Source organism: Rhineura floridana, chromosome 6 (genome assembly GCF_030035675.1).
Source record: "Rhineura floridana isolate rRhiFlo1 chromosome 6, rRhiFlo1.hap2, whole genome shotgun sequence".
In the NCBI taxonomy this organism is placed as follows: Eukaryota; Metazoa; Chordata; class Lepidosauria; order Squamata; family Rhineuridae; genus Rhineura; species Rhineura floridana.
Window position 1 is genome coordinate 7,388,876 of NC_084485.1, and position 144,179 is coordinate 7,533,054.

Sequence of the window (144,179 nt, forward strand, 5' to 3'; positions counted from 1 at the left end):
CATCAATTAAGCTCACTTGCAAGCAAGTGCAGGGGAGGAGGGAGTCAGTGTTTGCAGCTGCAACAGCATTACCCGTAGGGAGACCGAAGGATGGTGGATGCTGGGAGGGCATAGGTGCTGAGGGAGTACCAGAGTCAACATGCTCAAGTCCCTCACCTCCCAAAAAATCTGGGAACAGGCCTGAATGGAAAAAATATTGTAATTATCGCTGTCTATACTTTTCAGCATTTCATTTCCTTCTGACTCCCCTGATAACAATTCCACACCATCACTGTGAGTTGTAATGTGCACGGCTTGGGACCACAATATCTGATGGAACGCCTCTCCCGATACGAACCCACCCGTACACTACGTTCAAGATCAAAGGCCCTCCTCCGGGTGCATACTCCACGGGAAGCTGGGAGTCTGGCAACAAGGGAAAGGGCCTTCTCAGTGGTCGCCCCCAAATTATGGAATGATTTCTCTGACGAGGTCTGCCTGGCACCAACACTGTTATCTTTTTGATGCCAGGTCAAGACTTTCCTCTTCTCCCAAGCATTTTAGCATGTGTTTTTAAATTGCTTTTTAAAAATGTGTTTCTTTAAATTTGTATATGTGTTTTTGATGGTTGTAAACCGCCCAGAGAGGTTTGGCTATTGGGCGGTATATAAATGCAATAAATAAGCAAGCAAGCAAGCAACTCAGGCTCCCGCCTTGCCCTCCCCTCCCAAAGGCTCCAGGTGTTCCTGGGCGGCGGCAGGTGAGCTGTTGACCCTGAGCAAAGCCAGGACGGCCCAGTGTCAAGCGTGCGGACCAAGGGGCCTGGCGGAAGAGATGCATGTCTCTTGAGGTAGGCTCTGCTGCTGCTGCTGCTGCTCTTGTTGGAAGTAAGTCTTGGGCACAAGCGCATGTGATGAGTGATTTCGGCTGTACATGGACATTAGTTCCCTCGTGCTGCGCCGGGCCAGATCTGCTGCCCTCTCACTGTCCTGAGCATCTGTTGGGGCTGCTGATGCCACACCACCAGCCATGCTGGGCCAAGCGCCACCCGAGCACCACCCATCAGCACTTGACCATTTCCCATTTGAGCATGTGGGCTGAGTGGTGGTGGGTGCAGGACACAGCCATGGATCCCGGCCATTTAGCACAAAAAGAGAGTCATTTCAAAAGCTTTTGGCTTTATAGCAGCATTTAATTTGTACCATTAAGAGTAAATTCAGGCACACACATGTTTATGTATTAGACATCTATAACCTCTGCTTGCCTGACTGCAGTTATCTGAAGAATTGGAAGTCAGTTTTCCTCAGGCTGGCTTCAGATCCCTGCTTGGATCTGAATCTGGGTTGCTTTAGTGTGATAGTCTCGATGTCACACCTGTAGAAAGGTAGCAATTATGACCTGCCTTGCAGGGCTGCTGTGAGGATAATCAAGACAGACTGTACAGTATTTAGCCTGTAAATGTAACAGATTATTAATCCCTCGCAGGAGCATCTGAGGAACTTCTTACCTGAAGAGTATCCCAGTCCCCACAGGAGTCTTTTGACGACACTCCCACAAATCCCTTTTTTGGTGTTGATAAAATGCAATCTCCAGTCAAACTGGAGATAAAGAGAGAGGGCCCAGCACCCATCCCCTGTTCCATTTCTTTAAAAATAACTAGGTGGACTGAAACAGGAGATGGACTCAATTTAAAAAGAAAAGAATTAAATGTTAAAATAAAAAAAATTCAAAATGCTGTGGGCAGGGAGGAAAGAATCAGGCCAGTCATATTCATGTCGGCAAGAAAGCAGACATCTGCCCTTGATGGCCACTGGCACAGCATTAAAGGCAGCTTACTCTATTTTTTCCCTACTGAACATTATTCAATTGTGAGTTCTCTACTATGTCTTAGTTCTCTAGGAGGCAGGATATACATTTGGGATCAGCCAGTAAATTATTTTTCCTGCATTATTAAGTGTTGGGAAAATGTGCCATTCTTGCAACAAGAGGATCACCTCAAGGAAGTCTTGCCTTTCCAGGTGGAACTAAAGCCAATTTTCTTGGGGGGGGGGCAGATCACCCCCCTATGCACATACCCAAGGACACCAGAGTCCATGGAGAGAGGGAGAGGCTGCTTCCCCCAGAATACATGCTCTGAGGTCAGCGTTGATTTTCCTTTAAGCTGAAAGGATGAGATGTATTAGAATCAATAATGAGAAGTAGATGGGAAATGTTAAAACTGACAAGCCGGATCCAAAGTGAAACATTCTTCGCATAGTGCACAGTAAACCAGTGGAACTCATTGTCACAAAATATCAGGAAAAGCAATGAAGAGGCCTCTAGTCTCAGGGAAAGGTCCAGGCAAACTCAGTGCAGGCTAGTGGCGGGAGGGAGTGGGTTGTTTCCCCTGGCCCTGTGATAAGTTGGCATGATTTTGCTGTCTTTGCTGCCCAATCAGAGCCCAATTCTGAATATCCGATTCTCCACCAAATGTCCCTTCTCTGCCATGAAAGACCCCAAAAGTTGGAATACACAAAATGAACCAGGAAGTCCCTTCTGCGGGCAGGTGGGGTGCTCTTCACTGTTATCATCTCTCAGGCTTGCACGTCTCTCCTCAGCCCCGCCCTGAATGACAACAGTAGCTGTTTCTTCATTCATTGGCGACAAATGCAGGAAAAAAGTGGCCACACACTCATTTCCTCACAAAATGATTGGCTGGAACAGGGCCTCCACATTTTGCCTCACATCTCAGCTTCTGTAAATGCTAGAACCTTGCTTTTTTAAAAAGAAAAGAAGGCTTCTTATCTAGGTCAGCTAACGGTCTAAATGGGTCCCAGGTGGCACAGCAAGAACCCGGCTGAAACACAGGCAACTGGGTAAAATGGCAACCTTATCAAATCCCCAGTTAGCCATGAGGCTCACCGGGTAACGTTGGGACAGTCACAGCCTAGCCTATCTTACACTGGCAAAGACTGGCTATAAAAATGCCTTTTCAATAAAATCTGCAAACATTTCATACAACTGACGGTCAATGGCATTTACAAGATGTTCCCCTTGACCTCCTCGCAAAAAAGGCTTCCCAAAAAGACACAGTACAAACTGAGGGTTGTAGCCATGTATATCCTACTCAGAGTAGACCCATTAAATTAATGAGCGTAAGTTAGCCATGTCCATTAATTTCAGTGGGTCTGCTCTGAGTAGGGCTAGCACTGGAGACAACCCAGAGCAATCTTTCCCCCAAACCACCCCAACCAAATCTATGGAAGAAAAATACAGGCGGCCACCTGTCAACTCCCAGAAGTCACTCATCCAGCATTTAATTTATTCAAAAACAAGCCATTTCTTACCATGTCCACCCCAAATTCAGCGAGGAACATCCTCAGGCTTTCTTCTCCTACACTGCCAAATTTCATCAATCCACTGAACCATTTTCTAACTATGTCTCTAACCCTTGGCCCCTACTCCTCCCCTGCCCAGGATCCCTCATTATAATGGTGGAATGAGATTTAGGCAGCTCACTGTTAACATGCAGCCATGGCCGTGGCCCTATAAATTCAGCGCTTAAATGAAAAAGTGGTTTAGCACTCATTGTCCAAAAACATGATTTTAAGAATTAAATGCACTGCTGCTGAAATGGCCTGTTAGTACACTGGCCTACCCCGAGAAGCTGCTGCCGCTTCTGCCACCACATTGCAGCCACACATTTGGAAAGACAGAAGTAGGGTGGGCGCACCCCAAACTCCCTGAAAGGTGGAAAGCCAAGCACAATTTTGCACGTGTAGCATACAACAGAAGAGTAGCAGGGACACAGAACGCTGCCTGGTATGAAATCATACCACTGATCCATCTAACTCTGTAATGCCTACTCTGATGAGCAGCAGCTGCTTTGAAACAAGGACTTGGAGACTGAAGCTGGACATTTTGCTTGCAAAGCAGGCCCTCTGCCATTGAGCCGCATCCCCTCATTCAGTACCATGAGGGAACTCAGCCTTGTCACAGGTCAGGTGATTTGTTCATCTAGCCCAATGAATTCTGCTCTGACTGGCAGTGGCCCCCAGGCCTCAGGCAAGGAAAGGTCTTCCCCATCACTTGTGCCCTGAGCCTCTTTCACGGAAGAAGTCAGGGGCTGAATCTAGGACTCTCGGCTTGCAAAGCAGGCTGCCACCACCGGGCAAGGGTCCTCCTCTCCCAGACTGAGGGGTGCCTGTTTCTGTGGGGTTCTGGAGTGACACCAAGGCAAGAGAGAGAACCAGACGCAGCCCTCACCCAGCAGTTAAAAGGCAGGGAGCGTTAGGGCACTCACCTACAAGACGTCAAGCATCCTTTGGTGTCTGCTATCTTGGCTGACAGGGCAAACTTCCTGCCAATAGAAGGAATTGCTTTAGACTTTGCTTGGGGAGGGGGGCACGAAGAGAGATTTCTACAGGTGAAAAGATGACCAAGGAGGGGGTCAGAAGAGGAGGGGGAGGGGCCTGCTGCTCCCCTTCCTTCTTCCATCTCTACAAAAGCCCAGCCATTTCTTCCAACACAATGCTGGAATTGTCCCGGGATTTAATTTCCAAGTTAGGGCTCAGTCCTCAAAAATTTGAAGTGGAACCAGGAGTTCCACTTGGAATGTGCAGAATGCAAGGCTTAATTCAAGCCGGGTCTCACCCTAGAAGAGGCAAACAATAATACACAAGTGTGCTCTGAACATGTGCAGAGAGCATTCTGTGGGTAAGTGTATCAGCTCCAACATTCTAAACCGTGTGGTGATGAGCAGGGGAAACGTCTTGCTTTTGAGGCTATGATTTGCCAGACTACTGAAATGAGTTCATCAGCACATAGCCACAAGAACCGCTAAGGAGAGAGGTGTCCCAGTTCATTTCGCTGAAGTCTCAAGTCTGAAATGCGCTGAATGTGAGGCTGCTACTGAAGACAGCACGGAAACGTCAGTTGCTCCAGAACAGAGCCACAAGGATGCTCACTTGGGCTGGCTACAAGAAACGCCTCTCTTTCCAGTGTTAGCACCATCCCACAATATCTGAACTGCCTCGTGAAGGGCCACACGTCAGCTTTTCCTCCGTTCTTCTCTGCCCACGCTGGGCTCCATTTGGCCCCAGAGCTTGACAGGTGCCCTTTCAGCACTTGCACCTGCCCAGTCCTTCAGCGGATCCCGCCCTGCCAATCCATTTCCAGACACAGTTCAAAGTGCCAGTGCTAGCCTTTAAAGGAAGGGGCGGGGAACCTGTGGGGCCCTCCAGATGTGGCCAAAAAACAACACACATCATCATTTCTGGCCACTGGCCATGCTGGCTGCTGGGGTTGCCAGTCCAGCAGATCTGTCCCACCTAGAGACCTTAAGGCCTTGGACGGCTTGGGGCCTGGGTACCTGAAGGGCATCTGCCCAATTCCCCGGCCTTCCACAAATAGGTGAGAGGTGACCAGACAGCACACCTCTTTGGTCACGGCACCCAGTCTATGGTACGGAAGAGCCTTCCCAGGAAAGCTGACCCGGTGCTTTTTACCCCAGCTGGAGGGGCAACGTTGTCCTCAGTCTCCATTCGCACTGCTGGCAAAGCTCCTCCAGCTGGCCCGGTTTTCATTTGGCTTACTGCTCACTTGGCATTTGGGGGAGATTCAGAGCTTTCCCAGGACCATGCAAAGCCGGGGCGAGGAAGTGTCCCTTCATATGTCGCTGGCCTGCAACTCGCACCATCCTTGACCATTAAACCATGCTGATTAGTGCTAATGGGAGTCCAACAACATCAGAAGGGCCAAAGGTTTCTCACCAGTGGGCAAGAGAGTTCATAGCAGAAGCAGGATTTGTTCAGGAAACTCCTTGGTTCACAGTGGAAGTCTCTTTAGCCCCGACACCCTGCATGGCAAGCAGACTTTCAAAAGGTGAAACAGATCCCCTCCCATAAGCATGGGGGGGGGAGATTAGCCTGTTGAAAACCCTCCTGTCCTACAGCTTGGGTGGGGATGGGGGTGTCTGGCAACCAGTAACTGCAGTCCTGAGTCCTGCTTCTCCTGCACAATCCTCTCTGCCCGTCCTGACCCAGCCCACCAACCTCTCCTACTTTATCACCCTGCTTTGCCCTACAAAGTGCATGCAACCTCTCCATCTCAGACACACCACTTCCTGGGCTGCGTTCCCCCCACTTCCTAAAACATTCCTTTTTCGACAAGCCCTTTAAGGAGATACCTTATCCAGTCTGCGTCTGGGCTGCAATTGCTTTTAAAGCTGTTTTCAAAAGATGTTTTGTTTTAATATATTTCGAAGCTTGTTTTTACAATGTTTTATTAGAGTGTTTTTGTTTGCCACCCAGGCTCCTACTGGGAGGAAGGGCAGGATATAAATTTAATAAATATATAATAAATAATAAAATGTCAGACACCCCCCCCAATCCACCTAGTCTCACACTGGCAAGCCCCTAAATAAGGCACAAAGGCGACAAGCCTTCCCTCTTTTTTTCGTCCCCAGCCCCTGGTATTCTGAGATATACTGCCCCTATACATAGAGGCTCCATCCTGATTTCTCATATTTAGGGTCTGCTGAAAGGCAGGAGCGTTGTGAATGCGTAACTAAGGCAAGGCGACCCCTGCTGGCTCAGCAGAACAAAGGGGCCCACCGCCCTATTTTCCCACAGTGGCCAACCAGAGGCCTCTGGGAAGCCAACCAGAGCCCTTCCCCTGCAGTTTGCTCTCAGCGACTGGGATTCAAAGGTAGATTGCCTCTTAACATGGAGGTTCCATTTAGCCATCTCGGCTAATGTCCGTCAAGCGTCCTCCCCACGTCTCCTTTTCGACCGGCCCCCCATCGCTTCAGCGCCCTCTCTCTCCCCGCTCCCTACCCCGTTACCTGCCGCTCCCAGCCACCCAATCCTCGACTCTCCCGCGTCTCCTAGCAACCGGGGTACAGCACGCCGGCCGTCTCCATGGCGACCAACGGCAGTACAGAAGCCGAGTAGCCGGCGAAAGAGGAAGCTTCCGCGGGTGATCCTGACGGGCTTTGGGTACCGTCCATAAAGTACCGTACTCTTTTAAAAACGTTTCCACACCCTGAAGCGCTACCAAGCCGCTTTCCCCTCCGCCGGCCCCCCGTTTTGAACAATTCACGCGTGAATTCTCCTTTGGCTTCCTCTTCTCACACTCTGTTTCCTCTCAAGCCTCCGTTTGCCCGCGACTGGCATACTTCATAGACGGCCCCTCAAGGGGAGGCAGGCTCCTGCTTAAGCGAGGCCTCTCCCCTTCCCCGCTGGCTCCGCCTCCCCTCCCATGCACGCGCCTTGCTCGTGGTCGCGTTGGCCGGAGCTGATGTTGAAAGGCCGTTTGGAGGAGGGGTTCTTGCATCGTTTGGGGCGAGGGGTTGGTACTGGGTTTTGCATCTGCCCCCTCCCCATTTATACACCGAATTGCCCTGAAGAGGGCAACCAGTGCAATCCTATACATACTAAGAAATGGCCCACTGAGTTTAATAGGGCTTACTCCTAAGTAAGTGTGTAAACATCTCAAGGCAATTCTTTCCTTTAAAGACTAAATTATTTATCAGTAAATATAGTGGAATAAAACAAGCAGAGGAATAACTAAAAAAAATCCCCAGGATTCAGACGTGCCAATACCCTGGGTGCTTATTCATAAACATAGATATGTATGAAAAGGGAGATGGGCCACCCTGTTACCAAGTAAGAAAACAGGAAAGGGAAGTGAGGAAAGGCGAATGTGTCACCTGAGGATGGTAAACCACCTCTGAACACCGCTTACCATGAACGCCCTGTTCATTGGGTCCCCTTAAGTCGGGATCGACTTGAAGGCAGTCCATTTCCATTTTACGTATAAATCACCTGCAACTCTCCTTCTACTACAGCCACAGCAAGGAGAGGGGAAAATAAACGCACGAAGGAGTGATACAGAGGCAAGAGAAAGAAAAACAGTGGATGCCAAATGTCAGCCAAGCATGAACCATGATGCCACACAAATCAGAGGGGAGGGGGGAACACAATGATGATGTTCCTTATGATTCCTTCATAGCAGGAGAACAAATGGAGTAAAAGACAGGTAGGAAGAGGAGGCATTAAAGCAATTGTTCCGCCCAGGGGGAAGCCACAATATCATGTGGAATTCACGGGGGTGGTGTGTGGTGTGGACACAACAAAAAGTGATAAAAGCTCCCATTATTACATCGTAGCAGCGATTGGGAGGGGGAGAGAAAAAAATGACTAAACGGATGCATGAAATATGAACAGGAGAGAAAGAGGGAGGGGAAAAAGGCAAAGAGGTCATTCACATGTGAACAAGGCACAAAAACACACACCAAAAACTGAGGGTGGGTTATTAGAACAATACACAGTCAAGTTAGTATGGAAACACCTACTCTTTGGAACTCCCTGCCTATTGACAACAGGCAGGCACCTTCGCTGTACTCTTTTCGGAGCCCACTTAAAACATTTCTATTTAGGCAAGCTTATCTCGACATAGATGCTGATGTGTTTTAACTTCTCTAACATTTTAAAAAATGTTTTCAATTACTTGTTTTTAACTGTATTGATTGATGATTTTAATGTTTTTTGTAAACCACTTAAAGGTTTTTCACAATATTTTGTTGGAAAAAATCACCTTCAAGTCGACTCCGACTTATGGCGACCCTACGAATAGGGTTTTCATGGTAAGCGGTATTCAGAGGGGTTTTACCATTGCCTTCCTCTGAGGCTGAGAGGCAGTGACTGGCATGGCTGTGTGGGGATTTGAACCCTGGTCTCCCAGGTCGTAGTCCAACACCTTAACCACTACACCACACCATTTAGGGCACAATCCAACTCATGTTTTCCCCAGGCTGGGGGGAGTTGCAGCAGCAGGCCCCCGGCTGAGGTTGCGGGTTTCCGGCACAACCAGGCTCCACCAGCAGAAGCCTCCCCTGCAGCTGATCCATGGCACTGCCAGGACGCTGCCGGAGACAAACAGCCTGGTGGACGGAGAGCTGGTGGAAGCCCCGAAAACAGGGTGTTCCAGGGGCGTGGTGGGGGAGGACCCACAGGGGGACTTGCACGATTTCCAAGTCCCCCAAGGAGCACTCCCCCAGGTCCCAATCCCCACGATAATTCCGCCTGCTAATAGGCCAGCGCAATAAAAAAATTACAGTGGTGTCCTACAGGGACAGCTTACTCCCCAGCAGGCCTGTTTGTGGGAGTTGGCTCTTCCTGTCCAGCTCCCGTGCACAGCTGCTGATGGCGCTGGTGCTCAGCGGGGCCAATGGATCCTGAGCAGCAAGTGGATGCCACAGAGCTTTCTTCCAGCTCCTGCTCAGCCAGCCCCCAACTCTGCCGGCTTCCCATCATTTGGATTGCTCTGTTGGTCATGATGTTCACTGGTTGGCCATGAAGGCCACTTACTACTACTATTTCACAGGGATGTTTTTTTTTCTATTTATTTATTTATCTTGCATTTAGTCAAAGGCCATTGCAAATACAACATACATCACAAATACCACAAAATGCGATAAAATAAAATAAAATCAGCCACCACAAGACCCATGTTGAGCCTGGCGAGTAGAAATAAAGCATTTTAAAATTTCAGGGTTTCTGATTTTGAATATAAATCGGTTGTAACTTTTTAGCTGCCAAGGCAAAGTTAGCTACGGCGATAGTCACGTGTTTAAAATTATCATTTAGGAGCTCTACTACTAGCTCCTTAGGGCATTTAACCAAAGGAGAATGGATGAATTGGGCCAAAAATTTCTGTCTGGGGTCGGCGTACAGTGGGCAATATAACAGGTAATGGATAATGTCCTCCACAATATTACACCCAAAAATACATTTCCATTCCTCGATAAGGATTCCCTTATACCTCCCTTCCAGGGATGTTGTTGTGAGCATTTAAATGCTCTCCACTTCAGACTCCTTAGAGAAGAGATAGGATGCCAGGAAAAAGGGAGAAGTGCAGCCACACACACACTGGGGTATTTAAAACCATGTAAATAAAAAAAGAATAGCTCTCAGCATCAGTTGTCCCTTACATACCTAAAGAATGCACCACCATTTAGGGTTGCCAGATGCCCAGATAGCAAGTTCTGGCTGGCTCTCATGCCTTCCACAGCAGTTCCATCTGTGTGAATTAGCCCTTTGTGGCTTGGAGATGTCTGCTACCGTCTGCAGATCACATTTTTGTTAAGGCAGAGAAGCAGAGGTCAGTGCAAATGTTGGCAACCTTACTCCACATGGGCAATGCAAGTTAACTCACCTGAGTCTTCTAGGGCTGTCTTTGTCTGAGCCAACTTTACAAACAGCTGGAAAGGAAGAAAATGAAGAGCACCCATTGTTAGACCGAGCAAGACAGCAACTCTCTGAAGCAGGGTTAGCCTAATGGGTTTCCAAACAGCCTGTCCATCCATCCATCCATCCATCCATCCATCCATCCATCCATCCATCCGTCCGTCCGTCTATTTCAGCCTTTTCCCCACAGACCACTTGAACATTGCTGATGATCTTGGTGGACCACCACACCAGTAGTGTAGTGGCAAATTCAGAAGAGCAGGGTTCCTTCATGTTGGTCACAGCCATGCCCCTCCCCCCCTTTTGCTGCAGGGTTGAGAATGAGATCCTTGTTAATGCCTTCTCCCACAACAACAGACTTCCCTATGAGCCAATATGCATTAAAGAGGAGAGTGTTAGCCACTGAGAAGAGTCTTCTCAGTGGCCGACTCACGTCCTTGCACTGTGATTCGCTCCAATCAGCAGGAATGGACAAAGAAGTATGTTAGAAGACTCTTCTCAGTGGCTAACACACTCCATCATGCCTATTGGCTTGTAGGATACTGGAGACATAGAGACTCTGCTGGGACCCTGCTCCCCAAAAAGTAAGGGGCTAAGCCCCCTGAGACCCTGGACGACTACACATCTGTGGACCACTTATGATTCTTTTCCTGCCTGTTGTAGCAATTGTAATGCCCTGTGCTGGATGCTGTGTGATTTTTAATTCTGTTTCAATTGCTTCTTTTATTTCTTATGCTGATTTTTACTGTATTACAATTTGAATTCCATAGAATAATACAGAATTCACATTGGAAGGGTTCTTCACAGACATGCCGCGGACCACCTGAATGAGGCTCATGGACCACTGGTCCATCCAGTTCATCCACACTGACTGGGGTCAGCTCTCCAGGATTTTAGACCAGGAGTCTCTCCCAGCCCCACCTGGAGACGTCAGGGACTGGACCTGCAACCTCTTGTACACAAAGCAAGGGCCCTTGAGCTGCGGCCATTCCTCTCCATTTCCGCATAAGGTCCCGCCTGTGCCTTGCCCAGGCCACCCACTCTGCGCCTTCGTCATTTCTTTCCACTTTTTCCAAATGAGACGATTACTGCTATTTCATCTTAAGTGAAAACGGTATGTAAAATGCTTTTAGTTTAGGAGTGCTGCACACTTAATGGGGAATTATTCCTCTAGGCATTAGGCCTACAAAAGAATCAGGCAATCACCAGTTAGATATTAAAGGCAATCTACTTCAAGATTAAATAGATTGGTGCTATTTCTGTATTACAGGGATGGGCAGAAAGTAGTCCTGGATCAACTGACAGATCTCTGGTGACTTGCAGTACATCCACAAGGGGTTCTGACTCCCAATTTTGTAACAATTACAGTAACAAAAAGCTCCCCCCCCCAAAGAAAAAGAAAAATAGGCTGATGAAACTAAGAAAACCTGGGAGAAACCCAGGGGTGGATTTTTGTATGAAAGAAGTGTGAGTTCAGTTCTGGTACTAAAAACAAAGAAGCTGGGCACGTGCTGTATTTCTGAATGTTAAGTGTGTCTGCCTCTGGGGATCTGTGGGGCTTTAGATCCAGCAGATCCAAAGCCACTGGCAGCCTACTCCGCCTACCCCCTAATATGCCCATTTCAGGGCTTTCCACTTGCTACCACTACCAGGAGAGTTGCTGGCCAAAGCCTTTTGCACCCCCACCATGGTAGAGACCCTAACTCCTGCAAGCCATCAACCTTGGGTGGAGGAGACAATAGGGTTGCATTTAATAAATGGAAATCTCCTTTATTCTCCTACTGAACACCCATTTCCTGTTCTTAGACGATCCTTTCCTGTGTGAATGTCTCTTCCAAGATGTCATCTACCACCTGCAGTTTTGGCATGTGCTTGTACTGAAAATAACATAAAAATTTCAAAAGCTGCTGTTTGATTAACCAGGAGTAATTTTTGGTTAGTTTAATTGATTAGTCTAATCAATCAATCAGCCGACATGTTGCAGCCTGCCCCTAAGCTTGACTGAATTTAAAAAGCAGACAATCAAAAATCTAGCCTGCACGCCAAGTATCAACCAACAAAATACTTCTAAATCACATCTCAGTTTGGTGATAGTGAATTGGAATTCTATGAAAATGAGCTTCCATGACTGAAGTTAGTTTTCATCACGCCACTTCTGAGATAAATAATGTTCTTATGATCAAATAAGGAAGGCTGGTATGCACTGCAGTGACTAAACATAATGTAATTTTCAATATAATTATTCTCTTTAGGGAGGGGGGGAGAATAATAATTTAAACCTTATGCTTATTACTGCTCACTGAAGTACATTTTCCTCCCTTGACAAGGAGGCTGTCAAAACAGATAATTATGGAAATGCTAGAAATAGTTTGAACGAAGACAGGAGCTGTCACAAAAAGTTTCTTCTTTTTAACATTTCACCTTGTATCCAACTGTGCAATTCAGAAGCTATTTAGTTTTTATTATTGCATAGCAAACACACAGTACATTAGAAATTAAAAGCAGTTATTTACTATATTTTCTATTCCGAGCCACTTTCAGACTTCCCACAGTAGCTAAAGGAACTTACAAATGAATTCAATTTCACATTAAAATGCAACTTAGAGTTTGCTTTTAAAAAACACCACTATCTCCAGTCTTAAAGAACCAGAATATTTTTTACTAAAGTTTAACTCACCAGATGGCATTTAGCTTATTTCAATGAGAACATCAGAGAACATACAAAAAGTCCTGCTGGACAGACCAAAGGCCTATCTAGTCCAGCATTCTGTTGTCATAATGGCCAGCCAGATGGATATGGAAATTCTGCCCATAAGCAGGACACAGAATTCTCCCGCTTGTGATCCCCAGCAACTGGTATTCAGAGGCATACTGCCTCCGATACTAGAGGCAATAATAGCCATCATGACAGCCTTGGTCGCCTTGTATGATGATCTCTGTCAGGAGAGAGACAGGGGGAGTGTGACTCTGTTGATTATTCTTGATCTCTCAGCAGCTTTCGATACCGTCGACCATAGCCCCTTGATTATTAAATGGTTCCAATGGAATGATGCAATAGATATCCAGGCCTTAGGAAGATGGGTCATCAAGATGAATCCCCAACAGCAGGCAACAGCAGGCATGAGGCAAAACTCTTGTTCTACTTTTATGAGAAAAAGCCCAGGAACAGCCAAGGTTTAATTAGTCAATAAGGAGGCTTACTGATTATAGAATTTTCTAGGGCTTTCACACTTAACGGACGCATGGTTTCTCAACTCTTCCTAGGCCTGTGGCCTTAAGGTACCAGCCTGAAGCTGACCCGCAGGTTTTCACACTGTCTGCTTAATTTACTCAATTTGGCTGTGAAAACTGTCTCACAGCCTACTAGAGGCCCTCATCCAGGCAAGATATTTTCCCCACAATTCATTGCCATGGAACCATCTTATGAGGCAAAACCAGTTCTTCTTCACAGGTCTTACGCCCAAGATAACCTTGATTCCTGCGCAGTCGTTGCCTGCAGTTGGGTGGGTTTCTGTCTGGCATTTGAGGCGCTGATTCTCCCTTGGTCTTGAGAATCCATCAGCCTTGCCATCAGAGGCTGAACTCACCTGGGGTGTGGATGGCCCCTCCCTGGCCTCATCTGAGGATTCTGCCCCCTCGCTACAGATTGTGCCTGACCCAGGGCTTGGTGTACTGCCAAGGCACCTGGGTCATCCTCCGATGAGGAATTCTCCCAGCTGTGACATGACAGTGCTGCATTTCCCAACAACTTGGTGCAGAGGAGAGTAAATCAGGTGGACATAATGCATTTTGTATAATCGGTATGATTTCTTCTTTCACCACCAAAATCACTAACAGCCAGTTCACATATTATTGTATTAATCTAGGAATTGGTTAAGCATAGCTGCCTCTCACAATGCTAGCAGTAACAATTTGCTCAAGGAACCACGTGGTGAGGGGAAATGAGGATTCCTCCAGCCAGTCATTACTGGAGCAAAGTGGAAAGTGGTCTCATGAAAGTGGCCCCCACCTCATTGCGGTAGCATCTGGTTGTAGTTTACTCTCCCACAGGTAGTGTGCCTGTCGCTAAATGTGGACAACCAAGATGCACCTGCAACTTAATATTCCTCATGTTAAGGCTGTAATGGATCATCCCAATTCCTCCTGTCTCATTTTCTGTAATGTTCCTTAGAATGCTAACCAGCTCCCTACCCTCATCCTACTGGGTACAGTTATGAGGGGTATATTTACATTCACATAATTTTCACTGATTTTGGGGGTGGGAGGGAAGAGTAGCATTACTTTGTAAATCAGGAGAGATTACCAGATGAAAAAAGTTGGCCAATTCAAAGTCTCACCTGCTTTTAAGAACGCTTATCCAAAGGAAAACCCACCTACAAACCAACTTTTCCCATAAGACTCTGTAGAACTATATATAATAAATGTAAATGTACTGCCTTCAAGTCGATTCCGACTTATGGCTACCCTCTGAATAGGGTTTTCACGAGGCTTAGAGGCAGTGACTGGCCCAAGGTCACCCAGTGAGCTTTATGGCTATGTGTGGATTCAAACCCATCCAGGAGCCTCTGTGGGTACGCACTATTCCTCTGACTACCTGATCAATGTCATCTCCCCCTCCCCCAGTCCAAACATCTGGCAAGAGAAGCCTCTGCTGCATGTATCTGTATTCCTTAGGGGCCTCTGACCTTTGTATGCCAAAAAATTAGGAAGTTAATTGAAGTCAATTGAATTGTTTTCAGCTAGCATTAGAGACAGCGTTAGGTGTATTACACTATGATAATGGAGATTCATTACTCTGCAATCTCAATTTTATTTTGATATGGGAATTTGGTTTCCTTTTGAGCTTATATTTGGCAAATAGTCGCTTGATTATCCATGGCCATCTCCCCCTTGCTCTGTGTCTTTGTGAAGTTATGTGATACCCTACTTCTTCCCCCCATGCGTCTATCTCAGCAAACTTCTGGGTTACAAACTGAATTGGTGTGAAGTCAGCATTTTCCACTCTTCTTTTGGTAAAACTTTGCAGTAAATGTTTTCTTTGTACAGTAGTTCATTGATCTGTTTGCAACAGTGCATATATTAGGAAGACAAATGTGGAGCCACAGGTGGAGAATCCTAGCAGATTTGGGCCTGATCAGTCCCTGGAAGGGAGACTTCCTTGAAACCCTTTGTAGCCCTTAAGAATGGGAGCTGTAGTCCAAGAAATCCTGAGTTCAGATCTTGCGGTATTCATGAACTCAAATAGATGGTTGTGACGATCCCACCTTTGGCTCCCCCTGTCAGGTTCCCACCTGCTTGTGGCTACTGCCTTTCACTAGGCACCACCAGGGACACCACCAGTCAGGACCGTCCTTTATATGGTTTCTCACTCCGCTCTAGCACAGATCTCACTAGATCCCACTGCAGGGCAGCACCACCAGTCACTTTCTGTAACCCAAACTCCCAGAGACTTTGCGTAAGTCTCTCTGTAGCTTGTTACTTTGTGACTGTGTGCCTATGCTGTTCCCAACCCCCTTGTATCTTTATATTTAAAGCATACAACTCTGGGTTGCTCTGGATACTTGACTTGTTACAATCTCTCCCTTCACCACTATTAGATAGAGTTTCTGTTCAGCCTTGGTAATTACCTTGCCCTCCCTTCTGGTCTGTATATCCCCCAGCCAAGGATCAGGCCTTTGGTAAACCAAATAAGTATTTATTAAATATCAGAAATAACAAGATTACTTAAGGAATGTTTCACAAGCGTATGGTTTCATCTATATTCTGTTAGGTACTAGACTTTTTGCGAATTGCCTCAGAACTCCGACTCACTCTCAACACCACCAGCTCCAAACCTCCAACCTCTCTCTCAACCTCTCAAAGACACCACCTCAACCACAACCTCCCAGATTCACCACCTTGATTCAACTATCATTCTTCCATTTATACTCCCAGCCATTCAAACGCTCAGCCAATCATCCAGCATTCTACTGCTCATGTACACCCCCCTCCTCTTTCACTCCACTTACCATATGTCTTCTATATAAACAGCACTTACCATATTTCCAATATAAGCAGGAACATCACAATGGTCTTAAGTGATTATTGCTTCAGCCTGTTCCCTACTCCGCTCACCCGAAAATGGGTACTGCTGATTTTAAGAGTGTTAAAAGTATTGCAAGGGAAGTTCTTGAACACACCAGTGCTAAAGCATTGCTGTAGTTATTTCCGTTAAGTAAACCCTTCAAACCTTTCTTGTAATTTCTCACATGGAACAGAGGGCACATCCTCTACCTCAGAAAAACTTTAGTATTTTGTCTGATTTTGGGTGGAAAGCATTATAGACAGTCATACTAGTTTTTAGCCCCTTGATTATTAAATGGTCCCAATGGAATGATGTGATAGATATGAAGCACTGTGATAGGTATGAAGCCACATTCTATAGTACACTGCTATTTCTCATATATATAAACACCACACAGTACTCTCATTGCCAGACCCTTCGGTGCTTTTAGATCCTTTCATATTGTTTACTCTCTTCATCTCAGCATGATGCCAAGGGACACTGCATTAGTCGATTAACCAGATCATGAGCAATTAATCTCTCTCTGTTCCAGTGGGATCATTATCGCTGCTTTGTACTAGCTTTTACATCTGTTCTCTCTGCTGAAATATCTAAATTCCATTGTAGTCTGGCTCTTTCTATGTTGTTGGCCTTGCATAAAAATCAAATTGTAGAGCTGATATCTATATTACAAGAATTTTTAATACTTGTCGCTTATATGCTCATAAAACCTAGCCACTATATTAAAAGCTTAGTGATTTGCTGTGCCTTTATTGGGTGTGAAGCCACAAGAACCGCAATTAAGTGAAACAGTCATACATAAAACTGTAAGTTTTATGTTGTTTTATCTATATACAGAGTTGTATACAAACCCTGAGCTGAAGGCAAATGTGTTCAGGATAGTAGCTTATCTCATGAACTTTCATTTTGTTTCATAGGATTTTTTATTTGTGTGATATTCATATAGGAAAAGCATTTTGTGTGTATATAAATATTAGGCTTTGATAGACCCATTCTATTAAAACACTGTGGATATTTTTTAACATCTACATGAAGCCGCTGGGTGCGGTCATCAGGAGTTTTGGAGTGCGTTGTCATCAGTACGCTGATGACACGCAGCTCTATTTCTCCTTTTCATCTTCTTCAGGTGAGGCTGTTAACGTGCTAAACCGTTGCCTGGCTGCGATAATGGACTGGATGGGAGCTAACAGACTGAAGCTCAATCCAGACAAGACTGAGACGCTGTTGGTGAGTGCCTTCTCTGCCCAGATGGTGGATGTTCATCCTGTTCTTGATGGGGTTACACTCCCCTTGAAGGAACAGGTTCGTAGCTTGGGAGTTCTTTTCGATCCTTCCTTGTCTCTTGAGGCCCAGGTGGCCTCGGTGGCACGGAATGCTTTTTACCATCTTCGATTGGTAGCCCAGCTACGTCCCTATCTGGACAGTGACGACCTCGCCTCAGTTGTTCATGCTCTGGTAACTTCTAGATTGGACTACTGCAATGCGCTCTATGTTGGGCTGCCCTTGAAGACTGTTTGGAAACTACAGCTAGTCCAGAATGCAGCGGCCAGATTGCTGACGCGGACCAGAAGGTCCGCTCATATAACACCTGTTCTGGCCCGTCTGCACTGGCTTCCTATTTGTTTCCGGGCTAGATTCAAAGTGCTGGTTTTGACCTATAAAGCCCTACACGGCATGGGACCGCAATACCTGGTGGAACGCCTCTCCCAATATGAACCTACCCGTACACTGCGCTCAACATCTAAGGCCCTCCTCCGAGTGCCATCCCATCGAGAAGCTCGGAGGGTGGTGACTAGAACTAGGGCCTTTTCAGTGGTGGCCCCCGAACTGTGGAACAGTTTTCCTGATGAGGTGCGCCTGGCGCCGACGCTACTATCTTTTCGGCGCCAGGTGAAAACCTTTTTATACTCCCAGGCATTTTAAAGTGTATTTTAACAGTATTTCACTATTATCTTGTATTTTGGACGTTTGGTTCTTTTATTGTTTGTTTGTTTTTGGTTCTTGATTTATTGTATTTATTGTATTATACACTGTGCTTGTTTTATCTTTTATGTACACCGCCCAGAGAGCCTTCGGGCTTAGGGCAGTATATAAATTAAATTAAATAAAATAAATAAATAATAAGTATTCTGGGGTGGATGGATTTTGAGTCCTGCTTTAAAAAATAAACTAAGTCAATCAGACTTAGGTCAATTTCATTCTCACCAGTTTCTTTCCGTCACTTAAGTGCATTATTACATTTTTCACAGGAAGTGTTTACGAATGAGAAATATGAAGAAGAAAAAAAGAAGAAGATTGAAGATATTTATGAAAAGGACAGACTCCTGCAGGCTAAAGAATATGAAGAGGGACTTGTGGCAGAACCACTTCAAACTCAGATTAAAGGCCATGCATCCTCCCCTCACTATGGAAAGAATGAGCCCTCAGACGATCCAGTCAGTACAGCAAACACTTTTCAGCCTGGATCCTGGATGCCTCCTCAAGACAGTGCCCGTAATAAATAAGAGGCCAATTGTAATACATCAGGAATTAGATGAATAATTATGTTAACAAGCTACAGGGTTCAAAATTATTTTCTTATCATCCAACTATATTATGCCTACAATAAACATATACATTTGAAAGTTCAACAGCATTTTTAGAAATGATAGATTCCATGCACTATAGCTTCCTGTGTATTACTAGTGGGATTGATTTTCTACAAATAGAAGCAATGCTGTTCACACCAAGATATAAGATGTGATTAAACTTCTGCCATCTAAAATTCATTCTGAGGCATTTCCTATTCATTTCAGCTTGAAAATTTAGTGTTGGTATGATCACTTAAATTAAACTGATGTATTATGCAACAGTCAATACTTTCAAATTGATCTTAGTAGGAATGCGCAAAAAAATATTTCCCATGTGCTCAACTAATGAAGTCTTAACATCTGTAAAGCTTTTACTGAGACAAACCAGCATGAGCTGTACATGAGTTCACCGCTTCTCCTTTACTAAACTTTCTCACGAGTGATAAATCTTCTCATGGAAGTAGACTAAAGACATGTTTTAAAAAACAAAACTAAGATAGTGCTGGTTTTAGATATTACTTCTGTACATAAGTGTTAATTTGGCTAAAACCTGTATTTGGTTGCCTGCAATAAACTGTCAAGATAGTGCTGTTAGATTTGTCAGTCATGTTTCTACCTAATTATGTGTGTCCATGTACATCCTGATAAGGAGCCAGAAGCTAACCAAATTAACTGTTTCAGATAACTTATATATGCATACACAACAATTAGACACTTTTCTCATTGTAAAGAAGCTTCAATAGATTTACAAATTAACAAAGCCAATTTTAAAGTATCATTTATTTAAAGTAGAAATTTAAATAAGATTAATGCTGTTCTGTCATTTAACCATGCCACAAGCAATATGCAATATTCACAATAGAGTGGGCATGGCCTGAGCAATTAAAAAAATACACAAATTATACTTGGCAATTTTTCTAATGCATTTAGAGATAATAGCAACTTTCACTAGATGAAGCTATCGACTTCCTAATCTTACCAGCCCTTACACTGAGGAAGGGCCGTATCGCAGAGGCAGCATCTGCCTTGCAGGCAGGTCACAGGTAGGACTGGGAATGTTCCATTTCTGAAATCCTAGACACAATACTGAGATAAATGGGCAACTGGTTGGACTCAGTATAAAGCAGCTTCCCATGTACACCAGGAAACCATTGCTCAAGATAAGGTACAATGGCTATTTCACCAAAGCAGCGTCACAACTTGTGGCAGGATACTATTAACCCATGGTAATCCAGGATCTCAATGCAGTAGCATTAGGTCCATGCTCTTGACTCTCTCCTTTGGACAGGTGTGATACAATACAAAGCTGTTGTGGCCCTGAGGAAGGACTGGGTATAAGTTATTGCAGAAGCCAGCTTTTACATAGCTGCAGTATTGCATTGCCTATGAGAAACATACTGTGGGCCACCTTCGCTGGCCCATAGGACTGATGCTTGTAAATAAGATCCAAGTCTAGCGATTTCAGTTAGGAGGTACTCCCTTCACTTTCTACCCTCAAAGTTCAATAGAACACCTAGTGTTCTCAGCTGTAAGTTTACTTAAACAGCAGCACTGTATACATCTGCCACTTTCCCTAATACATAATTCTTTGTGTAAACAGAATGAGTCTGCACCTAATAATCCCATTTGTTCGCATAATAGTACTTTCATTGTCAAAGTCATTATTCCCAATTATTGGTCCTAGATAGACCAGACAGTCATATTTCACATTTTCCCCAAGGTATCCTGTAGATAAAAGCTACTGCCACTTGCACTCAGCGGAAAGGTCAGGCATCCTGTTCTGAACAAATATTAACTACCACATAAGATTCCATAGCGGAGGTGGTACAAGTTCCAACAAACCAGTTGATCAATGCAAGGTGAAAATACTGACTTTTATAATGAAAGTTGTAGTAGAAAGAAGCTATCTTGTAAGTCTATAGTAGAAAAGTGTGTAGAAAATAATCAGTACATTTCCATGCTATAAAATCATAAGTAGTTAGGTTTTCAATCAATGAAATAATAATTTTAAAAATACATTTTAGACATGTATTGTAGCTTACAAATATACCCTAAATTAGAAAATAAGTCCCAGGACAAAGCTTCTTAAAAAGCTATTAAAATTAATGACCACAGACTAACACAAATTAAAAAGAACAAGCGATTTCAGGAATTGTCAATTTTATCCATCTCCGTTAAAGATTACAACACAAAGATACAAATGTAAAAACAGTGCCTTGCTGAGAAAAGTTCTGTCCAGTAGGATTGGCATCTTAGTCCTTCTTTGTTCGTTTAGCTTTAGCAATATTTTCTTGGCGCTTCTGTTTCTTTTTTTGCTCTCGCTCTCTGGCTTCAATCATTTTTGCCAGTTTCCATGATAGTACCGCACTTGCTAAGAATAGAGGTGTTAGAGCTAGGATCACTGTTGTAAGAAATCCATAAGGATCCTTTGCAGCCCATTCCACAATATATTCAGCCCAGGATTTAATATTATTAAACATCTTTTCTGCCACCTAATTGGGGAAAATTCTAAAGGAAAAGAAAAATCAATGATACCGTTAGTTGCACTTAATAGAGAACAGCCATTGAACTATTTGTCCATGATTGGGAAAGGAATTCAAAGCTAGATCGATTTGTACAATTTGCTATAGGAAATATTTACTGCATATTAGGGCTGCATCATTTTGTTGATTAATTGGTTAAATACATTTTAATCACTGAAGTACTGTCCAATAAATTGGTCAGCAGATTAATTTTTTAAAAAATGTAATGCAACTTTAGATTACAAAAACTGCAAGTGGCAAAAAAGCCTTTTTAAAAAAGGCACGCCATCTAAGATCAAGCCTGCTGTGATGCCTGCATCATCTCAAAGAAAGCTTTCTTCTTTAGAACTACTCTTTTTTTCCTTGCATAAAAATTTAACCAGTTGTTTAGCTGAGTAACATTTATTGAAGCTGGGTGATAGCCCAATTAGTGATGCATTAAAGAGAACCTAGAGATAATTATTTCTTAGCAGTATACAGGTGAAGTTTTAAGGATTTCAAGGTCAACCTGACTTCAGGCATAGCAGCTGGTAGTTGTACTATGGTATCCGCTACTAATTAGTGACATAAGAGCATTTGTGCCATGCTATGGGGCAAAGGGTAGATGGGATTACAGCTGTTCCTTCAGCACAGCATCCTAAAGAGGCAAAGATCCACTCAAATTACAGGAGAAATGGTACAATCCTGTGCTGATCATTCCTTGTATTAAGCCAGTCGCTCAGGTAAGGGATTGTTCCCACAAAAAAGGGAGAAAATAGATGCTACGCTGAAAACAGAGTAGCTAACAGTCCTTTTCAGGTCAGACGCTCAATTCATTTCAAGGAGATGAACGTCCCAGACCTTCACACAATTATTTGGACATGCCTCCCTCAAATCAGTGGTACATTCACATGTGTTGTGTGGTTTTCACAGTCCTACTGATACAAATGGGAACACGTCTGTATTCAGGACACAACAGCCAATCAGGGTCTTTGATCAATACCTTGTCCAGATTAGAATGTGTTATGAGCTGGACCCAAGAAACTGCAAGTCAAAGGAAGACAGACATGAGCAGTGTTCCACTGCAATAATTCTTGCAGTGGTACAGCCATTCTCATGTTTCTGCTTGTGCAAGAGATTACAGAAGCAGATCATCTTTTGATTCATTTTTCTCTCAACACTTCTGCAAGATGAGCCAAAAAGCACCTTGTACTCAAACTCAAGTGTCTTTTGCTTGAATTCTAGCCTGCTGTATCTCCCTCTTCCACATACAGAGAATGGCTTTGCACATTAGCTATCAGGCCAAGTTCAAGATTCTGGTTTTGGTGTACAAAGCCCTATACAGCTTGGGACCAGGATACTTGAAAGATCAATATACCCAGTTGATCACTACATTCTGCAGGTGAAGGCCTGCAGATACCATCTTATCAGGAGGTCTTTTCTGCACAACATAGGAAGCAGACCTTTAGTGTAGTGGCACCTACCCTCTGGAATTCCCTCCTCTTAAATATTAGACAGGCACCATCTCTGTTATCTTTCAGCACTTACTGAAGACCTTCCTCTTTCAACAAGCCTTTTAAGTAGAGACCTTATCCTAGTCTGCGTCTGTTGGAAACGTTTTTTAACATATTTTTAAAGCTTTTTTAAAAAGATGTTTAAAGATGTTTTGTTTTAATATATTTTAAAGTCTGTTTTTAAGATGCTTTAAAGTGTTTTTGTTTGCCGTCCTGGGCTCCTACTGGGAGGAAGCTTGGGATATAAATTTAATAAATAAATAAATTCATCTCCTGCTGTGATCACATCATCATCTAAAGTTCTTTCACTGGGATCCCAGGAATCCACCAAATCAACTATTTTTTACAATTCATATTCACACAGCATATCACCAAAGAAAGCACACTTACCCAAGAGGTTAAGAAGCTCCAGTTTAACTATACACAACAAGACTGGACACTGCTGTCATACAGAACTAAAGGAAATAACCTTAAGAAGGTAAAGTAATTTCCAATTATTAAAGTTGCAGAGCAATATAGAACAATCCAAACTACATACTTGCATGTGTTAAAGGTGCAGATGTAAAGGTCCACACAAAGCTTGAGAAAGATGGGGAACTGAAATAGGAACTCCCCTCTGATCCTGTTATCACCAGCAGGGCATGGGGGCCAAAGCACAGGGAATACAAATAGGCACTTTGGAAACATTCATCAGGCTTTAAGCCAGGGATGGGAAACCTGTGGCCCTTCAGAGGGTGCTGGACTACAACTCCCATCCCTGGCTCAGGCTGACGGCAGTTGGAGTCCAAGAGCATCTGGAAAGCCAGTTTCCCTTCCCTATCCTTTTTTGTGGCACTTTCCCTGCACAAATGTCTCATATTTTGAAATCTCACTTACTGAAATCAAGATGCAAGAATAAAGAGGGAGCTCTGCATCCACTAACGCTAGTGCAAGAAGCAATGCTTAAATGGTAGCTGTTTTAGGCAAAACATTTATGATAACTTCTGAAGGAAATAGCTAATGTGGCGCAGTGGTTAGAGTGTTGGACTAGGACCTGGGAGACCAGGGTTTGAATCCCCACATAGCCATGAACCTCACTAGGTGACCTTGGGCTAGTCTGAGAGGCAGGCAATGGTAAACCATCTCTGAATACTGCTTCCATTAAAACCCTGTTCATAAGGTCGCCATAAGTAGGAATCAACATGAAGGCAGTCCATTTCCATTTTCTTACGGAAAAGATATATGGAAATTGGCTTTTCTTTTTCTGGAAAAGAAAGCCTGAAAGGGCAACTGTTAAGAGATATTTTGTGAAAAGAAGAGCTTGTACCTAGGCAACTAACTGGGCTAAATGGCTACTAGAACTCTTACAGCTCGTAGGGTTGTAATGCACAGTGGCTTTTTAACTCTCAGTTCTGTCTCCAATTGCATGTATGCCTAAGGCCAGTCCATGCATCACACAATTCCACATGACTGCCTCTGGAGCATATTTGTATGGAAAACTAGTTCTATTACTAAAGTCCAGCTCCTCTTCATAGACATAGCCTTCACTTTTCAGCAATAATTACCATTATCAGAATGAGAGATGGATGTACACCTGAAATACCCTTTCTTGGTCCTAGCATGCACTTCATTTAAGCATACTATGTTGTATTCTGTTCTAAGAAGTCGATTCTGCATTTGAGAAGAACTTGCTACCCAGCTATTTCTGTTCAAAACGGTAGGAGGCATTAATGTAAACAACATAACCATCTGAGCATACTCAGAACTGCTTCTGAATCCTCAAGGACTAGCAGCACAATCCTATGTATATTTATTCAGAAGTCCTACCCACAGTGTTGACTTACTCAGCACTGAACAGGGTTTTCCTCCAGGTAAGTATGTTTAGGATTGCAACTTAAATCTAGTTTCACGTAAGACTGCTCTAGAGAAGCATGAAGCAAACATAATGCTCTAAATCGTTTGATATGTAAAAATGACTCCAACACCTGGCCCTACTCTATCAAGCGGCCCGAAGAGTATTTTTTTCCCTCCTCTTTAAAGATATGTCTTGAGGTAAGTGGGGATAAATGAGCTATAACTCAAGAGAGTGACTGCAAGTTTAAAACCAAGACTAGCAGTTATGCCAGATGTGTAAATGTGGTGGGGTTAGGACATTTTAAATGTTTTTAACATTGTTTTGTCTTAATGTGTTTTGGGATTTGTTTTTGTGATGTTTTAAAGTGTTTTTGGTGCCTTGTTTGCCACCCTGGGCTCCTGCTGGGAGGAAGGGCGGGATACAAAATAAATAAATAAATAATAGTAATAATACTTTAAATACTTTTGCACTGCTTTGGAGCTAGGGTTGCCACAGAATATATCCCTAAAATCAGGGTTGCCATCATTTTTCTTAGATGCACATCAACAATTGGAGGTACTCGTATTGTTCTATTAGGGAAAAAAAGTCCAAAAGTAATTGGACGGTAATACTTTTACCTAGACCACTTAAAATCTCATAGAATGGTGACAACATAGTTAGACTTTACAGACATTAGAATACACCAAGACAGCACAAGCCCAATAGATAAATGAGATTAGAACCAACACATAAATCTCAGTTCCAATGCATGCACATCAAGAATGAGACTTTTTATTACTATTAAATTTATATCCCACCTTTCCTCCAAGGAGATCAAGGTGCTGTACATAGTTCTCTTCATTTGATCCTCACAACAACTTTGTGAGTTAGGTTAAGCTGAGAGACCTTGACTGCCCAAAGTCACCCAGAGAGCTTCATGGCCAGGGGGGATTTGAACCTTGGTCTCCCAGGTCCCAGTCTGACACTCTAACCACTAGGAAACACTGGCTCTTTATTCCTGCATCTAATGAATTTCTGCTTAAAAACACAAGTATGTCTCCCAGTTACTTTTAAACCATCCGTCCCCCTGCCGCCGCCCCTGACGCTCTTTGGCAACAGCCGAGTGATAGGCAGACTGGTACACCTGTTTAATTTTTATCTGCGGGGCAATTGCCCCACCCAAAGAGGTTCGGCGGGGAGGGCGTGATTAGGGGGGAAGGTGTGCGAAGCAAAAGAAGTTGGCAGAAGTGCACGAGGGGAAAACAAGACTCTGAAAGACTGTCATATAATCCACTCTTTTAGGGAACAACTCCCTGGTGCTGAAGCAGCAGGAGTCTGAAGATAGCCCCTCAAAAAAAGAAGAAAAGAATATGCAACATGAAATGAGCAGATTTACGAGGAGAAGGAGGGTGGTCGCTTGCGGGACACCTCTTGCCCGGAGCCCGCCCTTCCTCCTCCCCCGCGAAGTCTCCTCAGCCACGAGAGGCCTTTTTCCTGCCATTCCCCCTCAAAGTTTAAGGCAGCATCCCCCTCCCGGCCACCCCCGCCCAGTGGAAGCCCCAGCTGAGGACTAAAGGATTCGCTCACCCATCAACCGGAAGCAGGAAGGGACGGAAGGAAGGCCGCTTATCCCTCCGACTCCCGCTTGTATCCGTGGGCGATCATAGAGGAAACAGTCGGCTAGAAAGGTTGGTAACGGAGCCCGACCGCCAGAGGTAGGAAATGTGAAGAGTAAATCACGCCATCGTCTAAAGACGCGGGAAGAAAATCTGGTCCAAAATGGAGATCGTTTAAATTTGGACCGTTTACTCGACGTTTTCAAAAAAGCGCGTGTATTGTATTGCTTTTGCTTTTAACACCGGGTTTAATGGATGCGGTTAAAAACAGGATTTTCCTTGAAAAACCGCATCCACTTCAGCGCGTGTAAACGTTTCTGTTCTTTTTTTTGTTTGGATCCTCCCCTACGCCGCCCACTTGAGCTGTCCTGGTCGTCATTTCATTTCCGGCTGCTGACAAACACACTTCCGTTTATTTTCTCGCCATTCAAACACAATATATTCCAGGACAGAGCACCAGGGGGCAACCTTCTTCCTTGCTGTTCAACGGAGCTCATAATCGGCCGCAGGCTCTTTTCTCCAGCAGGGTTGCAGGTTGCTGGCTGGGAGGATTGAGCTTTACGAACTGCAGCCACACTGGGCTCAAGGCAGGGGACGGGCAGAAGGAAGGCTGACTGTGCCGGGCCCAAGGCTGGGAAAAGGCAGGAGACAGCTCATGTGGCCTAGACAGGGTAGTGGCTTTGCTCCAGGCCGGGAGAAACAGAAGGCTGGTCAGTGGCTGAGGCAGGGCAGCAGAGGGGCAGGCTGGTAGGGTTTGTGAGGGCTGAGGGAGTGTTTGTGAGTTCCTGTGTGCATGCGTATTTGGGGGTGCCTGGGCTGTGAGTTTCCATGTCTGTGTGTGAGAGAGAGTGAATGTCCCTGTGTGTCTATCCACATGTGTGTGGGGGTGTTTGGGGGTGCCTGGTCTGTGAGTCTCCCCATGCATGTGTGTGGGGATTGGGCTGCCTGGTGTGTGTGTGTGTTTGAGGGTGCCTGGTCTGTGAATCTGTGTGTGTGTGTGTGCATGCTGCGAGAGAGTCCTTGTGTGTGTCTGTATCCCTGTGTGAGGAGGGGATTGGGATGCTTCATGTGGGTGTGTGTTTGGGGGTGCCTGCGCTGTGAGTCTCCATGGGTGTGGGTGTGAGAGAGAGTGTGTGTCCTTGTGTGTGTGTGTGTTTGAAGGTGGGAGGTTAGTGAACAAATGGTTCTGCCCCCCATTTTTTAAAAAAATAACAAATTTGTGCAGAAATGTGGAGAACTAAATTTAAGATGGAAAAAATGGGAAACAAAACTGACAGATCCCTAGCAGGAGTTATATTAGTAAAGAAGGGGGGCTGCATTGGAAAACTTTTTTTTAACTTACAAAATTGAGCTATCCCCCCAGTACTGGAGATAAGGAGATAGCCCATTTCAAAAGAAAAACATTTTAAAAATATAGATTCAAAAAAGGGTGCAACACCAAATGGGGAACATCTGCACCTTTCCCTATCATTCTTGTATCAGTGTACAGAACAATCACTGTCTTCTGGGGTTATACCTCTTAGACCTTTGGCTTTTGTGTGGATGGATGCAGAGGTAGGCAACTGGGTGCCCTTCAGATGTTGGGACTCCAGCTCCCATCAGCCCTACACAACATGGTCAGCCAGTGAAGATTTCATGGATAAAAATGAGAAGGCTCAACCAGGCCAAAGGTCCAGCCTGAGCTCCTGACAGGCTAACAATTTTTGTATAGCATAAACTTTTGTGGCTTAAAGTCCACTTTATCAAATGCATGACATCTATTTCTAAATGGCAGGTATATATGGAGGGGGGGGAATAGGAATTGTAGACTGTGAAGTCTGGTGGAGATGAAATGCCAAAAAGTACAGACAGTGAAAATTACATTATTAGCAGTGGCCATTCACAACCTTCTCTTCCCCCCCCCCAAAAATGTGTTGATAATAAATACATCCTGGCACTGGAATAAAACAGTAAACCATTTTTACATTAATAAACCAGGAGATTATATTTTAGGCCCTGTGCCTGTTTTTTTTAAGCCAATAGAAGCCAAACTGCGAAGCTTTACATAGCAGTTTGGAGGGAATGTTCCCTGCAAGAAGAAATTACCTTCTTCAGGAGGCTCTTCCTCCATTTTAGGATCCTAATTTGTTGTTTTAATATGTTTTAAAGTGCTTTTGGTGTTTTTCTTTGCCACTCGTGAGGGGAATAGGGGTCTCCTAACAACCCTCAGTTCCCCTTGCAAACTACACATTGCGGGATTCTTTAGGGGAAGCCGTGGTTGGAAAAAAGTGGATAAGAGAAAAATCATCTTATCTGAAATGTGGTGTTGGAGGAGAGCTTTGCAGATATCGTAGCCAGCTCCACGAGCTAGAGGGAGCCCCAGGTGACAAAGCGTCAAGGCGAGTTAAGCCGCAGAGCGAGTTCGGCAGCAGGGCGAGGAGGCCAGGGCCCCCCACTCTGCCCGTCCGTTCCCTAACCTCAACTAAACCGCAGTCTCCAACCCATTGACGTAATAAACCTTAAACAAAATTATGCAGGTAAGAAGCCAGCAGGGGTGTGGGGGCTTTCCAGTGTTTTACACCGCCTGCAGCATGTACAACTATCTGCCTGTTGGACAGAAGTCGTGGGTGTGCTGTCGGTGCAATGAGCTCCTGGCTCTGCGGGAGCGACTTCATTTCCTTGAGGCCAAGGTGGCGGACCTGGAAAAGCTGAGAGAGGCAGAGAGGTGTGTGGAGGAGGCCTTCAGGGACGTTATAGCTGTGTCCCACTCCAACGATGATAGCTCTTCTGCTATCATGGAGAACGACAGTCTCGGAAAGACAGCATCCAGCTGAGGAAGAGGGAAACGATCCCTTAGAAGGGACCCATTCCTTGGGGGATGAGCAGCTATCCTCTCATGCCGAGGATATATCTCCAGGGGGTGGAGGGATCCTTGTAGTGGGTGATTCGATCATTAGGAACATAGACAGTGGGGTGTGTGATGGGCGTGTAGACCGCAAGGTGTTTTGCCTGCCTGGTGCGAAGGTTGCGGATATCGGCCGTCGTTTAGATAGTGTGGTAGACAGTGCTGGGAAGGAGTCAGTGGTCGTGGTGCACGTTGGCACCAACGACATGGGGAAATGCAGCCATGAGGTCCTGGAAGCAAAATTTAGGTTGCTAGGTAGGATGCTGAAAGCCAGGACCTCCAAGGTGGCTTTCTCTGAAATGCTACCGGTTCCACGCTCAGGACCAGCCAGACAGGCACAGCTTAGCAATCTCAATGTGTGGATGAGACGATGGTGTCGTGTGGAAGGGTTTGTATTTGTTAGGCACTGGGGAACATTTTGGGACAAGCCGGGCCTGTACAAAAGGGACGGGCTCCACTTGAACCAGAATGGAACCAGACTGCTGGCACTTAAAATTAAAAAGGTGGCAGAGCAGCTTTTAAACTGACTGAGGGGGGAAACCCGACAGGAGCTGAGGAAGGTCCGGTTCGGAATAAACCTCCCCCTGGGATAAAGACCAAAGAAATGATGAAATTTTAAAAGGGGTAGGCCTAGAAGTAGGCATTGTGAGAGCAGAGGCACAGGATATAAATTCAGAAGGGCAAAATTACCACAGGCCAAACCACAAGTGCCAAAGACACTTGAAGAGAGACACTGCTTACAAGTGCCTCTACGCCAATGCTAGGAGCCTCCGAACCAAGATGGGAGAACTGGAGTGCTTGGTCTTAGAGGAGAGCATTGATATAGTCAACATAACAGAGACCTGGTGGAATGGAGAAAACCAGTGGGATATGGTTATCCCTGGATATAAACTATATCGGAAGGACAGGGAAGGACGTATTGGTGGCGGAGTCGCTCTATACGTGAAAGAAGGCGTTGAATCCAGCAAGCTGGAAACCCCAAAAGAGGCGGACTCCTCCACAGAATCGTTGTGGGTGGTGATACCATGCCCCAGGAGGGATTTAATTCTGGGAATGATCTATCGTCCCCCTGATCAAAATACTCAGGGAGATCTTGAGATGAGATATGAAACTGAGGAAGCATCCAAACTAGGAAATGTGGTAGTAATGGGTGACTTCAACTACCCAGACATAGACTGGCCGCATATGTGTTCCAGTCATGACAAAGAAGCAAAATTTCTAGGTATTCTAAATGACTATTCCCTAGACCAGTTGGTCATGGAATCGACCAGAGGGACGGCAACCCTGGACTTAATCCTCAGTGGGGACCGGGACCTGGTGCGAGATGTAAGTGTTGTTGAACCAATTGGGAGCAGTGACCATAGTGCTATTAAACATACATGTAAATGGCCAATTGCCAAGAAAATCCAACACAGTCACTTTTGACTTCAAGAGAGGAAACTTCACAAAAATGAGGGGATTGGTAAAAAGAAAGCTGAAAAGCAAAGTCCAGAGGGTCACATCACTTGAAAATGCTTGGAAGTTGTTTAAAAACACTATATTAGAAGCTCAACTGGAGTGCATACCACAGATCAGAAAAGGTACCGCCAGGGCCAAGAAGATGCCACCATGGTTAACGAGCAAAGTCAAGGAAGCTCTTAGAGGCAAAAAGTCTTCCTTCAGAAAATGGAAGTCTTGTCCGAATGAAGAAAATAAAAAAGGACACAAACTCTGGCAAAAGAAATGCAAGAAGACAATAAGGGATGCTAAAAAAGAATTTGAGGAGCACATTGCTAAGAACATAAAAACCAACAACAAAAAATTCTATAAATATATTCAAAGCAGGAGACCACCTAGGGAGGCGATTGGACCCTTGGATGATAAGGGAGTCGAAGGTGTACTAAAGAACGATAAGGAGATTGCAGAGAAGCTAAATGAATTTTTTGCATCTGTCTTCACAGTGGAAGATATAGGGCAGATCCCTGAACCTGAACTAACATTTGCAGGAAGGGATTCTGAGGAACTGAGACAAATAGTGGTAACGAGAGAGGAAGTTCTAGGCTTAATGGACAATATAAAAACTGACAAATCACCAGGCCCAGATGGCATCCACCCGAGAGTTCTCAAAGAACTCAAATGTGAAATTGCTGATCTGCTAACTAAAATATGTAACTTGTCCCTCGGGTCCTCCTCCGTGCCTGAGGACTGGAAAGTGGCAAATGTAACGCCAATCTTCAAAAAGGGATCCAGAGGGGATCCCGGAAATTACAGGCCAGTTAGCTTAACTTCTGTCCCTGGAAAACTGGTAGAAAGTATTATTAAAGCTAGATTAACTAAGCACATAGAAGAACAAGCCTTGCTGAAGCAGAGCCAGCATGGCTTCTGCAAGGGAAAGTCCTGTCTCAGTAACCTACTAGAATTCTTTGAGAGTGTCAACAAGCATATAGATAGAGGTGATCCAGTGGACATAGTGTACTTAAGACTTTCAAAAAGCGTTTGACAAGGTACCTCACTAAAGACTTCTGAGGAAGCTTAGCAGTCATGGAATAAGAGGAGAGGTCCTCTTGTGGATAAGGGATTGGTTAAGAAGCAGAAAGCAGAGAGTAGGAATAAACGGACAGTTCTCCCAGTGGAGGGCTGTAGAAAGTGGAGTCCCTCAAGGATTGATATTGGGACCTGTACTTTTCAACTTGTTCATTAATGACCTAGAATTAGGAGTGAGCAGTGAAGTGGCCAAGTTTGCTGACGACACTAAATTGTTCAGGGTTGTTAAAACAAAAAGGGATTGCAAAGAGCTCCAAAAAGACCTCTCCAAACTGAGTGAATGGGCGGAAAAATGGCAAATGCAATTCAATATAAACAAGTGTAAAATTATGCATATTGGAGCAAAAAATCTTAATTTCACATATACGCTCATGGGGTCTGAACTGGCGGTGACCGACCAGGAGAGAGACCTCGGAGTTGTAGTGGACAGCACGATGAAAATGTCGACCCAGTGTGCGGCAGCTGTGAAAAAGGCAAATTCCATGCTAGGGAGAATTAGGAAAGGTATTGAAAATAAAACAGCCGATATCATAATGCCGTTGTATAAATCTATGGTGCGGCCGCATTTGGAATACTGTGTACAGTTCTGGTCGCCTCATCTCAAAAAGGATATTATAGAGTTGGAAAAGGTTCAGAAGAGGGCAACCAGAAGGATCAAGGGGATGGAGCGACTCCCTTACGAGGAAAGGTTGCAGCATTTGGGGCTTTTTAGTTTAGAGAAAAGGCGGGTCAGAGGAGACATGATAGAAGTGTATAAAATTATGCATGGCATTGAGAAAGTGGATAGAGAAAAGTTCTTCTCCCTCTCTCATAATACTAGAACTCGTGGACATTCAAAGAAGCTGAATGTTGGAAGATTCAGGACAGACAAAAGGAAGTACTTCTTTACTCAGCGCATAGTTAAACTATGGAATTTGCTCCCACAAGATGCAGTAATGGCCACCAGCTTGGACAGCTTTAAAAGAAGATTAGACAAATTCATGGAGGACAGGGCTATCAATGGCTACTAGCCGTGATGGCTGTGCAGTGCCACCCTAGTCAGAGGCAGCATGCTTCTGAAAACCAGTTGCCGGAAGCCTCAGGAGGGGAGAGTGTTCTTGCACTCGGGTCCTGCTTGCGGGCTTCCCCAAGGCACCTGGTTGGCCACTGTGAAAACAGGATGCTGGACTAGATGGGCCACTGGCCTGATCCAGCAGGCTCTTCTTATGTTCTTATGAAAAAGACAAAAAAATGGGTGTTAGAACAAATTAAACTAGAACTATCGCTAGAATCTAAAAGGATGAAACTGAGATTATCATACTTTGGACACATCATGAGAAGACATGATTCACTAGAAAAAACGATAATGCTGGGAAAAATAGAAGGGAGTAGAAAAAGAGGAAGACCAAACAAGAGATGGATTGATTCCATAAAGGAAGCCACAGACCTGAACTTACAAGATCTGAACAGGGAGTTTATGACAGATGCTCTTGGAGGTCACTGATTCATAGGGCCCCATAAGTCATAATCGACTTGAAGGCACATAACATACACACAAAGCTCAACAAGTACACAGTCTGTGAATCCAAAATCAACAAGCGTGCCCTCTTTCACACCAGCGTTTGCACATGTGCAGAGACAGCTTGTGCCTGGGTTTAGTGCAATATGTGAACAAGCCTGCAGAAAATGGGGGTGCAGGAGGGGCAGAAGTAAGTAAAACAGAATCTGTGGTGTTGTGTGAGTGAGGTGACGGAGCCAAGGCCAGTGTTGGAGACTGGCCCCGTCCACAAGATCTATATATCCCTTAGTCAACAAAAACCTGTAAGCGGCTTACATAAAAGAATATTTTTTATTATTACACTTACATTACATTACGTTTATATCCCATTTTTCCTCCAAGGAGCTCAGGGTAGCACACATAGTTATCCCCTTCCCCATGGAGAGCCAGTGTGGTGTACTTGTTAGAGTGCTGGACCAGGACCTGGGAGACCAGGGTTCAAATCGCCACTCAGCTCACTGGGTGACCTTGGGCTATTCACAATCTCTCAGCCAAACCTACCTCACAGGGTTGTTGTGGGGATTAAACGAGGCGGAATAGAACCATGTACGCCACCTTGAGCTCCCTCCTTGGAGAAAAGGTGGGATATAAATGCAAGAAATAAATAAATAAAAGTAATAATAATAATTTTATTCTGGAGGGCTTTTGCCAGTCAGTGGAGACAATCCTGAGTGAGGTGGACCAATGGTCTGACTCAGTATAAGATAACATTCTTCTGACTGGGTGGCATAGCAAAGGGCTCCTCCTGCAGCCTGCCTCGACCAGCAGATACGCTGAGGGCCTCCTGCTCGGCTTCTGTGGAGCCCCCACAGCCAGTGGCAGTCTACTTCTGTGTTACATGAAATATTTTACTGAATTTGAATAATATCTTTAAAACTGAAATTTATTCTTTTTTCATTGTTAATTGTTTGTTTTAAAACTAAAGAACAAATCAAGAAAATAAAACATTGCATCAGTGGTACGATTTAGTAGTTAGCTAAATTGTACCTTTTGCAGATGTTTCGGTTTTTATTACAATTCACTTATTAGTTACTGGACAATGATTTACATAAAATATTATTATATCAGACTGCAACTAAAGGATCAAAGTTCAAACTGTTAGGTAGATATAAAAAATATTGGTAGATATAAAAAGATATTGAATAAATGGTTGTGCTTTTTTCTGCAGGAACTTGGAGGAAGTTTTTGTCGTATAGAGGAGGGGGGTGTTAAAAAATTATCCGCCCTGGGTGTCAAATATGCTAGGTACGCCACTGCTCATTAGATTTGATTTTTTAAAAATTTGTTGGATGCCTACACAAAATAAGTTTCAAGGTGACTTCCATCAGTAATTAAACACAAAACATGTAAATCTACCTATACTGTCAGGGGAGAGGCAGTGAATGCCTCTGGATACCAGTTGCTGGGAATCACAAGTGGGGAGAGCGCAGTTGCACTCCGGTTCTGCTTTCAGACTTCCCATAGGAATCTGGTTGGTCACTGTGAGAACAAGATAGGCCATAGACTAGATGGGCCATTGGCCTGATCCACCAGACCTATACAAAAAATCAGAATCATATAACTAATCTTATTAAAAACACATCAACTCATTAAAAATACCAAATGAGATCACCAATTCATGACCAATTGTAAATAACACCAAATTAGATTTTCTTATAGTAATTGGCCTGTCAAATGCCTGGGAGTAGAGGGAGATCTAGGTGTCAAAATGATTGTAATGTCAGTGCCAGGTGGGCTATATAAGGCATTATAGGATAAAACCAACTTTTTGGGTTGGGCTTTGAGATACATAGGCAGCCAAGTGCAGTTGGGCCAGAATTGATGTCATGCAGGCAACCTGTACGGGGCCCAGTTACAATTCTGCCTGCTGTATTCTGTCCCAGTTGTGATTTTGAACTCTTTTCGAAGGCAGCCCCATGTATGGCAGACTGCAGTAATCTTCACCTGGAGTTACCAAAGTGAAGGGCACTGATGTTAGGTGTGTAGCTGGGCCACCAGCTGAAGCTGGTAGAGGACACTCTGGAAGCATCTGGCTGGCCACTCTGAAATGGGAAACTAGAGTAAATGGCCCGCTATGCTGGCTGTCTTTCCATTTCCTCCATGCGTCTGCCTGGGGAGGTTATTCAGATAACCACCCCCTCACTCCGTATGGCCTTTTCTTCTGTTCATCTGCCCCCTCCTCTCCCCCTGCTAAGTCAGTGCCAAGGAGGTTTTGCAGCATCCCTGGCTCCAAGATCTGTTTAGCTCTGGATACTGATAGGCTGTCACCACTGTATTGGTAGTTACAAGAAGACTTTCCCCCCTTTCTTCTGTTAATCTATATGCCTACATGATAATAAGCTCTTATGCCTGTTTGCAGGGTTAGGGATTCACTAAATTTATATCATCTCTGAAATGGTGGGTGTTGATTTTATGCTTCAAGCACCTTGCTGCTTAATAAACTTGGGTGTATATATGTGTGTATGTTTGTGTGCTTTCAAAATGTTTATTTCAAACAGTCCTATGTATGGCAATTTATTCATCAGGGCAGGAGCTATGCATTGTCCTTTTATTTTTATCTGAAGTGTTCGCCCGGTAGATTTGGGCTATCTTAAGGTTTATTGCATACGCCTTTAGAAGTGCTGTTATCTGAGCATTAAAATGAGCTGTTGACCGTTGAAAAGGACGGTTTTAAATATGATCGACCAAACGGTTAATTTAACGTGGCTGCCTCAGGATCACTAGAAGCCAGTCTGACAGAGAATGTCACGGCTCCAGTCGCCTCCCTGATTCCTGTCAGTGACCCAGAGCCAGAGTTTATAGTAAACCCTTCGGATATTGGCTTGTGTACTTTGGGAACTCTGATCTCCTGTGAAAATGCTGTTGTGGTCCTTATTATCTTCCATAATCCTGGTCTTCGTGCCCCTATGTTCCTCCTGATAGGAAGCCTATCCGGCACCAGCCTTGCCGCTGCCCAGGGCGGTGGAGCACTGTGTGCCTCACGTGGCTTCTGGGAACCGAGGAAGCGGCCAGGGAGACCTTTGGTCCGCCTAGGTCAGTGTTGCCCACACTGACTGGAAGAGACTCTCCAGGGATGCAGCCCTACTTTGAGAGGCTGCCGGGGATCAAACCTGGGACCTTTTGCATGCAAAGCGAGCACTCTAACCACAGAGCTGTGGTCCTTTCCTTGAGGCCCAGAATGTCAGAAAGCAACATAGGTAGACGTGAGTCAAAGGATTTCTTTGTAAAACTTAGAAAATATGCCCAACGCGTATCTTAATTATGGATAGCTGTGTTATTTATAATTCTTGTATGCTTGCTGTTGGCCTGTATCTCTTTGTGAACAGCCTTGATATTTCTACTTGAAACGAAACATTTTTAACAATAATCAAAATAAGAATTAATTTCAGTAGGGACTACATTCCAATTATTGGCACTTCAACCTGAAGATTTGGTGTTGATCTTCCGTGCAGGTTTTCCACAGGGATGCATCCTCACCAAAACACCACCTCACATTTTCTCATTTAATCCTAACTTACTGTTTCCAAAGAAAATCAATTTTTATTAAAAAAAACAAGCAAGCAGCGGAAGTGGTAAATCTGTATTACATCTGTGCATGCACAGAGGTGGGGGGCGGGATATGGGAGAAACTCCACACCCGTAACAGACTGCTACATGGATGGGCCTTCAACTGAGACTTCCCTTATGATCAGGAATCTTTGTATGAGGGGGGGTTAAGCTCACTAAGCCCAGGGTCAAAAATTCCCAACAGCTCCACTGTCTGGGATGAAGTTCTACTGAAATCAGTGGGGTTTACTTCAGAGTAGACATGTATATGCTCACACTGGACAGCTGCAGCCACCTCAGCGTATTTCCTTGGAAGGTTTAATCCAGCACACAATCAATACTACATACTTACGAAAGAAGTTCTGTACTTTTCAGTAGAAACTCCCAAGGGATTTTACATCAAAGAGAAAACTAGCTTATTGTAAAAAAGTAAAAATCACATGTGTTGCTCCGGACACTTTTGCCTCTGGACCTGCTCACTATTAACATATGGCCCCTGAAAGATTGCCCAGAAGAGAATGTGGCCCTTGGGCTGAAAAAAGGTTTCCCACCCCTGCTTTAGAGTAAAGATGATGATGATAGACCGCTTACTGTCTCAAAGCGGTTTACAATAGAATACACCTTCTTGACACTCCCAGCCACACCCACACACCCTTTTTGCTGCTGGGTTGAGAATGAGATCCTTGTTAATACCTTCTCCCACAACAACATACGCATGAAAGGGGGGAGTGTTGGCAGGCAGCTCCTCCCCAATCTCACAGTGGTGAGATTTCCAGGGTCCCTGCACTCATCCAGGGTTTCGTTTCCTTTGGGAAGACGGTTAGTGGAGACTGCGGTGTCTTTATGAAATATGGTTTATTTACACACGGCACCCAAAAAGCCATGGTGCGGAGGGCAAATGTCTCTCTGCCTGCCTCCTGTCCCCAGCCTTTCTCTAGACACACTCTCAAACAAACTTCTCCTAGCCATCAGGAAGGGGGGGAAGGCTCTCAAGTGTTTCAATAATAAAAGGATCTTCTGGGCCCATTTCACCAGTTGCTGGGCAACTAAATAGGCCCATTAACTACCTGGCCACTGTATTTGGTTAACAAAAGAAATTCATCTGGCCAGCAGAGAGAGTTTCTTTGCCCCAGGTGCAAATCTTCAAATCAGAGGTTGGAAAGGGGGCCCACAGGAATCATCCTACCCAACCCCCATGTTTCTTCTTCCATGGCACTGAAACCCCCAACCCCCCATAAGTCGCAGAGGGTCCCCCAAGAATGCCCAGGTGACCAGCAGGGAGGGGTGCAGCTAAAGGCCCCCACTGTTTGTTTGCGGTTGCTTTTTTTAAATTCTCTTTTTCTACTTGATGAGCTTTTTCCCTGACAGCATGCTTCTTCCGCCATGGCACTGAAACCCCCAACCCCCCAAAAGTCGCAGAGGGTCCCCCAAGAATGCCCAGTGACCAGCAGGGAGGGGTGCAGCTAAAGGCCCCCTCTGTTTGTTTGCGGTTGGTTTTTTTTAATCCCCTTTTTCTACTTGATGAGTTTTTTCCCTGACAGCATGTTTCTTCTGCCATGGCGCTGAAACTCCCAACCCCCCAAAAGTCACAGAGGGTCCCCCAAGAATGCCCAGGTGACCAGCAGGGAGGGGTGCAGCTAAAGGCCCCCTCTGTTTGTTTGCGGTTGGGTTTTTTAATCCCCTTTTTCTACTTGATGAGCTTTTTCCCTGACAGCATGTTTCTTCTTCCATGGCGCTGCAAACCCCAAACCCCATAAGTCACAGAGGGACCCCCAAGCATGCCCAGGTGACCAGCAGGGAGGGGTGCGGCTAAAGGCCCACTCTTTTTGTTTGCGGTTGGGGTTTTTTAATCTCCTTTTTCTACTTGATGAGCTTTTTCCCTGACAGCATGTTTCTTCTTCCATGGCGCTGCAAACCCCAAACCCCATAAGTCACAGAGGGACCCCCAAGCATGCCCAGGCAACCAGCAGGGAGGGGTGCGGCTAAAGGCCCCCTCTTTTTGTTTGCGGTTGGGGTTTTTTCCTGTTTGCTGTTTGGTTTTTTCAAAGTAGGACACCCAAGCAGCCACGGAATGAGGGTGGAGGGAGAAGCCTGCAATGCTGCAATGGGTTTTTTGCCTGGATGACACTAAACTAAGAGCAGAAAAGAGGAGAATAGCACCCCCCAGTGTCCGCAGACTTTACCTGCAGGAGACGGGGAAACACCGCCTTCAGTCAACATTTTAAATAGGGGGGCGCGGCAAGAAAAAAACCGAATGCAGTTAATGCGAGCGCATGTGAACAGGAAAAAAAAAAATCCACAACGAGGACGGACGTATATGTGTTGGTGTGTGAAGGAATTGCGTGTCCGGCTCCTTACAGGTGAACAGTGAGAAGCGTATAAAATCCAAACACAAGCCGAGAACTTGAGTAAGAGTCCTTTACTGTGGACATTAAAGACAGCTAACAACACAGAGAGCTCACAAGACTTTTACAGCTACAAAACCTCATACAAGAACTTCTTCCCCCACAGAGTTTCTTTCGGTTTCCCTCCAGCCTTTTGTAGATAAGGATGGCCTTGCTGGGCACAGCTGCCTGCCAATGTCCTTGGTGCTCACCCTGGCTGGATTAACCCCATACTTCCAGTTTTGCTCTTCTGCTCATGTGAGGCGCACACACACATAGAGCCAACAATATGAACCATCCAAATCAATCCCGATGCAAAAAGAAGCATTTAAAATGTGGATCCAGGGCCCCATGTAAACAGGGCCGGTGAGCTTCTTTAAGAGGCAAGAATAAGGATGACGTGAAGTTTTTACACATATTGGGTAATACATCAGAACTAAGGCAGAAACTTTAAGATTGCTATTTAACACTGAAGATTTTTTTCCTTCTTGGAACTAATTAATAGTTTTCTCTTCATAAAGGTTTTAACTAGAGGCTGACTTTCAGGCTGTCCATAGAGTTTGAGCCAGTGTTAAACAGAGTTTAGAGAGCAGGCAGATGATTGAATGACTGAAGTAAAGCTTGTTCCTCTCTCACCTTAAGATCTAACCACCCTTCTCAATGGATTTCCTCACGAGTTGATATTTGTTCGGGGTCCAGGGATAGAACACTGGCCGTTTCTCCTTCCCCGGATACTACCTCCGGGTAATTCAAATTAGTTGTCCCGTTAAAATTCAGCGGTACTGTCATCCAGGAGTCATTGTTCGAAGTGCAGGTGCAAGCCCCCAATTCCTTACTCTGGGCCCTGCTTTCCGGAGCTTTGATGGTTTCCTCCTTTCCTCCAACTTGATCCCGACAATCCAGGTCAATCAACAGGCTAAGGTTAGTCCGGGCCAGAGGATACATTCTTCTTTGGGGTAAGTAGAGGTGAGCAGTTAATCCCATTGGAGGTGCTAGATTTTCAAAGAATCTTGAAGTTACTATATCCGCCTTAGTCAATAATTTCTTTCTAATCCGAATTTGATTAGCTACCTCTTGGGAAATAAAAGTGACCACCGCCCTAGCCCTAGTATCATTATAATAGAAGTATTCTATCTGCATGATATCTTTTGTTTTTATGGGGAATATCGTCAGTTTACTTATAATGTCTATAAAATGACGTCTTCTATTATCTGGCGAAGTATAACCCCAGGGCTTAGGGTAATTTCCAAAGACCAATTTGCGTCTGTTCAGAACAAGATTCCATCGAGGCATTGATACTGATGGCTCTGTATTCTGTTTTGTCTGTCTGCCCTCTAATACTTCTTGCCAAGGGTCCTGGTGGGGAATAAAATGAGATTGACTCTGGGTAGGGTCAGTACTTAATTCTTTTATAATTGGCAGCAGAGGAGGGGGGTCAGGTCCTCTTTCCATGGGGACCAAAGGGCAGTCCTTGGGGAGATATTTGTCCAGTGTCAATCTTGACCTTGTTTGAACCTCTTCTGTGAGATTATTCAACAGGGTGAAAAGTTTTTTAAAGTTCATCCTATTTCTCCTTGGTGTTTTATATGACTTTATATTTTTGCTCTTTTTTATAGAAGGCACCGGTCGCCTTTTTTTAGACCGAACAGACTTTTGGCGGGGTAGCTCTACAGGAACAACGGGCTTTACCGGTTGAGCTTGCACAGTAGTCGAATGAGGTGGATAAGATTTTCGTTGTAAAGTGACTAAGGTTGTCAACAGTGAATTGCATTCATTTAAATATGTTTTAACATGCTCCAAATCTGATGTCAGCGTAAGCATCCAATCTCGTAGGGACGGGCCTTGTCCGGGAATATCGTCTTTCAAAGAGGGGTTGTCAACATGATCTAGAGGCCATGGGGGGGGGAAAGCCCACCCCCTTGTGATGAGATATACAGGCGCTCTGGTTTGTGGAAGAGATGTGTGACAAGTCAGTGGCCTCCTGTAAGAAATTATCAGGGGGCTGTTCGCAGGCATTTGTAGACGTTACATAGCTGGCCCCTTTTGGAGAAGTTACATTTGTTAAATTCTGGCTTTCAGCCAACTCTATTTCATCAGCCAGGTTCACAGCAGATGGTTCCCTCCATGAGCTATGGGAAAAGCCCTTAAGGGGAAGAGACCAGTCCGAAGGAGTGGCTGCAGCCTGCCAGCTATCTCGTTCAGTACAGTACTGTGGCTTGTTTGGGGAAAAGTTCGTAATTTTTTGCTGTCCTCTTATTTCTTTAATTAGGTTTTCAGCCAGCCTTGGGGATGATTTCTCCTGAACCTTTTCCTGTTTCTTCTTTTTCTTTTCCTTTCCTGGCAGGCTTTCAAGAAGAGGGGGGAATCTGAGAGCTTTTCTCTCTTTCCTTGTTAGTACCATTATCTGGCTGTAATTTCCCGATGAAGTATAAAGTATAAAGGATTAGAATGTAGCTTCTTGCTGTCTGCTATCTGATGGTGTGTAAAATTTCAAGGACGCCAATTAATTAACACTTAACCCCACACGTTTCTTCAACCAGTTAAGTTGATAAATTAATAAGTTAGGAGTTAAAAGGCATTGAGATATCATGAGGTTTCTCGACTTCAGCCAGGGTGAAATAGTTGTTTAGAAAAATAAAACTGGCAAAAGCTAATGACGAGACGAAAAGCTCACCCGACGCCGTATGCAATTGAATTCCCGCCTCCCCCAACAGCAACACTTTGGAGCACACACATACATTTCAGTGCACTTTACTGTCACTTTCCTTACTGCAAAAAACTGAGGGTGTTTTCTGTTTGTTTTTTGGATGTAGGTTTGTTATGCAACCCACTGAAATTACACAACCTGAACCACAAATTATGCACCACAAATAATTGTGTTTCCAGCATTTGGAGAAATTGCAGGGGTCAGTACAGCCAGAGTGCAATGGATGAGCCTAACCCTGGGAAAACCTCCTTCGTGATCAAGGATGTGATTGAATCCCACCCCAAAACAGCAACAGTCTGGAAGCCTGAAGTGTCCAGCTGAGCATGCAGAAGGAGCCATTACCAAACTTCAGCACATGCTCATCCTACTAACAAGATGACTCATTTTAAAAATTAGGAATTTAAGAGTTCTTTTCATAACACTAATGTCAAACTTGCATGTGTGTGTGTGCATGTGTGTCGTCCTTTGCTCCGTGCTCCTGGTGTCAAAAAACCTGGACGGGGCGCTATGCTTGCCTCAGTTCCTATTTTTCCACCTGGCTGAAGATGTCATGCCCGGGGAAACCCATACCCGTCTCAGTCCCAACGCAGGGCAGCGGTGGATGTATGTAATGTATTCTGAGTTTCTTTCCTGGACATTTTTGTTCTTTTTCTTAATAATGTTATTTGTTATTTAGTTTAATTTTTATAAATTGAATTGCTTTCATTGATGTATTTTTATACTTGTGTTTATTTTTCTTTGTAAGCTGCTTTGTGGGCCTTTGGCCGAAAGGCGGGGTATAAATAAATTTATAATAATATTAATAAACTTTTTGTACCCAATTAGGAAAGGAAACAAAAACAAGGAGCACATCTTTGACTAGAACTTTTCAGGCCTATCACAAAACACAATTCCAGCTGTCCAATTCATGGGATACTAATGTCTAGAAGAGACTGAGAGATAAGCTACCCAAGGTGGCACAAAGGCACTCAAGGCCTCTCCATCCTGCAGCAGCTGATGTGGGCCAAGAAGAGAAAGACTTGTGTGACCTAGGAGGTTCATGTTTGTACTGCTGTCATGGCATGGATGGGCAGAAGGGAGGCTTGGGCACGCCACCATCTCATTCCACACAATTTTAGTGTGAAGACAAGAGGTAATATGAATGTATCATAACCTGCCTTAAGAAAGGAACATTGTAATGCATAAACATGAGAGCCCCTAAAACTTGGGCAACATAGTAATTAGACTTCAGAGTCAACTCCATACACTTAAGTCTACTTTTATTACAAGAGACTAATCCTGAACAAGGAAAGGCACCATTTTGGAAACACTCTGTTGGTGTTAATGCACAGTGTGATCCAATGCAGTACATTAATAACAGAATTTAATCCTCTACCTAGGTCTTCAGCCTTCGAAAGGGAAAGGACTCATTTCAAAGAAAATGCCTCCACTACAGCATGTGTTTAAACAACCACAGGCTGCAATCCTATGCACATCTCTTTGTGAGTTTAGGCCCATTGTAAATAGTAGGATTTACTTCTAAGTAAAGATATATAATATGACATCGATTGTCTTCCACCACCACTAGTGGATGGTCTCCCTCTTGCTTGCTCTCTCCCTCCTTCTTAACTGTCAAAGGCAGCTTGACGTTGACAATCTATAGCTTCCCATCGCTCTGTATCGTTTCCACTGCTTGAAGATCTGACATTCATCAACTGTTAGGGGAACACAGCGGGCTACGGAGAGAAGGGGGCAATTGCTGAGAGGAGAAGAAATATTTCTTTTCAAAAAATCAAGTTCCTTTGTAGCTGTGATTAATTTATTTGTCTCTGGGCACAAAGACGGTGTAAGACTTGAAGCTTACTAGGAAAACCCATAGAAGTCATTAGGATTTATTTTCAGATAAAAGTGCAACAGATTGCGCTCTAAGGCGGGACTGACTTCCCAGTAAACACGGACAGCATTGCACTGTTACATTTCCCTCAGGATGGCGCGCATGTAAAGCTCCGTTACTCTTAGAGGGGCTTCCTAGTGTTGAAGCCTTGACCGCTGGGACAGGCCCTGGCTCGCCGGCCGGCCGGCCGGCCAGCCACCCCCGCGAGACCTGCAATGTGTTCCTACCCTGCACCGTGCACGATGATGCACCGCCTCTCTCCAGCCACGCAGAGCTTATATACAATAGCAGCCGCCCCCTGCAAGGACTCCGCTTTCAGCGTCTCTAGCTGGTTCTTCTACGTCAATGCACTGCCTCCAAGTTTAATAATGCAGTCCACTACAGCCATTGCACCGGCACAGTAACCCACCCACCGCTAGGACCCGCTTCCCGAATCTTTAGCCCACCCCCCTTTTGGTGACATCATTTCCGGTCCATGTTATTAACTCTTTGCACTTCATCCGGCTGACTTTGTGCTAATACGCACAAGGCATTCCCAAGCAAGCGTAGAGTTAGGTTTGCACTCTAGTAGAGTAACGTGCATTGTTTGCTAAGAGGTAAGATCGGCGGTATTTAATAGAGCATGCTCCCAGGGAAGGGTACATAGGATTGCAACATTAGTGTATTGCCTGTACTGCAGCGCTTTATCATGTGCAGGATGGATCCTTGTCCAACAGGAGTTCAGCAGGGAGAGAGAGCCTGTGGCCCTGTTGTTGAACTACTGTTGTTGTTATAGGCGCAGCGGCTGCCAGGGGAGAGGATCGTCGCCATGTCTACGGCTATGAACTTCGGGACTAAAAGCTTCAAGCCGAGGCCACCAGACAAAGGCTCTTTCCCTTTGGATCATTTCGGTGAATGTACAGCATTCAAAGAAAAATTCATGAAGTGTCTGAAGGAAAATAGGTTTGAGAATGCTTTGTGCAGACAGGAATCAAAAGAATATTTAGAATGCAGAATGGAGAGGCAACTTATGTCCAAAGAACCGCTGGAAAAGTTGGGATTTAAAGACCTAATAGAAGAGAAATCAGAAACCCAACCTAAGACGTTGTAATGAAGAGAAACGAAAAGGGAGAAAATCCTGACCATCTCTTATGGAAAGCAGCAAATCTGCAGTAGTACATATTGTGCATTGTATATTTCAAATGTGATTGCAACATGAAGTGCGCCTTCAAAGAAAATGCTGTAACTGTTGGCCAAATAGAGGAGTTACAGTGCAATCCTATATGCTGTCTACTCAACAATAAGTCTCATTGAGTTTAATGGGGCTTACTCTCAAATAAGGGGATAGGATTACTGCAATCCTATCACCAATTTATTGGGAGTAAGCCCCAGCGAACTCAGTGAGAAGTACTTCTGAGTAGACATGTGCTGATACAAAACAAGCCTCCCCTCTGAAAAATGAAGTTTTGTAGGAGATACAGTAAATGGTTTTCTTTAGGGGTTTGGGGTGTTAATGGTTACTTTTTGTTTTTAAATAATTGTTTTATTATGTTCATAATGTTGAAAAGTTGTTTTTGGTTATTATATTTGTTATGTCACTGTTTTATTATTTTTTGTTATTAGGAAATTGTTTTTGCAATTGTTTTTGACATGTATTTTTGTTCACCTTGTTGTAAGCCGCCTTGAGCACAATTTTATGTGGAAAGGCGGCATACAAATAAAATGATGATGATGATAATGATGATGTTATGTGCCTTCAAGTCGATTACGACTTACGGCGACCCTATGAATCAGTTACCTCCCATAAACCCTGGCCATTGGCTTTCCAGGTTGGGGTTGATGGGAGTTGCAGTCCAACAGCATGTGGAGGCCCGTAGATTCCCTATCCCATTCAATCAGAGGCAGTTTCAACAGCCACAGCAGCTGCGCTGATTTTTTAAAAAAAGGTTTCACCTATTGGAAACTCCCCTTGGGATAAAATTCATGTGGTGTAACACGAACCCTGCACTTTTTAAAATTAGAAGTGCTAATCCCTTAATAGCAGTAAATTGTACATAATTATCCTCTGTTAAAGGATGATTTTTTTTACTGAGACAATTCCCTTATATTGTTAAAAATAGAGGCTAGTTCCCGTTAGACGAAGGCAATGCACTCTGCATATGCTTTTCTCCCTCTTCCCTGCTATTTCCTTTTCAGTCGAAATCTAGTCCCTGTATTTTTGGGATGGAGGGCGTGCTTAAATCCCTCTGTAAAGCGCCATGTATACTGATTGTTACTGTCTTGATCACTATTGTTAGTATTAGTGGTAATATTAGTAATAGACAACTATTGCTATTACAACAACAAACGAAACTGAGTAAACTCATAGAGTTGACGTGACTTTCCAAAACTCTGCAGGGGTGAATCAGCAGAGTTAAAACAGAAACCAGTCCTGAACCTGACCGTTTTTTCATGCCTTTCATAGGGAAAGGAGTATAAAGGTGCCTGTTAGACGTCGAATCTTTAACTCACAGGGGCGCCTCTCTTTTTTTCTCGTCAAACAAAGGCTCAGAAATTATAAATGATCCCTCAGTACACTCTCTGGAAAAGGACTATTGGTTGGTTGCAAGTAATGTCTGTTATGATGATGTCAACAGAAAACGCCAGTGAAGATTAGCTGGGATTCTACCTTTTCTAGCAGCTGGAGCTGCTAGGGTGGGTATTTTATTACATAGCGAGTAATCCTTGTCCCTGTGGGGCAGTCTAAAGGGGCAGTGGGGAGGGGAGTTTGGTAGTTTAATTTGCATCCTCCAGTCTAAATTTGGAACAGCCAAATTTCTGCAAACTGGTCGGTTTTCTCCTCTATGCTGGATGAATGTGCGAAAATGGATTCAGACAAGAGTTTAAACGGCCAGGCAGAATATTAACTGCGAATAAGATGCTATAAATTGCTATCTTGTCATTGTATTCCTTCAGGGGGTAAATAGGAATGCATAATTGCTTGGTCATACAGTTCCTTTTGTTTGACCTCAGCACCAGAGGTATACAATGTCTGACTATGGAGGCTCTGTTCAGCTGTCATCAGTAATGACCAGTGATAGTACAGTCCTCCCAGAATTAACCTAAGCCTTTTTTGAAGCCATCTGAGGCAGTGGTGGCTATCATCACGTACTGCATTAGTGAATTTTCAATGGGACTTAGATGTTGGGTCTAATCCGTCTGTAAAACCATGATTTGGTGTTACATGGCTCAGCCTTGGGCTTATACACTCCCTTCCCTAAACCAGTTTAATTAGTGGCATTCTGGTTTGTAACAAACAAGCTTGTAACAAACAAGCTTGGGTGGGATCCCAGCAAGCAAGGATCATGGAAGAGCAAGACTCATCTCAACCAAAGTTTGGCATTACATGTGAAGTGATCCACTGTGTGAAGGAGTGCTTCCTTTTCTCTGTTGTGAACCTCCTCCCAGACCACTTCCCCAGAAGACTCATTTCTACTATCATGAGTGGCATAAGAATTATTTACTTTCTACCTCATTCATAATTTCATGAACTTCGAAAATTGTATTATTTAATTTACCTCCTAAACTAATGAACCACAAATTCTTTAGTCCGCTGCTCACCTACCTGGTGCCTCCAAATGTTTTGGACTACAACTCCCATCAGCTTCAGTCAACATAGGGTGCTAGCTAGGGTGGATGGGGGTTGTAGTCCACAACATCTGGAGAATGCTAAGTTGACAAAGGCAACTTTAGTATCTCCTTTAAAGGGAATATGCACCATCTCCACCAGTGTTTTAATTGTTTGTTTTGTATCTTGTCCAGTTCTGGGATATAGTAGGGCCCCACTCATACCGCGGGTTACGTTCTGGACCCGTGCTGAAAAGCAAAAAATGCTGAAAAGCGGAACTCATTGAATAGAATGGTGCACGATGCCCGAAAACCACCGTAAAAGCGGAACAAGCGCCGTATGCGTGGGGCTTTAGTCTCTAATTGTGTCTAATTGAGACTGCCGCATTAGCAAAACGCCGTAAAGTGAAGTGCCATAAAGCAGGGCCCTACTGTACTCTTTTTAAATGAGCTGACCAGAACTGTACACAGTAATATTAGTATGGTTGTACCATAAATTTATAGCAGTGATGGGGAACCTCAGGTCCAAGGGACTGTCTGGCCCTCAGAACTGTCCACAGGCAATACCCCCTTCCCCAGGCCACAACCTTCACTGGCCCCAATTCATACCCCAAATGTTTTTTCCTGGTTTCCTTGAACTCATAATGCCTCTTGCTTGCCTCGTTGAAGGATAGATAGAGTTGTGTGAGAGTGTGTACAAAATAGTCTGCTGTGCAAAGGTAACATTTAATTTGTTGCTTCACCTGCTTTTGCCTCTGGTCCCTCCCACCATGGGTTTATGGACCTCAAAAGGTTGCCTAGAAAAGAATGCGGCCCTTAGGCAGAAAAAAGGTTCCTTGCCACTAATTATAGAGACTAGGGATGGCCCTAGCATTAGACAGAGTGTGGTGGAATGAAGCAGCTACTTCAGATAGCAGTTGCTAGCGGGCAGTGGTGGCAGCCCCCCTAGGTGTTCCTTCTGAGCCTGCAGCTCTTTCCCTCTGTTGGAGATTAGGGATATGTGTGCCATGTGGTCTGCCCTGCACCCTGTAAAGTAGCCTGCTACCCTCACGAGTGGTGGAGGACACTCTCGTGTTAGGAGTATTCAAGTAAGATTCCACTGCTGGTCCAGTTGACTTCCGGATGCAGAATTGGGGCAGGGGGGCATTTTTGCCTTCTCCATCTGGTGGGTATTGAGGGTGTCTACTAAGGAATATATTGCTGTATTCTGGGTGGGACACCTACCTGAGCCACACCTCAGCACTGCCAAAGGGCTCTCATATGGAAAGAGTCTTATGATTCACTCTAGCCAGTCAACCTGTTCAACCGTTCCCCCTGTGCCTTGAGACTTGGGGTGCTTCCAGACTGTTGCTATTGCTAGCTAATTGTTTTATTTTTGCTGTTAGCCACCGTGAGCTCTTTTGAGGAAAGGTGGGATATAAATGTTTTAAATAAAGTAAAACAAAACAAGCTTACAGACATAGACTGGCTCACAAACTAAACCAGTCTCATTCAGAAGACCCTGTTGCACGTTTGACAAAAAAATTGGTTAGAAAAGGTTATCTTGTTTTTGGAGGTGGAGGGAATGGTTGGGAGAATGTGCATCAGTCTTCTTGATCAAGAATTGTGAAAGAATTTTCTAACATCTAAGTGGATATTGGAATATCAGTATTGTGATTAAAATGCATTGCTATTGATATGTTATTATGTTTTGATATGCATTTATTATTGTTGGAGCATTTTTGGTGTACCATGAACTGCTTTGGACACAGTCTAATCTAACTGCAGAGGCAGAAAACAGATCAAGTGTAGCAGCAATGGAATAATCTATCATTTTTTCTCTCTCTAAAGCCGGACTGCCATATCAGGGGTGTTGCTAGAGGGTGGACCCACAGGGCATGGTTCCAGATAGATTTGGAGTGATCTGGGTTATTGGGTAGCATATTAATTTGGGGAAACAATGTAAGATTACTTCATCTAGAGCTGGGGAATTAAAATAATTTGGAGCAGGATCTTATGGGAAATTAACTGGAGATAAATTAATTCAAGAGGAACTGATCTGGGATCATCTGAGCTAACAAGCAAATTCACTGAAGAATTTATGTGGAATGTTTTGAATGGAAGGTTGTGTTACATCACAGTTTATTTATCTGCTATTTTGGTCCAAAAGCCCCCAAAGCAATGAACAACATATTAAGACATACAATAAAAGTACATTAAATGCAATAATTAAATCAAAACAATATACATTAGCAAATTCACACAATGCACACTTGTGACACTAGTTACGTATTTGTGCACTGCAATCATGCTGTTGCCACAGACACTCTCTAGCATTGTACCTTTCACTTGGAAGCCAGGTCAACTCACATTTCCCACCCCCTCACATCCTGCTGCTCTAGTCTCTCACCTAGGACCAGGTCCAAGTTGACTTGCCTATTTTTGCATATGCAAATTTTATGCAACTTTGTGTCTCTGGAGCCATGCCCCAAATCTTTTATGTACCTAGCTTAAGGTACATAAGAGCTAAAACAGAAGGAGGTAGCTCCGTGGTATACTGACAATTAAGGAGAAAAGTAGAATCATAGAAAGCAGCCTTGTACCCAGTAAGACCATTGGCCCATCTAGCAGCAGCTAGATGGCAGCGGCTCTCCAGGGTTTCAGGCAGAGGTCTCCCAGCTCTACCTGAGGATGCCAGGGACAGAACCTGGGACGTTCTGCATACAAAGCAGATGCTCTTCCACTGAGATACAGCCTCTACCACCAGTGACAAAATATATCTAAGAATTATGTACTGATCTGTGCAAAGAGTTTGCTGATTTTCCCTTCTTTTTCTTTGCTTCAGGTTCCTGTGATGCTCATGCAGCACATCTGAAGAAATCATGAAATTTGTGTCACTTGCAGCCATTGTTTGGGGTATCCTGGTACCACCATCTGAGGCCAGCAAGGTGAGGAAGCAAGTAGGTGGGGCTAAAGCACTCAGTGCAAGTAAGAAAGGAAAGGGGCATTGCTAGGAGAAGTAATTGCATGACATTCCAGGCAAAAGTGTTTGAGTCCCATTGATATCAGTAGCAGGTATTTTCTATGTGCTTGACTCTCCTGTTGTATTATGGGACATAAACATAAGAAGAGCTTGCTGGATGAGGCCAGTGGCCCATCTAGTCCAGTCTTCTGTTCTCACAGTGGCCAATCAAATGCATAAGGCACAAGAAGGTCCTGAGCCCAAGAGCACTCCCCTCCTGAGGGGAGCAACTGGTATTCAGAAGCATGCTGCCTCTGGCCATGGAAGGAGAGCACAGCCAGCATGCTGAACATTTTTGTTGGATTGTGCTCTTGCTGTTTTATTACTGGTTTTGATATTCAGAAGAACGCTGCATGCCCATGAGAAGCATTCTCTGCCACTTAAAAGCTTGCAATCCCTTAGACCCATGTAAGTTGATCCAATAAAAAATGTGGCCATACCTACTGTGTGCATGGTAGAGTTAATGTCATTGTTTCTAATAGTGTGTGTAAGGCTGAAGTTCTGTGAATGCTTATTTGGATTAAGCCCTGTTGAGCTCACTGGTACTCGCTTTTAAACAAACATGCATAGGATCAGGCAGTAATACATGGATTTCTGTTGGCTGCTCTCTAATTGTTAACAGTTAACTCGAGAGCTTCTTTCCATCAGAATTTTGAAACCTGGATTCCTAGCCTTCTTCCATCTAGCTACTAGGATTTTTTTTTTTTTTTTAAATGATGATGATAAGAATAAAGCTGTGAAACGAGAAAAAGGTCACAAGTAAATTCAAGTAGTGATCCTGCTGCAATTATTTCTTTCTGTGTTGGGGCAGGGCATTTTGCCCAATGGACCTTATTCTATTTCTCTCCTATTGTGCTTCTGTAGAGCTTTGGGGACATCCGTTGCAAGTGCATCTGTCCCCCATACAGGAATATCAGTGGACATATTTACAAGAAGAATGTGTCGCAGAAGGACTGGTAAGTCAACCCTCAACAGCAGTTTTACAGTCTTTAAAGTCATAGCAAATGACCTGTACAAGCTGTAGAACATAGTTCCTCAGAGGACTATTCCCAAAGGTTTTCTGACTAAACTCTAAATTAGGACTTTCACTACTGTGAATGCCCAGGATTTCTTACCAACTGCTTCTTACTGAGAATTAGGGTCTCCTGAGGTACTACAATTCCCTACTCATGCTTTGAAGTCATAGGCAGGGAAGCGATCAAGAAATGGCTGCTGTTTTACATCTGCAGCCAACTCCCAGGTTTATTTATTTTATTATTTATTTATTTATTATTTGATTTATATCCCGCCCTTCCTCCCAGCAGGAGCCCAGGGCGGCTCACTGCAGAAGCAGCAGTTGTTGTTATTAAATCTATTATTTGCCCTTCACCAGAAGGTCCAGGGCACGTCACAGCATCATAAAATACAATATTAAAAACAGTTTAAAACAAATTACAACTAAATCACAAGTAGCCCCTCTCCCTGAAATTTGTCCAAGTGAAAGCAAAAAACAAAAAGGAAAATATGAACAAATTGAGAGAGACAAGAATGCAAATTGAAATAAATAAAAATGGAGGTGCTTATAATAGTATAAGGCTAGAAGGACTGAAAGGAAACGTGCATCTTTATTTTCTGCTTATTTTAATCTTTTTTGATCCATTCCTTTCAAGAAATAACCTAGCTCCTTATTAAACTCCCCATGCCTAGCTGTACGAAAGCTCAGTTCTCATAGCAAAAGACACACACACACACACAATATTCCACAAATTCCCAGTTTGAACTATTGTATTACCATTTAATAAGCGGAGAAATACTTGAGCCTTTTACCCTCGCCTATAGCTCCTCCTTCCTTCCGGCTCGCAAACCCAGAAGTCTCTGAATAGCCATACTTCCCTGTTTTAACTGATCTGGGGAACCATGGTTTGAAGGTTGTTAAAGTCCTGGTTTATGCTAAAGCTGTTAACCACAGTTTTCAAGTTCTTCAGGCAAAACAGGAAACTATGCTTAATAGGACCCTTCTGCATTTTATTGCTCTGTGCCATAAAAAGAGAGAAGAGACTATGTACGCAGGCAAGAGGCTTGTGCATATCTCAGTTTATTGAATCTAAATACAGCCTATTTGTAGTTGCATGTTACAATAGCTCTGCGTTATCAGGAACAGGTATGTTATACCAGCGATAGAGAATCTCTGGTTCTCCAAATGTTACTGGAGTTGTGGGTTTTTCCACTTAATCCCTTAATCTAGGGATGGGGAACCTGTGGCCCTCTGGGTGCTGTTGGATTACAGCTCCCATTGCATTATGCTATATGCGCCCACTCAACCACTTTGATCTGCAGAACAAGCACTTTTTACAAGTACCACATAAAGTTAACTCTCCACTTGTGAGAAATGAACCTTTTACTGTGGCAGCACCTCTTCTCTGGAATTCCCTTCTCTGGAACTTCCTATTCTCTGCAATTAGAATGGCACCTAATTGTTGTATTGTTTTCAGTGCCTGCCAAAAACCTTTTGTAGTTTTGATAAGCCTACCCAGACCTGTGGTTTTATTGTGAGTGTTTGTTTTTAAAACTGTTGATTTTATCTATGTTTTGCTGATTTCATTAGGTTCTATGCAACTAAGTTCTACTCAGAATAGACGCACTGAAATTAATCTACCTAAATTAGTCCTGCTTCTCGGTTTCAGTGAGTTTACCCTTTATATGAGTAAGATTGGATACAACTCATTAGGTTTACTTCATTTTATGGTCTGTTGATTTCCCCCCGCCCCCCCAGTATTTTCTTACAAATATTTTATATTATTTTTTGTAAACCACTCTGTTTTTTTCTTTAAATTAAGCCGTATATAGATCTTGTTAACTAAAACAAATTTTTAAAAAAATCCTGACCATTGCCTGTGCTGTCTGGAGCTGATGGGAACTGGAGGGCCAAAGGTTATAGCCACTCCTTTTGTACTTCATGACACAGGAGGTCATTGATTCCCACAGTTGATGCTTGTTTCTCATCATTTCAGTAACTGCCTGCATTTGGTGGAGCCCATGCCAGTGCCAGGGAACGACGTTGAAGCATACTGCCTGCTGTGTGAGTGCAAGTATGAAGAGCGAAGCACCACCACCATCAAGGTATAAGACAAGCCCATCTTTTATACCAGATGCCCCTATGTCTTCTTCCTTTTTTCTTCCTCACTGTATTAAACGGAATTTCTGCTATTGACAGTTTTGAAGGCAGAGTTGAATGGTGTTGAGGGTGTGCCCATGAAGGAGGTAGCACTAAGACACTATGTTCTACCAAATGTTTCTGCATTGCTGAAGGTCTAATTCAATGGTTGTCATGTGAGTTTAAGAACATAAGAAGAGCCCTGCTGGATCAGGCCAAGGGGCCCATCTAGTCCAGCGCTTTGTTCTCACAGCAGCCAACCAGTTGCCCATGGGAAGCCCGCAAGCAGAGCTACCCCACCAGTGATTCCCAACAACTGGTATTCAAAGGCACATTATCTCTGGCAGTGGATGTAGGATATAGCCATCAAAGCTAATGGCAAGCAATAGCCTTATCCTCCATGAAAATGTCAAATCCTCTTTTGAAGCCATCCAAGTTGGTGATCACCACTGCCGCCTCTTGGAATGAATTGTATCGTTTAAGAAGTAGTGGTGCAAAATGTGGCAGTGCGATTGCTCCCTGGGGCAGGGTATCACCAAAATGTCACCCAGCTGCTGAAAGAATTGCACTGGCTGCCCATTAGCTAACCAAGCTGAGTTCAAGGTTCTGGTTTTGGTGTACAAAACCCTATGGAGCTTGGGATGAAGATACCTGAAAGATCGTCTTACCCCTTATATACCCAGTTGATCACTGCGCTCTGCAGGTGAGGGCCTCCTGCAGATGCCATCTTATCAGAAGGTCTGTTCTGCACAACAGAGGAAGTGGACCTTTAGTGTTGTGGCACCTACCCTTTGGAATTCCCTCCCCTTAAATATTCGGCAAGCACCATCTCTGTTATCTTTTCGGCGCCTACTGAAGACCTTCCTCTTTCAGCAAGCCTTTTAAGTACAGACCTTATCCCAGTCTGCACCTGTGTTGGAATCGCTTTTTAAGATGTTTTTAAACCTTTTTTAAAAAGATGTTTCGTTTTAATATGTTTTAAAGTCTGTTTTCAAGATGTTTTAGAGTGTTTTTAGTGTTTTTATTTGCCACCCTGGGCTCCTTCTGGGAGGAAGGGTGGGATATAAATGTAATAAATAATAATATACTTTTTTTTGTCTGTCCTGAATTTTCCAACATTCAGCTTCATTGGATGTCCCCAAGTTCTAGTATTACAAGAGAGGGAGAAAAACATCTCTGTATCCACTTTTCTTCACACCATGCATAATTTGTAGCCAGAGGTGCAACTGCAGAACCTATATAGTGGTTATAGCATGTGGTTGCTGCAGAGTTATGTCCGGCACAAGTCAGTGGAGCAAACCTGTGCCTCAGTGCCTTTATCAAAAGTCCCTCATTCTCACAAGCAGCTTGGCTGCCTCTGAAAACTGGCCTAGATTAATCAGGTTGATACAAGGGGGGGAATGAACTATTTTTTAGATAGTTGTATGGGAGTTGGCTTCTGGATTGCTTAATTCTTGCTTCTTGGATTGCTTAATTAATTTGATGACTACCTTGGATCAGTCAGTTCAAGACTCTTAAGTGATTCTGAAGCTACATACATGGAGCTTATTCCAGTTTGTGCCATTGACTTGATAAGTACCTAAGCAGATTTCCATTATTACAGGATAGGTTTTCTGACTTGTGAAAAATGATGGCTTAAGAATTGTTTCATCCAGATTCCTTGATGAACTTTTGCTGCTGCCTTTATACAGGTCGTCATCATAATTTACCTCTCCGTGATTGGAGCCCTTCTACTCTACATGGTCTTTCTGATGGTGGTTGACCCCCTGATCCGCAAGCCTGATGTCTACACCCAGCCCCTGCACAATGAAGAAGAGAGTGAGGTGAGTGTGAGGCTTTCCTCTTGTCAGTGAACAGTCTGAGTGGTTCCACTTGACAGACTGTGGGTGGGGGAGTAGATTGTACGGAGTATGAGGCATGGCCTCAAAGTCTGCAACTCTTACTAGCACTGTAAAGGGGCAGCTGAAGAGAGGGGATTTTTCAATCACATTTACTGTTTATCCTTCAAAGGCTTTATACGACAGACAACATCCTATCCAGCCCTTTAAGAACACAAAATATAAACGTCCTCTGCTTCCTGACAGTTAGAGACTGTCTCCACCTGACTACGGCTTATAATCCTTTCCCAGACATAGGCCTGACCTTTTTCAGTTCTAGAATTTGCCAGATCCCATGTTGCATGATTAATGCTGACACTACAGGCACAGTCTATACAACTCTGAATATGCCAAACTGGAAAGGTTTCATTTATTTAAATTTTATTTTTCTGACCATGTATATGCTCAGGGTGACTTTGCTCCATTTGTTTTCTTTATTTTTATAGCAAGTTTTAACACAAAAGAAAGAAAGAGGGGAAAATAAGGCAAAAAAGGAAAACATGAGCCCACATTAATGACATAATGACCTTCAATACATCCATCTCAGTTTAACTGTATAAGTTGCTTTTGCTTGTTTGTTTCGTTCTCGTCTGCTCCATGATTGGGTGGGTGGTAGTAGACTCCAACCACCATATTCCTTTTATTCCTTGCCCCATTTATTTTAATCCAAATACTCTCGGTGTCTACCAAGCTCATCCTTCTGTATTTCTGTGCAGGGATATATATTTTTAACATTTTTAACAGCAACACACATCAGCCACAGCCAGCATGGTCCAGTGGCCAGTGATGATGGGAGTTGTAGCCTAACAACATCTGGACAACTGAGGCTGGGGAAGGCTGCTTTAGAGGGTTTGACAGCAACGGATTAAACAAAAGCTCATATTGTTGGTGTAAATTAGTGTCATAATTTTTAGTGGAGGAATTATCACCATTGCAGTTCCTTGTCATTCTTTTGATGCCACAGCCATATCATAAGATGTAATTGAGAGCTCGTAATAGTTTGAAGAATTAGGGGGAAATATTATCACATGGAGACATCTCATTTGTTGATAACGACATAGTTCTTTGCTCTTTGCACATACGTTTTGCTTCGAATGTCCTTTGTATGTGTCACTGTGGAGCATTGTCATGCATCTAAAAGGCATTGTCCCATTGTAGATATTTTATGTGTTTCTTCTTTTGGTTTGCAGGATGCTCATTCATTGGCAGCTATACGTCCTTCTGCCAGCACCCGAGCAAACACAGTGTTGGAGAGAGTGGAGGGAGCCCAGCAACGGTGGAAGCGTCAGGTGCAGGAACAGCGGAAGACAGTGTTTGATCGACACAAGATGCTGAGCTAGAGCTTACTGAGGATTTACAGTCTAGGAGTAAGCAGCAGCTGCTGGTTAGCTGATTTCTGTTAGCCACTACGAAGTCTGAGATCTTGCTTAAAACATGTTGCACTTGCCTTTTCTAGTTTGTTTTTGCTTATTTTCCCTCTCAGAAAGCAAGCTAAGTTGAAGGAAGCCACTGGCTGCGCATCCCAATCTATGTCTTTCCCATTGTCTAAAACAGGTGGAAACTTATGGACCTTGAGATGTTGTTGGGCTACAACTTCCATCATCCTTGACTTTTGGCCGTGCTGCAAGGAGCTGATGGGAGTTGGAATCCAATGACATCTGAAGGGCCACAGGTCCCTCATCCTTGGTCTGAAACAGCCTTTCCCAACCCTTGGGTCCCCAACTATAACTCCCATCAGCCTCAGCCAGCATGGCCAGTGGTCCAGAATTATGGGAACTGTAGTCCAGCAACATCTGGGGACTAAAGGTTGGGAAAGGTTGATCTAAGACATTTCACTCACCAAGCAGCATTGCCCTTTGATTTAAATGTGACCTTTGGGAAGTCCGAAAGACCAACTTTTAGCTGCTTTGTATCTTTTTAGAAGCTGAAAATAGCTGCAAATTATGCTGGTTCTTGTAATCTGTCTGACGAACATCTAGATTATCTATGAGAAATGGGGCACCATTTTTGTTGTTGCTGAACTTTTGCTGTTTCAAAAATCATACAGAGAAGTATTCTGGTCTTACATAGAGAAGACTGCTTTGAGAATCTGGCACCAATAATTAAAAAGCAGAATAAAGGAAATGAATTTAGCAAAGGGACCTGTTACATTTGAATCATGAATCCTCAGAGGTACTTCCTTCACAGACTTTCAGGCTGGTTAACCTTGCACCAAGCAAATAAAAAGAAGGGAGTCAAGTCAGTTTGGAATCAGTGGTATGCCATAGGTTTAGCACTACATGAAAAAGAGTACTTCAAGGTGGGGGCTGATTGATGAATCGGTGCTGTTCATGCATGCAAGTTTTTTGCGGCATCCACACAATGTCGTCATTATCAAAATGCCAGCCCATACTTAATTTGCATTTAATCCAGATTTCTCCTTACTGCAGAAAATTTGTTAAGTAAAAATAACCCATTATCCATCTGCAGTCACTGCTGGGTGAGGGGAAGCTTGTTTAGCACATTTATTTATTTTATTTTTTGCTATGCAGCTTGCCTTGTGTTTGCTGAAGTTTTGGTGGGTGGCATCTATCGCCACACCCTCAAACTTCCATTTGCTCCTCACCTGAGCACAACCTAGCCATTTTGTTTAGAGCAGCTCACATGACACAAGTCTGCCTATTTCTACCAATTGCTGCATGCTGGAGCCATATTCCTGTTTCAGAAACCCAGTTAGGAGGAGCTCTCCTCTTAAGATCTCCACACTGTGCCGTTGGGGCATTACTCCTCAGATGGCAATTGCAATACCTGCATTGGGCTTAAATAAATAATACCAAAGTCTTGCATAAGACCTTTAGTCAGAAAAATACCACTCTTGTGCAAAAGCTCTGTTTTATTTATTTATTTAAAAATCCCAAATGAATATTGTGCAGACATACACCCTCGTCCAAGCAGAAGCCTCCATTTTGCCCGCTGTGAACCGTTCTAACTAAGGCTAGTAACATTTGCTCTTGTGCTGTTCTGCTGTTCATGATTTTTTTTTAATGATGCATGTGCACAGGTACAGAAATAACGTTGTGCGTGCCCAGAACAGAAAAAGACAGCATAAGGTGGGACAGGAGTGATAAAGGAAGGGACAAAAAGACCAACCCAACAATGTTTCAGCAAATTCCATCAGCCTCCACCACTGGTGTGGATGGCAAGCAACAGAATAGCAATGGATATGCATGATGGGGAAAAAAGGCCAGGAATGTGTGGAAGATAATGTGCCAAGCACACACACAGCAAAGATTGGATCTGAACAGCCCATTAGAGATATGAAGCCCCTAGCTGACAGCACCCAAATGGTCCACCATTTTTCCTTCCCCTTTCCTCCACTAGCATGGTCACAAAAAGAAGAATGGACACATCCTTTTCTAGATTTAAACTAATTGCTGTTTGTGGTTATGTTAACAACATTGTTTAGTTTAAATTATGTTTTGTTCAAGGTGAGATCAAACAATAGTTTCTGATTGTGGCTTGTTTCAATAAACCATTGTTAAAACTAACCCCAGTTTCTGGTTTGAAGTCACAACAAACTGCGGTTGGTTTAAACTAGGAAGTAGATGCTTGCAGTCTCTTCCTTTGATGCAGGAGTAGGGAGAGCTTGAGCCAAGGCCTCTTTCACATAGTGTTAAATCAGACCAACAGGTTTGCATGTGCATCTTTCAACTGTGAAGTTGTAGCCATTACATGGAAGACAGATTGTTGCTGTGTACTAGCTTTGCAGACAACAGTAGTTAATCATTAGATTAGGTCTAAGTTAACACTGGGTTCCAGAGAATCTTCAGTGGGGAGTACAAATACTTGTTTGCATAGTTCCACCTACAAACACACAATGTTTCAAATATAAAATATTCACAATAAAATAATACCATTGTATTTCCTTGACTCCTCCTTGTGGAAGGTGCTTGCATGAGTATCTTGTGCAAGAAGAACTATCATTTAGCAATTTGTTTCAGTATTAGAAACTGCTCTGGATCCCAGTGTAAAATGTCACTTCTAAAAATATTGGGTTGTATTCAACATAGTGCTAAGGCGAACGTTCTGTCAGCACAAGGATTTTTTCTTGCTCAACAAAATGTTCTCCCCTTTCCTCCCAGCAGATGCCCCCTAAATCTGTCCTGGGGTTTCCCCCAAATCTCCAGAGCAGATTTGAAGATAGTGCAAAGTGTGTACAGGGGGAGGAGGGGGGGACGTTCTGTTGCCAAGCAGAAATCATTCTGCTAGCACAATTATGTAGCTGAATACTACCCATTGGATTTTAACTTTAGATTTTAATTTGGTTTCCCAGGGTGCCAGATCAAATCTGGGTATTTGTTTACAGTGATATTCCAGTCTGCAGTAGTCATTTTGTTTGTTTGCCCACAGTTGGCAGCCTAGCTATGTATAATATGGCTGCTTATCACATGCATCAGCCTTCCCCAACTTGGTGTCCTCCATATGTTTTGGACTACAACTCCCATGAGCTGGCTGGGGCTCATGGGAATTGTAGTCCAAAATATCTGGAGGTTGGGGAAGGCTGAGATGCACTAACAGCAGGTTGTCAGTGGCGACTCGTGGCTCCATGTCCTGGAACAGTGAAATCCACTCTGGGTTTTAGTCTGAAATTTCAAGGAGCCATCAGCCACCACTGCACGTTGTCCTATTAACACGGTGCCACTGGTGAAGGGGAATTAGTTTTAACCTAGTGCCGTAATGTAATGTAGTAATGATTTCTCAAGTGAAAAAGTCAACAGCAAGAGATCTTAAAGGATGACCAGTATTCCTGCTACATGAGAAAGTATATCTGTATTAAATGATCTGTTCTATTTCCTTAAGGAATCTCTAGTGGATTGAGGAATCCTTGTTACTATGCAGTATCTTTTCATTAAACAAAGAAACTGGTGTGTAACCCTTGTGTCTTTCATGTTCTGGATACTTTTCATGAGCAAGGAGTTATGAAACATCTCACAACATTTCAGAGAATGGGTAGAATCATGTGGCAAAGGAATGACCCCCCAAAAATGATGCTAAAATATTTGTAAGGTTCCAGCCAGGTTGTCCCTTAACACTTCATTAGATATCATCAGAGTTGCCAACTTTTAAGTGGAAGGACAAGGTAGGAGGGTGGTTCCTCAAACCACACCTACTTGTCAATCAGCTGACATCAGTGGGTGGGTTTCAACCCTGCTTGGTGCAACTTCACCAGCAGTTCCCCACTCTTAATTTAAAATGTATAAGCCAGTTTCTATTAAAATATTCTAGGTGATGTACAAAAATAATAAACGCTAACAATAAAAAGGCAGCAGAATAAATATATTTTTAAACAGGATAGGGAGCTCATGACCCTCCAGATGTTTATGGACTCCAACTCCCATCAGGCCCAGCCAGCATGGCCAATAGTCAGGGATGATGGGAGTTGTAGTCATGCAGAAATTGGGAGGGCTGCAGGTTCCCCACCCATATTAGAGTGTGAGAGTGAAATGTGACTCCCATTTGAAACAATAAAAATGTGTGACCCACATCACAGTAATCTGCATCTACAGGTACAGACTGTTCTTCATCATAATGTATGCCATCTAGATTCTTTACAATCAAAGGGAACTTTCTTCTTCAGTGGAATGTGAAGCACACCAGTTTGTTTGCCTTTGTGTTGAGTGCCTAAGAAAATGCTGGCATTTATAGAGTTTATAAAGAAACCCTGGCATTTATGAAGTCTTTGTAGACAAACCAACTTTTTTTCTAGGTTTTTATTCTGAACTTGAGCCAGTCATGTTACAGCCTTACAGTGGATAAGAGGAGTCAAAGAGAGAAAAAAGAACAATTATTCCCACCCCTACCTCTACCTTCAAACCAATTTGAGTTCTTAGTTTTCTGAATGCAGATAGAGCCTGTAAACATTCCATTCAGAAATTAATCTTGCTTTTGATTTCTAGGTCCATTAAAATGCAATACAAAGTTCAGATTTATGAACCAACTACTGTTCTGACATTCAAAAGTAACCTTCATTCATTTTACTTCTTCCCAACAAGAGGGTAGGTAGGGCCCAAATGACTGTGTGTAAAACAGATTTCTCTTCAATAAAAGGCAGCAGATATTTAGGCCCATTCATTTCCCCCATAATCCAGCAAGCCTTTATTTCAACCTCTGTCCCCAAGAAAATCAAGTGGGAGGATCCATGTACCTCTTATGTTGCCAGTGAGCAACAGGATCTGGCTGTAGAGTCTATCATATTTTATCATTATGGTCTCTCTGTATGGTACTTTTACACAGATCTGCCTTAATTGCTACCTCATGTGGATTCAGTTGGGATCTGTGGAAATCATTTTTTTCTCCATAGGTATGAAGGCATTTTGTCATTTTTAAAGCAGTCCATTTGTTAGAGGTTAAACCTGTAACAAATCAAAGTAATAATTAGGGAGCATCCTTTTATGATTTTTACCTGAAAATACAGCACTTTCCTATTGGAAAAAGTGGCTGTGGAAGACAAAGTTATTTTAGCTGCTTCCTCTGAATATTTAAGTTGGGAAACAGTGCTGTCAGAAAATATGCACGCTATGATGCTATGCATGACTATATCAAAGTAGATCCCTGTGACTTCATTTCAGTTCACAAGTAAGATGACATAGTATTGTGGCCTTCAGTTAAAAACAAACACAGCCAAATCTTTTTTTAAAAAGTCAGTGTTTTCTATTAGTGTTAAAGAACACTTTATCCATGTTTTAATCTCAAACCAGGATATTAGAAAATTTTAACAGTTGGATCGTGTGTAGACGCACTGAAATCAATGGTACTTAGGGTAATCGTAATGTAGGTTGCAATCCTAACCCCACTTACCTAGGAATAAGTCCCACTGAATTCAAGAGGACTCCTGAGTTGACAGAATTCCTGTTGAATTCAATAGGACTCACTCCTGGGTAAGTGGGTTTAGGATTGCAGCCTAAGCATGGATCCAACCCTAAGTTGCCAAGCTTCCTTCTGTCCTTCCCACGGTTGCCAACCTTCCTCCTTGCCGTGCCACACAATAGCAACACCAAGGCCTCCTGGAATTGCTCCGAGCCACCCACTCTTGTCCGGTCATTCACTCTCCCGCTGGCACTCCTGCTCTCCTTTCCCCACCCCCACAGATCACCAAACGTCCTCTTCACCTCCCCTACCATGGATCACCAAACTTCCTCCATTCCTCTCCTCCCACAGATCACTAACCTTACTCTTCTCCTCCCTCACCCCAGGTCACCGACCTTCCTCCTCTCCTGCTCGCTCCCATTGCCAGGCTTCCTGGAGCTGCCCCAAACTTGTTCCATCGTCATGCTGTAGTTCGCAGCCCCCCACTCTATGTGACCAAGCAAACAGCAGCATGACAGTTTCAGGGCTTACAAAGATATTGTATAGTTAGATAGATAAATGCTTTGCAGTTTTATACATAGCCAATTTTGTACTTTTATTTATCTCTGGAGGTTCGTATTTTTTATCTTATGAAGTGGACTGAAAAAGAATGAAATAATAAATGTCTTAATCTTTAAGGCGCCACAAGGCTTTGTTTTTGTTTTTTCTGGAAGAAACTAACATAGCAACCCCTCTGGAAATCAAACGGTATTATCTTTATCCAATAACATTATAAACACCAAAACAATAAACTGCTACCCGTTATATACACTAACTACCCATCACAGCATCAGTGTTTAAAGTGCCATAACTAGTACCTGTAAAAAGAACTGATGTGGTGGTGGTGGGGAGATTCTCAGATTTTGTCATTTCTTCACAAAATATTAGGAAAATGTTCCCTTTTAGTCTTCCCTGTTATGGATGCTGTTGGATTCAGAGATTTAGAGAAGTGGATTCAGAGATCTGGCAACTTGATAAGGTAACATTGTTTCATATCATAACAAAGTGGTTTTTTTAAGTGTCCTAAAATTGCAACATCTGAAGCTTTTCAAAATTTCAATTTCAAATTACATATGTTAAGGCCTTGAATTTTGTGCAAAATTTCTATTTTTCACTTTAGTCTTCATCTATTTCTCTTGCAGCAAAGGACATAAGTGTTTGTGTTGCCTTAATAAGCTCAGATTTATTACCTCTAGTAACTTCAACCAGAGATTTGAAGAAAAAATTCTGTTCAGACCCTGCTTTGGCAAGCCAGCCAGTTTGAATCTGAAGCAGACCCTCACTTCAGAAACTCTGAGGAGTTTTAAGTCCTTCATTTGCTTTACCTGGAGAAATGAACAAACACCTGTAACATTTTTACTTTTTACAGACTTAGATGAATTTGGAGGCACAGGAGCTTTTTCTGAGTAAATGAAGCCTACCAAATCTCAGAAAAAGGTGCAGGGATTTCTGTAATAAGGGCATTTGCAAGAGGAGGGTGTTTGGGGTGGGGTTTTTTTGAGGAGACATATAAATTGTTTTATTTCTTCAAAGAATTGGATGAAATGTGCAGGCCTAGTTGCCCCTTTTGAAGGAATGAAGCCTGCCAAATTTTAGAGAGATGGTTACAGGGATTTTTTGTACAAGGGGAGTCTTTAAATGGGGGGATTCACTGTTTTTGTGGGAGCATTTATATGACAATAGCATACACTGTAGAGGTAACCTTGGGAAAAAAATCAGAGGGATGGGTGTAGGGGTTAAGGAATTGTTTGATTATTTATATAGCGATTGCTATTCCACCCATCTAGGGCCAATGGACAATTGACCATGAACAAAAAATAGTCTGAGGTTTTTCTTTTCTTTTGTTTGATTGGCAGCAACTGATAATTCTTTTTTCACAGTCCTTACAAAGTTATTCCGTCATCACGGAACTACACCCTCTCCTCTCACTCCCCACTTCCACATGCCTGCTATTTTTCTTTCATGCATTGCTTGGAGGAAAAAATCCAACCATTTTTAACAGACTGTCTGTATCCTCTGAATCTCAAGGTGGGCCCATATTGGGTAATACATCAGAACTACGGCAGAAACTTTAATATTGCAATTTAACACTGAAAAGCTCACAGCATCTTCTCCCCAGACAAGCTTACTTGTCACCTAGGTTAATGTCATTTAGGAGCTGGGCAAAGGCCTTTTTGTTTTCCCAAGCTTTTAACATCCAATATATATTTCCAGTGATGTTTTGAACTGAAGAATTATATATAAATGCTTTCAATATGTTTTTTTTTTTTTTAAATGCCTCAGATGAAATCTCACAGGATTATTGTGAAAATATACCTGAGAGGAAAGGCAGCATGCAGACTGAACATAAGCGATGCTTTTGAAATCATTAAAAAGTAAACTTGTTCTAACTTAACAACGTAAGGTACTTGTCGAGACCCTGGATCAGGACCTTGAATGGGATGTACCGGAGTGTGGGGAGGGGGATCCGGGATTTCAAGAGTTACAGAGCGGGGATGAGGAGGGAGTTTGAGAGAGAGGCCAGTAAGAGACCTTGAGATTCCAAAGGCCAGAGACGCAACCCAGCCAATTCTCACGCCTCCTTTCGCGCTGCAGAGAGAGGAGGGGGAGGGAGAAAGAGGCACTCTAACCCCACCCCAACATGGTAGTCCGGGAAAGAAGTCAGTGCCCAGCTCCCCCCCTCTCCCTCCTCCCAGCCGGCTCAAAGATGTCAGTACTTCGGGCGAAGAAGGGGGGGAGCCGCTCTCTCCGCGCGCCCGCCGCAAGCAGAGGAGGGCCGAGCAAAGGCGGGAGGAGGGAGGATCGCTCAGGAGAAGCGCTCTGCTTAGAGAACGCCTACCTCCTACTTAAGCAAGGAAGAGGCGGGAAAGCTTTGCTCTGTCAACTTTCTTACAACGCTGCAGGATAAGTAAGTTAGGGATGAGAGTGAGTTAGAGTAGTCGTGTGCATGAAGCATCGTACTTTTAATGTGGAAATTTCCTTAATAAAGAAAGAATTGCTTTCACCCTCGAGTCTCGTTCTTGAACCCCATCCTGGGCCTGACAGTACTCTCACAAATAATTCCCTGATGAAACTGTTAAGAATTGGATTGTATAACAGGTAGTACAGAAATATTGCTCATTGTGTTTCAAAGGTGTCAATATACGAACCTGACAGGCAGTCTCACAACAATCACATCACATGTGTTAGATCCAAACCCAACACGCAAGCTGTCCTGTTACCCCAGCTTACTTATTACACCCCGGGAGAGTGCGGAGCTGAGTAATAAATGAACCCACTATCAGAGATCAAACAACACAAAACAAAGCCTTTGCAAAGGGGACCCAATACTTACAAGCCAAAGCAGGTGAGCATGGGAACCGCGTTTATTGATAGATGGGGGTTTATATAGGCTTACCCCGAAGTTTACAGTATCATGTTCACGTCATAAAACATAAAGAAACAATTGCTAACTGCCATAGCTTTAGGACATATGTGAGAAACAAAAGGGGTACAGGAGAAGAACAAAGTGGAAACATTGCACTGTCAACTTGTCTACATATTTCACATGTCCTTGAGATAAGCACTATGCAGGAACGGACAAAGGCGTATGGGAAGAGGAGGTTCAGTTGCAACCGGGCGCCCTCTAACTCAAACACAGACATGGTATCATTATGTCTTGCATATCAAAAGGGAGGGATACAACTCGAGAGCTATGAGGGACAATAAAGCAGTCTTTAAACACAGACATTTCTGTGTGAAACATTTTGACAGCAATAAGCAAAGCCATAAGCATATATACGATATGAAATGCATAGTAGGGGAGTCTCCAGCGTAATCCGGCTTTTATTATATGAGCCACTGGAACGTCGGTAAGGGTCAGGTCACAAGGAAATAAATCTACGTTTTATACCGAAAGTCAGATAAATGCCACTTTGGTTCTATTTCTCATGAAGCCTAAGCTGGTTTAGGTAAGACCAGTGAATTATAGTTTTATTAACACTGGGGTTTCAATTTAAACACAACACTGGCACTGGGGGTTTCAATTCAAACACAACAATCCCCCCTTTCAGCCCTGAGAGACTAGCTAGTCTCTCAGGTAGCTGTATCACCTTGCTTGGGTTGCCAAATCGGCCTTAAAGCCATTTCCATGTAAGTTGGTTGCGGTTTTCGGAAAATGACAGTGTGAGCTTGTTTATACAGACTGAGGCCAATTGCATCAAATTTGGAATAGCAGATTGAGGCTTTCGGGAAAATGAAGAAATCAGCCTATGCAGGCAGGCGGAAGCAAGCTGGATTAAATTTGGGATGCATTGTATACAGCAACAAACAGCTATTAATAATACTATAACTATTACAACATAAAACACAATCTTGCGTCAGTCTGCTCAACTTCCTTTTCAGTACATCGACCAAGGAACTGTCAAGTATGACTGGGCCTTTTGATACTACTAGAATGGCCCGTTTGCTTGGTTTTGGTCCCTAAAACTAAACTCAGAGACCTATAGAGATTAACTGAATAACATTAGAAATACATTGCAAGTAACAACATCCAGTAATAATAATAATAAAAAAAAAACTTATTACTATAATCACATAAAACAATATCTTCTGCCAGCTAGACCAAAATTCACAGAGCCACCAAGGGCCAGCAGGCATTTGGCGACCCGTTAAGCCTCATAGGAAAAGAACAAGTCAGTGACCTGAGGAAAATGAAATGCAACAAATGCTACCATCTCAACAGTAATATTACCTTACCCACTGTTTTATGTCCCATTCTTCAAAGTCCAATTGCCATTTTCAAGTGGGTATATCACATGTATTGGTCATACAGACCTCACCTCTTACTAAACCGCTTATCACCCAGCCCTCCTCTGCCTCCTTTAAGCTGTAGCAGGAAGCAAAGGAGACTGTACTCCTTAAGTGACAAAGGGAACTCCCACTTATCCATGTGGTGAAGTGTGTGTTCCTTGTTTTGGTTGTCCCTGTCTTCTGTAAAATCCAGGCCAGTGGGGGGGTCTCAATATAAGAAGACCCCCTATGTCTGTATATATTTTCTGATATGTGTGTTTCTAGTCAAGAAAAAAGGAAAACTAATGCTATTTCTAACGAGCAATGGGATTCCCTGTGGATGGGGGTGTATCCGCCAAGGATTAAGATAACATTTATGCGACAGCGTTTAACTCTGCCCTTGTTTTTCTATGCACAAAACCTCTGGAACGCATTACCAGCCGTGGGGGTATGTGTGAGTTGGAGTGGAAGTTATAGCTCTTGGCTTTTGCACCTCCTAGATTCCACTTGAACCAAAACGGGGTTAGCCAAGCCGTACCACTCCCTCCTTTTATGTGAAAGGCAGATGTACACAGATGACCTTTCACATAGGCTCCAATACTGACTTCCAGGGTGTGACTGTGCCATACGAGATGAATACACATTACAAGGGTTAATTAGACAAAGATCAGAATTCAAATCACCACAATGGGGTGCATTATAAGTGTTAAACCTTCTTTGGCATCCTTATCCCAGCCAAACAGGGAATTCCAAATACATCCATGTTACTATATCTGTGAGTGCTTATCTATAATGTAAATGACTGTATGGCAATCATGTGCTATCTAGAGTGTACTTGCTTCTCCATTTGTTTAACTGCTTCTAATTGTTTCTGTACATAGGATGAGAAAGTAGTGTCTGAAGATTAGCTAGGTCATAACCTAATGTGATGGGTTTGAGGTGTTGAAACAAATCTGGATTAACTAATATTCTCTGGATGATCCATACATGGACTTTAAATGGAAAGTCACATCCTACCTTAATACCACAAAGGCATCTATTGAAATGTTAGCATAGGTTGTATATAGTACTTATCAATAACATCATAATCACAAAATATTCTAAGGCTCATACACCCATGTCCAGAATATACAATAGTTGAACTTAATTCATTTCTTAGCATGAAAAAGCCATAAGATACATTAATCATTTTGAGAGAAAAGCAATCTTGATGGAATTCCAAACTATCACCTTCCTAGATTCTTAAGTGTTGACATCCATTCACATTAATTGTTACCTATTCCTAGCCATTGTAATGACAGAGTGAGAAAATAAACAAATGGGTCAAAACTTCACATTGATGAACCTTACATCTGAAGTAGCCAAATTCAGTAAAACCCCTATTACAGAATCACTCAGAAGGATTTGAAAAGTAAAAACATCTAAAGAACAAAACAGCCATAACATATAAATTATGAAGGGAAAACAATAACAACAACACATTCTTAAAGGACAATGCATAAACAGTTACATTCAATATTACAATGGAAATATTACAAAGAAAGCAAGTAAATAAAACAAATAAACACACTGTGGGATGGCTTGCACAAAGTTCATCCTGTTCCTGTTCATGTTCAGTTACAGCTTCCACTGAACATGTGTGTCTTTTGCTGATGTTAGGCAGAGAAACTGAAATAATGAAAGAATCTTCATTTCCCCCCCCCTTTTCCCCCGAGTGACTGTATGAAAAGATTGCAAACTTGCACAAGGTGCCCGTTTCAGGTTGCTGGCCAATATAAGCCCGAAAATAGTTCTGTGGTTAGGTAGAATGAAGCAGGCCTCTATGCTGTTATTGCAGCAATACAGGAAAATAGCATGCCAGTTGCATATCGTGTTATGGTCCTGGAGCACTTCAAAGATCGAGTCCAAAATGTCTCAAAATAAAAAATCTTCTATGATACACACGCAAAAGGAAAATGTTCCTTGGGGAGAAAACACTTCAGTACAGGAAGGAAAATATAAAAATAAAACATCCATGGCCACAGATGAGACTTCTGATTAAAGTGGACAAAACCAAAATATTGTCTTTGCAACAGACAGACAAAACACACAACAGTACAACATATTCTAAACTCCTGAGTTTCCCATCCTCTGGCTATGTAGAGCCTTGCTCATGAAAAGCAGCCACGGAAAGCAGAGAAAAAGGATTTATACCTCTTGCTATGAATACAAAACAAAGAGATGTTAGTGGCACAAATAGATTAAGTTCTGTTCCAAATCAGCAGGGTGTTCCAATGGTGCTCATCCTGTATGCAGAGCAGTTGCTCTAAGTGCCCGTCAAGGAATAAATGCACTAACATGCGTTATAATTGCGAACATCATTTTAAAAGAAAAAAGTTCATTAGTAATAGTGTGATTTATATGCACAAGGTATGACAATGCATTTTCCTGTTGAAAGTCCTGGTCCATCTTCAGTCAAAGAGCAACTGGGGATGAGTTTCTGTTTTGGAAGCAAAGTAATATTGATTCCCAATGTGAATTCTAATATGAGGTAGACAATTACTGTGGCTGGAAGCTCTGCATTTTGGTCCCCTTTTGCTAATGAATTTACCTAGTCACAAGAGGGCATCTCATTAGGTTTAAACAGCAAGGTGGCCTCAGTTTTGCCTATCTAGGAAATGGGCAAATTATACATTTCACAGACAAATTTAAAACAATTACCTGGGATCGAGTACCTCAAGAAGAGGTTTTATTTTCCTTATGGAAGAAAGACCCTTCAGGAAGTTTTGTTGTTGACTTCCAAATATATATATATATTTTACTCAAGTTCAAAAGTTTCAACAGGTATAGGTTCTAATCCACAATCTACCAACAATGATGAATTCTACCCACAAGGCACTACATACAAATTTAGTTGGCACTTACAATTGCCTCCCTTTATATACAGGTAAATGGGTAGAGTAGTTTCAAAAGTAATTTTGTTATTTTTGCCCCTTTGGCCACTGACAGAAAAACTAACTGTGCCAGGCTTTTATCTACAAGCAACAGCCAAAGGTTCAGGTCTAATCTAAACAAAAGGAACTCTAGTATCTTAACAAAGGGGGGGGAAACCAATCTCTTTCCCTTTTCTGTGATTCTGGCTCAACATGCAGTAACAAAACAAACAAACAAACAAAAAAAGAACCACGTCAAAAGAAACGTAACATTTACAAGATAAGAAATAACTGACAAATAATGAAAAGCAAAACTTATTCTAGACAAAAATATCCCCCCCTCTGTGAACATCTGCTATTGGGATTAATGTCAAACGGCAAGGGCTGAAATAAGAAATTATATTTAATAAGTTACAATCACATAACAGACAGCACAATAATTAGGAAAACACAGCCAATCCGTCTTTATATAAAACATAGTAAACCATAGGGATCACGTTAGACTTAAAGCATAAAACTGCTGCAGAGAAAACTATCATCCCACTGTTTAAGCAGACTGGAGAAAACAATTTTAAGAAGCTTGAAAAGGAAGGGAGCTCCAAAGAAATAAAACGTTCCTCAATGGCAAGGACTGAGATAAGGAAGATATAAAACATTACATCAGGAAGGAAGATGCACACAAGTAATCTGTAGCAAGCAAGACAGACAAACACACACACACACACACACACACAAAAACCTTAATAATCTAAATTCATATCAAATAAGGAGGTAGGGAAGAAGGAGTTAACCCAGTACAGGAACAGAAGAGAAAGAAACCCAGACATTCTAAAAGGAATCGCTTAGTTCAAATCCTATACTTTCTATAAAAAAAAAATGCTAAGAACTACTAAGAGAACAGGTGGGCAGCGCAGCTGATCCAAGCAGTTAAAAGAGGAAAAGGTAAAATCAGCATGATTTATGAACAACAGTAATGGAAGGAAAGTTCCCTTGAAAGCAAACCCACAGAAAAACTTTCATACATACACTCAAAAAAAAAGGCTATCCGCATACAACCTCTCACTTGGGTACCCAACTCATACACATTTCTTTTATGCAAATCCTTCCTATTACCATTCTTACGTTCTTACTTCCCGGGAAAACACAAGCCTTACACACCTAGGAGTCTGACCCGTCCCTGGGCGTCCAGGTACGGCTGGTCTCGCACAATCAATGGCGTTTCCTTAGTCAATAACCGTTTCTCTTTTTCTCTTTTCCTCCTTTTCGCAAGCGCGTGACCGTTCCCCCCTGAGGGCCCCTCTCCTGGATCCTTCTCTTCCGTCTCAGCACTTGAATCGGAAGAGACTTGTTTCCGCGCCGGCCGAGGAGCCCCGCCTTCAGGGCTGGAAGGCGGCGCTGGCGCGGAAAGCATAATAGAACGACTTAAAATCATTCTTCTATCTGAGTCATCCTTAGAAAAATAACTTGGAGGGGGGGCCTCACCGGTCAAAGATCTGTCTTTCAGCATTGTAAAAACCCTGCAATCTCTGCACTCCCATCTGCCATAGGAGCCAGAAATGCAATTAATCTGAATGTTTTACCTCAATCCGCTCCCCTACTCCTCTTAAAGGAACGGGTTTAAAGGAGCCGCTCTTTGGCTACCGTTCACCCGGTGCCAATACTGCAGTTACCCGCGGTCTCGCTACCGCACAGAGCTCAATCATCTTTCTCTTTTTCAGGCCTCTCTTACGCACAGGCAAGTCCTCCTCTTGCCACAGCATACACATTATTCCCAAAGGGCTGTCCTTTACCGGCACACTCCCTTTATTTCCCATGACGTCTGATAGCGGGTTTTCCTCAACTGTGCTTTATCCCCAAAATGTCAAAGCCGCCCACTTGTGTTGATAACCGAGGAAATCCTCGTGGCGCCTGTTATCAATTCAAGGGGTGCAATGGCAAAAAGGGGGTCCGCACAAGGGATCCCGGACGAGCCCCCAATTGTTAGATCCAAACCCAACACGCAAGCTGTCCTGTTACCCCAGCTTACTTATTACACCCCGGGAGAGTGCGGAGCTGAGTAATAAATGAACCCACTATCAGAGATCAAACAACACAAAACAAAGCCTTTGCAAAGGGGACCCAATACTTACAAGCCAAAGCAGGTGAGCATGGGAACCGCGTTTATTGATAGATGGGGGTTTATATAGGCTTACCCCGAAGTTTACAGTATCATGTTCACGTCATAAAACATAAAGAAACAATTGCTAACTGCCATAGCTTTAGGACATATGTGAGAAACAAAAGGGGTACAGGAGAAGAACAAAGTGGAAACATTGCACTGTCAACTTGTCTACATATTTCACATGTCCTTGAGATAAGCACTATGCAGGAACGGACAAAGGCGTATGGGAAGAGGAGGTTCAGTTGCAACCGGGCGCCCTCTAACTCAAACACAGACATGGTATCATTATGTCTTGCATATCAAAAGGGAGGGATACAACTCGAGAGCTATGAGGGACAATAAAGCAGTCTTTAAACACAGACATTTCTGTGTGAAACATTTTGACAGCAATAAGCAAAGCCATAAGCATATATACGATATGAAATGCATAGTAGGGGAGTCTCCAGCGTAATCCGGCTTTTATTATATGAGCCACTGGAACGTCGGTAAGGGTCAGGTCACAAGGAAATAAATCTACGTTTTATACCGAAAGTCAGATAAATGCCACTTTGGTTCTATTTCTCATGAAGCCTAAGCTGGTTTAGGTAAGACCAGTGAATTATAGTTTTATTAACACTGGGGTTTCAATTTAAACACAACACTGGCACTGGGGGTTTCAATTCAAACACAACACATGTAACACTAAAAGAAAATGGAATATATGTCCTCGGCTCTTAACTACCTGTATTTATTGTCACAAGATTGTCACTGGAGACCTCTATTGGATAAGCATAAATAACTAGGGTCACAACCTCGGTTTGATAACTGACAATCAACAACACCAATCTAATTTACAGGATTGTTCCAAGGATTACAGTAATGCAAGCGAAGTGCCTTGAATGTCAAAAATGAGACAGCTTTAACAAATAATAATAGAAGAGAGTGAGCACTCAGTGTGTTTGAATGACAGAATGGACTAGGTGACAAAACATGCCCCCCACTAACAGTGCAGTGCCAGGCGTGTTTATTCAGAAACAAATCCCATTTTAACCAATCGGCTTAGGTAAGCATGCATAGGATTGCAGCCTCACATAAAGAAAATCCTACATATTATAGATATTATCTCTGTCTGTACTAATTTAAGAACACGCAGACAAACCTACAAAGCTATTGCACAGCCTATAAGCTTCTAGCCTTCAAGCACAACAGTCCATTTCCCTCAAGTAAAAAAGACCTCTCTTCCAGCCACACCATTTTATAGCAAACGCGGAGCACTGCTGACGTCAGAGGCCTTAGTCTCCGCCCCGTTACTCCTCTCGATCGCTTTCTTCCAATACCAAAAAAAGTCAGGCAGTGAGCTTGGCAGCTTTGAATGAAGCATTGGGGATAGGGTTGCCATATTACCCGGTTAGCCGGGTTTCACCTGGATTCTTTGCATGCCACCCAGCGCCCGGTTAGCCCCTTATGTGGCCTGGATTCTCAGCTGTAATTTAAAAAAAATTAAGTTTCTAGGTGGTCCAGTTCTCAAGATATGCATAAAAACCTCAGAAATCGTTCTTAAAACAGTACTACATAGCACTTCATAGCTTTAACCCCGCCCGTTCAGGACTGCAGCCGATCAGTGAAGCCAGGGTTGTGTTTCAGTTTGATTGACCTGAGGCAGTGTCTAGATTAGAAAACCACATTGCAATGCCTTTGCATACGGACTGATAGGCAGACGTGCCGGCAGGGTAGTTGCTGAGAGGTGCGTGCACACACAGAGCTCCTTCCCTTTGGCGGCAAAGCAGCCTCATTTTTTCTCCAGGCCTGGAAAAAAGTGCAACCATTGCATGAGGGCAGTGGGCAGAGGCTGCTGAATTACACAGAGGAGGAGGGTGAGTCTGCCCTAGGTGGACACTGGGCTGGCTCACTCCTGGCAGTGGTTATTTGTTTAACATTAAGTGTCAGCCAAATACTTTTAAAATCAACCAGTGATATTCCTGGTTTGCTTTTTGTTATTGCTGTTGTTGTTGATGATGATTTTATTACACATTAAAAGTCTCTTCACCTCCCCCCGCCTTTTATTTGTATTTATTTTATATTTCCCCAATATCTTCCCCAGGCTGTTTTTATGTACTTTAGCGTCTGCACTCAGATGTGCATTTGGGTGTATGGTTCATTTATGCCATGGCTCCTCATTCAGAAAATGATATGAATAAGAGCAGAGGATGGCTAACCTGTGGCTACAACCCTCAGAATCCCTGACCATGCTGGCTTTGATGAAAGTTGTAGGCCAGCAACATCTGGACAGCCACAGGTTAGCCACCAATGATTAGGGTAAATATGTATGCCTGCCATGTGCAGTGCCTTCCTTTGTATTGCAGTTCTTTAAGTTTGCATATGCCAGATGTATATGGTAAATGACATGTACTTAATTATTTCTTTAAACATTTACTCTTTCCTTTTTATCCCTACTTTATGCCATTTAGGTCTTGTCCTTGCACTTTGTAAACTGCAGCGTTAACTGACTAAGGCTGCAAATCCAATGCATACTTACCATTGAACCTAGTGGAGCTTACTTCTGAGTAGACATGACTTACATGGCTCTATAAGCCGTCAGGTATCATCACGTAGCAGTCTGACAGTGAAGAAATAAATACCAGCTACCACATCCACCTCAGCAAGTGTTAGACATGGTTTTTATTAGTCCACTCTGACACCACACACAATTCTGGTTTTGAAAAAAAGGGATCTAGCTATAAAAATACAATGTATGTAAATCTTTTAATTCAGGTAGGAGCTTAATGTACTGGTATACAAACAGATAGTTGTGAAGCACTGGCAGGGAGAGTAGCTGAAAACACGGAGGATAAAGGGGCTATTACAACATCCATGTCATCTCCAGTTAAAGGATTTGAGGTAGCAGAAGAAGTGGCACCTTGTGGAGTTATCAATATTAATTCAATCTCTTACCTGTTCTTCATCACAAGGTCCCAAGGCAGGTGATAGCCATTTAAAAATACAGTATTAAGATCAGTTTAAAACAAATTAGTTGCAAGAATAGGGTGGGTCCATACATATGCTGTCAAAAGGCCAGGGTAAAGAGGTGTGGCAGTTGCTGATTAAAGTTGGGTTAGATGGTCCAATGGTCTGACACCTCCTTGATTCCCTTTATATAATAAATCTTTTCGGGAAGAAGCATAGCATCCACACATTTAATGGGTGGTATCTAATAACTCATTACTAGTCCATTAATTTAAGTAGGTTTACCCCCGTGGCTACAACCCAACAACTTTGCATCTCTACTCCATTCCTCAAAACATTAGAATGGAATTCACTATACATACACATTAAAAACCAGAAGGGAGACCTCTTCTAACTGAGATAAGTTATCTTTATTTGTGCACTTCTCATTTAAATTAATTGCTAAAAACTGGTGAAAGGCACTTCAAAGATGATATTTTAAAATAGTCGTTTACATTTATCACATGAGCAAACCAGTCAGCCGCTATTTGCTGTGAAAAACCATTATCCTGCCACTTAAACACTCAAAACATTTACTGTTCTAACATTAAGTTACTGCTCAGCAGTTAAGATTGCTTTTCAAATGTATTTCCAGTAAGATTTATCCAGTTTATTGTACACAACATACATTAAAGTGAAGCATGAACATTTACAACATTTTCCCTGTTAATAAACAACAAAAAGCTTTACAAACAGCTGAGTATGGTATTTTTCAATATACATAGAGATCAAGGATGGGACCAGCTTATACCTTCTCCGCAGTAGGAAACCTCACAATAGGACTTGTTATTATTCTCTTTAAATGAAAACACAAAGATGTTAGAAGTGTAATATATACAGAAACCGTCTCATTGCTCTAACAATAAAGTAATTTGAACACTAGTTTAAAATTAACTGATGGTGTAAAATATTCTTGGAAAAACGATTAAGAGTAAATTTAATGAAAAGTGATTAAAAATAAACTGAATGATCGGCATAATTGGAATGTTTTATCACAAGCTGGACAAGGCAAGCACATTTCAAAAAATACAAAAGAATACAAGCAATGTGTACATCAAAACTGAAGTTCAGTTGAACAATGGTCACATCCGCACCATACATTTAAAGCACATTTTAGCACTTTAAGCATCATAACTTCCCCCCAAAGAATCCTGGGAACTGTGGCTTACCCCTCACAGAGCTACAATTCCCAGCACCCTTAACAAACTACAGCTCCCAGGATTCTTTGGAGGAAGCCATGTGCTTTTAATGTGCGGTGTGGATGTGACCAACTGAGTTAACCTGATATTTGATGCCAATCCACAAGAGCACACTTTGGGACCTACTAATATCCAAAGCTTATCTTGTACCTATGGACCCAAATTTGTCTTTTGGTGATTAGGAATACTTGATGTTTAATAGAATACCATGATTTCCATCTTTTAGAACCAAGATGAGGAATGCAGTGAGAGGTAAGTAGCCTAGCTTCAGAATTTGGCAACTGGATCCTTTCCTGCATCTCTGCATAAAACACACAACACAGAGGAAAAAGGTTTAATAATGGGAGGAAGGCAAGTTGACCCCCAAAGTAATAAGCTGTTTCCCAGAAAATAACTTGTGCCTCTTCATGCTAAAGGCAGTCCTGGATTATTATTTTTAAAAAGGTTTAGTTGGCTCAGTGGCAGTCTTCGCATTCCCAATACTAAATAGCTATGGCTTATGTCACCCTCATACAAACAATGGAATTTCTTGCTGCAGCCTCCACAGAGAGCTGTTTCAGAGGGATGGGGGGTCTTTTAGAATGGGGGAACAATGAGATTTGCTGGAAACAGGCATTTCCCTTGCTCCATGTCATTGGGCACTTTAGATCCAAGAATATACTTTGGAACAAAATTAGCAAATAAACAGACACTAACATATGAGGCAAGGTAATGCACCCAAAGTGGTACTCCTTGCTGCTATGCCAATACAAATGATTAACAAACACACCCTAGCCAAAAGAGCTTTAGATACACAAGTGGGACCTGCAACAAAATGCTGCAGTATATCCCCAACCCCTAAAAGGGCCATTCCTGTTGAGGGCTCTTAATCAGCATGAAGCAGGAACCTTGTGGTACTTTTTAGATTTCAGGGAGGGGGAGGAAAGTTACAGGAGGGGGAAAAGTGAAGAGGACTCTGCCCCCAGTTCCCTGAGACCTTCTGCTGCGATTCTAAAAGGATCAGGCAGGAAACAATGTGACACACCTCTGCCTAAGATCCTGGAGAGCCATTATGCAACAGAAGAATGAGTAAAATAAGGACACAGCACTGGGTGGAGTCAGAGTTAGTAACGGGGTAAGAGTGTCTGTTGAGAGTAGAAAGTGAAGGGGAGTGGGGTATATGTATATGAGAGAGAGGAAGAGAGAATGAGGGCATGGATAAAAGTTACGATCATTGTAAAAAAAGGATTCAGGTACGTCAGCCTTTCCCAACCAGTGTGCCTCCAGATGTTGTTGGACCACAACTCCCATCAGCCTCAGCTAGCATTGCCAATGGTCAGGAAAGATGGGAGTTGTAGTCCAACAACATCTGGAGGCACACTGGTTGGGAAAGGCTGGGTTAGGGTGTTAAAACAATTTGCTATTCTTTATCATTTGACTTTTTGTTATAGTGCTATTTTGTATAAATATGGTTAGTACCCTTACACTAATGAAGATGTTCTGGTCTGGGTTAATTCTAGGATTAAAAGTTATCCTATGTGTCTTCTGTTGATATGCATATCAACAGGCATTGTTGGACTCCAACTTTCATCAGCTCCAGCCCACAAGGTCAGTATTCAGGGATGAAAGGAGCTGGAATTTAGCAACATCTTGAGGGCCACAGGCTCTCCAAGATGGAGGGAGGTCCTACTGCTCACTATAACTCAGCATGTGGTGGCAGGTCGATGTGAGAAAATAGGGATTTCTGGACTCAGTGGATTAGCTGACAGACCTAATGACCTCCAGGGGCCAGGGTAGAGGACCCTTGAGATGTCCCAACTTGATGGCTGAGTGGTGGGATCCAAATTTGTGGAATTTAGATATAGTGAGATACATCTGGTAAGGCTTTGAATAATCCAGAATGTTTGTTGACCAGAACTGGAAAGATGCAGAGAGAGCAGTGCAATTAAGTGTTATTTTGGTTTGGTTGGAGAGTTGGTAGAGATTAGATAATGCCTTACAAGAAAGCATCACGGTCAAATGGAGCTAATAAAGATGGAGGAATGAATCCTGACTCCATAGAAGTTTGGAAAAATGCCTTGCAGTACTGCTGATTTGGAACCAAAAAAAGTGAACTGTTGCAGGACGTCTATCCTGAGAAGGTTCCAAGAGAGAGTTCACTTGACAAGGGAGAGTCAATGTCTAGTGAGATACTGTACCCTGAATTTGATTAAGCTTGTGCTAACGTATCACGTAATTATCCTTCCACCGCTGCTGAACAAACAGCAGGCTTCAACATAACTAAGAAATAACACTTAAGCAGGTGTGATTCTGTAACTGACCATATTAAGATTTTATGTTATGTCAGCAGCTGTATGTTCATTTCTGCAAGTTTGCACAAATTGTACAGGACCCTTAGAACATCACAAGTTTTCATGCCAATACAAATGACTGTCAAAAACACCCCCGCTGAGAGAACTTTAATTCTGGTTTGATTTTGTGGAGAAGTGACTTGGCTGTTGGAAAACAGACAAAGGACCTTGGGAGCCCTAAATCTTACATAACTTAAGCCCTGGAAAAATAGCTGTGAAAACAAATTAAAACTTTGGTGACTGCATATCAAGCAAAAGTGAAAGGAAATGTGACGCCTTGGTATGTGGTGAACAACAGTTCTATCTTACTTTAAAGTCTGAAACATGCCACGATACAGGGTCAGGGAATCAGTTCAACTGAATGTGGATGCAAACAGACAATTGTGTTTGTACATTATACTTGGGGATACGGGTAAATATGCAGTTGCCACTGCAGCAAGATAAGGGACTGTCAACCTCACTGGGACTTTGAACAATTGTTCTGTGAATTTGAGAAGAAATATATTTTATTAGAAAATTGCACCGTGTGTGCCTGGATTAAATTGTGGACCTCATTCTTTGGTTCAGCTGTACCAGTGGTTCCCAACCTGGGGGTTGGGACCCTGAGGGAGGTCAGCCAGTTCCTGCCACACAGAGAGCTGAGCAACACTTGAGCAAATGCATCAAGAGAAGGGGCCAGCTGGGTTTATTAAAGCTTCAACAACTCTCCCCTCTCTTTTGTCAACATCAGTGAGGGAAGATTGATTGAGCTGATTGGATCTGGCTGTAGAGACAGTGATACCCTGGGAGGGGCCTGCCTGCCCAAAAAGTAATGGAACAGAGTCCGGGAGCATTCTCCCACAAATACACATCTGGGCACTCATTAAAAATTCACGGTATAGTTAATTTATAGTACAATGTATACATATCTATTCAGAAGTAAGACTCTTCATATTCAATGGGGCTTACTCCCAGGTAAATCAGATTGTAGTAATCAGACCAGACTAAGATTCTTTTGAAGCTTTGGAGCTGTACTACTTTGGGGGGGGGCATGGGGCTTTACTGGTTAAAGGAAGTAAAAAATTATGTCAATAATATAAGGTCTTAGGCAGAGCTTGGAAAAGTTACTTTTTTGAACTACAACTCCCATCAGCCCAATCCAGTGGCCATGCTGGCTGGGGCTGATGGGTGTTGTAGTTCAAAAAAGTAACTTTTCCAAGCTCTGGTCTTAGGCTGCAATCCTAACCAGGTCTACTCAGAAGAAAATCCTATAAAATTCAGTGGAGCAACACCCATATGAGGTAGGTTAGGCTGAGAGTTACTGGCTAACCCAAGGCAATAAGTGAACAAAAAATGATGGGTAAAGTACGTTTTTAAAATGTGAAATTGCACATGCTCAGTGTGTTTTTGTTGTTGTTTATCAAGGCTTTGAGTGTTTTTATACATTTGTATATGTTCATTATATTTTTAAATATTTTTAAATATGTTAAGTTGCCCAAATTTTGTTGTTTTTACTCTTGAGTTCTTTACGCGGTTTAGGGTTGGCATTGGGGGAGAGCAGGGCTCTTGTGCCTTTAACAGCTGTGTGGCAGGCAGAAATTAAATTAAGCCTTTTCTAGTATGGAAATATAAGCTTTGCCTTTTGACATTCTGTCTTAGACATATTATTATTGTCATATGGAGCTTCTTGAGCTGAGTGCTGAAAATGAGGCATCACTGTATACAGGTGGAGCACTTAAAACCAGAGTCCAAATGCCCAGGTATCAACCAGGCTCTGTTCACCACTCTGGGTGGTTTACTTTTATATCCTCATTTTCATTTCCTTCAAAATTTGTTAACAGATGTTTATATTGCTGTAACCTGCCCTGATGCATGGCAGGTAATAAATATTGTCATCTTCATATTTGTTTTTGTGATGAATAAAAAGTGACTTTATTTAATGCTAGATATTTCTTCAATTAGAGACAAAAATTACAACAATTAGCATGTGTGGGGGTTGCAAAAACTGAGGTTACAAAGGGGGTCCCTGTTGGATTGTTGACCCATAGGCATTACTGTCTCTAGTAGTTTTCCATAAAGCCTGCAAGTTTGGAGAAGTAACTCTTATGTCTTTGCTGGCTTGAGAGCAGACACTCCAAGGCCAGCCGTTGTCATGGTAACGTGAGATAGCAACTGGGAAAGTTCTATCAGAGTCTGTAAGTTGTGTTCTTCTGTATTTTGCCTCTGAACTGAGAGGTTGTCTTCTGTGTACCTTTGGAGAGAGATGTACCAGAGGGGGGGGTGACTGAAGAAACTCTACATGTATTTACTCTTAAGTCTGTTGGCCCTAATGTCTTAATAAAGACTCTTAACCTGATCTAATGCATCTCAGAAGTTTCTTGCTCAACTTAACTCCAACGTAACGTATGCTGTGTCACGCAAGAACCGCCACCATCAACAGTCCCATACTCATGAAGGTTGAGAATTGAACTATACTGAAGGAGGGCTGAGACACTGAAAGCCTTGTACAAAAAGTGTGAGCTGTTGTTCTGCAACTTGATTTACCAGAAGAAAAAGATTGTCTCAGATTCTTTAGAAGGAACTCTGAACCTGTGACGGTTCAATGGGCGTTGTACAGATTGACTCTATTGAATGTGAAGTTTCCATTTGATCCAGGAAGAGGATTATACAAAACGAGTCCTGCAAATGAATATAAGAACATAATATGAACTTGTAGAACTCAAATTTAAACCACTATTAAGTGTATTTTTGTTATGCTTTATTATTTAAGCTGTATGTGTTTATGGGTGCTATAACTGCCACCTTATTTATATCAAAATTGTCCTCCGTTGTCATGGAACATCAAATTCAGACAACTGTTTGAAATGGGGTATGTAGCGGAAGAGTGAGAGAAAGAATGATGAACAGCAGGGGTGTGTGATGGAACATTTGGGTGGATTCATAGTAAATTACAGGTTTTGAAAATGACAAGTTGAGGGGGAGTGTTAGAGGGGTTGAAAGAATGGAGGAGGGAGAAAATGAGATGAAAGAGAATAAGGGTGTAGATAAAAAAGTTAAGATAGGTGTTAAGCAGGGGGAAGAGGAATACCAGGTTAAGGTAGCAAAAACAATTATTTGCTATTCTTTATTAATGACTATTTGTTTGGTGTTGTTTCCATAAACAAACACGCTTTAATGGTTTAAATTAATGAAGGTGTTTTGGTCTCGGTGAATTCTAGGTTTAATGAGTCTCATCCCTTGGGTCTGGCATTGAAATACACAATGAAGTCTATAGAGTAGAGGTCGGCAATATTTTTGGATCAGTGGGCAAAGTTTCCCATTTGAGAGTGTTGACAGCACAAGTCACAAAATGGCTGCCATGGAGGCATGGCATAGCACAAGACAGTACAGTTATGGTGAAGCTTTCCCCATAATTGTATTTCCATACTAGAAAAGGTTTGACCTGTTGAATTTCTGCCTGTCATACAGCTGTTAGAAAGCCTTGTTTTTCCCCAATGCCAACCCTAAACCAAATCCTAGGCTGCCCCATTTAACACAAACATATTTACTTCTGAGCTGCCCTGGGCTCCTGCTGGGAGGAAGGGCGGGATATAAATCAAATAATAAATAAATATGTAATCCATTGTCCTGTAAGTTAACTATACAATGAATTCTTAATGAGTGCCTGTATTTTAGTTCCAGCACAGCAGGAGACATACCTAAGACTCTTAGTAATGTTTTCACATTTGCTTTTTGGAGGGAGGGGGAATTCTTCACCCACATTTGTTGTACAGAAATCTTTTTCCTGCAAATACTACTGCACAATACCTGATCTCAGACAAACCCACCACAGGAAAATATGTCCTGGTTGCCAGGTGAAAAGGAATCTATGGAGATTCCAATGACTAGAAAATAAGAAGCAGGAAACGTGCACTAAAGGGCAGGGGGAAACAGCCACTCTTTTGGAAACCAGGCAATAGGAATCCCTGGGGTCCTCACTTATCAATTACATCTCTGACTCATTAGCTAAAAACACTGATATGCAGGAGCAGCCAGGCTGGCTGATTTCACAGAAATCTTAGAAGTGTACCTGCACATTCTGCTTCATAACTTTCTAAGAGGGCTAGAGACATTTTTTTAAAAAATGAAAGCTCAGTCTGGGACCCCTGCTGGGTGGAGTGCGGGCTGACAACCCGTTTATTGTTCAAAAAAGTAACTTTTCCAAGCTTTGATAGTGAACTACAACTCCCATCAGCCCCAGCAAGCATGGCCACTGGATTGGGCTGATGGGAGTTGTAGTTCAAAAAAAGTAACTTTTCCAAGCTCAACCCAGTAGGTGATGGCAACAGGTTATTGTGAGGACTCTTTAGGGAAGTCTGGATTCAGTGGACCAGCTGAGTTACTGATCTAGTGATCCACAGAAACGAGCTTCTTGTCTCCTTGGAACATCACAAGTTATGTCAATACAAATGATTGTTAAACACACCCCAGTTGAAAGAACTTAAAGCATACAATGTTGCAGTATTTTCCCAGCACACAAAAAATGGCTGCTCCTGTTCAAGGCTCCAACTAGTTTGGAACAGGAATCCTGTACTATTTTTCAGATCTCATGGAGGGGGGTATTCTTCCTCCAAACCCTTCCACTTCTGTGCTAAAAGAATTAGGTAGCAAGTGATGCAAAAGACCTCTGCATGAGATCCTGGAGAATTGCTGCGAGCCTGACTATACAGGACTACATAGATAAATAATCTGACCTGATGTAAGGCAGATTACTATAGTCCTAGAAGGCTCAGGATTGGGAGATACCAGTTCTGAACCACAATGCACACATATATAGTGGGATCTGAAGAACAAGAAGAGAGGCATAGTTGTTCCTTTCCTCCTGAAATATCACTGTATAGTGCAGAGAGCAGAGGGGTGTTTTTTTTTGTTTTTTTTAACACTTTATGGCATATATCCCTCTAGTTTCTTTTCTCTTCACTCAGCTGACATCAACGTTCCACACACTTGCAACTGATGAAATTGTTCTTTTTATTTAACTTCTAAACTTGTATACTGCTGCATACCTAAGGAGTCCCACAAATAGGGAGAAATCAGATTTTATCTATGGGTGGTGCCATTTTGCTTCCATACTGATAGCCACTCAACTACCTGAACTCATGCTTAGACAGAACTAATAATTAACAGTCATTCTGACACTTTAAGGTAAAATACTTTAGAATAGTTCACTCCCTCACCCCAGATTAGCTACATAATTTACTACAGCACTGACAATTTACACTAAATGCTTGGGGGGGAAATACTTTGAGGCAGGTAAAACAGATGAAAGCACTAAAGCCAGAATGAGCAAAAGAAGAGACCAGCATATACAAGCCAGAGACTGTTAAATGTCATATAAGCCTAAAATTACTGTACTAATGAGCAACAGCTCAATATTTGTCTCAGCAATGCATCTGTCACCAGAGCTGTTCTGAGAATGTGGCATGTCTATTATTTTTGCACTTTTCCCTCATAACTGATTTAACAGAGAAATAACATGTCTGAAGCAAAAGATTTTCACCATGCTTTTAATTCCAGTTTTCAGAACTCCTCTACAAGCGAGATTTATAGCATAAATAAGAAAACATCTGGTATGTTATATTCATGTGACATAAAGGTTACTTAGCTATGAAGAAATGTTAATATTGTACTGAACATTGATTAAGAGCAACATTGGGAACAGAACAATATTGTCCTGTCTAAACAGCAGAGAGAGGCAGAAGTGCATATGCAAACCTTGAAGTAAACACATAACACCTGTTCTGGCCCGCTTGCACTGGCTTCCAATTTGCTTCCGGGCTAAATTCAAAGTGCTGGTTTTGACCTATAAAGCCTTATACGGCGCGGGACCACAATACCTGTTGGAACGCCTCTCCCAATATGAACCTGCCCGTACACTGCGCTCTTCATCGAAGGCCCTCCTCCGAGCTCCATCCCACAGGGAGGCTCGGAGGGTGGTTACAAGAACTAGGGCCTTTTCGGTGGTGGCCCCTGAACTGTGGAACAGTCTCCCCGATGAGGTACGCCTGGCGCCGATGCTGCTGTCTTTTCGGCGCCAGGTTAAAACCTTCCTCTTTTCCAGGGCTTTTAATCTAACTTAATTCTGTTTTAAATTGTATTGTAATTGTTTTTAGATCTCCCATTCTCTGTACTTTGTGGTTCGTTTTATTGGATTTTATTGTATTTTGTATTAATTTGTTGTTCACCGCCCAGAGAACTATGCTAGTCGGGCGGTATATAAATTTACTAACTAACTAACTAACTAACTAAACAAACAATTTCGTAGGACAGTGGTAATGCTCCAGTGCCCCAATTCACTGAAAAAGCAAACAATAATGAGTTTTCAATACTTGGCAAAGATTTCTAACTAGCAAACACCATCAAGTAATAATAACTTTATCATCAATATGATGAATTCAAGGCAGATAAAAAGCAAGCCTTACTCGATCACTTTAGCAGAGCTACTGTGTCTTAATATTGCAACAAGAAAAAATAAATAGGCGCATTCAGTACATTGTATGTCGAGTGTGAGAGCATAATGGCTACAAGAAAATTGCACTATAATTAATAGCACAAGTACACAGCTCCTTCTTGTGTTGCTAGAGATCTCCATTTAAAGATGACCTAACACAACAGCAAGATAATATGAGATACACAGGGAAATCATGTTTTAAACTAACCAAAAGGATGCTACAAGACATAAGAACACTGTTAAAGCTGAACTAAATAATGACAGCCATCTAATCCTAAATGGAAACTAAGAAACACTCAAAATTCTCGACATGCAACATGATCTCGCATTTTAATTTAAACTGTACCTATTATGATGTAAGTCCAGTTCTATAAACAAAGAAAAAACTTTTTTTTTTTTTAAAAAGGGAGTCAACATTAAACCAGGATTAACATGGGGCTATGCACAGTTTACTACTTCCTCTAGTAGAAGCACAGTAATTCTCATAGTAATCAACTTTCCAGATGAAGCATAATAAATATATTTGGATATATTTAATTAGTTCACCTAGCGAAACTGTGCTTATTCTGATAATGAGCTCAAGATGTTCATCCAAGTTTCCACCTAACCTTCAGCCACAGCTCAAACACAACTCAGCCCTGCAATATATGAAACTAAAAACAAACATATTCACCAACATTTCAATATTAGAACGAAATGTTGAACTTTGGCATATTTCTTGACTGTTGACTGTCAGGATTTTGATTAAATACTTCACACTTGAATCTCGTTAGCAAAGAACCCATCAGTATCTGATGTAACTAATTGAAGGTATCAAAGAATTAACACAAAGCATTGTTTGATAAAAACAGCTAAAATACTGCATATCATGGGTGAATCTGGACAACAGATATTTATTTCAATATAAAGTTTGTGTCCATACATTATTGAATCAAAAGTAAGGAGATTTGATTGCTTACTACTAAGCTTTATGAACTTGGCTTTGCAGTTCCATGGCACGTGAAATGTTCTTGCTTCCAGCATGATTAAAGAAGCACCTGCTGGCTATGGCCACTTGAAGGAACACTTTATAATTATTTAGCAAATCCATCTAGCCATTGTAAGCTAAATGTATTAGTTCAGCATTCCATAAGGAGTCTTCAGTGCACTACCAAACATTTTATTTAGAGGCTTTCAGAGGCTTGTCCACTTCACCTTTTGATTTCACATCACCCGTTGCTGCATCACTTAAGTTTTTCTTTTCTTGATCCTTAGGAGAATCAGGATTGTATCTGAATTGGTAACCATAAGGACTCAGATGATAAATTAAATATTCCAACTGATACATAGTGGTGGCATCAACATAGTGAAAAGAGACTGCCAGGTCAGAGCAGCAGCCAGGACCCTACCACAAAAAAGGAAAAGCATGATGAACAGGCAAAATAAAGAAATAAATGTTTTAAATCTATTTAAATAGTTAAATAGTTTAAATAGTTAGTATGAACTTAAGGGGCATCTACTTAGGCTGCAAACCAGTACACAGTTACTTGCGAGTAAGTCCCACTGAACCTTTACTTCTGAGTAGATATTACTGGATTACAGCCTTAATCATCTTGATAGCACTGAGGATGCTAAACTTTGTTAGCACACAGGAGAAATGTGTTTTCTTTAGAAAGACAGTTTGTTTCAGAATTGGTCACAAGAGTAACACAGTACAGGAGAATTCCCATTTGGGACATAAGAAAAAGACAATTTCAATTTCTTCCCCCAATGTTACATGACAATAGAACCAGAGAAGGACCATAAAACCTGTGGAATAAAACATGTTTTTGTGTGTAGAAAGGCTTGGGTTCTCCTTTGCTTAATATCTTGGAGAGCAGCTGACAATCAAAATATAGTTCTCAGTAGAATGGACCAATGTCCTGACAGTATATAGCAGCAAACATTTACAGTAGGGCACTGCTTTTCGGTGCCCCGCTTTTTGGCGATTCACTAACATGGTGCCAGTGGCCCCCGTGCTCCAGCTGATCTCGCCGGAGGAGGGGAAAATCAGCTGTAGCACGCTTTTCCTCTTCTGGCACTATCAGACTCCCACGCTCGAGCTGATGGCGCCGGAGGAGGGGAAGATCAGCTGTACAGCTGATCTTTTCCTCCTCTGGCGCGATGAGCGGGTTAGGTTCCAGACCCCCGTGCTACAGCTGATCTGCTTTTTGGCGGTTTTCGCTTTTCGGTGGGGGTCTGGAACCTAACCTGCCATATGAGTGGGGCCCTACTTTATAGACTAAGTTAAGAGGTTATGTTCTTGTCATGGTCTAAACTGGCCATTAGATTAATTACAATATTCCAATCTTTGCAAAAATCTTACCTCTACAGGAGGATAATAGTTATAATTCCAGTACCAAAAAGTTCTAGGTAGGTATCCTTTCACTAAGTGATGTTCTGGCACAAATGGATGGAAAGTCTCCTTGCCAGTTGGATCCCTGGAATCTCCAGCTTCTACATTAATACTCTCCATGCATTTGCCTAATGCCAAGTCTTCAATGGAAGAGCTATGAGTACATTTGTTGTTTTTAAAAGCATCCACAAATCTCTTCAGAGCTGCTCTGCTGAGCACATAGCCGGCACCTCCACTCATGTAGCCCTGTTTTACAAAAGGCTTAAACTTTCTTCCAAAATAAATTGGTTGTTCAGGGCTGTATTTTGAAAGAAGCCATCTCAAGTTGTCCAGTGCAACGTATGTGTCATCATCTGCCTTCATGAACCAGTCTGCTTCATCAAGATAGTGATCATGTACATACTGAAAAGCTTTAATGGTTTTCCAGTACAACGGATCCCTGCCTTCTTTGGTTTCCAACCCCACTGTTGGGAAGTCTTTATCTTCCTCAGAGCTCATAAACAGTATTCTGTTGCAATGCTGAGCCCAAGTAGCTTTGACATGTTTGGCCTTTGTTTCCAGATTTTGAGGTCCAGTCATCACCCAACAAAGTATCCTTACCTTCTGGTACAGTTCTTCAGCAATATTTTTATTTTCATCTGAAAGAGAGGGGGGAAATGAAATTGCAAAATGCCGTCATACTTCAGAGTATTTATATGCTGCTTTTTAGCGCCACACCTCACAAAACATTGTTCATTGAACGAAATTATAGATACAATAGTTACACTGGCACATCAGAAAAGCGTATACTTCTAAAGAAAGCTAGTCTGATTAAGTAATTCACAGCCTTAGTTAAAGGCAGTTGTGAAGAGAAAGATCTTAAAGGCTCACTTAATGCCTTAACTGAAGCAGCCAAGGCATAGGGCACATGGAATGGTGATCTAGTGTGGTGGGGGCACTATCTCTTGTGCTTTCCAAGATAACCAGTGTTACTGAAGGGCACACCAGCAGGGTCTTTGAAACAAGTCTTAACATACAGACAGAATTATCCAGATGGAGGCAGTCCTTTAGGTAAGTCCTTGAAAGCACTAAACAGTTTGAAGCCAGGTTAACACCAGCACTTTGAACTGAACCCAGAAACACTGGCAACCAAAGCAGTTGGCACAAAATTGGTGTTGCATGTTCAGACTTTCTGTCCCTGCAAGCAACTGGGCAGCCACATTTTGCACCAGCTGAAGTTTCTGAACCATCTTCAAACAAAACCCTTTGTCAAGCACATTACAGTTTGGCAGACACAAGTGTATGGTAACTGAGGTCAAGTATGGCATCTCTAGATAGGCTGAATGAAAGCACTCATGACCAGTGCCACCATGTGTACCTGTCCAGATAATGACCAACTGAAGAGCTTCCCTAGGCTCTGCTACTGGTTATTCAAGAAAGGACAATCTTGTCCAGGACAGGATTCACACCACCATCCACAAGACTGGTTTCACTGTTCACATTATCATTATGATCAAGACCAGCTTTTTCCAGTGTTTTTTTTTAAACTGTTTTGCCACAGCTCTGGTAGGCACAGTGATGGGACAGCTGATTAATAGTCTTTATGGTATAAGTTTTTACAAATTTTGTATACTGAAGGAGAAGTGGAATTCTGTAAGCATTAACTGAGCTAAGGCTAACTGAATAAAGATTTGTAAATATATGCTATATGAGTTGAACCACCATTGCCTACATGGAAATGAACATTACCTCATTTAAAGTTAAACAGCCCTGACATCCAGTAACGTCCCATTTTTCTTTTAAATGCTAAATTATATGATATAGTCTCCACATTTTTATTCTCCATCCAATTTAAACAGGATTAGAAAAGTATTTCAAGTTCCCAGATGCCATTATACGATTTGACTGCCAGAGTTGGGGAGGTGAAGTTAGCAGATTTCTAGACATCAGCACTACATTTTTAGGGGCAAGAGTAACCAGCAACATGTTTTCAGCTTTAAAAACTAAAACACAATTAATGCTGCAATCATATATTCGCTCCCATGACAGTAAACTTCATTTAACTCAGTATGACACATTTTAGAGTAGATATGTATAGGATTGTGCAGTAAGACAGTGATAATACGTTGCTGGCTCCTCAAACGTCAAGGCAAACTGTGTCCCAAACTCAACTGTGCATAATTCAAAACATTTTAATGTTACAAACTAATTTAGTGGAAAATGTAATGCCACATCCTGGGCAGATAAATGAAAAATATTTAGAACATTTATAATATGGAATTTGAGTACTGTACATATTAGCAGGGGACTACAAGATTATGATGGGATAAGATTATGATATAAAAAAAAACAATATGCTGCTCCATACGGCTGCATAAATATACCTTTATGTTGCCCAGCATCGGCATTAAAATTCATTTGCCCTTTTAGCTGATTCCTTTCATCATCATCTGAGTGATGGCCATGAGGATCGTTGTAAAGGATATGAGGCTCAACTTTAACTTGTTCTTCCAATACTACACTAAACAGCAGGTAACACAAGAAAAATCCAATTGCTGATCCAAAAGTAAAGGTCAGAAAATTCAATAAGGATTTAGAAGAGGCCATTTCCTAAAGAGTTCCTCTGGTGAGAGAAACAGAAAAAAGTATTAATTATGTTATGCTTGAGAATACAAATGAAAAATGCAGAAAGACACCAAATGACCATATCAAAATACTAGTTTTTTCATGCTTTTCCATACTTTTTTATGATACTTCATTGTGAAGATGCCCCATAGTGAAGGTTATATTACCATGTTTTGAACCAATGTTTTTTTAAAAAAAGACAAAATATAAATCTTGACCATTTCATGAAGACACCTGTAAAGATAATGACATGGTTTCATATTTTTAAAAAATCAATCGGTAAATTTGCCTTGAAACTGGGGAAGTGTTGTCATATTAAAAAAGGAAATGTTTAATAAAAGGCATCCAAGAAATTTGAAGAATGACAAATAATATTAGTCATAACTTGCACAGCAAAGATTATTTTGTGCCTTACTTTCTCTAAAACAGCACACATTCAAAGTCTGCATACTGGAGGAACAAGGCACTCACATTCAAGATTATATTCAGAGTTAAATGTGGAACATTTCTTAATGGAAACAAATGTACCATATTTTTATTCTATGCCACAGCAACAGCATTTAATATTGACCACAACTGAAATCCACTAATAGGCAAAAAAACCCTTGGGGTTTAAGAACGTACCTATAGCCCACAGATATTTCTGTCGAACTTTAAAAAGCAGGGAAATTGGGTAGCTATAGTGAATGTACCAGGGGAGCAGGAGACCTGAACTCCTCTCTGAGATATTGTACTGCCCTACAAACTGGTCAAAATGCAAACACAATTTAGGTTTTATTTATTTATTTATTTGATTTATATCCCGTCCTTCCTCCCAGGAGGAGCCCAGGGTGGCAAACAAAAGCACTAAAAACACTTTAAAACACCATAAAAACAGACTTTAAAATACATTAAAACAAAACATCTTTAAAAAATTTTTTAAAAAAAATTCACAGTCCAATCCACTTCCTGTGTAGCTTGGAAGAATTTGGTAACACATGCCTCTGAGCATATGGTGAATGGTGGCAACACCTGCAATCAGCCAAATAACAGAAACAAGACATGTGCTGTGCTGATCTTGTTTTAGATTTCAGCTATTTCAACTAGCTTATTATCAGCTACAAATAGTTTAAAGCCTCAAATCTGTTCCTTATTTGATCTTTGTATTCTTCTGGGATGTTATTTTAATTGTATTTTGGCATTATGATTGCTTTGTTGTTCTTCTTTAGCTTTACTCTGATTTTCAATATTACCAATTCATGATCTGTACCACAGTCTGCTCCTGTGATTTGTACAATTCAAGTGGATTGAAGTGCAACAAATCTACTTTCTTTTTTGAAAAACAAACAAACCACTAGCTTTTTTGAGGTTACAAAAGTTACACTGAAAAGCACTGAAAAGTGTGGGATGAACAACAGGATGCCTTTGCACCACCCCACAAGAAAATCAGGATGAATACTCCATAAAGACCAGACAGTGTCTAATCTCTGCAGAAGCTTTTTTTGCAAGCAAATCAGGATGAATGCTCAATAAGGAGGAAGAATCCTTTCTTTTCTTATGAAAGAGGATCCCGCTCTGGTTTTAACAGTGGAGGCTGTGGTTCTGATATGGGCAGCCAATCTGTTCCAGGTTTTAGTCTGAACTTTCAAGGAGCTGTCAAAGGAACGGATTCACTGCCCGGAGTGGATTGGTGGTGATGATGATGATTTATTAAATTTATATCCTGCCTTTCCTCCCAGAATAAGCCCAGGGTGGCAAACAAAAACACTAAAACACTCAAATGCATCTTAAAAACAGACTTTAAAATATATTAAAACAAAACATCTTTAAAAACATATCACAACAAAACATCTTTAAAAACATATCACAACAAAACATCTTTAAAAACATCTAAAAAACAGCATTTAAAACATCTTAAAAAGCAATTCCAGCACAGATGCAGACTGGGATAAGGTCTCTGCTTAAAAGGCTTGTTGAAAGAGGAAGCTCTTCAGTAGGCGCCCAAAAGATAACAGAGATGGTGCCTGTCTAATATTTAAGGGGAGGGAATTCCAAAGGGTCGGTGCCACTACGCTAAAGGTCCGCTTCCTATGTTGTGTGGAACAAACTTCCTGATTAGGTGGCATCTGCAAGAGGCCCTCATTTGCAGACCACAGTGACTGACTTGATATATAAGGGGTACGACAGTCTTTCAGGTTTATTGCTCCACTAACATCAGAGACACCACTTACTGTTCTGATGGTTCCACTGCATCTCCAACTCTCTTTTCTGAAAATGGTGGCACACAATGCTAGTCAAACCCCATCCCTTTTTACTGTAAAACTTGGTGGGATCAGCTTGAGTGTTTTCAGCTTCATACAGATTTCATAACTGATTGGCAGATCAACCTGTTCCCCCTCCAGGTGTGGCCAATGGACACACTTTGCTGTAGGTGACTAGTGTGCTCACAGCCTAAGTCTGAGTGGTTTCATTCAGCTGTAGCTCCACATAGCATGGTTGAAGCTGACCCCTTCCAATAGCAGGTGGTGCAGTGATGGGGGGAGGAAAGCTCCAGTTGGGAAAGTTATTCATCTGTCCTCTCAGCACTGAGAAGCAGGGAAAGTGCTTGCATTACAGCATGATGCAAACAGCCCTTCAGTCTGTGGCAAAAGCCTGCACGAGTGGAAGGGTTGCAGGCAGCAGCTGAAGGAGAAAGCACTGGCCGCAGACCTTCTGTGAAGGCATCCAGGCTCTATAGGATTGGGGAGGCTTTCCTGATGTTGAGAAGCATAGCAGAGCAGATCTCATAATGGTTCGGAGCTCCCAGCCACTGTGAGAACTCAGCCACCAAGATGTCAGGATCAGGAGATTTCGAGGGCCAAGATTCAGAAGGCTCAAATAAAGCTATATGCCCGTTGCTCAGACCTTTTCACCGCCCAATGGGCACAAACCACCTTCCCACCCTCAGTATCATAGTTACCTTAGGCTAGGGATGGGGAACCTGTAGTAGTCCTCCAGATGTTGTCAGACTCCAACTCCCATTATGATCCATTAATTTAATGTTGTTGTTCATGAGAACATAAGAAGAGCCTGCTGGCTCAGGCCAATGGTCCATCTAGTCCAGCATCATGTTCTCACAGTAGCCAAGCAGATGTCCATGGGAAGCCAGCAAGCAGGACCTGAGTGCAAGAGCACACTCCCCACTTGTGATTCCCAGCAACTGATATTCAGAGGCACACTGCCTCCAACAGTGGAGGTAGAACATAACATTTACCTCTGTGAATTTGTCTAACCCCATCTTAAGCCATTCAAGTTGATGGCCATCACTGCCTCTTGTGGGAGTGAATTCCATAGTTTAACTATGCACTGTGTGAAGAAGTATTTTGTTTTGTCTGTCCTGAATCTTCCAACATTCAGCTTCATTGGATATCCGTAAGTTCTAGTGTTATGAGAGAGAAAAGCTTTTCTCTGTCCACTTGCTTCATGCCATGCATAATTTTATACGTGTCTATCATGTCACCTCTGATTCATCTTCCCTCTAAACTACAAAGCCCCCAATACTGTAAATGTTTCCTCATAGGGCACTCACTCCATCCCCTTGATCATTTTGGTTGTCCTTTTCTGAACCTTTCCAGCTCTATAAAATGTTTATTTATTTATTTATTACATTTATATCCCACCTTTCTTTTCATGATAGAAACCCAAGGCAGCTTATATATGGTTCCCAGGTGGTCACCCATCAAGGCACTGACCAGACCTGACGCTGCTTAGCTTCAGCAGGGAGCTGGCCTTATGTGCCTTCAGACCATAGCCTGGGAAAAACACTCATTTTTAGCTGAGGCAACCAGACCTGTACACAGTATTCCAAATGTGACTGCAACACAGATTTATATAACGGCATTATGATATCAGCAATTTTATTTTCAGTACCATTCCTAGCAATCCCTAGCATGTAATCTGCCTTTTCACAGTTGCTGCACCCTGGGTCAACATCTTCATGGAGCTATCCACTATGACCCAAGGTCTCATTCCTGGTCAGTCACCACCAGTTCCGATCCCATGAGCTTATATGTGAAATTAAGATGTTTTGCTCCAACATGCATAACTGTACACTTGTTCACATTGAACTGCATTTGCCATTTTACTGCCCATTCACCCAGTTTGGAGAGGTCCTTTCGGAGCTCTTTGCAATCCCTCTGTGTTTCAGCAACCCTGAACAATTCAACGTCATCAGCAAACATGGCTACCTCACCGCTCACACCTAACTCTGGCTCATTTAGGAACAAGCTACAAAGCAAACGTTCCAATACTGATCCTTGGGGGACTCCACTTTCTGCCTATGGGAAGCCCAAGAGCAAAACCTGAGTGCAATAGCACTCTCCCCAGCAACGGCTATTCGGAGTCATACTGCCTTATACTGAGTCAGACTATTGGTCTGTCTAGGTCAGTACTGTCTGTACTGACTGGCAGTAACCCTTCAGGATTGAAGAATGGGGACATTGCCAATTGCATCTGGGGACATCAGGGATTGGCCCTAGGGCCTGCCACTGAGCCATGGCCCCTTCCCCTCAAAGCATGCATGTGTGCGCACGAATGCACACCTGCATGCGCACACACATGCACACACACACACACAGGTATTGTCCTGTAAATCTCTCCGCTAGAAATCATTGGGACTTAACAGTGCTTAACTTTGACTGGATCACGCCCAATCGGTTAGGATCTATGGATGATCTCCTGTATTTATTTTCATCATTTTCCTTGTGCTTTTCCAGAGCAGTCAAGAGTGTAAATTCAAAAGTGCAATGTTTTTAAATAATTTTTAAATGCGTTTTGTATAACATATTCATACTTTTAATGAAATGTTGAACTAGAAAAGTCACACATTTATGTTCTTTCTGCTTTTAATCGTTGATATGGTTTGGAGCGGGTTTATAATAGTTGTGTTACAGCATGATGCAAAAGGCCCCCCACTCTGTGTCTGGCTACTCTGATCGTTTGCTGTAAAATGTTGTGCAAATTCTGCCACCTGGTGTCAACGGAGCGCTCTGCAATTCTCTCCCGGGATCTGATTTCCGGAGAGAGGCTTTTCAAACGAGTCCCCAAGCAAAGGGACCTCCCTGCTGATCGTATTAAGGCCTCCTTCCACAGCAAAGTTTAAGCCAGGAAGTAAGTAACGTTTTGTAAAAACTCAGTTTTTCTTTCTTCAAATTTCTAACGAGATTTCAGCGCCGCGCAGAAAGTTTCTTGGCGTTTGTTTGAAAAAAAGTTTAGAAAATAAAGAAACTTGTTAGCCTTGACTATGGCCCGGGTCGGTAGTGAAAGAGAAAGTCGCTGTTAAAAGTGTTATTTTCTACCAGGAGATGATCGTGCTGGACTTCACATACCTCTTTGCTAAAAGTTTGTTGGTGCTTGTTATGAATTTGCATTAAAGCCGCATTAAAAAAAGGAAGGCATTTCCTGCGTGCTGACTGACATGCTAACCCTTCCTCTGGGCTCTTTCTAGATATCCCAGTAATGGATCCGTTTTTGGATCTGCTGAATTCCATTTCGAGGAGCATTTCTCCAGAGGAGCTTTCCAATGTCAAATTTCTTTGCCGGGATCACATTGGTAAAAGAAAGCTCCAGGCTGTGAAAAGCGGCAATGAGCTCTTCGGCATTCTCCTGGAACAGGAAATAATTACACAGAACAAAGTAGAATTCTTAAAGTACATGCTCAAAAGCCTGAAAAGAGAAGATCTACTAACTTTGGTCGGCCGGTTTGAGGAAGGTGCAAGTGGTGATCGGGATAATCAGCTGGATAGTCAAGAAAAACGTAGGTGGATACATTTTTGTTTTTAATCATGGTGTGCACGGTTCTCCCGCTCCCCATTTTATCCTCCTAACAACCCAGTGAGGTAGGGAAGACTCAAGGACACCCAATGAGCTTCAAGGCGGAGTGGGAATTTGAACCCGTGTCCTAGTCCAATGCTATAATAAGGCTGCAATCCTGCGGTGACTACTTGATAGTATGTCCCACAACTTAGTGTGGCTTGCTTCCTTGTAAAGATGCATAGTAAATCCACTAGACTTTAAAATGCCACAGGTCTTTGTTGTTGTCGTTTCTGAGTGGCAAAATAATATCTTGATCCATGCTATCCAGGACACCACAACATTTTTCACTACTATGCAGGAGTGTTTTATACAATAATAATTGAATTGGATCCAGAGGCGCCTTGCTCAAGTGGAAAGGTGCTTCCATTCATGCAAGGTGTGCCCTGAATCCTGCAGATTCCCAAGCCTTAATGACTCATACCCTGCTATTTCAGAGGCTACTGTGACCCTCAAGAGCAGATTGTTGGGTGCCAGAGAGGACTGCAAGTGGGGAAGAGAAACTTGCACAAGTTCCATTTCATCAACATAGCTCTAGTCATGCTTTGCTGGATCCAACCCATTACTTTTATATAAAAATCAGTGTAATTATTGGCAATTTGGAGGGAGAGGGTAGCATTCAACCTACTCGTAAGATCCTCTAACCCTATGTATGTTTACTCAAAAGCAAGGCTATATTCAGTGGATCTTGATTCAAGGAAAGTGTGCATAGGATTGTAGCCTAAATACATAAATGCAGGACTTTACTGGAACTGGCCTCTGCAGGCTGCCCAGTACTAGTCCAAGGTGTTCTGCTGACTGAAGCAGAGTCCATCCACTCATCCATATTAGAACCAACAGTTTGCTGGCCTATTCAGACACCCAGTTCTTGCCTTCATTTATCTCTACCTCGTAGTGCAGCCTGAAGCTTCAGTTCACTCTCCTGCATCGGAGAGCTGGCCTGATTCTTCTTTAGAGGATTGGAGTTGGGAGGAACTGTCTTTGACTGGTTCTGGTCCTACCTCAAGGGTCGTGTCCAGAAGGTGGTGCTGGGGACTGTATGACTGTTCGGTCTTTGGAGTTCCGTAAGGCTCCGTTTGGTCCCCCATGCTATTTAACATCTATGTGAAACTGTTGGGAGTGGTCATCCAAGGATGTGGGCTTGGGCTGCCACCAACCAGTATGCTAGCACATCAGATCCCAAAGGTGCAGTGCAGGTGGCTGGATTGGGGGCTCGAGGCTGTAATAGGCTGGATGTGGGTGAACAAGCAAAAATTAAATCTGGACAAAGCAGAGGTGTTATTGGTGAGCAAACATGCTAACAGGGATTGGGGTTGTTGGCCCACTCTGGATGGGGTTGCACTCCCCATGAAGGAGCAGATCTGCAGTCTGGGAGTCCTTCTGGATCCGGCCTTGCTACTAGAAGGTCAGGTAGTGGTGGTGGCCAGGGGGGCTTTCGCTCAGCTTCAGCTATTGCACCAGCTGTGGTCCTCTCTTGGACGGTCAGATCTGACCATCCTCACCCATGTCCTAGTCATCTCACATTTGGATTACTTTAATGTGCTCTACGTGGGGTTGCCTTTGAAGACTACTCAGAAGCTTCAGCTGGTTCAAAATGCGGATGTTGGAATGTTAACTAGAATGAGCCACTTTGAGCACATTACATCTGTGCCAAAAGAGATACACTGGCTCCCAGTTTGCTTCCAAGTCCAATTCAAGGTGCTGATTTTAACCTTTAAAGCCCTAAGTATCTGTCTGCATACCTTCCCCTCATTAATCATGCCCATCGCATGAGAGCCAGGGGAGAGGGCCTGTTGTGAGTGCCTACTATATCTGAAGCCCAATTGATGAATACTCACAACAGAGCCTTCTCTGTTGTGGCCCCTAGACTATGGAATGCCCTCCCTTGTGAAATAAGATCAGCTCCCCTTCTTCCTGTTTTTAGATGGCTTCTGAAGACCCAACTTTTTATGAAAACATTTGGTTAAATTTCTACACTTTATGCCATTCTCATGATGTTTTTAAGGATTTTATAGATTTGTTTATGTATGGTTTTGTATTTTTTAATTTCTGTATTGTTTTATGTATGCTGTGTATTTTCAAATCTGTGTAATCCATCTTGGGACCCACATTCTGGGTGAAAGGCAGATAACATTATTATTATTATTATTATTATTATTATTATTATTATTATTATTTAGCTTCATCTTTATTAAGTTGCTATTAAAGCAATGGCTGATAAAAAAAGTTGGCAGCCCTTATAGGCATCTTTTCTGTCTTTATTTTATTTTATTTATTAAATGTGTATCCCACCTTTCTTCCCAGAAGGAGCCCAGGGCGGCAAACAAAAACACTAAAAGCACTCTAAACCATCTTAAAAACAAAAGACTTTAAAACACATAAAAGCAAAATATCTTTAAAAACTGATTAAAACAAAACATATTAAAAACATCTTAAAAAGCAAATCCAACACAGACTGGGATAAGGTCTCTACTTAAAAGGCTTGTTGAAAGAGGAAGGTCTTCAGTAGATGTTGAAAAGATAACAGAGCTGGTGCCTGTCTAATATTTTTTGGGGGGGATTCCAAAAGATAGGTACCACTACACTAAAGGACCTCTTCTTATGTTGTGTGGAATGGATCTCTGGATAAGATGGTATTTTCAGGAGGCCCTTACCTGCAGAGGGCAGTGGGTATATAAGGGAGAAGACAATATTTAACAACATCATGACAGTCAGAAATAACAAGAGAGTTTATCACAGTAACCTTGTTCAACTGTTTGCCTGCACACACAAGGGCTTAGATTGGTCTTTGCCAACCTGGTGTCTGTCAGAAATCTTAGACTACAACTCCCATCAGCCTGAGCCAGTATGGCTGTTCTAACTGGGGCCGACAGGAGTTGTAGTCCAAAACATCTGGAGACAGTAGATTGGCAAAGGCTGGCTTAGAGTGAGGAGGAGGTGCGCATGCAAGCCCACCCTCCAATGTTCTTCTGTGCATGGGTCCACATTCAGCGTGAAGGTCTTAAGGGGGCTTCTACATACATTTGGCTGAATATACATAGAAACTTCCCAACGACTAAGAACCTTGATATGCAGGCCTTCTCACACGGAGGCTTCCAAGTTTGTCCAACTAAACACATTCAAATCCCTCTTCAGTTCTTCACACTGAACACTTGAAAGTCTGGAGAGGAACCTACACATAAGGGGACATTGGGAACATGCATCTCTGCCCCTTCCCTGCCTTAAGCCCTTGTGGGTGCAGATGAACACCTGAACAACTATTGTCATCTGCATAAAAAAAAATTTGAATTTCTGTGGTAATCAGAATCCTGCCAGGAAGAAGGCGGCAACTTGATACAGGAATAAAAACAGAAACTTACTATGTGCCCATATGTCAGAAGGCAGTTAGAAACTATGGCCAGTCCTGAGCTTCTTTAATCTGGACAGTGGGCCAGATGGTTATTTCCCCCATGAGCCAAATTGGGCAGGTGGGCAAGGCAGGGGTTGACCAATCACCTAATAATACAATGACGTCAGGTGACATCCACACCCCTGGTTTGAAATCAAAGTGTGTGGGCTAAGACACAGCCCATAAAGTGCTGATATCAGCTGATGGTCAGGTATTGGGAAACCCTTTGCACAGGGCTTTGCAGGTGCTGCTGATCAGTTACTGGACAGTGCCTGCAAATCCCATTTCATCTGAACCAGGCCACAGCTGACGTCATATATGTGGTGTCGGGTGTAGGGCATGTGGATGTGTCTTAACCAAAATGGCCTCACAAGCCAAATAGCGTGGCCTGACAATCCTAGGTTGGTTGGTTAACTTCTGACTGTGTTTGTGGATACCCAGAAATCTACCCACCAAGAAGGGGTTTGTATAGTGGCAGATATTGAGAACAGCACACAGACTGGAGTCTTGTTCCATCTCTGAGCAAGTGTTGCACTGTCATCCCAAGTGTCCTGCAGAAGGATGAGCAGGAGATCAATCAGAGCATTTTCTAGAGCAGCTTTTCCCAACCAGTGTGCCTCCAGATGTTGTTGGACCACAATTCCCATCTTTCCTGACCATTGGCAATGCTGGCTGAGGCTGATGGGAGTTGTGGTCCAACAACATCTGGAGGCACACTGGCTGGGCAAGGCTGCTCTAGAGCATGCCGTTAGGAATGTTAAATGGTTCATCGTGAATCAGTGATTTGACACAAACTATGCTTTCCTTTTTAGGTAAGCTGGACAGAGCTTTTGAAATTGTATGTGAAAATGTTGGAAAAAACTGGAGAATGCTGGTTCGAAAACTTGGCATTTCAGAAGCCAAAATAGATAGAATCATAACTGCCAATCCATGCAACTTGCATGAACAACTGATGCAATCACTTCTAGAGTGGCGGAAATCAAAAGGGAAGGAAGCAAAGGCCGACGATGTAATAAAAGCCCTCAGGGACTGTCATATGAACCTAGCGGCAGACTATGTTGAAGAAGGTTTGCAACTGGAAATTTGAAACTCAGTAAAATCAGTGGAAACAGATTGTTACTATGACATTAAATTGAACATTCGCATAAAAAATTAGCTGTCATGGAAATGTGGTGCCTTTGGCTGCAACAGACAAACTTGAAGAACTGCACTTGCACTTAAACTTGCTTATAAACTTGCTTGGTTCTTTAAGTTCAGTGGAATTCAAGGCTTAAGTGACTTCTTGCTCAGTGCTTTGCTTGAAGACTGATTTATGAGGCAATCAGAGAGTGCCAGCAAGCTGGGGGTCAGCTTATGCTATCATAATGTAGTCAGAAAGCTGAAGAAAAAGCACAGGCCCTCCAAAACACACAACTAACACACAGCTGCTCCCCCAACCTCCAGAGCAGGGGTGGTGAAACCTCCGTCTCCCACTCCCAGAAGGCCAACTTTAACAGGTGTGCATCAGTCACCTGATGTCATAGTGATGGCAGATGATAACACCTGTCAAAGTTCAAAGGACGTTGCTGGAACCACCAATGTGCCGTTCAATGATTATAGCAACCTTCTTTGAAGATGAGCTTTTAGTGCCTATTAATTGAATTCCAGAGCAATATCACAAACTCTTGCCAATCAGGGAGCAGCTTGCCCTCACCGCTCCCACATCAGTGTGGCATGTAAGGAGCCAAGCTATGCACAGCAATAGGAAAACGCACCTATGACATCACCTTATCCCACCACATACAACCTGTGAGACACAAAGATACTGTGGAGCTCATATTATGTAGATCACCTAGGCCTCTTGTATAAGAGATGCTAGGTTGAACCCTGGATGTGACCTCTCACTAGACACAGCTGAGAGCAGTCCAAACAGGCACTCTTAAAAGAATACGGTGGCAACCAATCAGAAAGTACTGCATGGGCTGACAGCCCAGTCAATTATCTTCCTGTCACATGATCCAGGTTCCTTTTCCACCAGCCACTCCATTTTCCATCAACCATTTCCCCTCCCCAACTCATTTGCTTCATTATCCATGCTTATGGGTTATTACCCTAGCAAACCTTATTACCCCTCCACCTCTTTCCCCATGCCATGGCATTCACCACAGTTTTAGTGACCAGGCCACCCCTGAGTGTCCCATCCCTTTACCCTAGTTCAGGGGTAGCCAATGTAGTAACTACCTGATGTTGGATTTCAATTCCAATTGGGTGCTGCCTGCCCTGGGCCCCCAGCATCATACTCTCCAACACCTCCTCCTGATACAGGCATCATAGGGCTTAAATAGGCCTGCCTGCCCCACCTACTTCCTGTGTCAGCATGTATGCCCTGTGTGATGCAAATGTCTACCATCATCCAAGAAGTCAACCCCTTAGGGATGCCCACGCTGCCTTCTTGGGTGATGGCAGGCATGCCCGCACAGTGTGTAAGGCATGCACACTGACATGCTGACATGCCAAATAGATGGGGTTGCAGGGCTTATTTAAGCCTGCGATGCCTGTAGTGTGTGTGCTGCCTGGAAGCACCCTGCAATCCATGGCAGCGTTAGGTCACCGGGTCCTGCAACCCAATACTAGCGTGTAGTGGGAGCTCCACTCTCCCATCCTAAGGAGGGGTCCTCGGCCAGGCCCTTACCTGGCACTGGGCCTGTCAGGGATAATGTGAATTGTAGTCCAACAACATCTGGAGGGCCACAGGTTCCACATCTGTGCCATAGTATCTCCTGCTCTTGTCCCAGTGTGCCACAAACCCTTATTGCCTGTGCCATTTGTTGCATCTGCCACAGCTTCGCTACCCAGGTGACCTTATAATTTTTTGTGGGTAGGGGTGATTGCTTCCATTAACAGAGTTCCACTATATTACACTTGCTGTTTCTGTATACATTGAAAAACAGGTAGTTAATAGGACTGTTCAGGGTTTGGGGTGGACCACACATGCAGTAACATAAAGGGGACCACATGTGCTAGCCTCGCCACCAATGTTGATTTGCTCTCAGCCATGCCCGTCTTGCAGCCACAGATATAGGGTGGTATTCAATGCTAATCCTGCTCAGAATAGACCCACTGAAAATAGACATAGAATAGTATAGTTGGAAGGGGCCTATAAGGCCATCGAGTTCAACCCCCTGCTCCATGGAGGAATCCTTAAAGCACATCCAACAGATAAGGATAAATATGTTCTAGTCTTGAAGGTGTGGATTGGGAGACAGTTCATTTTGGAATTCATAGAAACTGAATGAAGCAAGCATCCCTGAATCCAGCCAAGAAATTCTTAGGTTCTTCAATGTTCATCATACATGTTTGAGAACAGTCTAACCATTGAATAATAAAGTTCCATTTGGCCCATTATTTTTGGAGGTACAGATCAGATCAGTTCATTTCAGAACCCACAAAGACTGAATTCTTTCCAACTGATATTAGGCAGGCACCTTTGATGTATTGTTTTTGATACCTGCTAAAATCTTTTTTGTTTAGGCAAGGCTTTTTGTCAAAGTCACTTAAATAACAGAGTCCAGAGAGAAAAGATCCTAATAACACTTTACTTGGTAAACTGAACAAAAATGGGTTATCATACGTCTTTCTTGGTTCAGTTTTGTTCAGAGCAGGGAGACGTACAAAGCATACAGGGGAAAAACTCCCTCAGAGCTAGACAGCCAACCAGAGTGCATGCTATCTCAGCAAAGATCATGCCACTCTGCCTGGTTGCTAAGCAGCACCTCCTCCACCACCACCCTCTTGGTTGGCTAACTGAATTAACCCTTAGGTTACAAACTGAATGATCCCTGCTGTTGTACTTCCAACAAGCTTACCCAGACATCTACTTTCATTATGTACAACTGTTTTTAACATAAGTTGATTTTTATCTATAGTTTGATCATTTTATTGTTTACTGTTTTAAAGTCTGTTCTTCTTGCTATTTTTAATGAATATTTATGCCATTTTATGTAAATTGTAGATATTTTTTTATTAAGCAGAATATAAATCTTGTTAAACCCAAACATCCCTAACAGAATTGCATCATTAGTGCATGTATGGGCACCAAGGTTGCTCTTTTGCCCACAGCACCAGTTTCCCAGAGGCTGTGTCTGAAATTTCCCCTAAGCTGCCCTGTAAAGAGATGCTCTGAAGGCCCAACCAAGAGTCTAAATCCCATTCCTTAGCCCCTATGCTACTTTCATTTTAAAGCATACTTATTGTTAGAAGTGTTTCAAAAAGCAATTTATCAGCTGAAATATCTATGCTAACTTTGAGTAATGTATGAAGCCAAGTCACTAAATGTGAGCTGATAAATTCATGCTACAGAATATTCACTGAGAGTAGATTCATTTCCATAATGGTATGTTAGCCAATAATGCAGATAAGATCCTTTCAATTCTCTGAATAAGTTTGCTACATATGTCCTATACACACATTCACACCATGATGTGTGTGTGTGTGTGTGTGGTTGCTGCCAATCCGGGTTCATCACCACCACCAGTGAAATTGAAGTCAGAGTTAATATTGTTTGCACCTTGCTGGATTTCAAATATGGGAGCTCTTTAAAATGAAAAGTATTCAAAGGAAATATTTCTTGTGTTGTAATCTCTGTATCACCAAAATTTTCATGTTCAATATTTTTCTACATTAAAAAGAATCCCTCATGATAAGCCTACAAAACCAATGACATAAGAGAAAAAGATTTGATCTTGAATATATTCTTATTAAATATCTACCCTAGATATTTGGGCAAGGTCCACAACAACCAGAAGAACAGAGACATAACATGCCTCGTGTTATCTACGACTAGCATTTACATTCTATTTATTGCAGGTATGGGAAACCTTTGGCCTTCCAGATGTTGTTGTTGTTGTGACATCATCATAATCTATTGCCCACTCTTCACCCAAAGGTCCCCAGGTGGGTTACAACAGTTTTAATAGTTAAAACAGTTAAAATATGACATTAAAACCAACCTAAAATCCCCAAATAGGGTGGTTCTGAAAAATACATATGTCATCAGCTCCACTATATATGCCATCAGCCTCAGCAAGCATGTGGTTCCCCACACCTCATTTATTGTTTGGAGCATCTTCTTGACTTGAAAGTTTCCAGGTTGATTTATGCTACATTTTTATCTGGTAATGTTCAGATTGAGTGCTGAATCTGTCTGCATATTTCACCATGAAAAACTAGTAGAGGAAATCTATGGAATTAAATCAGTTTTAATCCTCACACAACAAACTAAGGGTCTGCTTCCACAATTCCTTTGGATTGATTGCTGTGGCCCATGCTAAAGGCACAGGTACAGCTCCAAAGTGAAGGACCATGGACAGTTTCTTGAAAGTTCAGAGTAAAACCCAAAGTGGATTCCACTGCCCCACTGACATGGAGCCACCAGACACCACTGGTGGCGCATCACCAAACTGCAGGTTATTGCATCTGCCTAGATAGCTGTCCTGGCTCCCAACCAAAGAAGCAGACTCAAGACTAGAAGACTGGATTTTTCTGCATGAAGTTTTATTCAGGAAATCAATACAGGAACACAGCATCACACTCTAGGCATGAATCAGAAAACTGGAACATCTTTCAGGAAACCAAACAGTATAGGCTTATCTCAGGAACAAGGCATGGAGGCAACAGCAAGGAGTTGCCACAACAGCACTCAACAGGCATTATCATACTGCGGAGATTTACTTTTGTGGGTTTTCTAGGTCTTTCTTGTGTTTGCTATAAGGCGAGGGTACTTTCTAGGAGCTGAAAGCATCTTCTGGAGCCATCTCTTATCTAATCTCCTTGACCTTGGTGAAAGCATAAACTCCAGCTCAAACTGACTGCTTTCACTTTGTTCTCTCAGATGTTCATTGAGTTTTAACTGTTCCCCCACAGGTAAATCTGGGCTGGTGTCATGAGCCAGGCAGGGAGGGGGCAGATAGATGAAAGCAAATCAGAGGATGAGTATTTGGATTAGGAACCCGGGGAGGGGGCAGATAGCAGGATGGACTCACAGGGCACTCCAGCCCCCATCTTGGACAGCTCAGCCCCCTCAGCTCCTGACCCCCCCTGTAGAAGCACTGCTGCTGCCAGAGACTCAGCCTCGCAAGTCAGACATTTCCCAGCCAAGAGCTGCCCATCTACCCCCGCCCAAGCTGTCAGTTAGCAGCCCTCCTCCATCGGAGTCAGAAGCTGAAATCAAACCACCTTCGCCCTGTGTTCGGAGGCATGGGAAGCAGGAAATTCAACAGACAGACCTGAAGAGGAGCTTGCGTGCGCATGAGAGGACCAAGGCTACTTAAGGGGACTCGGGGGGGGGGATTCAGTGATGAGTCAACATCTTGGTGCCGCATTAGCATGCTTAGTCAGTGTTAGCTGAGGGCCAAAGTTCCTAGCAAGCGTAGTTAGGTTAATGAGGCACACTGCTGTTCATGTATCTATAACTTCAATAAAAAGAGAAAAAAGCACAGATGCATCTGCAACTGGGTCCTTCGACAATGGCCAGGACAGCTGGGTGCCTGGGCAGATTCATCACTAGATGGTTCAAGAGAAAACAGATAGGGTTCTGGGTTTTTCTCGGTAATTGTATTTGCAAGCCCGGATGCTTCTGAAGACCTTTCCTCTGTGTGTCCTTCATTCCTTTCCACAGTACTGGCAACCGCCTCTCCAAGATCAGTGTCCCACTCCTCATCCTTCCACTCTTGCCACAGGTTGTCCTTGGGGCCATGACAATAGCTTAGCATCTTCAGTACCTGGACTGACCCAACCCAGTCAGGCTGGTCATTTACTCTTTCTGGGTAGGAAGGAAGGTAGGAAGGGATAGAGCATCTATCTTGCATGTAGAAAGTCCCCAGTTGAATTGCCAGCATCTCTAGATAGTATATACATTAGTCAAAACTGCCTACAGAAATGTGTTTATGAGATGAAATTCGCACTAAAAGGCTGAAGAATTTTCATGAGGATTTTTTAAAGGAAAAAAATAGCAAATTACTACAGAAATGTGGAGAAATGAATTTCAGATTGGAAAAATGAGAAACTGTGAGAAGTGAAATTGACATATTGGTCCATCCCTAATGACCAAAGTATTCCAAGGGGAGAGCTTACCCTGGGATAGTTTATTTTATAGTCCCCCCCTTCTAGGAACGAACCTTAATTTGAAGCAAGGAACTATTTGCAATCCCAAGGTCCGCATTTTCAAAATGCTGCATAGCTCAGCAATGTGAGATCCCTTCATTAAATGAGACAGTTAGAAGCAACAGCCTTTCCTTTCTATATTGCCTGCAATAAAATATATTCAAAGCACTTCATATTTCATTAAAATTATCAGCAGAACAATTTTCATCTAATGTTATTTCTGCTTTTAATAAAAATGGAGGTCTTGAAAAAAGAATCTGCAAAAATATCTTTTTCCCTCTCCTCTTCTTTACAGTTATGACACTGGATATTTCCAGGAATGAGGAAATGACCCATAAATTGAGTTATGAAGGTCATAGTCTATGAAGTACAGATATTTTCCATATTTCTCCACCACCCCCAGCCCCCCAAAAAGGACATTCTCAGCTCTCCTTGACAGAAACAAGTTTCCTTCGTGCTGAATGTAAAGCCTATGTATCAGGTTTAGGGGGCATAAAGATCATTTTCAGAATTCTGTATAGACTTTGAGGTGAAGGCTTTTTAAAACCCTCTATGTACTTGATTCCTTTTCTATTTTTTTATTTTTAAGCATCCTAAGCCTCCAACAATAGCCCTCCTTAAATCGCCAAGTAAAAAAAAGTGGTTTTGAAAGCTTTATTTTACCCGATGCCACAGCTGTGACAATTAGATTATTTCTTTGTGATGCTGCCTATTGTTTGTTGATTAGAAGCTTTGAAACCAGGGAAATGATTAGATCAAACATAGATGCTTTTGGAGGGGGAATAACATTCAGAAGAAAGACTAATGCTATTTATTATGATGTCTCAGTTTTATGGTGCGCATTGGTAAATACCAGCTTTGCTCCAGGTATCTCACATGGGTGTCAACCACACCAAAGAAATTAGATATGAAGGTGTCTTATACTGAGTCACCTGGCTAGGGATGATGAGCGTCGTGGTCCACTAGGTTAGCAAAACCTCATCTGCATTGACTATTAGCAGTTCTCCAGTGACCCCAACAAGTGCCAATTGGCAACAGAAAATGATAAACTCTCAAAGAGGAACCAGATGAGAATGGGAAGTGAGGACACACATCACTTTTGCTTCCTCCTTTGAAAAATGGAAAGTAGGACTTCCAGATTTCTCCTCCATAAAGATCTTGCTGAGCTCCAAAAGCAAGCAGAGGCTCACAGGTCTATCCTTAACTATGATGATTGCTTCACATTTATATAATGCATTTCAAGTGTTCAAAAGAACACCACATACATTGTCTGTGTCAAGAACAGAGAACCCGTGGCCCTCCAGATCTTGTTGGACTCCACCTGCCATCTCCCCTGGGTAATGGCCATGCTAACTCTGGACGAATCTCTAGTTAAAGCAGATGGGAAAGAGTTCTTACTGAGCTGCCACCAGTCTGACTAGGCCAGGTGTCACCAACTTTTTTTGAACCACTGGGCATATTTGGAATGTTTTTCATAGAATCGTAGAGTTGAAAAGGGCCTGTAAGGCCATTGAATCCAACCCCTTGCTCAATGCAGGAATCCAAATTAAAGCATACCTGACAGGTGGATGTCCAGCTACCTCGTGAATGCCTCCAGTGTTGGAGAGACCACCACCCCTAGGCAATTGGTTCCATTGTCATACAGCTCTAACAGAAAGTTTTTCCTGATGTTCAGTTGAAATCTGGCTTCCTGTAACTTGAGCCCATTATTCCATGTCCTGCACTCTGGGATGATCGAAAAAAGTTCCTGGCCCTCCTCTGTGTGGCAACCTTTCAAGTACTTGAAATCATATCACCCCTCAGTCTTCTTTTCTCAAGGTTAAACATGGCCAGTTCTTTCAGTTTCTCCTCATAGGGCTTTGTTTCTAGTCCCTTGATCATCTTCATTGCCCTCCTCTGAACTCATTCCAGTTTGTCTGCATCCTTCTTAAAGTGTGGTGTCCAGCACTGGACTCAGTACTCCAGATGAGGCCTAACCATTGCTGAATAGAGGGGAACTAATACTTCACATGATCTGGAAACAACACTTCTGTTGGTGTAGCCTAAAATAGCATTTGCCTTTTTTGCAGTCACATCACACTTTTGGCTCATATTCAGCTTGTGATCAACAACTATTCAAAGATATGTTTCCCAAGATCCTTCTTGCATGTAGTATTGCTGAGCCAAGTATTCCCCTATGTATAATTGTGCATTTGGTTCCTTTTTCCTAAGTGTTGAACTTTGCAATTATCCCTGTTAAATTTCATTCTGTTGTTTTCAGCCTAATGTTCTAGCCTATCAAGATCCCTTTGAATTTTGTTTCTGTCTTCCAAGGTATTAGGTATCCCTTCCATTTTTCTATCATCTGCAAATTTGATAAGCATTCTCTGCACCTCCTCATCCAAGTCATTAATAAAAATGTTGAAGAGTACTGGGCCCAGGATGGAGGCCTATGGTACCCCACTCATTACCTCTCTCCAGTTTGAGAAGGAAACACTGAGTATGATTCTGTAGCCAGCTTTGGATCCACCTGATAGTTGTTCCATCCAGCCCACATTCATCTAGTTTGCTAATCAGAATATCATGTGGCACTTCATCAAAAGCTTTGCTGAAGTCAAGATATATTATGTCCACAGCATTCCCACAGTCTACCAGGGAGGTTACCCAATCAAAAAATGAGATGATTAGTCTGGCAAGATTTGTTCTTGACAAATCCATGTTGGCTTGTAGTAATTATGGCATTGTTTTCTTTTTTTTTATCATTAATTTTTATTCAAATTTTATTCAAAAATTTTTATTCAAAAACAAAACAACACAAAAACAATTAAACAATAAAGTAAAATGTCGACTTCCGATTTGTCGCAGATCAGTTATAGGTCTAGAATATATAACAATCCTATCTCTAAAATTATATTATAAAATCACTTTCCTCCAGTAATTATCTTAATTAATCATCAAATCTCATAAACATTATTTTATTCTTTCCACAAAAAGTCAAAGAGAGGTTTCAATTTCTTGAAAGATATATCTTTCAATTTTTCTCCGAATAAACATGTCGCTTAATCCATCTAATTCAAATCTGTTAGGCCCAATAATTTCAATAGCCATTCTTCCATTATTTATATTAACTCCATCTTCCATCTTCAATAATCCTGTTAAGTCCAGTAATTTCAGTAGCCATTCTTCCGTTATCAATATCCCATAATAATCTTGTTGTCATAGCCATAGTCCAAGTAAACATATCAATTAATCCATCTCATCAAATCTGTTAAGTCCAATAATTTCCATAACCATTCTTCCATTATCAATATTAATTCCATCTGCCATCTTCAATAGTCCTGTTAAATCCAGTGGTTTCAGTATCCATTCATCTGTTGGATGTTGTATCTGGCGCAAGCAGATGCCCAGGATGCAGAACAGTATAGTGACAGGCTAGATGCCAGTTGAAGCAATGAGCCGGACAAGCAATAAGTTTTAAGAGTTACTTTACTGACAATATATCACAGCTCTCTCTGTACAAACTCCTCAACCCCCACACTCACAAATGTCTGCTGGCCCTCTATATAGATAAGGCCAGCTGCCCAAGCCTAGGTTGCTTAGCAACGTGTCCTTGAAGATGGCTCGAGCTCTGCCAACTTTCGCTTCTAAGTCACGTAGCTCACTTGTGGAAATTTAACCTCTGCTTTCTCGGTTTAATAGCCAACAATCCCCCACCTTAAATTTCCACATTCAGCCAGTTACATTTCTCTTCCATTTACATGTGTTACATTTTACATGTCATTACATTTATATCATTTGGTTTTATACTTCTGATACATTTCCCTTTATTTCAGTTTACATCACTTTCATCTGTAAGACAGTTACTCCATTGCAATCTCAGCATTATTGTCATTATATTTCATTACTCTTCCTGATTTCCATCATCCCACTTTTTCCAGTCATACCTACTTGATTTATCAGTTTTGAGAACTTGTCTTCACTTAGTGGTTTTGTCATAATGTCAGCCAGCATATCAGCAGTGTTACAATAAGTTAATTCCACAAACCCTTGTTTAATCATTTCTCTGACATGGTGATATTTGATGCTGATATGCTTGGTTCTCTTGGTGTGTGCTTCTGACTGAGCTAGCTTAATGCAGGTCTGATTGTCCTCATATATTTTGATTGGTTTGTCTATGCCTTTTCCAATTTCAAACAGTAGATGGTCGAACCAGGTAAGTTCGTTACAAACCAGAGACAACAATATATATTCAGCTTCTGAACTTGATGTTGCCACTATAGTTTGCCTCTTGCTGCACCAATCAATCACTGAATCATATAATAGAATGACAACACCAGTAGTAGACTTGCGGCTACTGGGATCGCCAGCATGATCCGCATCTACATAGCAGCACATACTCCCGTGTTTACTGCTGGACAACACTAGACCTTTACTGCTAGTACCTTGCAAATACTTCAGGACTCGTTTTATTCCTTGCCAATCTGTCTCAGTAGGCTGTTCTACTTTTCGACTTAAGATGCTAACAGCATTACAAATGTCAGGTCTTGTTACCTTGACAAGATATTGCAACTGTCCTATGATGTGTCTGTACCTAGCAGTGTTTTCACAAACTGTCTCTGTGTTTTCTTGTTGAAATGATGTTGTCATGGGAGTCCCTACTGCCTTACATTCAGACACCCCACAATCTGCTAGTATTTGTTTTATCTTTCCTTCCTGTTTTAACACGAAACTCCCGTCTGAACCCCGTATGACCTCTGTACCTAAATAATGACTTACAGGTCCCAAACTTTTCGTTACCACATGTTGTTTCAGACTATTATGGAACTCTCTTTCGTCTTCCTCCTCATGGGAAAAGTACAGGATGTCATCCACATAAACTAGGCAGTATGTGAGCCCCCCCTTTTTTCTTTCACATACACACAGGGGTCTGCCACACAACGCTTGAAATTCATTGACTGCAGAACATCATCTAGTTTTTCGTTCCAACAGCGCGCACTCTGGCGCAGATCATACAGGGATTTCTGTAACTTGCAAACTAGACCTGGCTGTGTTTCACATCCGGGAGGCTGTTCCATATAGATTTCTTCTTTCAACTCCCCATGTAAAAACGCCGTGCCAATGTCATAGTGGCTTACATGCATGTTTTCTATGGCAGCTATTTTTAGCAAAACCCTGATTGACTCATGTTTCACCACGGGAGCGAAAACTGCATCGTAGTCCATCCCGAATTGCTGTGTAAAGCCCTTAGCTACTAGGTGTGCCCTATACCTTTGTATCTGTCCTGTACTTGACCGCTTACGTTTAAATATCCACTTACACCCTATAGCTTTCTTCCCTGGGGGCAGAGGTACTAGCGTCCATGTGCCATTTTTTCGCATTGCTTCCAGCTCCTCTTTCATCGCTGCATGCCATTCATTCTGTTCGGCTATGGGTAATTGTTTTATATCCCCGAGGCTTGAGGGTTCTTTTTCCTGCTCTGTTTTATAAGCCACGACATCAGCATCAATCACTGGCGTCTGTGCTTTCACTGACTGCGTCAGGTATCCCTATTGAACCTCTATGTGTCCTGTCTGTGTCTTTACTGAGGACTCTCAGCTGCATATAGAACAGTGACTTCTTTACTATCCCTTTCATGAATATTTTTCCTCCTCTCATTACATGCACTGAACCCCTTTTGAACATTACTGTGAACCCCATTTCATTGAGTTTTGACACAGCCATAATGTTACATTCGATATCAGGAACAAACAGCGCATCTATCATAATGGTATTGAAACCTGCTAATTTCACTGTACCCCTACTTTTGATCAGTTTCTTAGATCCATCAGCCATTATTACATGATCCTCTACGTCACAAAATGTATGAAACATAGATTTATCTTTGATTATACTATTTGTTGCCCCACTGTCAATTGCCCATAAATCTTTACAGTTATTTCCCTGCTCATTGTTAATACATTGCTTATTCTTACTAGCATAGATCACCTGTACACATGGTTTTCTTCCTCTTTCTCTTCTTCTTGCTTCACAATTCCTTTGAAGATGTTGCTTGGAACCACAAAAATAACATGCCTTTTGTCCATACAGTCTCTCTTGTGCAGCTTTGTTGTTCTGCTTTTCCACGTTGTGTTTAGACTCAGTCTTTTCCTGCTTTGCCATTTCCTGCCTTCTTTGAAATTCTTGTAAAAGTTTGCCTTCTATATAATCCATATTGAGATTTGCATCGTCCATTGCTTCCAAAGAGCTCACCAGACTATCATAACTTGAATCTAGTGAAGCTAATGTGATATAAACTTTTTGCGTTTGAGAATGTTCAATTTCACGTTCTGACAACTCAGTAAACAGTCTGTTTATTTCCAACAAATGCTCTGACATGGTTGTATCTCCAGATAAGCACATCTGGTACAATCTTCTGGCAAGATATATTTTAGAACTGGCAGTCTTTTTCACATGAATATTTCTTAAAGTTTCCCAGGTTTCCTTAGCTGTTGTTGCATCACGCATGTGCAGTAATTGAGAATCATCAATAGCAAGAACAATTAACGCCTTTGCCCTCTCATCCAGCCTTCTCCAATCTGCTGGAATTGGCACCACGGCGGGTGGGTCTTCTGCGATAGCTTTTCACAGGTCTTCTTTCACTAGAAAAGCCTGCATTCTCTGTTTCCAAGTGTCATAATTTTTCCCTGTCAGCCTTTCCAAGGGAATCCCGGCCGATAACGTAACAGACATACTTTCACTTTTCACAGTTCACCGCCTTTGTAATTAGAGCTTCTCACCTCTGTCCTTTAGTCAGGTTTTTTTTTTTTTCCCATGGCTCTCTCACAGCTTTCAGCTCAGCTTTCGGTTTCTCCGTCTCTCTGCTGTTTTACTCGCTGGTCTGCAGTTCTGGCTTTTCTCTGCCGCTTTTCTGCAATCCTCAGCACCAGGTAATCCTCAGCACCAGGTAACCATCAGCACCAGGTAACCATCAGCACCAGGTAACCATCAGCACCAGGTAACCATCCTCTGCTACCACTTGTTGGATGTTGTATCTGGCGCAAGCAGATGCCCAGGATGCAGAACAGTATAGTGACAGGCTAGATGCCAGTTGAAGCAATGAGCCGGACAAGCAATAAGTTTTAAGAGTTACTTTACTGACAATATATCACAGCTCTCTCTGTACAAACTCCTCGACCCCCACACTCACAAGTGTCTGCTGGCCCTCTATATAGATAAGGCCAGCTGCCCGAGCCTAGGTTGCCTAGCAACGTGTCCTTGAAGATGGCTCGAGCTCTGCCAACTTTCACTTCTAAGTCACGTAGCTCACTTGTGGAAATTTAACCTCTGCTTTCTCGGTTTAATAGCCAACATCATCCATTATCAGTATCCCATGATGATCTTGCTGTCATAGCCATAGTCATATAACAAGAGTCTGATGGGAATTTCCCCCATCACAAATACGTCTTTGCCATCAATTCTGAATATGTTGTTGAAATATTGTTGTAAAGTCACATCTCTGTTCTGGGTGCATCTCTGCTCTGTCACATATTTGTAGTTAATTCCATAAATTTTTTCCATGTCAGGCCCCATCACATCATTCCAGTCAAGAATTCTGAATATGTTATTGAAGTATTGCTGCAAAGTCATATCTCTGTTCTTCTTTTTTACAAAATGCACTGGCTCATCTCTTAAGAGTTTCTCCACTGTCACATATCTGTAGCCAACTCCATAGATTTTTTCTATGTCAAACTCCATCACATCATTCCAGTCCAGAAAATTATCCAAGACATTGATAACTTTACCACCAAAATCTTCACTAATTTCTTCAGAGACAACGTTGAATTCCAAACAGTCAACTTTATTTCTAACATCCATAAAATCCAAATCTTTTTCAAATTTCACATTTGTTCCAATCTCCAGGGCTTGTAGCTTCCCTATCCCATCAAACTCCTCTCTCACAGAATCTACTATTTCTTTAAGCTCCTGCGTCATTTTGTTAAGTTCAATTTTCATCTCCTGTCTACCCTGTCTCAGGGTTTGTTTCGTTATCTCAATCTCACCCATTATTTTCTGAAACATAATTTCTTCCATGGTCTCATTCACTTTCCTGGTTGTCATTCTTAAAACCACGGAGACAAAAATTATTTCAGCCACAATTGGGTTAATATTTCAGGGTTGCTTGTATCAGTGTAGACAATACAGCCTGCCTTATCTCTATGTGTTCAGGAATACAAAACAAACTTAGTTCCCAACATCAAAACAATTAGTGGTGTCGTGAACAAGCAGATTCGTCAAAATGAAATAGACCAAAAAGAATTTTCCCCCCCCTCCTCGAAATAGAAATCCCTCTTCCGTTGATATCTTTAGAATGCACCTCCAGGACAGCTTTTTGTGATAAAAACAGAGATAAGCTTTTTCGATTTCTTTCCTCCTTAATTTCGTTAGTGAAAGCGAAAAGCCAAAACTCACCTGAGTTCTTCACAGCTGATTCATTGACAAATCTCTTTTTTGCTGCACCAATTTAAGCCAAGTAAAAAAAGAAGATAGAAAGGATGCTTATCTGCCTGTTAGAGTCCGTTTTCTTTAAAGAAAAGATAAACGTGTCGCTATAATCAGCTAGAGCTTGATGAAAGTCCGTCCAGCATTGCAGTTTGAACTTTCTCTCATAAATAAATGAAATCCAGTCCTCCCCACAAAAACAGGCTTTGGGGTTGATCTCTACGTTTCTCCCTGCCCGGGAGAAAATCTTTATCAGTCAAAAAGAACGTTGTGACTGATTTTAGAGCTGAAAAAGCTTCTTCTGAGACGAGAGCTCGCTCAGAGGCAGCACAGGCAAAGCAACCCTTCCCAGAAGTCAATTATGGCATTGTTTTCAAGGTGCTTACAGACTGGCCACTTTATAATCTGCTCCAGAACGTGACATTAATTCATCTAAACACAAAAAAGGTTCTTCAGCTATGCCCAACAAACACCCAGTTTCAACTTACTTTGTGAAAGACAAGGATGGAGCAAAGAAAGTTGCTGCAGCTGAGGCAACATTAGCATTCCATGTTGTAAAACATCATCAGTCTTTTAATACAGCAAGTTGCACTAGTAAGTTGAATGCCAAAATATTCGATGATTCCAGAATGGCTGGTAAATTTGGCGCTGTAAAACAAAAACAGAAGCCATTGTCTGTAATGTTTTGGCCCCCTCATACTTTAGATATAATAAAGAAGGATTTAGAGAAAGTCTTATTTGTGGGCCTTTCTACTGATGCCAGCAACCACAAATATCACAAACTCTTCCCTATTGTGATACAATACTTTGATGTAGAGAAAGGCGTTCAAACAAAGGTTGTTGAGCTGGAAGAACTTGAAAATGAATGTTCTGAGACAGTTTTCAAATATATTTTGTCAACTTTGGGGGAAAATGGCATAAGTTCAAAAATAATAGCATTTGGAGGAGACAATACAAACCCAAACTTTGGGGGAGTTAATAGAAGAGAAGGGAACAACATTTTAACAAAGCTAAAACATCAACTGACTCCTAATCTGCTTGGTATTGCTTGTCCTGCGCATGTTCTGCACAACGGAGTTCAAACTGCAGCAGATTGCCTAATGTTTGATGTTCAGCGTCTCATTGTTAAGATTTTCAGTTATTTTTGTATATATACTGTTAGAGTTCATAGTCTAAAGGATTTTTGTGAATTTGTTAATATTACATACCATGATCTTTTAAGCCCTTCTAAAACTAGATGGTTAACACTCTTTCCAGCTATAGAAAGAATTTTGCTAATGTTTGAAGGACTGAAATCCTACTTCCTATCTCAAAAGACATGTCCTAAAGTTATCAAGGACTTTTTTGAGCATCCATTTGGTGAAGCATACTTATGGTTTATGCATTCTCAAATGAGTCTGTTCCAGAAAGGCATACTGAGGATTGAGAAAGAAAAAATTTCAGTTGTTGAAGTAGCCACTGTTCTAAAAGAAATTAGAGATTATCTGCAAGAGAGAAAGAATACTTCTTTTCTGAGCCTTAAGGTAAAACAAATTTTAAGAAACTCAGAAGAATCTGAGGTACACATAAACGAGTTTAAGACAGAAGTAAACCAGTTCTATGAAAACTGTAGTAATTACTTGGACACATGGACTGCCTGCTTTCATAATATAACGGAACATTTTTCGTGGATGACTCTTGAGCACAATTCCAAATTGGGAAGATATACAGAAAACCTGTGAATTTATATCTGAGAGAACTAATGTAGCAATTGATGATACTCTTTTAATTAACCAGTATGTTCTTTTGAGAGGTCACTTAGAAATCAATCTTGAGAATGGAAACCAATTAATGGCACATGAAAAATGGGTGAAGTTTTTCACCTCATGTGTTAGTTCAGAACAATCCAGTGATTTTCTAAAAATAGCTCAGTATTATTTTGCTATCCCCAGTACTAATGCTAATGTTGAAAGGATTTTTTCACTTATGAATGCTCAAAGGACAGATGAACGCAATAGGTTGCAGGTACACACAGTACGATCTATACTTCTTTTACAGTACAACTTTGGTGACTTCAGTTGTTGTGACTTTTATGATTATGTAATTAAAATGCCAGCCATGTTACATGGTGTGTCATCCTCAACCAAGTATGACTGGCACAGCAAAAAACAAAAAGTTGATGAAGGAACTAGTCAAGAAGGTTAAACTAGACAGTCTTATAATCTAGCTAATCATGCTCTGTATATTACTGTGCCTGGATGTTCTGACAGGAGTGTTCAGAAAATATAACGTTTGACTGACAAAAAGTCAGTGTGGTTTGGGGGCTAGGGTTGCCAGGTCTCCGGTTTTCTGCCGGAGTCTCTGGCAAAAGGGGTCCATCTCTGGCGTCCGGCCATATTTAGGCTAAATAGTTAGATCTCCAGTTTTCAAGCGCCTCCCCCAGCCACGCATGCATGATTCATGCATGCGTAGGCTGCTGAAGGCTCTTCCCGCCCACCCGCCTTTTCCCAGGCAGGCACAGGTGCAGGAGGAGGAAGCAGCATCTGCAGTTGCCTCAGGAAGACAGATGCAACCAGCCGGGGGTCCTGCTGTGAGCAAGCGAGGATTCCCTCAGGGGTGGGGCCAGGCGGGAAGGGGGGAGGCGGGGGAGCTCCAGCTTCTGGCTCCGGCTGTCGGCGCGCCTCCCGGCCGCGATCCCCTGCCTGCCGCGATCCTCTGCCTGCCGTGGCTCAGCACTGGGCGAAGGGGAGTCTTGGCTATCGCTTTAAATGCCCGGTCAGCTCCTCTCCACCTCCCGCTCTCTGCCCACCTCCTTCTCCCCCCTCCCGCCCCAGCTTTGCCTGTCTGCTCTCCCCACGCATCATTGGGCTGAGGTAACCGCCACGAGGCGAGGCGAGGCAAGGCGAGGAGGAGCCAGAGCTGGCCGGGGAAATGGGCTGGGAGCCTCCGGCCACAAGAGCCAGCCTCTGGGTGACGGAGACGGCAGGTGTCGACCCCCGCCGGCCCGGATTCTCGCCGGCCTGGATTCTCGCCTCCCCACCTCTTTGCTGTCGGTTCTGCGGACGGCCTGTTCGCGCGGCTTTCCCTGGGCACGTTCTCCCTCCTGTTATCTTCTGCTGGACAGATTCTGGGCCCCCAGAACTGCAGCACGGTATAGGAAGCAAGAAAGCTGCACATTATTTTGATAAATTGTAAAGTTTCTGGGACACGGACACTCACCCATTACTTCTGTACAGCACCTTGGATCTACCTCGTGTTTGACTAAAACCATTAGATCCATCAACTAGGGCAGCTGCGAAAGTCATACATTCCAGAACACTGCGGCTCTGAGCAGCTCTGAACCTAGGGAATTGTTTAGTACCAGAACTGAGCTCAGTTTACCATCCCTTTACACACAAAAACAATTTCTCTTTTTATCCAAATTTTCTTTATCGGTCTAATTGGGGTGGGTGGCTAAATCATTTTGTTGTTGATAATGCTAAACTGGGGAGTCAGAAGCTCTTGCCAGGAGACAAACCAGAGAATAAGGCAAGCAAATCTTTTTCTAGCGTAACCTGAATCAATCCAAGGCATTATTTAAGCCAGGGATGCTCAAGTAACTAGTTGGTTTTCAGTATCAGGACTGGGGACCTTTATTTATTTATAATTCATTGCAGTTTAAAACCCCTCTTCAACCCTTAAGATATGGGGGTGCTTTACAAAGTAATCAAACAAAATACTACTCCCCCAAAGGATGAGGCTTTACTGCATGGCTTGTCTGTTTATTTCCTGCCTGTTTATTTCAGCCATCATTCTCTCTGAAGGAAGGACATGTAAGTAAAAATCGGTTGGATTTCTAACTTTTGTCAAAGTTCATTTTTTGTTTGCTTTTCCATTGAAACTCAGAATAGTGTTGTTATGCCATCTTTCCCCAGCTAGCTGCTTGCAGTGCATAATGAACAAAAACTGTTATGATGACCATTGCAAAACGTTTTAAAAACAAAGGTAGAAAGAATGCATTGTCCTGTCAACAAATGTTTGCAGTCCCTTGGAATAATAAAGATGCAGCCCAGTTCCTTTGCATGCTAGAAGTAAATCCCATTCAGTTAAAGAGAATTTACTTTCAGGGAAGTGGGCATATAGCTGCAGGCACAGACTGATTTTGCTCATTTGTGTCAGGTATTGCTGAGAGATGCTGATTTTGCTTAAAGGGCAGCAAAGTTCTTGTGAAAAAAAGTGATCTTGTTCTGCTTAAGGGAGCCCCCACCCCCCATTCCTGGGCAATCAGTTTTGTGCAAAGCAGGGCTAAGGGCTGAGAAGCAATAATTGTAGTGGAGAAGTAATTAGTAATACTGACAAATAAGCATGTTTCTGATTAATGCAAAATAACCAGGTCACTTTTTTAAAACCACTGATCAATGCTGTGCTGAACAGTGTTTATGCAATATTTGACACAGGATGAAAAAGTCATGTATCGTTTCTGATCAAGGAGCAGCTCACCTCTTATCCAGAATGTTGTACTTTGGCAGTAATTTTTCACTGCTATGCTCTTAAAAAAAAACACACTACTATACTCTTTCTAACACAAATTGTTGTTATGTGCCTTCAAGCCGACTATGACTTATGACAACCCTATGAATCAAGAACCTCCAATAGGATCTGTTGTAAACCACCCTGTTCAGATCTTGTAAGTTCAGGTCTGTGGCTTCCTTTATGGAATCAATCCATCTCTTCTTTGGCCTTCCACTTTTTCTACTCCCTTCTGTTTTCCCCAGCATTATTGTCTTTTCTAGTGAAACATGTCTTCTCATTATGTGTCCAAAGTATGATAACCTCAGTTTCATCATTTTAGCTTCTAGTGATAGTTCTGGTTTAATTTGTTTAACATGGCTGCAACCATATCTACTCAGAAGTAAGTCCTATTGAGTTCTATGGGGCTTAGTTCCTTAATAAGCATGTTTACAGTTGCTGCCTTCAGGGGCATCCATCTGTGCTCCCATCTAACATCTCTGCAACACTAAGCTCCTTTCTTCAAATAATGGCCTGGCCTGAGGGCACGTAAACCCTTCTTGCCAGAAGCAAGTAAGCTAGATTAAATGTTCCCTAAAAGTGTTGAACTGTGACCTGGCAGACCAGGGTTTGAATCTCCACACAGCCATGAAGCTCCCTGGGTGACCTTGGGCCAGTCACTGCCTCTCAGACTCAGAGGAAGGCAATAGTAAACCACCTCTGTCTGAATACTGCTTACCATGAAGATCCTATCTGGGATCAACTTGAAGCAGTCCATTTCCATTTTGCATCACCCTAAGCTTGTGAGAAAGAATGACCTTGTCACTTCAGATGGACCTAGGAACACCCTATTTTAGATAAGATTTCTATTTTAATCTCCAGAGAATTTTTTTTGAATGGTATGCTCCAAGCAACTGTGGTTGATACAATGTATCATGTTTAATGATGTCACTAGGGCCCGCCCCGTGACATCACTAGGGCCCGCCCCCATTTTCTCAGGTTTTTGGATGGTTCCGACCTGGCAACCCTAGTATAGAGCCACTCTGGTGGCTGTATAATTTCTATACCGCTTAACCATTCACATTTCTAAACAGTGCATAAAAGGAAGCCATACAGAAAATGAAACAATAAAACAATACACATTTAACATAGCATCAAAAACTACCTTAAAATGCCTGCTAGAACAAGAAAGTCATAGGGTGCAGACCCACTAGCTGTTTCAAAATCAGTCAAAGTGTTTTCTCTGCCTTCATTTTTTTTTTTTTTCAATAATTTTTATTCAGATTTTCATAAAACATACAAGACAAAATCATAAAACATTCAAAGACAAAAAACAAAATCAAAAATAGTTAAACAAAAAGAAAAAAAGAAAAAAAAAACAAAAATAAAAAATAAAGAGTAAAATATTGACTTCCCATTTGTCAAAGATCAAATCAGTTATAAGTCTATAATATATAACAATCCTGTCTCTTAAGTCATATTATAAAATCACTTTCCTCCAGTAGTTATCTTACTTAATCATCAAATCTCATAAACATTACTTTATTCTTTCCACAAAAAGTCAAAGAGAGGTTTCAATTCTTTAAGAAATATATCTATCAATTTTTTTTTCCAGATAAGCATATCGATTAATCCATCTCATTACTAATTATGATAATCTTATTGTCATAACCATAGTCAAAATAAACATTTCAATTAATCCATCACATCAGAATCTGTTAGGTTCAATAATTTCAGTAGCCATTGTTCTATTATCTCTATTAGTTCCATTTTCCATCTTCCATCTTCAGTAGTCTTGTTAAGTCCAGTAATTTCAATATCCAATCTTCCATTATCAGTATTCCATAATAATCTTGCTGTCAAAGCCATAGTCATAAAGTAAGAGTCTGATGGGAATTACCTCTATCCCAAATATTTTCTTGCCATCCATTCTGAATAGGTTGCTGAAATACTGCTGTAAAATCATATCTCTGTTCTTTTTTTCAAAATACACTGGGTCATCTCTTAAAAGTTTTTCCATTGTCACATGGCTGCAGTTAATTCCATAGATTTTCTCTATATTGGGCTCCATCACATCATTCCAGTCCAGAAGATTATCCATGCCATTGATAACTTTATCTCTAGAATCTTCATTCATTTCTTCAGAGATAACATTGAGTTCCAAACAATAGATTTTATTTCTAAAGTCCATAGACTCCAAATCTTGTTCCTGTTCCACGTTGGTTCCAATCTCCGGGATCTCCTCTCTCACAGGGACCCCTATTCCAGTCTCCAGGGTCTCCTCTCTCACAGGGACCCCTGTTCCAATCTCCGGGGTCACCTCTCTCACAGGGACCCCTTCCAGGGTCACCTCTCTCACAGGGACCCTTATATCTTTAATCTCCTGCTTCATTTTACTCAATTCAATTTTCATTATCTCAATCTCATCCATTATTTTCTGAAACATAGTTATTTCCAGATTTTCAGCCACTTTCTTAATTGCCATTTTAAAAGAAAAATATAGGAAAACCACTTCTTATTTCAGCAACAATTGGGTTAATACTCCAAACTTGGTGACATCACAGTATAAACAGAGCAGACAGCCTTATCTCTCCAATAGTTAAGTAAACAAAATGCAGTTCCCAGGATCGAAACAATTAATGGCAATCGTCAAGAAACAGATTCGTCAAAATAAAATAGACCAAAAAGAGAGTAGTCTCAAAACAGTATAATATTTTTCAAAATAAAAATCTGGAATAGAAATCCCTCTTCTGTGTATATCTTTAGAATGCAAATCCAGGACAGCTTTTTGCAACAAAAACAGAGATAAGCTATTAATTAGTGCGTAGCAGAGAGAAGTTATGGCTCCCCAGTGAGATGTCAAAAACTGATCAATCTGGCAAATCTCTTTTAAACAGCAACAATTTAAGTCAAGTAAAAGAAAAATATAGAAAGAAGGGTGCTTGCCTGTTAGTGCGTTCTCTCTTAGAAGATAAGATGAACGTTCGCTTTAACAGATAGAGCTTGCTGTTGAAAATCCGTCCCACCTTCGTCGGCTGGACCTCGTCCCATAAATTAATGAGATCTGGTCGTCCCAACAAAAATAGGCTTTGAGGTTAATCTCTTCGTTTCTCCCTACCCGGGAGAAGTTTAATCAGTCAAAAAAAAAAGAAAAAACTGACTGATATATCTGAATAAGCTTCTTTTGAGGCAGGAGCCCGTCTCAAAAGCAGGCACAGGCTAAGTCACCCTTCCCGGAAGTCTCTCTGCCTTCATTTTAAAACACATTTAAAATGCATTTGTCCATGGCTGGATACACTTCCCTTCTACACTGCTGATATTACTCCTTTTAGGACTGCCTCCAGCAAAGAGCTGGGCCAATCACTATCTCTGCCCAACCTACAGCAAAGCATTTTCATTGGATGCACCACGGAGTGGAAATGAGTTCATCTACCAAGCAGTTTTGATTTCAGCTTCAAGCTGGTTTCTCGGAGAAACACATTTCCCCACGTTTTGGAGTAAAAAGGGGCAGAGTTTGATTAGCGCCGTGTATCTCTGGCTTCAGGAAAAAGAGGCAGAGAAGCACTGAAGCCAGCACAATCACATGTCTAGTTAATAGAAGCTGTGGAAGAGGGAGTAGGGGACATTCTGCTAGGGGGAGGGAGAAGCATTACTAAAATTGCCCCCCTCCCAGAAACTGCTATTTGCTCTTTGGTGCAAGAGATAGAGGGACTATATGGGCACTTACATCTGCGAGGGAAATGCCAGCTTTGGGGGGGGGCTTTTAATCACAGTAACCTAGTGGAGATAATGGTTAACCTCTCTTCTCCAGTACTATGGCTCCTATCTAATGTGTCAGGAGTGTCCACAGAGCAAAGTGCGCTGGGGTGGGCCATCTCCTCTGATAATAGGCGGTGACCTGTGACAGGCTTACATGGGAGCTGTGGACTGCCAATCCAGGGCTCCAGGTGATGCTCTGAGCCTTGCCAGGTGACTGAGTCAAACCACCATTTTAATTTCACACAAATGCCCTGAAATGATGCCATATCAGGGGAATTTTGTGGGAAATTATGCTGTGTCAGGGGAATTTTGTGGGGAAATGATGGCTATACTGAGGTCAGTTCTTTTAATGGGGGGGTACAGTAAGCATCAGCAGTGGTCATTGCCAGGACCCTGGGACCCTGGCAGTTTCCTGGGATGTCAGGTACTGACGCCAGTCCTCAGGGCCTCCTAGAATGCTATTAATTTTTTAAAAAACCTGTGGGATCTCCCACGTCATGTCTTGTTTGGCCCTAAAAAAGAACTTCAATGTATACTGCTGGTTTCCTTCTGTTTGTATTATATTTACTTCGTTTATCAAATAAGGCTGCTTATGCCAATCCAGTCTACGTAAGTATTGGGAACGGTGGAGGTTCTGTCATGCTACAAAGATGCAGGACAGTTTTGGACTTCCTGTTGATTTGAAATCTGAGTCACAACAAAACCAAGCGGCAACAACAACGAATAAATTTACTCTGCAAACATGAACCAATAGAGGGCACTCCAAGCACATCTGTGGACCTGCAGCAAAATGCATTGAACACATGCTCTGTTTGCATACCTATTGCAATGGGAGAAAAACAAGAGACCATGTCACTATTTCATTGTGTTTCCTGAAACCAACTAGATGGGGGAGGGGTGCGCACGCATAACTGGTTGCTGTGCTTTGTGACTGGTACAAGTGTGACAAATCCTCACTGGCATCTTAACAGTCCTCTCTTCTTCGGGGACCCTTCCACACACAGGAGAGCACATTAGCTCACCTTCTAACAGTTATCTTTCTATGGGTACCCTGCTACCCTCCTTCCATATATTGACTGACTGTATTTATATCCTGCCCTTCCAAAAGAACCCAAGGTGGCAAACACTTGAGTCATTCAAAATACAAAAATGCATTCGGCCAGCCATACCGTTCGCCTGAGGCCATGGACGCTGGAGGAAGGGAGCGGTATGAAGGTGTGGGAGGGCGGACCTGTGGGTGCCACGCCGCCACATCCTGTGCTTTCTGATACGAAGAATCCCCAAGTTTCCTTGTTGTTGACTCTCTGCGCAATAAAGAGTAACATACATGCCATCACAGCTGTTTTTAAAATAACCATTACGACTGACTAGCACAATGGCACTTAGGTACTTTCGTTTCCTTGACACATTCCAGTAATTTAAGCTTTACATAATTACATAGTATGGGTATTAATTGCTGCATTTGTGACTTCATTGTTTCCATTATGTAACAATTGCCCAATCTTTTCCTATTTCTGGTATTCTATGGTAGCATTCATCACCTATATTCATTCATTTATTTATCTTATCAAAATATTTATAATCTATACTTTCATAAAATATATCAAGGTGGTTTATGCATACAAATATAATAAAATCAGTAAAACTGCCCATAATTAAAAACATCACTAAATAGCAGCAGATACTGTTTGGGTAAAAAAGAAATTCATATCGTGAAGGTCTGCCTAAACGATACTGTTTTCAGAAGTCATGCTGATGTATGCCCAGACTTACACATGCATGCATTCACAAACACCTGCCCACATCCTTATGTATAGCTATTTCAGCCTACTAGGAACCTCTGGGTCTGAGGGTGGGATCTAGCCTAATGAGCAACACTGGGTTGTGTCTGCTGTTCAGGCATCAAAGCTTTTTCACACACAAAAGGGAATCTGTCTTGTGATTGGCAGATGGTGTGAAGCTCATGGGTTAACCTAGCCTGTAAATATTAGGATCCTGACTTTATCACAGAATGTGCAGCTGGCTGCTGGGTTTTGTGGCCAGTGAGCACAGTGGCAGCTAGCAAAGATGGTCCTGCTCCGCCATCACAATTTCACTGCATGCATAGTGGTGGTCTTCTAGAAATCCAGAGCAAGGCAAACAAATGGGATATATTACTGGGCTCTGGAAGTTCCAAACCAGCTTTGAACTAGCAAAGATGTGTTTTCCAGTGTCAGCCAGGAACGTATTTATTTTTGAGGAATGCAAGCTGTATTTACTGATATACACACAGCCCTCCTTTGCATTAAATGCTAAACAAAACTGTGGCTTAGCTTGAACAAGCAAGCATGCTGGTGAACAATAAGCAAATTGCAGCTGTTTTGCTCCTCCCCGCTACTGCTGCACTACCAGGAGCTAAGCCATGGTTTGGCTTAATGTTAAACGCTGGCTTGTGGTTTGTTAGCTTCCTTACTCATGCTAAGTCATAGCGCGCAAATCAGAGATACCTTTGTGAAAACCACTAGGAAAAATGTATGAAGATGACAGTGATGATTAATAATAATCAGAAGCAGCTCACTGGGTTTACAGCACGCTGATCTCCTTGCTCCCTTGTCTCTCCCTCTCCCAATAATAGCATGTGTTTTTAAATTGTTTTTTTAATGTGTTTTTTAAATTTGTATATTTGTTTTTAATGTTTTTAATTGTTGTAAACTGCCCAGAGAGCTTTGGCTATGGGGCGGTATATAAATGCAATAAATAAATAATTAGCAACAGCAACATTCCTTCCAGGAAGTTATCATAGCGGCTCTGCCCCATCCAACAAGCTGCCTTCTAATAATAATTGTGACATTTTAGGTTTTCACTTAGTGTTTTATAATTCTTGGTCAAATATGCACCCGGAGCCCACAGTACAAGATATTAGGTTGTTTTTTGTTTTGTTTTTAGTATGGTTGTCTCCAACAAAAGTCCAAGCAGTAAGGCAAGATTTTCTGCCAGAACTGCTACAGAAAGGTTTTTAGTAGGAATGTAGGGATAAATCCAGGTTAATTCCTGCAAATGATCCAGCGGTTGCTCTAAATATTCCAAGGAAACTACTGGGCTGCATGATTCACAATAAGCACTTCTCCCAAACAGAAATATGTAGACAGACCATCTTATCATTGTTCATATTCCATAATCCCTGCAAGTAAAAGAAGGGAAGGAACTAGTATAACTATGGAGAAATCATGTAATGCGGAGTGGGGTGCTGCGGCTCTGGTCCACGGGCCAAATGCAGCCCTCTAGGCCTCTGGCTCTCAAGCTTCTGCCCAGGCTATACCCCCTCTCCTTAGGTCATGGCCCTCACTATCTGTGCTCCATGTCCTCCTCTGAGTAATGCACTTATCAGGCTGGAATGTATCCTTCATACATCATCCTGCCCTTCCTTCCAGAAGGAGTCCAGGGTGGCAAACAAACAACAAAACACTGAAAACATAATAAAAACAAAACATCTTTAAAATATATATAATTTTAAAAATATATATTTTAAACATCTTGTAGAAGGGAAAATAACTCACCAGTCAAATTTAGGAGTAGCAGTTGCTTGACTAAGCTTTATTGTAATAAAGAAGAAATCACTGATGTACATCAGGAGAGAGAGTCAAAGAGTCTCCCTCTCGAACCATGGACCCACAGGCTTATATAGTTTTACATACGTCACATAGAACCTACTAGATTTATCCCATACATGGTAAGCTGGCCATTTCATGAGGAGTGGTTACCAATATATGTGATGTATTTCCTCCTTAGAGTAGTGATGAGGGGTTTGCAGAGCATGTGTTGAGTGCATATTACACTCCAGGGTGGTTCTTTACATGTGTCAGGTGTTACATATTCTTAACCGCTGTTTTAGCTAGAAACAGGCACAAACCTCTAACAGAAAGATTTCACATATCTCTGTTGCTCACAACTTCCCTTTTTCCCTTGCTAGCTGGCATCACACAGAACTTCCTCAGTTCCCTTTATGAAGATGCACCTTAAGATGTGATAGAAAGCCTCCCAGCTCTTATAAGCAAGTATAAGCCTATTGATTATAGAATCATCCTTAGTCAAAGGTCAAAGTTTATTATTCTTTCACAATCTCAGATACAATCCCAATACATATGTGGATTGGGATAAGGTCTCTACTTAAAAGGCTTGTTGAAAGAGGAAGGTCATGAATGGAACTGAGTTGCTAATGGAATGAGACCTGGCTATTTTAGCCTGTGAATGTCTTTGCTGGTCATCTGCTTTAGCTGACTTTTGAGCACAGAAGGAGCTACTATTGTCATATTGCAACATGAGTGCTTGAGCTGAATTCCTGAGCTGAAGTCACTTTCCCAGCACCTTTGTGGAAGTCATTTACTAGGAATAAAAGCTATTCTTCATGGTATCAAATCATTGCTAAAGAACAAGCTGTGTCTCTAGGCATATTATTTGTTTGTTTCATTTATCAGTCACTTTTTACAAAAAAAAAATCTCAATGCACCTTGGTAAGATAAAATACAACAGTTAAAAACAATTTAAACAAAACAAAATGAACAATACAAATACATAAAAAGCTCACCCAGCAACATATTAATGACAAGTCCTACCCATCCTGCTAAAAGATGAACATCACCATAGATGGATTGCCTTCAAGTCGATTCCAACTTATAGTATTCAGAGGGGGTTTACCATTGCCTTCCTCTGAGGCTGAGAGGCAGTGGCTAGCCGAAGGTCACCCAGTGAGCTTCATGGCTGTGTGGGGATTTGAACCCTGGCCTCCCAAGTTGTAGTCCAACACTCTAACCACTACACCACACTGGCTCTCCATATATCACCATAGAAGGCAACATAATTATGAAAGGCCTGGGTAAAGAAAAAGGTCTTAGCCTGGCACCTAATGCTGAACAAAGATGGCACCAGGTGCATCTCCCAGAACAGAGCGTTTCACAGATGGGGGAGGAACCACTGAGAAGGCCCGTTCTCATGTGACCATCCACTGCATCTCCCTTGGGTGAGGCATATGAAGAAGGGTCTCTGATGAAGACAGCAGGATCCAGGCTGGTTCATACCTGCAGATCCTTTTAATTTGGACTGTTTGCATGATGTTTTTGCCAACGCGAGTGCATTTAGCTGCTATTGCCTTTAAATCCAGATTAAATCAATGCAATAAAAATCCAAAATTAGTTTGAAAATCCACACCCACTTCGGTGCCCACCTGCTGTGTGGTCACTTTCTCCGCTGTTTTTGGCTGCATGGGTTGTTCGCCATTTTAGATCTTCCCTTTCTCCACCCCTACACTGTCTATGGACATCATTTTGTTTCCTGCCACTGATGAACAAACTTTCGGTTGCTCTAGCCTTCCTTTCCCCCACTTCTCCCCCAGCAAGTTCCCTCCCTCGGTCCTTTAAACCAGCTATGCACTCTCTTTACTCACTATTTTACTTATGAGCTGGGCAGGGGCAGCGAGGGAAGAGAAGGGGTGCTGTGCTACCACTCTCCGCTGCACCTCTCTCTGCCTGGGGGGGGGGAGGAGGAGGAGGAGCCGCTTTGCTCTGCACCAGTTTGTGGGGTATTTAGGGCCAGTGCTCGGGGTGTGGGTGGGCGAGCAGCCCCTCCTCCCCTCCCCTTCCCTTTGAGGCAGCGGCAGTGACGGTCAGCAATCCTGTCGCTCAGCGAAGGCTGCCTTCCCTACAGCCAGCGTGAAAGCTGCCTGCGACCAAAGAGGAGGGAAGAGATGCAGCCCAGAGAGCAGTACTTGCCGTGGGATGTGCCAGGGTGGCCCTGCTTGGTTTTCTAGAGGGGAAGGAGAGGGGGGTCAACCAGACCCCCCCATCTAACACGTTCTGGCAAGCTACTGCAGAAGTCCTGTTGCAACTAAGGTCTCGTTCACAAAGAGGTTGTGTGCGCACACACACACAAACATAAAAATATACACACTGTGCACTATAAACATTTCATTCCTTCACAAAAAAGGGCTTTGTCTAGAGGAAATGAAACTGATAACAGAAAAAAGCAATTTGGTGTCAGTTGCACTCTCCCCCACTGTCTCCAGGTTTAGTGTGAAATTGACAGAAAACCCCTCCCCTTCTGATGGGGATGTTCTGGAGGGAGTTAACATGAAAATTTGGGGGCGGGGCCACAAGAAAACAGTGATACTAATAAAAGTGCACTTGTGTGAATTTAAAACAGCAAACTGGAAGGTAGGGAGGATGGATGTGTGTGAACCGTGGAACTCTATTGCGAAGGAAAAAGCTTCATATTCAATATGGATTTTAGCTCCCATGTGAACCCGGCCTATTTGTCACTGGCAAGTTTTGCTTCCAAGGTCACAGCATCAGCATCCATGGAAAGCTTGGCTGATGGATCTGCCAGAATGTGGGATGTTGTTTGTTCTTCTTGTGAGAGATGGTGCCCCCAAAAGCAAGCAAAATCAACTAGTTGGAACCAGGCCACCAATGGATCCCGTCACCACAGGGACCATCTCCTTAACCCCTCCTTTACCTGAAATTATCCTGTTGCTATTTATGTTACTGGGACTGTTTTTGAGGTGAGCACTGACTCATAAAAATATTATCTTCCCCCTCAAGGGCTATACTTACCTTTCTCTCAGAAAATGCACCCTACAATGAACATTACATAATAATTAAGCAGGGCTATTTCATGCTCATGAAATGACTCCTGTTTTTCTATATGAGCAGCTATTTCTCAGTTCCTTTACTGGTAAAACCTTAGTAACACGTTCTGTCCACAGAAATAGCCTCTACATAATCTCCTCTTTCCATGATGATGTAATAGCTATGTACTGCCATCCAGGATCTGAGACTTAAATTATGCATCTTTTTTGTAACAAAGTGCTTTGTCAGTAAAAATCAGATGATGCTCAAATGTGATTATGTCTGTTACCTTGATGATGCATTGGTCAGTGGTAATGTTTAAGTGCTTTATAAGAGCTGGAAGAAGGGAAAGTACACTTCTAAGCACTGGTAATTATAATTGAGTGTTGGTTAAGAGAATGAGCTGGGGGCCACAAAATGCCTGGGTAAATTTTTACTACTGCCACGAACTCACAGAGTTGCTTTTAGGTAAGCCACTCTCACTCACCTTCTACCTTCTATCTGCAATGTCAAGATAACATTGGCCCACCTTACTGGATTGTTCTAGGAATTAAAAATTGGCCCAGCTTACTGAGTTGTTTTAGGAATTATTGAGATCACATATATAAGTTGCTATTTATTTATTTAAAATATTTCCATACCCCCTTCATCAAAAGTGATTCCAGGGTGGACAAGATAGGCAATAAATTGATTTGAATTAATACAGAACAAAAACCACAAACATTTGCAGCCATAGTGAAAGACAGCAAATAAAATTGACGAAGGCTGGGAGATCATACACATTAAAATGGCTGGATAAATAACAATGTCTTAACCTGGTGCCAAAAAGATTGTAAAGAAGGTACCATTCATACCTCTTTAGGGACAGTGTTCCACTGCCAGAGTGCCATCACTGAGAAAGCCTTCTCTTTTGTCATTACATAAGGAAGGCTACATAATTACTAAACATTAGTATAGCTGACAAAAGACACAGTGACAAGGATGACCACATGCATCTGTGTGGTTGCTGGGCTTCCTGCTACGAGTGCTGAGGTGTCCACAGAAAACGTACCCAGTTTGGAGAGCACATATCTGCCTGCAAACTGGAGAAGCCCACTACACATCTTACTTCTCTCTGTCTCTTTCTCCCTCAATGATGGTTGCACCTACTGATGGAACAGGTACTCTACACAGACCATACATTTAAAGCACATTATTTTCCCCAAAGAATCCTGGGACTATAGCATACCCCTCACAAAGATAAGGTTCCCAGCATCCTTAACAAACTACAATTCCCAGGATTCATTGGGGGAAATAAAGTGCTTTGAATGTATGATGCATACGCAACTAGAAGTATATAAGCAGCTTATGGGACAAGTTTCCATATTCAACAGTGTCCATTTCAGTAAGGGAAATAGCGCTTAAAATTATACATAGATGGTACATGACCCCAATTAAAATAGCACAAATATTAGGATCATCATCTAGACTGTGCTGGAGAGGTTGTGGTGCTCTCGGCTGTTACAGCCATATGTGGTGGGACTGTGAAAATGTTCAGAAATTTTGGAGAGGGGTACAAACGAAAATACGCAAAATAACTAGACAAACAATACAGAACTTGCTTTATTAAATCTTTTTATTAACCAAAACTCAGATTTACAGTATAAAAGCTTAATGGGATTTATGCTGATAGCTGCCTGTCATTCAGTTGCTCAGTGCTGGAAAACCCTAGATGGACTATATATCACTGGACTGATGGTATAGAAAATTATGGGAATTTCCTTCGTTGGAGAAACTGACACAAAACTTGAAACTCGCAGCAGGCACTAAGAAGAAATACACTTTCACAGACCAATGGATGCCCTTTATTGAATTTACAACTAAGAAGGAAAATTGTTGCCCCCACACCCTTTACCAGACTGTGCTTGGCTTGATGAACTCCTATATTTGACTTAAACACAGTAGTAGCTCCCTCACAGAACGAAACAGGGTTGTCAGGGAGGGGGGAGGGGAGATATAGTTCCTTTTCTGTACTATTTGAAAATGAAAACTAAAACTAAAAAAAAAGTATATAAGCAAAGGAATGATTTTACCACAAGGATCTGGAAGAGAGAAGAAGAGTTATTTATTTAACAGTAAGCTGTGAGTAACTGAGGGTTGGAACTGGTTCCAAAACAGCCTGCTGCTTTGGCAGGATAACATCCATTATCACTCAACCGGGAGGTGGTCTTGGAGAAACTGTGTGTATATCAGAATGAAGGAGCTCCCAAGGAGCAGAAGGTTGGCTTAGGTAGATTCAGTGTTTGGCTCCAAACCAGGGATGTTTTGGGTCCTAGAACTGTCAGGGCCTTCAACATGATGCAATCCTGACACTGTTGTGTCACCTGCACCAGGTGAGGAACACAATCATCCATATGCGTGGACAACACATTCCAGGATGAGTGTTACATAATGCTAGGAATGTTTGTTCATGGTGTGACTCTAATATTCCATTATGAGTTGTACAATTACTTTAACCATAATCTTCCAACATGTGAGTCTGAAATGACGGCAGAGTGAAGGTAGGGTCTTCAGCTGCCCAGAGAGAAACAGCTTGGCCTGCTTCCTTAAACAGAAGTTTAATGCACAGAAATCTGCAAGTGAAAATTTTAGCAGCATGGCGCTACACATTAGGGGCATTCAGAGGAACACTGTCCACCAGCATAGCCAATGTATGGAGTGGGATGCAAAGCCATTTCTGTCCCCAACCTCCATGCGCTGAGCAGAACTTTGGCAAACATGCTCTATGTGCACACTGTGTAATGATTTGCTCAGTGTCTGGATATTGGGAGTAAGGCTAGACGGCACAGAGCCATCAGAGTGGGTTCTCTTTCTCACACATTCGTCCGAATACTCTGCTATCACCTCCTAATTGCTACAGATCAAACTGCTGTTAAATATGCAGCTTGCAGTAACTGGTTCAGAAGGTTTTTTTTAAAAAAATGATATTAGTTTATTGTTTTATTATATTCATATTCTTTTGTTGCTATCTAAAATATTGTTAAGGTGCCTTCAGTAGGCGCTTTGCCTAAAAAGGTGGGACACAAAAACTATGTCTAGATGCTTTATAAGTTTTAATATAAACAAATAAGTGGAGAAAAGGGCAGAAATGGCTGAATATATAGGCATTTAATGGAAAGATGGATTAAAAAAAGAAAAGATGATACCTTTAAGGCACCACTGATGTGAGTGAAAGATTTCACACATATTAATGTTATATGATGGAAATTTTTACCAGGCTGAATGGAGCCCAGCTGACCATTTAAAGACAGAAAAGTTGCTTACAAATATTGATACGTTACTAACTTAGAGTGCTAATTATAAAGAATTTAGCACAACTGGTTACAATTATACACAAAGCGGTACAGGTTGTTACAAAGAAATGAAACAATTTTCAGATATCTCAAAATCCACATTTGCACAATATTTATTTATTATTTATTAATTATTTTATTTATACCGCACCCTTCCTTCCAGCAGGAGCTCAGGGCAGCAAACAGAAACATTAAAAACACTTTAAAACATCATAAAAAGACCTTAAAATACATTAAAACAAAACAACGTTAAAAACATTAAAAAAACTTTAAAAGCGTATTTTAAAAAAGGGTTAAACACATATTGAAAGCAACTCTAACACAGACGCAGACTGGGAAAGGTCTCAACTTAGAAGGCTTGTTGGAAGAGGAAAGTCTTCAAAAGGCGCCGAAAAGATAGCAGAGATGGCGCCTGCCTAATATTTAAGGGAAGGGAATTCCACAGGGTAGGTGCCGCTACACTAAAGGTCTGTATCCTATGTTGTGCAGAACAGACCTCCTAATAAGATGGTATCTTCAGGAGACCCTCACCTGCAGAGCGCAGTGATTGGCTGGGTATATAAGGGGTAAGACAGTCTTTCAGGTATCCTGGTCCAGAGCTGTATAGGGTTTTGTATGCCAAAACTAGAACCTTGCACTTGGTCTTGTAGCAAATGGGCAGGCAGTGCAATTCTTTTAGCAGTGGGGTGACATGTTGGCGATACCCTGCCTCTTTGAGCAGTCTTGCCGCTACATTTTGCATTAGCTCCAGCTTCCGGACCAACCTCAAGGGCAGCCCCACATAGAGCGCATTACAGTAATCCAGCCTAGAGGTTATCAGTGCGTGGACAACAGTGGTCAGGCTATCCCAGTCCAGAAACGGCCGCAGCTGTCTTATCAGCCGAAGCTGGTAAAAGGCACTCCTAGCCATGGAGGTCACCTGGGCCTCAAGTGACAAAGATGGATCCAGGAGCACCCCCAGACTACAGACCTGCTTTTTCAGAGGGAGTACAACCCCATCCAAAGCAGGCAACTGACCAATTATCCGAACTCGGGAACCACCAACCCACAGTGCCTCCGTCTTGCTAGGATTCAGACTCAGTTTATTGGCCCTCATCCAGCCCACCACTGAGTCCAAGCACCGGTCCAGGGCTTGCACGGCCTCTCCTGATTCAGATGTTATGGAGAAATAGAGCTGGGTGTCGTCAGCATACTGCTGACACCTCGCCTCAACTCTCCTGATGACTGTTGCCAAGGGCTTCATATAGATGTTAAACAGCATGGGGGACAAGATGGTACCCTGCGGCACCCCACAGCACAACTGCCAGGAGGCCAAAAGACAGTTACCCAATGCTATTCTCTGAGAGCGACCTTGGAGATAGGATCGGAACCACTGTAAAACAGTTCCTCCAATACCCAGCTCACCAAGTCGGCCCAGAAGGATACCATGGTCAATGGTATCAAAAGCCTCTGAGAGATAAAGTAAGAATAACAGGGTCGCACTTCCCCTGTCCTTCTCCTAATAAAGGTCATCCATCAGGGTGACCAAAGCTGATTCAGTCCCATAACCAGGCCTAAACGCAGACTGGGATGGGTCAAGATAATCTGTTTCATCCAAGAGTACTTGCAGTTGCTGTGCCGCAACCCTCTCAATCACCTTCCCTAAAAAGGGGGTATTTGCAACCGGTCGGTAGTTGTCATAAACCAATGGGTCCAGGGTGGGCTTTTTCAGGAGTGGTCGGATCACTGCCTCCTTCAAGGCGCCCGGAACCACTCCCTCCCGCAATGATGCGTTGACCACACTCTGGATCCACTCGGTCAAACCCCCTGGGCAAGCTTTAATAAGCAAAGAAGGGCAAGGGTCTAGAGGACACGTTGCTGGCCGCATCATCCCAAGCACCTTGTCCACATCATCAGGCCGCATCAACTGAAACCATTCCCAAGAAGTTGAAGCAGACTTTATTTATAAATAAATAATGCCTTTATTTATTTATTTAGAGTCCTCCAGAAGTCTTCAGCTGTGTATACCATACATTTAAAGCACCTGACTTTCCCCAAAGAAATCTGGGAACTGTAGTTTGTTAAGGGTCCTGGGAATTATAGCTCTAGAGGGGTACACTACAATTCCCAGGATTCTTTGGGGGAAACCAGGTATTTTAAATATATGATGTGTATGGAGATAGCAAACAGAACAATGGGGGGGGGAGAGAAAATTGGCTGATGTTGGAGCCATAGATGGAGTATGCATCAAGTCACAGACATAAGATGCAATATGTGAGGATGCAGAAAGCATTGAAATGAGACTCTGTTAGGTGCCTTGCAGGTTTCAGGATAGGAGCATAGGAGGCTGCCTTAGACCAAATCACCTATCTCATTGTCCACCTACCTCATTGTCGACATTGACTGGCAGCAGCTCTCTTGGGTTTCAGGCAGGAATCTTTCCTAGCCCCACCTGAATACATCAGGGATTAAACTTGGGACATTTTGCACACAAAGCATAAAGCACACTGAGCTGTGACCCTTCTCTGCTGCACCCAGAGTTGCTGGGAGGAAGAAACATACAACAGTTTATTCCCCATTTTTAAAAATATAAAACCCAGCTGTTACAAAACTGTAGCACTGAACAGCAGTAAGTATAAAATGTAGTATGATAAAATCTGTTATCTCAGTCCAAGCCACAGGTGATAGAACTGAACTTACTGATAAGCTAGAAATTAATGGTTTCATGCTGATGCATGTCCAAAAGATCCAAGAGGACACATCTTGATTTCAGCTTCTCCTGCACTTTAGTACACAACCAGAAGTTCAAGTGGCGATAGTCTTGGGGACCCTTCAGATTTGTGTTTTGTTGTGGGTGTATTCTGCAACATGTTCTTTTCTTGCCACAATAATAGTGCATTAGCTGTGGGTTTATTTTGCCTTATTATCTGTTCTGCAAAGCTTCCCAAATGCTACCGCATTATTGTTGTTTGGAGGGGCTATATCACAACAAAAGCAGGACAAAAATAAACCAGAATATTTGTGGCATAAAAAGTTACGGGATTTCAGCAGGAAGTTACAGGATATACACTGACAGGAAATGAAGCAGTGTGACCACTCCAAAACCTTTGCAGGCACAAACAGTATTGAAGGCGGGATCACATATGACCATCCTGATAGGGGTATGAGAGCAAATCATCATGAATATGCAATGAAAAGGAATCTGGAGATGCCCTTGGAAAAGGCAGGTTCCTTTTATTCTAGGAAGCTCTGTCACCAACAGACTGTGTGATCCTGGTTGCTTCTGCAATTATCCCTGGCAGCATGGCTGGGCATGGGCCAGCACAAGTGGAAGTCTCTGGTGATGCAATATATCCAGTCTCCAAAGCCAGCTCCAGGTTTCTTTGGGCAAAAAGAGACAGTCAAACCTTGCCTCTGGATAAGAGATCTGCTGCTCCTCCTTGCCCCACCTTTACTAATTTTCACAATCCTTAATTCACCTTTCCCATTAGTCTCCCTCCCAAGTGCCCAGAGAACAGTAGGAAGGATCAGCAATCGAGGAAGAACCAAAGTCAAGCCAATGGCATCCCCTGACATGAGATGGGACCCTTGGCCTGGATGCAATAAAACGCTGCCTGCCAACATTGGCCTCCTCTCCCAGTAAAAGTGCATCACTTGTGATGTTTCCACAAGAAAGTTGCTCGGACAGCCGTGGGGGTTGGGAGTAGATCAGGAAACTGAAACCAGGACTTGGCTTGGTGGCCCTTCAGATACCCATGGGCTGCTGCCCAACCTTGCCTAACGCTGGGAGCGGCCATGCTAATCCCTGAAGCATGATCCAGCAGCTCAGTCCCGGGAATAAAATGTCCAGGATGTTCTTATTGCTCCATTTGCTCAATTCAGCCATCTGGAAAGGAAGGGAACAAACTACTCTTTCATTGTTTAATTAGGAGTCCTTTTCCTGAGTTTTAGCTATTTGGGGAAGCACAGAAAATTGGGAAGCCAGGGCCCTGCCTCTGAGGCTTTGTTTCTGAACCTTCCAAAATGAAATGAGGGTTTATTTTCACGGCACATAAAGAAAACATTGTTCAGATTTCAATGTTGGGCCTGTTTGTGCTATTATGTGTTTGTTTATTTATTATTCTCATCCCACAAGAAGTGTAGGGCTTTGCCAGATGACCTGTTTATTGAGCATTCATTCTGATTTGCTTGCATAAAGCTTACATGGAGGTTAGACAATGTCCAGTCTTTTGAGCATTTGTTCTATTTGTTTATGGGGGAGTATTATAAGAGAATTAGCAGTAATCCTGATTTGGTTGCACGGCATTTGTTTATCTTCCCATCAATCATTCATTCAGTTAATAATCATTCAATGCCAGTTGCTGGAAACCACGGGAAGGGAGAGTACTCTTTGCACTCAGGTCCTGCTTGTGGGTTTCCCATGGGCAACTGATTGGCCACTGTGAGAACAGGGTGCTAGACTAGATGGCCACTGGTCTGATCCACCAGGGCTCTTACATTCTTATGTTCAGTGCATTTCCCCATAACTTTGCAAGCCACAAAAGTCCAATTATTAATTTATAAAGTGAATTTGTTGCACTCGGGTGACAGAGCACTTTTATCCACTTTAATGGCACAAACCTAAATTTCTGGCATTCACCTGAATCCCTCCTGTAAAATAGTGACAATCTGGAGGTATCATCAGTGTGGCAACTTAACCTTGCATAGGGGTTAGGTTGTTTTTCCACAACAGTCCTGTGGATATTAGTCTGGGAGGACAGTGAGTGGCCCAAGGTCACCTGTGAATATTATGGGTAAGGAGAGATGTTCATCCTCATCTCCCTGTTCCAGCACTGACATATTTACACCCACTTCTGTAGGGCTTCCCTCAAAACTATGAAAACTATCTGATGTGCCTTGCTGATAACTTTCTCTTCCAGAAGGTGTAGGAAGGATTGAGGGGATCTGCTATCCTTGACTTGGTCTTAACCAATAGGGAAGGGTTGTTCAATGAAATTAAAGAAGCAATAGAGGTAAAATAATGCTGGAATTCATCATTTTCTAGAAAATTAAAAGTGAGCATAGTCAAACATGTACCTTGGTGGTGATAACTAACTATAGTTATAGTGGTGATAACTAACACATAGTTAACACATAACTATGGTGGTAACAATCCTAGGCTAAATATCTTACATTAGTACCTAATCTGGTGTCTTCCAGGTGAGGTTGGACTATAACTCCCATCATCCCTGACCTTTGGTCATGCTGCCTAGGGCTGAGGGGAGTTGCTTAGACACTCTCTGCAAAATCCAATGCATTTAAGCATGCAGCATAAGGACAGTGTAATGTTAAGGCAAGTAACAGTGTAAAAAGCAACTCACCTGCATGCCTGTGGCTTCAGGTGACCACAGGGAAGGATTCTAATTGGAAATGACTTTGTTCTTTATTTCATTTTCTGGCCACGTACTAATAATTACTAACAGGCATGTGTCAGCAAGTAGTCTAGACAAAATGTTGTGACCTAGTAGCATCGGAGGACTTATTTCCAAGGTTTATGTAAGGATAGGGGTTCAAGCTGGCTCTCCTTTGGTTTCCATTTAGATGCATCATAGTCCCCAATTCCACCATGGCTGCTTTCTCCCACACAAGAGGAGATGCAAGCAAGGAATTCTTTCTTTCTCTCTCTCTGATATTAGTAGCAAGCAAGAATATGGCAAAAACCCTCATCTTCTTGTGCACGTAGCCATTGAATGAGGACCAACTCATACATTATGCTTGTGTGGTACAGTTGCCTTTACAACACCACTTCCCATAGTGATCTCCAGCATTGCATTGATCAGGTTTAGGCCTCTTTCAAGCTGTAAGGTATCCACATGTTCCGTTTTTACTTGTTACAATTACAATGCAATCCGGGAACTAATCATGGATAGCAGGGCTGATGTATAAACTGGGCACAAAGCTGTTCAGAAAGTGAACAACAACCTTAAAGTCTTCTAATTATCTGTCTCCAACTCTCTCTTCTGAAAATGGGGGTGCATGATGCTACTCAAACCCCACCCCTTTTTACTGTAAAACCTGGTCAGATCAATTATAGTACATTAAAAAAATTCAGCAAAGAGATTTTGCAACTGATCAGCAGATCAATCTGTTCCCCCTCCAGGTGTGGATAATGGAAATGCTTTGCTCTGGCGACTAGTATGTTCACAGCCTTAGTTGCTGCCTCCCATACAGAAGCCAAGACACAGGCTAATGGGTTGTTGAGAAGAAGAAGCAGAGCGTCTGTTCCACATTGGGAAACCCTTTCCCTGGTCTCAGTTCATGCAAAAGTGAGTCAGTGGTCATGGGGTTAAATTTGCTAGCCTTCAGGCCTTATTGAATTCAAAACTCTGCCCAATTAAAACCTACTTGTTTCCTGCCCCCAGGGATGAAATAATTACCTTTGAAGTGATATTTTCCTTCTGTTTTGGAGGAAAGAGCTTGGCAAGCAGAAAACAAACTCATTCAGATTTACATTGTGTTTGCGGGTATTTCCAGACATATCTTTTATAGCGCTGTCTTGATAGTTTGTTTTATTTTAGGATCCACATCAATTACATTCACATTGTACATGTAAAGCACATTGCTTCCCCCAAAGAATCCTGGGAACTGTGATTTACCCTTCACACAGCACCCTTAACAAACTAAAGCTCCCAAGATTCTTTTGGGGGAAGCCGTGTGCTCTAAATGCATTGTGTGAACATAACCATTGTCATTGTTGTGTCACTATTCTATTTTATTTCCCACATCATCTTATTTTTCTCCTATCACAACAAATTAAATATTTTTGGAAAATCTTGAATTATTGCATAAAACTGACCTGCTATGGATGGGGGTGGATGAGTTGTGTACAATAGAGGTGCAGTGTTTGGAGTGTCTGATGATGTTTTCTTCAACTTCTGGTTGCCCCTTTTCTCCTTGACTGCCTTTTTGACAGCTTTCACTTGACAGTAAAATGGCCGATATGAAGAGAAAGACCAGCAGTGGCTATAATGTCTATGATGCTCCTTGGTGGCAGCAAGAAATGTTCAATATGTGTGATATTTGGGGAAAACAAGAAATTCAGGACCAACTCCTTGAGAGTCATAGAAATATTGCCACTTTTGGAACATTTCTAAAGACACATCCAAAGGTGGCAATCACTATACTGTGGAGGAATGTTGGTCAAACACCAAAATGCTATAAAAACTCATCATGTCTGCTCATAAACCTAGATTTGGTCACATCCACACCATTCATTTACAGCAGTCTTATACCACTTTAACAGTCATGGAGAATACTGGGAACTGTAGTTTGTTAAGGGAACTGAAGATCAGTGACATCAGCAGGATTCTTTGAGGGAAGCCATGATTTTAAAGTGGTTTAAGATGGCTAAAGTGGCACAAGGCTGGTATATGGTATGGGTGTGACCTTTCATTTGTTGCAGGAAAGCTCCTCTCATTCCAGACATATCCCATCATTAATATGGATGAGCAGGAGTGCAATCACACAAAAACAATAAAATGATCACAATGGTGTGGAAAGTCCATTGCAGTTCCACAACCAAAAGGATTGAGGAAAAAAACATAAATACAGTGCATTAAAGGGTTCATTTAGAAGATGCTTGTAACTCAGGACAACCTCATTCCTGCTCTTTAGCAAGCTGGGCCAATGTTTTACAGATTGATGCAATCCTAAAGTCAAGTATGTCACTACTGCCATTTTTTAAAAAAGAACAATATGACATGCCTCAATAATCTAAAAATTACCATTTCCATTATGCAATTGGCTATGTTCTCATGGCTATTCAAGAATAGCCTATAATTACTGAAAAACAAGTAGCTTGAGGAGTGCAGAGAGGCTGTGATGCCAACCATGGCGTGGCTATAAATGCCTGTGGCTATAAATCATTTTGAGTCAGCTCACTATAAAGAGTTTGCATTCACAAACTAGAAATAAGAACTTGTGCTTTTCTATTTTCTTAAGTGTATTGTCAAATGCACTCTCTCTTTCTGTACACAACTTCAGCATTATTTGTCTGATCCATTCTGACACCTAATCTTGAGTTTCAAACTAATCACCCAAATCCATCAAACACCACAAGAGCAGTCTGGTTGGTGCTTGGCTTCAAGCAGTTGCAATGATCTGCAAAAAGATGGGAGATTTCTCTTTGCAGTGCTAATGTGGCCAATGGTCAAGCCTGTTAGGGTGTCAGATAACAGGGTACTGCTGAGAGAGGCTGGTTGGTTCAGTGAGAATTGCTGTGCCAGGAGATAGTTGGTACACTAATAAGACAAAGCAAGCCTTAACACTCTGGCTCAGGAAACAACTAAACTAGGGTAGAAAAGCCAGGCATGTTTACATAATTTGTAGTCCCCAAAGGCAAAGCTGATACTGTATGAGTTCATGAATCAGGAAACTCTCATATTCTCCAGAGAGCACAGCAATGGCTCTCCAGAGAGGACACAATGAATTTATCACACCAAAGACTGTGCTTCCATCTTCAGCAGAGAAGTCTGTCAAGTGACTTTGCAAGAGAACATCTTTTCCATACCCTACTACAACCAAGAAAGGTGCCATTTCTCCCCTGAATGATTGGCCCTAGAATAGGCCAATTATTCTCCTCAGTCCAATCGTTACTTGCAGGCAAATGAATGCTATTTAGAGAAAGTGAATTTCCACCACCTGACTGTTCCTCAGGCATTCTTTCTATAGCTAGCCTACTAGTTCTGTGCTGTATTGCAGACCTTCCAAACACTTGAACGGTCCAAGGTTCATATCCACACCATACATTTAAAACACTCTTCTACCACTTTAACAGTCATGGCTTTCCTCAAAGAATCCTGGGAAAAGTAATTTGTGATAGAACCACAATTCACAGCACACTTAACAAACTAGCTGGCTACTGTGAAAAGAGGATGCTGGACTAGATGGGCCGTTAGCTTGATCCAGCAGGCTCTTCTTAACGTACTTAACGTCAGCTCCCAGGATTCTTTGGGGGAAGCCATGACAGTTAAAGCAATAGAAGAGGGCTTTAAATGTATTGTGTTGACGTCACCTTATGTACTAGACTAGTATGCCAAAGGCACAAAGACCTTTCTTTAAAACAACAACAAGCCCGCCAACGCTGTAGCAAGCTTATCACTCATTGCCCAGGATACAAAAAGGTGAAAATCAGCTCCCCTCTGGTAAAGACCAGACAGATTTAGCATCCACAACCTTGCCTTATGTATTCAGGGCAAAGCTCAGGATCTATGTCAGCTTTTCCCAACCTGGCTCCCTCCTGATTTTTGAACTAAAATTCCCATCAGCTCTAGTTAGCATGGCCAGTAGTCAGGGCTGATGGGAGTTGTAGTCCATAAATCTGGAGGGCACCAGGTTGAAGAAAGCTTACTTTTGGGTAACGGAGGTAGGGGGTCTCTAGGTAGAAATAGATGTTTTTAAAGGGACAGGCCTTCTGGGTTTAAGTCACAGGAACATCCCTCACTTTGCCATATTTTTGGCATCTTTTGGGTCCTTCCTTTGGGAACCATGAAACAGGCAACAGACCTGATGGGTCTTGCTGAAAAACAAATACCATGCCCTAGATATTTTGTGGCCTGTCCTGGATCTCCTGTTCCTTTTCCTCCTTTTAAATATAATAGCTGTTGTTTGACTTTGCTTACAGGGGGGCTGAGTGCACTGCAAAGTGCTGCGCTGCTGAGATCCCCATCAGCTCATGCAGATTTGTGTCATAGGCATGTTCCCTGATGTAATGCTGATAATGCCTGTTTGAGGCATATCGTGTGGGTGTGTCTTTCTGGTTAGAAATTGTTGTTCATATTAACTTTGTTTTGGCAAAATCCTAGATATTTGTGGATGTTCACACACTTTTACAGCTCAGGACCCCAGCATCTTCTGTAATGCCTCTACCAATATGAACTTACCTGGACCCTTAGATCTTCTTCTGAGGCCCTTCTCTAGGTCCCCCCTCTGAGGGAGGCTCTAAGAGTGGTGACAAGGGAGAGGGCCTTTTCAGTTGTGGCTCCCCATCTGTGGAATACACTCCCCAGTGTGGTCCGCCTGGCATCTTCATTGACATCTTTTTGGTGCCAGGTAAAGATGTACCTTTTCCCCCAGGCTTTAGATAGACTGAAATGATGATGTCTGTTTTTAGGATGCCACCAAAGCCTCCTGTGGCTGCATTGGGTGTGTGTGTTGTTTTATTGTTTAGTTTTTTAGTATGATATATTTGTTTTTGTTTTAACACTGTTGTAAGTAGCTTGGAGATATCTGGATATCAAGCAATATTATTATTATTATCATCATTATCATTATTATTAATAATATTACTGTGGTGTGGATGGACAACAAAAGTGAATCCTGCAGGCCCTTCTGGTTGCAAGGAGTTTTATACTCAGTAGCAGTCAAAAGATGGGGCAGCATTGCACACCTGGATTCTGGATGCAGAGTGTCACTGTCGCTTACTGAGATGGGGAGATACAAGGCGCAAGGAGCTTAACCTGGGGCAGCCATGGTGGTGGAGCCAATCCAAAGCTCCTGCTGCCCTTTTGCACCCGGACTGCACTGAACTCTCTGCACCTCACACCTCTCCATCTCCATCTTGATAAGCGTCAGCGATGCTTGGCGGTGTCCGGAAGCCAGGTATGCAATGCTGTCCCACTTTCACCACCTCTGCAATCACTGCTGATTATACTTCAAGGTCGCAATGAAAAATGCCCACCATCCATGACTTGGTGTGTGTCTAAAGATCTCACTTGCCCTTTTTATATTTGAATGTCTATCTTATCAATCTTGTTTGGATATCTATTTGGACATGTGTACTGCTTATATAATAGTAGTTATGTTTAAGTCAGGACTGATGGATTGCTTTTATTGTTAATGTGAGCTGATGCTGTTTTTTCTTTCTTTCTCCATTAAAAGAAAAAGAGAAAAAAAGTACCACCCAACCATGCCCCTGCTGGAAGTTTCCACCCAGTCCCTGAAAAATCACCCTTTCTGAGACTTACGGAGGATTTTTCAAAATAGCAGCTTGAATCTCTCCTATGTAAATGGAAATATGCTCATGTGAAAAACATTGCTGTCATTAAAAAATAGCTAGTTTGACTTATCATACACAGGCATAGATCACTCCAGCTTCATAGTTGTATGCAGTTGCCCAACAAATTATACACTGTGTCAACTGGAATCTTACGAAAGAAAGTAAGTGGTTT

General features: G+C 42.4%; 4 protein-coding genes and 2 long non-coding RNA genes across 8 annotated transcripts; 2 read left to right on the plus strand and 4 right to left on the minus strand.

Moving 5' to 3' along the window:
* Positions 1 to 19,604: 19,604 nt before the first annotated feature.
* Positions 19,605 to 26,595, minus strand: LOC133387006 (small integral membrane protein 15). 2 transcript variants are annotated; one of them, XM_061630893.1, is made up of 3 exons: positions 26,258 to 26,593; positions 23,248 to 23,326; positions 19,605 to 21,350 (listed from the first exon to the last, which is right to left on the minus strand). In XM_061630893.1, exon 3 carries the CDS (start codon positions 21,320 to 21,322, stop codon positions 21,095 to 21,097), a length of 228 nt encoding a protein of 75 aa, XP_061486877.1. In that variant the 5' UTR covers positions 21,323 to 21,350; positions 23,248 to 23,326; positions 26,258 to 26,593; the 3' UTR covers positions 19,605 to 21,094. The 2 variants fall into 2 exon arrangements, with proteins under 2 accessions (XP_061486877.1, XP_061486878.1); XM_061630894.1 differs by lacking the exon at positions 23,248 to 23,326 and having other exon boundaries at positions 26,258 to 26,595.
* Positions 26,596 to 43,109: 16,514 nt separating this feature from the next.
* LOC133387008 (uncharacterized) lies at positions 43,110 to 44,143 on the minus strand. Its single transcript, XR_009763342.1, has 2 exons — positions 43,968 to 44,143; positions 43,110 to 43,582 (listed from the first exon to the last, which is right to left on the minus strand). It is a non-coding gene; the product is annotated as an uncharacterized LOC133387008 (long non-coding RNA).
* An 82-nt stretch (positions 44,144 to 44,225) lies between these two features.
* Positions 44,226 to 60,248, plus strand: LOC133387007 (proton-transporting V-type ATPase complex assembly regulator TMEM9-like). 2 transcript variants are annotated; one of them, XM_061630896.1, is made up of 7 exons: positions 44,226 to 44,336; positions 46,265 to 46,413; positions 50,150 to 50,252; positions 51,191 to 51,282; positions 53,317 to 53,425; positions 55,151 to 55,282; positions 56,527 to 60,248. In XM_061630896.1, exons 3-7 carry the CDS (start codon positions 50,187 to 50,189, stop codon positions 56,674 to 56,676), a joined length of 549 nt encoding a protein of 182 aa, XP_061486880.1. In that variant the 5' UTR covers positions 44,226 to 44,336; positions 46,265 to 46,413; positions 50,150 to 50,186; the 3' UTR covers positions 56,677 to 60,248. The 2 variants fall into 2 exon arrangements, with proteins under 2 accessions (XP_061486880.1, XP_061486879.1); XM_061630895.1 differs by lacking the exon at positions 46,265 to 46,413 and having other exon boundaries at positions 44,227 to 44,336.
* An 858-nt stretch (positions 60,249 to 61,106) lies between these two features.
* LOC133387009 (uncharacterized) lies at positions 61,107 to 73,261 on the minus strand. Its single transcript, XR_009763343.1, has 3 exons — positions 73,207 to 73,261; positions 63,040 to 63,145; positions 61,107 to 61,728 (listed from the first exon to the last, which is right to left on the minus strand). It is a non-coding gene; the product is annotated as an uncharacterized LOC133387009 (long non-coding RNA).
* Positions 73,262 to 84,103: 10,842 nt separating this feature from the next.
* On the minus strand, positions 84,104 to 90,020 carry LOC133387010 (glycoprotein-N-acetylgalactosamine 3-beta-galactosyltransferase 1-like). Its single transcript, XM_061630897.1, has 3 exons — positions 89,782 to 90,020; positions 87,389 to 88,056; positions 84,104 to 86,428 (listed from the first exon to the last, which is right to left on the minus strand). The coding sequence occupies exons 1-3, from the start codon at positions 90,002 to 90,004 to the stop codon at positions 86,204 to 86,206; spliced, it is 1,116 nt and encodes a 371-aa protein (XP_061486881.1). The 5' UTR covers positions 90,005 to 90,020; the 3' UTR covers positions 84,104 to 86,203.
* A 5,003-nt stretch (positions 90,021 to 95,023) lies between these two features.
* On the plus strand, positions 95,024 to 102,623 carry LOC133387011 (FAS-associated death domain protein-like). The gene is made up of 3 exons (XM_061630898.1): positions 95,024 to 95,149; positions 95,487 to 95,795; positions 100,052 to 102,623. Exons 2-3 carry the CDS (start codon positions 95,498 to 95,500, stop codon positions 100,324 to 100,326), a joined length of 573 nt encoding a protein of 190 aa, XP_061486882.1. The 5' UTR covers positions 95,024 to 95,149; positions 95,487 to 95,497; the 3' UTR covers positions 100,327 to 102,623.
* Positions 102,624 to 144,179: the final 41,556 nt, after the last annotated feature.

Bases quoted from the DNA above. Each gene is read 5' to 3' on its own strand.
- LOC133387006 (XM_061630894.1), bottom strand. From the start codon at position 21,322: ATGTTTAATAATATTAAATCCTGGGCTGAATATATTGTGGAATGGGCT.
- LOC133387007 (XM_061630896.1), top strand. From the start codon at position 50,187: ATGAAATTTGTGTCACTTGCAGCCATTGTTTGGGGTATCCTGGTACCA. The intron at 50,253-51,190 runs GTGAGGAAGCAA...GTGCTTCTGTAG, and splicing joins CACCATCTGAGGCCAGCAAG to AGCTTTGGGGACATCCGTTG. The intron at 51,283-53,316 runs GTAAGTCAACCC...TCATCATTTCAG, and splicing joins AATGTGTCGCAGAAGGACTG to TAACTGCCTGCATTTGGTGG.
- LOC133387010 (XM_061630897.1), bottom strand. From the start codon at position 90,004: ATGGCCTCTTCTAAATCCTTATTGAATTTTCTGACCTTTACTTTTGGA. The intron at 88,057-89,781 runs GTATATTTATGC...CCTCTCTTTCAG, and splicing joins CGATGCTGGGCAACATAAAG to ATGAAAATAAAAATATTGCT. The intron at 86,429-87,388 runs GTAAGATTTTTG...TTTTTGTGGTAG, and splicing joins ACTATTATCCTCCTGTAGAG to GGTCCTGGCTGCTGCTCTGA.
- LOC133387011 (XM_061630898.1), top strand. From the start codon at position 95,498: ATGGATCCGTTTTTGGATCTGCTGAATTCCATTTCGAGGAGCATTTCT. The intron at 95,796-100,051 runs GTAGGTGGATAC...TTTCCTTTTTAG, and splicing joins GCTGGATAGTCAAGAAAAAC to GTAAGCTGGACAGAGCTTTT.